Source organism: Megalobrama amblycephala, linkage group LG8, assembly GCF_018812025.1.
Source record: "Megalobrama amblycephala isolate DHTTF-2021 linkage group LG8, ASM1881202v1, whole genome shotgun sequence".
NCBI classification, from domain to species: Eukaryota; Metazoa; Chordata; class Actinopteri; order Cypriniformes; family Xenocyprididae; genus Megalobrama; species Megalobrama amblycephala.
This window is the reverse complement of record NC_063051.1, coordinates 27820611-27942506: the sequence shown is the minus strand read 5'-3', so window position 1 is coordinate 27942506 and position 121896 is coordinate 27820611. Positions and strand designations below refer to the sequence as shown.

The following is a 121896-nucleotide window of genomic DNA, read 5'->3' as shown; positions in this document are numbered from 1 at the left end:
GTTGGCTCCTGCGTCAGCATCAAAAGCATGCGTCGTGCTGCTCACATGATCAGCTTTGGCCAATTTGGCTGGACACGAACAAGAAAGCCTTCACTTACGGTGAGTAATTAATGACAGAATTTTCATTTTTGGGTGAACTAACCCTTTGGGGAAACACTTCCATTCTGCCGAGTCGTCTTCGTGAACATCACCCACTGTTGTATAGCGAATGCAAGGCAAGTTAACCAAAACTACGTCTGGAAAATAATTGGACACAAAATTGAATTGAAATATTTTATCTCACTCACTGAAATTAAAGCTTCCGTGAAGAAAAGTTTGTAGCAAGTGGCTTTGAGCCAAAGACGAACAAACAAGTTCAAACAAAACTATTAAGTGATAATAATGTATATTCATTGTACACTTGTTACAGATTTTTTTAAATCACATTTTGCCACATCTTTCTCTTTTTATTTTTATCAAAGTGGTTTAATCCAAATACAAGAATCTGATATGACACAATTGCAAACACAAATTTTAACATAACGACAAATAATACAAACATGTACTTTTGACTTTTAAACAGCAAACACTGATTCCTTAACCAGCAGTCATTTTTAACAGAACACAATCCCAGATGGTATTTGACAAACATTTAACTTAATTCTTGAACAAATAACCAACAAGTTAAAAATATTGACTTCCGTCGTTTCATTTAAATAAAGCTTTTGGGCTAAACTGCACTTCACAAAAATCTTTTTGGCTAGTACTGCAACTTTCTCTCTTTTTACCTCCGTGAAAAAAACAAAACAAACGAAAGCATAAAAAGGACTAAACATGTATCTATAAATTACACTGGTGTTTTCAGTCACTCAACATCCCTTTCATTCTCAGTTTCAAATTCACAAATCAAATTATAAAAAATAAAATGATTTTTTTTTTAAAGATCAAAAGAATCAGGGACAGCGTTACATTTAAAGGAAACAGTAATCGCAAAATTAACAGCTCAGTCTTTTTTGTATTGCACAAGAAATTGTGTCAAACATTAAGAGTCAACATATTCTATACAATACAGCATTTACAGAAAGATTGTTTTCCAGCAAATGTTTTTCTCCAAGCTGTCTTGAAAAGGTGATTATTGTTTTTGATTAAGGCAAATGGAGTGTCAGAATAATAATAATAATAAAAATAGATGCCATTTTTAAACTACTTTTTAGAGCCCTCTCAGTACATTGTTCTCAATGTTTATAAGGCCTTATTGTAGCTTTCAGAAGGTTCATGAGTATAAAGGCACCGTTAGTAAAACTAAGTTAGTCTAAGCTCATAGCATAGTGTTTAATTTGAGCAAAGGCAAGCAATCTCTTTGGCCTATAGCAGTGCTGGTACTACACTTACACATTAAGGCACATATTTATAATCATAATATACAGTGTACAACCTATCGCTAGGATACTGGAGAAATCAGAACGCTGGTGTATAAAGTCTAACTGGTGCTTCCTCTCGTGTGATTGCAGCCCGTCCTCTCTGGAGTCAGTGGCGTGTGCGCTCAGCGCATGTACGCGTCTCCTGCTCCGCTCAGCCTGGTGTCTTGAGCGAGGGAGGCAGAACGTTTGGCTGTTGTCTTCCGCAGAAGCTGAGGATGCTGGGGAAGCCGTGCCCCGTGTACATCACATTCCAGGCTGTTATAAAGCAGTCTCGAAGATAACCAAGCTGCCATCTCCAGTGGTGGCGAAACCATTGAGCTGGTGGTCCGGACTGCGGTTCATGTAAGACTGAAAACGAAAAGAGAGAGCGCTGTTAGTGTGATGTACACGCAGTGCTGGGTAGTAACCGATTACATGTAATCTGGATTACATAATCAGACTCCAAAAATTGTAGTCGTAGTCCCATTATGAGAATTTTAAAACGTTACATTTTTAGATTATATATTCATTGATTCTCCCCACATGATGTTTTTTATCTTTTCAATTTTCAAAAAACCTAATCACTTATATATGTTGGTAAAGTCTTCTCGATTTGTGGAATTGCACACACCAGCCACAAGTACAGAAAGGCAACAGCTCTTGACCACTAAATTTACAGAAATCATTTCACATTTAAGGAGTGTTTTCTCTATTGCATATCTAATGAAATCCTGATGAACGCATTGTAACTCTCTCCCCACCATTAACCTAATTTTCCAGCTTTCAGTGTTTTCACTGTTAATCATCTTCTGAAAGAGGAGAGAATCTCCAGATCAAAACACAGGCAAAAAAAAGAAGCAGAAACAAGCGATAAAAGCATTGCTTATGCACAATGTGTAGTCCCCCAAAATCCGAAAATCGTGCTTAAACCATTGTGTGATTTTTTTTTTTTTTATGCGCAGCTTGTCAGTGAAGCATGGCTCTGTGATCAGAAGTAAATGCTACTCCATCTGAAAGCACTGCGAGTTTAAATCGCTTATAATGTGCATTTGAAAAAGCAACATGCGTCAAACATCTTTCCAAACATAAGCATTTATGAACCTCTTGTCCAACAAAAGACAACATGCAATAGCATGTTTTTACTCCAAACTCACTTCATAATGTCAGTTGAGTGTTTGAAATAACATCCTTATGTGAGATGATGTGGCTTCTTACACAGAATAAAGCACACATATTATTTCATAGTATTCTATACAGTGATAAAGGCTATGTCGTTTGGCATTGCATTATAAATATACTTTATTATTATGAAAATACCCGAGAAGGCTTGAAGAACTCGGATAAACCATACTTTGTCGTAGTCGTGTGTTTATTAGTCATGTTTAAAGCTGCAGGCCGTAAGTTTTGCCTCTTTGTCGCCATCTCTGTTTGAAACCTGCAACTGCAGTTATTTGCGGATCTTTACATGGGTTGTGCAATGGCACGGCTCCTCAGCGCAGATGAATCTAATGTTTGCTGTCAGTCACTACATCGGTGTGGATACTGTACTTCAGAATCACAGATTCTACATCTTGGAAGTATGACCAAAATAAGAATTTTAATAAGAAAAATAAGAAAATGTCATCTGAACAAGCAAGTAACATGTCTGCTACTTTTGTTCTGACCAACTGAGAAAAAAAGCAATAAATCTTTTTTAACTAAGTTTTCTGGTTTTGACTATGGGTGAATCTCCAGTTGTCACTGATGATTGTCATTTGGACCTTTCTGGATTACAGTCTGCCAACAAAATGATAAGTTTAGTTATTGCAGCTTTTGGCTTTCATATGGAGCAGCATTTAGCCGTACTTCACTGACAAGCTGCGCATAAAAAAAAAAAAAAAACGCAGCCATTTGCCAAATCACGTGCAGTTTATTTTCGATTAATCGTACAGCCCTAATATGTTGTATGTTCAGATATTCATACAACAAATCACTCTGAGTCATTTTGTCAGCTTTTGACCTAATATATTTAAGTCAATTTAACAACACATTCGCATATTCACTGTTCTCTGATGCTGATTAACGGTCACATGACATGCAGGTAAATAATATATTTCATATTTGATTTGTTTTTATTTATTTACTTTAATTTGGAATTTTTATGATTTAATTAATTAGCAGCTTTTCATGAACTCACTAACCCCCTGCAGTTTTTTGGGAAACCATGACAATGTTATATTTAATGCCCTTAATATTGTGGAATATATTTTCTTTCTCTTTGTATTTTTACATTAATATGGTATCAATATTTTAAATCAATATGATCAATGAGTTAGGTCAAAAGTAATCTAAAAGTAATCTAAAAGTAATCAGAAGGTACTTTACCTAAAATGTGTAATCTAACAGATTACGTTAATAACCACGTAATTTAATTTGCAATCTGTAACGCATTACAATTTGTAAGTAATCTACCCAGCACTGTGTATTTATATATGTGACCCTTTAATGAGACCTGGAATGGGATGAAAGGCGTCACTCTTTTCCCAAACCTTCCCTGACAATGCTTTTCTAAACACAGGGGACAGAACACAGGAGGCTGAATGGAAGTAAAAATCCCCCCTTATTTAATATCATTATTATGCAGTAATCAAAACCTCTCATTGTATTTAAAAGCACCCATGGCTAACAATGAGCGTAAAGACAAAAAGAAGAAAAAGCACCTGGTGTTCGGACCCACACCCCCCGCAGATACACAGAGAAAAGTCCCAACAACACAAAGCATGGCCGACAAACAGTTGGCCACACTATCAGATATACTCTCAATTGAGCCGGTATTCAGAGCGCACAAAGGCGGAGTGGTCTAATATCAGGTAGATGTGTGCTTGAAAGCCCCGGCGGTCAGCTCCAGAGGGGCCGGTTCGGAGAATGAGCTCACCGGTTGAAGGAGGTGGAGAGGAACCTGATCCGAAGGGAGAACAACATGCCGCTGAGGAGGGGGAAACTAATACTGACTGACAGCACAAAGGCCTGGGCTCTTTGAAACACTGCGTATTGTGGGTTTCTGGCACAGGTACATGTGGCACATATTTGGCCATCGGACAGGACAACATGGATGGGAGACTTCACATCGGTATTAAACTGATGCAGGGGGTCACCATGTTCCTGTGGACGTCCGGTGATCTGCTTACCTCTTTTGCGGTCTGCAGGAGCGAGGCTGCCTCTGCCTTTCCTGTCTGCTGCACCATCTTGTACAAGATCCCGTTATGGTTCTGTAGGAGAACGTGGGGGGCGTCATACTCATGGATCCGACCTGCATCCAGAACCTGCAAGAAAAATAAACATCTATTTTTTTATGCCTCCCTTTTAGTATTGAGTACCTTTCCAAAACTGGTTCCATTGGGAAGAAAAATACTGCAACCAAATGATTTGTGAAATTAAGATCCGGTAACTTTAGTCCAATTCATTAATGAATGACTCTTATGATCTGGTACTTTTTAATGAATCAAACAAAAAGACTCAAAGATCAGTCAGTTAAACTCACGAGTTACTGCTTCGAATTAGTCTACTGACTCACTCACCAAAACCGCAAGTGATTACTTTCATCATTTCTGTTCATAAATATGCAGCATACATAAAAATATTCTTATGGTGCCTTTTATTTTGTTGTTGTTGACTTTTTTGAGCTTGATGGCTCCTGGTTATATAGGTCCCAATATTCACTTACGTAGCATGGAAAAAAGCAGGATGAAAACCATGAAGGTTTAGAAAGATATGAGGGTGAGAAATTATGTAAATATGATAGAATCTTCATTATTTTCACTATCCCTTTAATCCTCATAAAACATTCAAAATCTGCATATGATTTTCATAACTTTATATTTTTCAACTGGAACCATATTGTTATTAATCATATTGATCAATAACTTCACAGTAATGAGTGAAAGCACAAAAAAAAAATCAGTTTTAAATTAGTGTTTTTACTACATTGACCCCTTTTTAATTCTTGTAATTAACTATTGCGAATTTCTTTGAAATGTAAAATTTTACACGAATTACAGAAAAAAAACTGATGCAAGAAAAAATATATTTTTTCAAAATTCATCAGAATTCTTATTTGAATATATCATTATATGAAATTTATAAGAATAATCTCAGAATTACCAGTATTATTAACTCCATTGAAATTCATTAAATTCCTTCAAACTCATGACTGCTCAAAAACAATCCAAATTTATGAAACCTACATATTCATTTTCTAACAAAACAACATTGATATTACTCTGGAATATGGGTGTAATGGTATGCATATTCGTACCGAACGGTTCACGAGGCAAATTCCAAATTTAAGTGATCATTCCTATGCCCTATGTGAGCAGGACACGCGTGTGCCGTATGTAGCTGTTTGGAATGCACTTGGCAAAGGGAGCGGTGTAATTTCCTCATTATCTTCAGCTGGTATGTTTCCGTGACAATGCAGCACAGTGTCCGCCAGCAGATGTCGCTGTTTTAACGGCATAATTCTTTTTTCTTTTTAGCCTAACTGTTGCAAATAAAAACATACATTTTATATTTTAAAATTTTTTAAAATATGCTATATAATACTGTATATAAAAAGTAATATATATATAAAAAACTTTTAAAAATATTAATTGTATATTATTTATGTTGGCGCTGCGTTGTCACGGGAACATCCCAGCTGAAGATAAGGAGGAAATTACGCCGCTCTCTTTGCCAAGTGCATTCCAAATGGCTACATATGGCACGAGCGTACCCTGTACACATAGGGATGATCACTTCCATTTGGAACTTTCCCCGTGAACCGTTCGGTACGAATACGCGTACCTACTCTGGAATGGTTTTAAATGAAGTATATTCCCTTTACTTGGATAATCTTTCACTTTCAGATAAAAGGTGATTGATTTTTCAAGTATTTCCGAGCCAAATGTAACTTACAATGTTATGAATGTAAAATAACAAACAAACTAAAAAACAAAAGTATGCATAACAATTTGTAAAGCCTCAGTTGATGCTTGGGTATGTGGACCCTAATGCAAAAGGTGTTACCTTTTTTTTTTGTAAATGGTGATATATCTTTTTAAAAAATCTAAAGAAATAAAATAAATGGTGTATTTTAATAGTCTTGGCTCATTTGCAATGTTTAGTTTCTGTACTAAAAACTAAGCATTTTTGTATCTTTTCCAGGGGTGCATTTCCCAAAAGCATCGTTAGCCAACTATGTTCGCAAGTTCCACTGAATTCTATTGGTAACGTCGGAACTTGCGATGATGATTGGCTTTCGGAAACGCACCCCAGGTCATAATGGATCCGAATGCATTATAAAGAGCTCTTCATCTCTGCACTCACCAGGATGCGGTCACTGTCTATGATGGTGTTGAGTCTGTGTGCGATGGTGAGGACGGTGCATTCCTTGAACTTCTCCCGGATGGTTTTCTGGATCAGCTCGTCTGTCCTGTAGGACACATAACATACATTTAAAGCTCTCAGAGTGCCTATATTAATTTATAAAGGACCTTCAACAATCTCAGAGCCAGGTCAAAAGTAACTAGGTAAAGGACTCACCGAGGGTCCACATTTGCAGTGGCCTCATCGATGATGAGAATACGGTTCTTCCTCAGAATGGCTCTAGCTAGACAGACGAGTTGCCGTTGACCCACGCTGAAGTTTGATCCGGACTCAGCCAGTTCTGTCTCGAGCTTACTAGGCAACTCCTCCACAGCAGCCTTCAGCTGGACCTTTGAGCAGACAGCATATGCCAGAAGTCAGAGATCACTTATTAACTGTATTATATCTATAATAGTAATGCAAGTCTACTGGGGTAAAAGGTCCATTGGAAAATGGATCTATGTGCCTGTTACAAAAGATCAATCTAGGATGATTCAATCATGTGTACATTAATTAGAATGGGTTTATGTGAAGATTGTTCACTTAAATTAAAAGTTGTTATATTTTTTAAAACCTATTAAATGTTAAAAATTATAGATGAAACTGTTTTTTTGGCCTACATAAATACGTCATCCCTGCAGCTCTCTATTACAGCAAGTATTCACCTCTTCCAGAGCGTTCCACAAGTCCTGGTCTGAGTGCTGGCTGAAGGGGTCTAGGTTCTTCCTCATGGTTCCTGTGAACAGTACGGGATCCTGTGGGATGATTGACATCTTCTGGCGGAGGTCGTGCAGGCCGATCTCCGAGGTCAACACTCCATCCACGAAGATTTTACCTTCTGGCTCCATCAGACGGAACAGTGCCGAAATCAGGGAACTTTTCCCTGCACCAGTCCGTCCAACGATTCCAACCTGATCAATGCAGAGCAGAAAACATCAGCGCAAATGTCCTGACTGACTCGTATTATGATGATCTGGAGCTGGTGCTGGACTCACCTTCTCTTTAGGTCTGAACATGGCTGAGAGGTTTTTGAGGATGACAGGTCCATCAGAACTGTAAGAGAAGTTGACCTTGTCGAAGGTTATCAGGCCCCGATTTGGCCAGTCGGGAGGAGGGCGTTTTTGGGTTTCCCAAGGTGCTTCACTTTCTAGCTCTGTGTACTCTAATACTCTCTCCACTGACGTCATCTAGAAGGACACATCATTCAGAAAGCATATTAATTTATGTAAATATGCACACACACACCATAAGAGGTTTACGTCAGTGGATCTCACCCTTCTATTATTCAGCAAGGATGCAATACATTGATCAAGAGTGGCAGTAAAGACTTCTTAACATTGTTACAACATATTTCTATTTTAAATAAATATTTTTTTCCCACAATAAATGTTTCTTGAGCATAAAATCTGCATATTAGAATGATTTCTGAAAGATCATGTGACAAATATTTCAAGGTTCTTACCATGTTCTCCACCTCGGCACTCTGTCTAACGCCCCACTGGAACATTCCCATTAGGGTGACTGCATAAGACAAGGCCAATCCCACATCTCCCGCCTTCATACCTGTGAGAATCAGACACAATCAATACTCATTCACATACTGGTCTCAAAAAAGAGATTCAGCAAGTACAGTTGGGTATCATGTAAACATAATGAGTTTAAAACAAAGTTGATATTAATCCTAGAAAAAAGATGTTCTGGAAACATCCAGAAGTTTATTTTCAAAGAAAGTTGGTGATCTGAGGCAATATGAGCATCAAAGACCATTAATTCTTGAGACATGGGGCATCCCACATAACTATGAAAGCAACATTTTCACATCATGCTTCATATAGAATAAATGTATGAACGTATAAACATACATACACTACCATTCAAAAATTTGAGCTCTTATGCTCAACCAAGGCTGCATTTATTCAATCAAAAACACAAATTTACTCCTCTGATCAAAGCTGAATTTTCAGCATCATTACTCCAGTCTTCAGTGTCACACGATCCTTCAGAAATCATTCTAATATGATGATTTGCTGCTCAAAAAACATTGCTCATTATCATCAATGATAAAAATAGTTGAGCTGCTTAATATTTTTTTCAAGATACTTTTTTTTTAGGGTTCTTTGATGAATACAAAGTTCACAAGAACAGCATTTATTTTAAATATATAACTTTTGTAACATTTTAAATATCTTTACAATTTCATTAAATTGATTGAAAGTGACAGTAAAGACATTTATAATTGCTGAATAAAAATATTCATTTCTTTTTTTTTTAAAAAGACCCCAAACTTTTGAACAGTAGTGCATATACACAATATGTAAGTACATTTAAATTAGTGTTTCATTTAAAAAATATTTAAGGATTCACAGCTACTTTTTGTCAATACCATTAAATATCTATGAAATACATAATATCTATAATATTTCTCCCCCTAGTTGTGTAGCTTGTGTTGTCCCAGTACTCAAGATTCAGTGCACAGTCACCATGAACGCTGAGGATTGTGTTTGGTGAGTAGTGCTTTGTATGCTTTTTTTTATGCTTTGATCTGGATTTCTTACTGTCTTTAAGAAGAAGGCATCCAAAGGCTGTGATGGTCACAAACACAGAACACATCCCATCCAAACGTACTGCAAACCAGCGTGAAGTGGTCAAGAACAAGAACCAGGCCTCTATAGGAGTACACAACATTTTAAACACCACATTCATAAGGTAAGAGCTAAGCTGAGTCCTGTAAGTGGCCGACTCCTTAACTGACCTGAGTGAAGATCTTGATGGGCATCAAACGCTTGCTGAAACCTTTCCTCGGCTTTAAAGGCACGAATGGTCCAGAGGCCTTGCAGTGAGGATGACAGATGGGAGAATACAGGACTTCGAGCTGTAGGAACGCAAATACACACAGTCATCAACATCAGACTGACTTAACTTATAGGACACCTAAAAAGATGCTCTGATGAAACATTACTGAAGAAGATTTTATTCTCAGATTTGATTTGAGAAAATTGAAGACACTAACTAGTGGATTCAATGCGCTTGACATCTCGAGATGTCCGCAGGAAGTAGCGGCGTAGAAACAGGAAGCAAATCAATAGGGGCAGCACCGGAATTAGAATCCAAGGGATGACTGAAGATGCCACAGCAATGACTCCAATGATTTGAAGAAACACCTGTAGTGCACAAAAGCATGAAAAAGGGAGAGATGTACAGAATAAAAATTAAAATAAATAAACAGTAAAATAAGTGAACAAAGTGTGTTCCAAATGGGAAGCGAGCTTTAGAAGCACTGCGTCATGGCAGTTGACTGCTGTCATTATATGCACTTTGTGGTTTTGGCTGCTCCTTTTGACCACAAACATTTATCAAAGAACACGGAAGAAAAACAGTGAGACTGCCATGACAGCATGACTTGACACTTTCTGAGTGCGATCTCACTCAAATGACCCATAATCCCCACAACCATGTTAACAACTTAAGGTTAGTGTGAGAATGACCACAGACTATGGCGGAACACAAACTGACAGAGGCATTACTGTGCTCGTGATTTCGGGACTCGCCACGTAAAAGATCCACAATAACGTCAGAGTGAGATCTCCCTCTTTAAAACTTCTTTTAGAAACCGCTTTGGTCGCAATGTCAGCGTGGTCATATTCAGAATGGAAAACCAGAATACTGTGCATGCACCATACAGTGTATGCCTACCATTTTACAATAATTATGTATGAATTATGTAGTAAAAACCATTCTAAAAAGTAGCTTTAATTTAGCAAGTGGGATCCAGTCAGGATCTTGGAATTTATGGTTAATTTGCATATGCAATGTAATCCAATTTTGCACAAAATGCCTAAAATTTTGGCAGTCCAAAGAAATTGCGAGGAGATGTTAAAGGTGCCCTCGAATGAAAAATTGAATTTATCTTGGCATTGTTAAATAACAAGAGTTCAGTACATGGAAATGACATACAGTGAGTCTCAAACTCCATTGTTTCCTCCTTTTTATATAAATCTCATTTGTTTAAAAGACCTCCAAAGAACAGGCGAATCTCAACATAACACTGACTGTTACGTAACAGTCGGGGTGTACGCCCCCAATATTTGCATATGCCAGCCCACGTTTCCAACATTATAAAAGGCATTAGACAAGGGCAGCCAGTATTAACGTCTGGATCTGTACACAACCAAATCATCAGACTAGGTAAGCAAGCAAGAACAATAGCGAAAAATGGCAGATGGAGCAATAATAACTGATATGATCCATGATAACATGATATTTTTAGCGATATTTGTAAACTGTCTTTCTAAATGTTTCGTTAGCATGTTGCTAATGTACTGTTAAACGTGGTTAAAGTTACCATCGGTTATTACTGTATTCACGGAGACAAGAGAGCCGTCGCTATTTTCATTTTTAAACACAGTTTAACAGTCTGTATAATGCATAAACACAACTTCATTCTTTATAAATCTCTCCAACAGTGTAGCATTAGCCGTTAGCCACGGAGCACTATCAAACTCATTCAAAATCAGAAGTAAACAATATAACAGCATACAATACTCACATAATCCGACGCATGCATGACGAACACTTTGTAAAGATCCATTTTGAGGGTTAAATTAGCTGTGTAAACTTTGTTAAGGCACTGTTCAAGGCAAGCGCGAGCTCTGTGGGCATGGACCACGGGATTTAAAGGGGCCGCAGCATAAAATCGGCGCGTTTATAATGATGCCCCAAAATAGGCAGTTAAAAAAATTAATAAAAAAAAAAATCTATGGGGTATTTTGATCTGAAACTTCACAGACACATTCAGGGGACACCTTAGACTTATATTACATCTTTTAAAAACATAATCTAGGGCACCTTTAAAGGGATAGTGCACCCTCAAGTTGAACACAAAAGATGATATTTTGAAGAATGTTACAGTTAGAGCAAATTGGATTTGAAATATAATTGTGATTGTAAACTTACTATTATAACTTTATTTTTATTTAAAAAAAGTGTAATTTAAGCACAAATCAGTTCATTTTAACCTTTAATATTATCTGGTAATGTAGTACCAACTGACTCATGAATAGTTTACAGCATTAGTTGAGAGATTTTTTTTCCTTGAGAAAATTTTCAATGTACTGTACCTGATATATATCCAAAATAATCAATATTGAATCGAATCAGAACTGAATCGCAAGCTTGTGAATCGAAATTGTAATCGAATCAAATCGTGAAATTTGTGTCAATACCCAGCCCTAATGGATACATCTGACCAGAGTCAAACCCTTTAGTAGGAAATACTTCTTAGCAAACTTTTAGCCATAATGGTGTCAAATTGTATTGTTCCAGGGTGCAAGAATTCAAAGAGTAAACGTTTAGCGGGAGTCAGTTATTTTTAGTTTCCAGTAAAGGATCCAGCACATTGGAGGCAGTGGCTAAAGGCAGTAAAGAATCATAAATATGGAGATGACGCCGTCGCAGAAAAACCTCTGTTCGTATTTTCAAACTGGATGACAATGAACAATATTTTAGGCCAAACGCAGAGGAAAAAAACTGAAAGAAACTATTGGTTCAGTCTGTCAGTTCTGCTCAACCCCCAAAACAAAATGGTGCTGCATACAGTTAAGAAAGCTGTAACCATAGTAATTGTCAGCGATAAACCTACTCTTACAACAACTGTTCTGTTCTGTTAATAACCCTCTGTCGATCCGGCAGTCTATGAGTAGGGATACAAAAATGCAGAAGCACAATCTGTAGATTCCACGAAAGCCCCGGAGCTGTCAAAAGTCTGAATAACATGTTTTGCAACATCCAACATGTTGCTGACAAATAAATAGGAAGTTGAAGGTCCAGGTAACACAGAGAAAGAGTAAACATCGTTCACTTATACTACTGACATTGTAACAAAACAAAGCAGGTTGAAAATTGGCGAACTAACACAAAGTGATTTTACTCAAAATAAAATGAATGCGTTGGGCAAAGTTTCTTTCATCTTTACTTTCACTAAACAGAGAAACACAAGACGATTATTGGCACAAATGCAAGAAATGAGACACAATATTAATTTCCAACAAGTGTTCATCTAAAAGACACAGCTTGAAGTACATCAGTAAGTACAATCATTCCGACTCGAAGGCACCAATACATAGTACAAGCAGCATAGTGGTATGCTATTCTTTAGGAAGCATTCAACAATGCATGCTGACTATGCGGTCACACTAAAGGGAACCAATATTGAGAGAGGACTGTGGGAAAGGCTATAGTGACTGCAGCGTTTTCTCATCCTGAGAGAGAACGAGAAGGATTCTGCAGCCCCACACAATGAAAAGCTCCTTAAAAGAAAGACTATTGTACTTCCACTCAGTCTGTCAAGCTTTAGACAATAGCGCTCTGAGCACATAAAGTGACGCCTGTCACCCACGCATTGACCACATTGTCATTTGCCAGGGGAAAAGCCACAATATGTTGTTGGACTACAACACTTGGTTTACCAGAGCGAATAATAATGCGTATGGCCACAAGTGATGGGTGTTCTAATACAGCCACGTTAGCAATGTGCATATTATACACGGTGTTTAACAGACACTGAACTACAAAACTTACCTGGATAAAATCCACAAATGTCCACGGAAGTAAGGAATCAAGCTGGCCAATGTCTTTGGAGAATCGGTTGAGGATTCTTCCTGAAATGAAAAGGGAAAAGCCATTTAGCAAACATAACTGCTTCCAGAACATCTAATGAGCAATACTAAACCATTTAACTAGACAGGACAGCGTGATAAAAAGGAAATAAAGAGAGAAACAAAGCCCTTATTAATATTTGAATAAGATTTGTTTTTTTTTGACCCAGTAGTAGCAATGTAAGCTCCACTAATTAAAAAGTGGAAATGCTGACAGTGACATGCTGGGCAAAATTTTCTGTTGCATTATTTTATCAATAACAATCCCATAATGCCATTTACTTATCTAACTGGTTATGATGATACTAGCAATAAAGGCCTTTAACCCACGATTTTGAATGACTGGAAGGATAATAAATGACAGATTAAACACAAATAATGCAAACAAAGGAGAACTCAATCAACAATGGCACCATGCTGGATATCTATTTGTCATTTGTCAGAAATATTTATAGCTAATCATGCTGAGATTACAAGTTCCAAAGAATTGACAGACATAAACATTCTTTATTATTAGAGACCATAGATTATCAACAAAGAAAGCCTAGAACGTAGAGACACAGGATACAGTAGTTGTGGCAATTAATCCACACCACAAGCTTATTCCAACCATAAAAGTTTTTCTAAATGTGATTTCTATGAGTGCATCTAGCAGTAATTGCGCCTCATGTGTGCGCTGCTGATAACAGTATCATGGAAAAGGGCTCCAACTGACTCTTCAGCAGTCATAAAACTATCTATTAGACTTTTGAGACTTGTAAATGCTCTTTTGCTCGTGTTATCAACAGTAACACCCCGATAAGGAGACCATGATGACAGAAGCCAGGTCTGCTGTTTGCTCTTTAGAAGGTGAGAAGAAACTGCACTGTACTGGCCATATCAGGATACCACCATTATCTGGCACAATTATCATTCTAATACACTGATGCATTTGTACATTGATCATTTATACAAATGTTTCTTGAGCATCAAATCAGCATATTAGAATGATTTCTGAAGGATCATGTGACACTGAAGACTGGTGTAATGATGCTGAAATTATGCTGCAGGAATAAATCACTTTTTTTTTTCCTTTTCTTTTTTTTTTTAAATGTATTTTAAATTGTAATAATATTTCACATACTGTATTTAGTAAGTATAAAAATCATTACGCCTATGGAATGTCCTCATAATGATAGGTGTACCAACATATGTGTGCGTGTGTATTTTTTGATGGTATCTCCAAATAATTTTATTCATTATTGTATAGGTGAAATGTTATAGCAAATAAGGTGCAATAACAAAAAACATCAGGCTTATAAAAGGCTACAGCTTAAATTGTCCTAATAATGCTCTATGACTTCTCAATCTAGAGCATAATTTTCTACAGATAAGTACAAGAGGAACATGGCAGGAAAAAACAGCAAGTGAGAGCTGAAGGTTTGACTTCACACACACTTACACTTCACGCTCAACAACCTCACTGCATGAGCAAAGGCCTCAAATGCTGCCATTTACACAATACACCAGAGTAAACACTGAAATCTAGGGTAAACATCATTGAAAACACAGCATTACCCTTTCCTCCTCCACCGAGGAAGTCTGGAAATCACTTTAAAACAGATAAAGTGCACCTGAAAGACTAACTGCTTGTAGATGAATGTTATTCAGTAACAATAGTTACCGATAAGCACTAAATTAAAGACATTTTTGGACAGTGCACATAAGTTCAATAACAATCAATAACCACAATCCTTACAAAAGGAAAACATAGACACTAACAAATAAGTAGCAAAATGTACCATGGAATTAACATGTTTTATTTGGACATGTACCATGATATTTTTAAACTTTTAAGACACTTAAATACATTGCACTACCATAGTAACTACATTATTTTATGAAGAGGTACCAAACGCCAACTAGGTATTGGCCGAAGCTGAACAATGACAATGACAATTGATAAGCTTAATCAATTACTTAATAGCAATTAATCAATCATCCATTAATAATGAACATCTTTATCCAGTATCAAAGTATCAGGCACTACCATCACTCTACCATAGAATTTCTTATAAGAGCCCAATATTGAGATACTATATGGAGTCTGTGTATGAGGGATTTTGTTTGTTGAGTACAGAAAGAACAGTACAGAACAGATAAATTGCTAAGAACTAAGAAGATCCAGATTAGACTAAGAAATAGGAAAGGGAGACATTTCACAGGATGTGCTGCCCTCTGTTGGTCACTTTCAACACTGCCTCTCAACCTAGCTTAATAAACAGACAGGAATATAACAAGTCAGTCCTGTTTTTGAACTCACCAATAGGGTTGATGTCAAAGAATCGGACCGGGGTTCTCAGGATGCTGTTGAACATGCGGCTGTGCAATGTCTCTGTTGCTCTCACCAGAGCGTTAAACATCATCAGACCGCGCATGAAGCCAAAGATGATGGTGGCTCCTGTTAAACCTGATGAAGATAAGCAAAGATAAACAATTTGGAGACACATGCAACAGGTCTACATTTATACTTTAGCTGACTTCGATTACGAGCATACCTGCATAGATTCCCAGATAGAAATCCAGGTTGAGCGGTTGAGTCGTGTTAGTGCCGTTTGTTAAAGTGACGTTAGCGGAGTCCAGCTTCTCCTGCTCCGTGGCCCTGTCAATCACAAAATAATGACATTACAGTAGCTAGTAAATCACCAGAACATCACCACATCCATTCTGCACATCCAGCTATTAAGCACTACTTTAGGTTGTGTAACAAACTGACCCCAAAGCAACTTCGACATCTCTGAAAAATATGCTAATTGTATTTATTAGAAAAATTCATAAACATTCATATAATTCTTAAACAGTTTTACAGAGTTTTCAAAATGTCTGTACACATTTTTACCCAATTGGTGATGTCTGGGGGCATTTTGACCCCCACACATGTGTAAATTTTGCTGAAATTTACACATAACAGAAGGGTTAAGTCAAATGTGTAGCAAGGTATTTTCAGGTGTTAAATTAGTGGTTTTAGATTTTACATATATTTCATATTTGACATACAATAACTCAGAGAAGAAATAAGGTAGGAGGACAATTCTTTTTTGGTGATGTTCCTCTATATGTGAGCTGTATCTGGATCAAATTTTGTGATCCCATAAAGAAATCAAAAGTTACAGCATTTGGAACCAAGGTAGCCTTTTTGTTTGTCCATTGGCACCCCCTGATGGGCATTTTTAAAATTGTTCTTGTGAACGGCTTATTGGATTATGTTGATCTTGGACTCATTTTAATCGTGAGAATCCACTTTAAGTAACGATGTGCCATTTTCTACAATCTATGCATATGTCATGAAGTTATAAGTGGAAATGCCAAGTGATAGCTACATTTTAGTTTTAGTTAGCATCTGTGCGCCTGTGGAGTTTTATGTGTTGTAATTGCATGATCAATATCTCGTGATTGGCTTATTGGATTATGCTGATGTTGGACTCATTTTAATCGTGAGAATCTGCTGTAAATAATGTTGTTCCACAATCGGAGCATGTTTCTTGAAGTTAGGAGCCGAAACGTGACAAATGCTGCATCAGTTTATTATTTACATATGGGTGTTGTGGGACTTCACGTACAAACCCGATTACAAAAAAATTGGGACACTGTACAAATTGTGAATAAAAACAGAATGCAATGATGTGGAAGTTTCAAATTTCAATATTTTATTCAGAATACAACATAGATGACATATCAAATGTTTAAACTGAGAAAATGTGTCATTTTAAGGGAAAAATAAGTTGATTTTAAATTTCATGGCACCAACACATCTCAAAAAAGTTGGGACAAGGCCATGTTTACCACTGTGTGGCATCCCCTCTTCTTTTTATAACAGTCTGCAAACATCTGAGGACTGAGGAGAAGTTTAGGAATAGGAATGTTGTCCCATTCTTGTCTAATACAGGCTTACAGTTGCTCAACTGTCTTAGGTCTTCTTTGTCGCATCTTCCTCTTTATGATGTGGCAAATGTTTTCTATGGGTGAAAGATCTGGACTGCAGGCTGGCCATTTCAGTACCCGGATCCTTCTTCTACACAGCCATGATGTTGTAATTGATGCAGTATGTGGTCTGGCATTGTCATGTTGGAAAATGCAAGGTCTTCCCTGAAAGAGACGACATCTGGATGGGAGCACATGTTGTTCTAGAACTTGGATATACCTTTCAGCATTGATGGTGCCTTTCCAAATGTGTAAGCTGCCCATGCCACACGCACTCATGCAACCCCATACCATCAGAGATGCAGGCTTCTGAACTGAGCGCTGATAACAACTTGGGTTGTCCTTGTCCTCTTTAGTCCGCGTCCCAGTTTTCCAAAAAGAACTTCAAATTTTGATTCGTCTGACCACAGAACAGTTTTCCACTTTGCCACAGTCCATTTTAAATGAGCCTTGGCCCAGAGAAAACACTGCGCTTCTGGATTTTTAGATATGGCTTCTTTTTTGACCTATAGAGTTTTAGCCGGCCACGGCGAATGGCACGGTGGATTGCGTTCACCGACAATGTTTTCTGGAAGTGTTCCTGAGCCCATGTTGTGATTTCCATTACAGTAGCATTCCTCTATGTGATGCAGTGCCGTCTAAGGGCCCAAAGATCACGGGCATTCAGTATAGTTTTCCAGCCTTGACCCTTACGCACAGAGATTGTTCCAGATTCTCTGAATCTCTGGATGATATTATGCACTGTAGATGATGATAACTTCAAACTCTTTGCCATTTTTCATATCAGAAACTCCTTTCTGATATTGCTCCACTATTTTTCGCCGCAGCATTGGGGGAATTGGTGATCCTCTGCCCATCTTGACTTCTGAGAGACACTGCCACTCTGAGAGGCTCTTTTTATACCCAATCATGTTGCCAATTGACCTAACAAGTTGCAAATTGGTCCTCCAGCTGTTCCTTATATGTACATTTAACTTTTCCGGCCTCTTATTGCTTACGTGTCCCAACTTTTTTGGAATGTGTAGCTCTCTTGAAATCCAAAATGAGCCAATATTTGGCATGACATTTCAAAATGTCTCACTTTCAACATTTGATATGTTATCTATATTCTATTGTGAATAAAATATAAGTTTATGAGATTTGTAAATTATTGCATTCCTTTTTTTTTTTTTTTTTTTTTTTTTTTTATGTTTTTCAGCAAATAACTAAAATTGTCTAGATTCATTGTAGTTCAGACTCTAAGCTTTCAAATGACACCTATTTTGTGATGACCTATTAGGTGGTGCCAACGGGCGGTACACCACGTTTTAGAATGATGACTCAGCACTCATTAAGACATTATAAACGCTTTACTGTCACTTTGATTAATTTAATTTATATATTTTTTAAAATAAACAAAACTTTAAAAACTGTAGAATATATGCATAAGTATATATAATTTACTTTACTAATAATTTACTAAAAGCATTTACAGTACATTAATGCAGTAATGCACTTAAAAGGATAGTTCACCCAAAAATGAAAATTCTGTCATCATTTACTCCCCCTCAAGTTGTTCCAAACCTGTATGAATTTCTTTGGTCTGCTGTACAAGCAGATGTCACCCCTCATTGTCTGCCATAGTGTTTTTTTCCCCCTACTATGGTAGTCAATGGGGGGCGAGATCTGCTTGGTTACTAACCTTCTTCCAAATATCTTCCTTTGTGTACAGCAGAACAAAGAAATTATAGGTTTGGAACAACTTGAGGGGGAGTAAATGATGACAGAATTTTCATTTTTGGGTGAACTATCCCTTTAAAAATGGAAGCTTAGCAGTGAAGATATTAATACTATAGATCACTCACCAATATGAAAGCCACCAGTCCTGAAGGATATAAAAAGCCTATGGAGCAGAAAACAGCATTAGCATGAATCTCTGTGTGTAAGCGAGAGGTCTTTCATTGTATAACTCTGAACCCCAGTAGCACAGCTATGCCTTTTACCTGTGCCAGCAGGTTGAGGACCACAAGCAGAATCAACATGAAGACATTGGCTCCAGCTCTAAAATACTTCCAATACATGCGAAATCCGATGGTCCCCTCTGAGCGAGTCTCCTCGACCATGGTATGCACATGGTCCACCTACCCATTACAAACAATTTTAGTTAGAAAGTTAGTCTATGTTCATGATCAGACAGTAAATAAAATCCCACCAATCCACTAGATGAAGTTATTCTGACCCATCTGATCTGTAAATGTGAATGTACAGGGAAAGTTCACCCAAAAATAACAAGAGAGTGAGTGAATCATGACAATTTTATTCTATTCCTTGCAAAAACCATGTGGTGGTGAAGTCACACCTACCGGCAGCTGATCGGATTCATCTTTAACAGACAGAACAGATGATGAATGGGAACGAACGGAGTTCTGGGAGATGGTCCGTCTGCGGGGGGAGCGAGGAGCCTCTCCTTTTTCACTCCCAACCTCCTCTTCCTCATCCTTCTTCAGCAGAGAGGTGAAATCCACTCCTGATTGCTGAAGCTCAGAGAATGTGCCGCTTGCCACCATGTGCCCCTGAGAGAGATCAAATTAGTTCACTTATGGTTCATTTATTCACCAGTGGATTGCAAATTGAATGGTGTGCAGTGCTACGGCTCACCTCCTTCAAAACCAGGATCTGATCTGCGGCCTTCAGGTACTGCAGCTGATGAGTAACCAAGATCCTGGGCTTCTCCTTCAGAATACCACAAATACACCTGCAAGGACAGTCAGTGCTCTTAATACTCACCTCAAAGAAAACATTAACATAAGTGAAAACAACAACTTTTGGTTCAGTAGTTTGAGGTTGGTAAGATTTGTTAATGTTTTTGAAAAAAAGTCTGAAATGGCTGAATTTATGTAATAAAAACTTATAGTAAAAATAGTAATATTGTGAAATATTTAGGCTTGTCACTATTCCTCAATTAAATTGGAGTACTCAATTTAAAAAAAAAAAAATCCTTGATTGCAATTTACCAGTGTTAAATAAGTGGCAAAATACCGGAAGGGGCACATTCCACGGACAAGAATCCATGAACCGCATTATTAAAACCATTTTAAAAAAACGTACTATAGCATTTAGTACGTTTTTATTTATTTATTTATTTGTTTGGGTTGCTTATAATGTTCATCTGGGAATGCTATTTGTGCCATTTCATCAGATTTATAAGGTAAATCATTTATAAACATACAGCAACACAGGAGACTTCAATATGTTTCTAAATATGCTAACTGTTCATCGTGATATCAAAATAAAAGTTTAAACCCTCGCTCTGAGTTTGCAATTTTGATGTCCTCATATTCAAGAAATTAACAGTGGCTGTAGCATTTCTTTTGTAAAGAAGTGGCCAAATATTAAGGATCAAGTAAACATCTGAATTAAATTTTGTTTGGGCAAAATTAAACAAGGATTTGAGCTGCTGTAAAGTGTAACAGCACCAGGCCGTTGGCGCCATCTGCAGGCATTTGTTATAATACATAATGTACATATGTCAAGATGATTGTTTATATTGTGTATTATATGTATTTTAAGTCTTGTTCTATAAAACCATATGATTACTTTTTGATATTATATGCTTTTGATACTTTATTTGAATCAAATATTATTGTCTCATTGCTATTATATATGTATTATAAGTCATTTAAAAGGCTTAGGCCTTGCTTAAGTCTATTTTTATTACCACACAAAAATCTGATTACTCGATTAATTGTCAAAATCGACAGATTACTTGATTACCAAAGTAATTGTTAGAAAGTCCTAGAAATATTATTACAAGTGAAAATAACTGTTTTCTATTTTAATCCATTTTAAAATGTAATTTATTCTTTGGAGTAATGATGCTGAAAATTCAAGTTTGTCTTCAGTCTTCAGGTTCACATGATCCTTCAGAAATCATTCTAATATGCTGATTTGCTGCACAATAAACATTTCTTCTTCTTCTTCTTCAAGAAGAAGAAACAGCTTTTGCTGCAAACTATATGTGAAGCATTTTTTCAGGGTTCTTTGATGAATGGAAAGTTCAAAAGAACAGCATTTATTTGAAATTGAAACTCATTTGTAACAATGTATAAATATTTACTGTCACTTTTGATTAATATTTAATGCGTTCTTGCTGAATAATAATAAAAGTGTAAGTGAAAAGTGATGGTGCTTTTTGGCACTGACACTAATGCAGGCAATGTTGTGACACTATTAGTGGACTTTTTCAGACCTGTAGATCATTCGCTTTGGTTCGCTTTTACAAGGCAACATTTGAAAGTGTATCAAAATGAGTTTATGCAAGTCACATGTGAGTTCACCGGTTTATGTTCCTCTGCATCAAGATCAAGATGGACTGATAAGTTCACTCAGCGGGCTTATTGTGGCTTTATCTGTAGCTGTTGTGACAAGCTATATGAATGTACCCTTGATTCCCGCTCTGACTGACTTATAAATTATATATAATTTATAATTTATAACGCAGTTAGAGTGGGAAACAAGGCTTGTCGGGACAGCATTCTTGCAATGCAGAGAAGAGCAATTACACAACATTTTAAGATGACGAGGCACTCTTTGGTTTTCAACCACAAAAACTCAGAATTGGACACTGCTGCTTTTTATATAAGACACTTCCCGTTATGAATTATGATACCGCTTGGTTTGTTGGATTGTACTGCTTTCTCACCTCAACGATCCTCTCCAGAGTTCATTTTCAATTGGGCCGAGACCACCTCGTTTAGGCGATTTCGGAGCGACTGTTTTGGTGCGGATCCGAGCATGATTGTCATGTTTATTTATGCCTAAACAAACTGAACTAAGGGAGGAAACACACCAGGTTCCGAAACAAATGCTCCAAAAGAGCCAGGTGTGAAAACGCCCTTACATTATCTTTCTTTTGAAAGGGTTCTTTTTAGTGAAAACTCACATTCAGATGTGCCTGACAGTCACTCCTACTCCAAATGAGCCAATATCCCAGAGTACATGATCATATGGTATCAAAATGGGGCCAAAATGTATGTTCCTGATGTCTTTGGCTACGTTCACACTGCAGGCTGAAACGACCCAATTCCGATTTTTTTGCCCCTATGCGACCTGTATCTGATCTTTTCATGACAGTCTGAACGACACAGATCCGATCTTTTCAAATGTGACCCAGGCCACTTGGGTATGTGGTCCTGAATCCGATACGTATCCGATCTTTTGAAATGCGACCTCCGTCTGAACGGCCAGGCCACATGTATCCGACCCGTATGTCATTGATACGCTACAAACGTCATAATTGTGCGTTGAAGTAGGCGGGAACGAGAAGATAAACAACAACCATGGCGGACGATGCTGCTGAGACCAGTCAATGGAAGGGAAGCGAGGTCACAGATTTAATTAATATTTGGGGTGACAGCTCTATTCAGGCCAAACTCGAGGGCTCTTATCGGAACCGGGCGGTTTACGAAAACATTTCCAGCGAAATGGCCGAGCGTGGTTACAGACGAGAAGATTGTAATTGTGCTGGCTCCGTTGGGAAAATAACTTTAATATTGCAAATAGAGCTCCGCTGTTGACTACACTGTTGTTGACATCCATGTTTAACGTTAGCTACTTCCGCAAACAACGAGTGACGTCGTTGACCGTTGCGTACTCTTCTGCGCATGCGGGTCACTTCTGGGTCATTTCACGTTCACACAGGAGATCACAAAAGGTCGCATTTAATTGAAAATGTGAACGGCCTTGCAAAAAAATCGAATTTTTAAAAAAAATCGGAATTGAGCATTGAGCCCTGCAGTGTGAACGTAGCCTTTGTCTTCGAACTGATGAGCTGCTGATACGGGCATGTGTAAATCAAGCAGTTTACTCGAAAGACAGAGCGAAATTAACTTTTTTTTTTTTTAATGGTTTCTAATGGTTTATGTAAAAAGATGAGTGAGGTGAGACTAATTTATTCACTTTATATGCTTTAGATATGTAAAACCATCCACGTTTCACATCATTATTGTATACATACACGTGATGTTACTGCATGATTATGTATTTGAACTGGTAAAATGTTTTTTGAACTGATTTATTGAAACTAACTGTCAGAAAGAACCAGATCGCGGAAAAGAATCAGACTTCCCATCACTAGTGTCTTGATATGAACTACTTTCATGAATTTTCAGACATTTTATGGTTTCTTTTTTTACTTTTTGGAGTTTGACAGTCCCTAAACACTAAAAGCTCTTATTGTATGGAAAAGAACAGCATGAAGACAATCAAATGCAACAGGATCCGTGAAGAGTATGGACTTACTGTTCAAACAGGTGTCTTCCCACTTCAGCATCCACTGCACTCAATGGATCATCCAACAGGTAAATGTCAGCATCCTGATACACAGCCCTAAAACCCACAGACAGTAACTGGTCTGCATCAAAATATAATAAAACAGCTCTAAAATATACACTTCCTATTAGCAAATATATGCAAGTTTGCTTATATAGAAATGGCTTATGGTTGACTTTCCCCCCACTTTACTATGTATTATTCACCTTACGAAATGTCAATGTTTATATATATATATATATATATTTTCTTTTTTTCTTTCTTGTTTTGCTCAGACTAATGTATCCGTTAAGGTTAGGAAAGGGGTTGTGTTTATTTAACAGGTTGGGATACCTGGCCAGGTTGACTCGAGCTTTCTGCCCTCCACTGAGAGTTGCTCCTCTGTCTCCGATCACAGTCAAATCTCCATCAGGAAGCAGCTCCATGTCCTATATGACAAAGAAAGAACTACAATTTTAGTATACTACAGTTTGCTTATAATAACTTTAGCTTTATGCTGGTATAGATGTCAATTTAAACTTTTATAGCTTTGGGGAGAACCAAAAATACTAAAACTAGTGATGTCAATTTAATGTGTTATTTGATGGAATTAATGTTTTTCTTTAAAATAATCCCGGTACATAAATAGAAAATTACACTGAAAAGACAAAATACAACAATTTAATATGGAAGTAGATGGAAAAGATCAGAAAGGCAAGAGTGTGATGGATGAATAACTAATAAGCGATTCACCCTTTTGAGTGCACAGGCTCTGAGGACCCTCTCATATCGCTGGGGCTGCAGCTCCTTTCCAAACAGTATGTTGCTGCGAATGGTCCCTGGAAAAACCCAAGGCTGCTGCGAGGCATACGTCAGCTCACCTTTGACCTTTATAACACCCTTTTCTGCTGGAAGCTCTGCCAGAACAGTGCTGAGGAGAGAGGACTGCAGGATACAGGTGATGATTAGTAACTAAAAACACTTGTGGTTGACATGATCACTTCTATTTTAATTTGCAAACTTGGGAAGTTTGGGAAGTCAGAAAATGGAATTATTGTGACTGACCTTTCCAGCCCCCACAGGACCAATAACAGCCAGAAGTTGACCTGGCTTCACAGTAAAAGACACGTTTTGTAATGTTGGTGCGTCAAGAGTCTGCCAAATAAAAAGGAGAAAATATATTAATCTTAACATGAAAAAAGGGCAAACCATTTCACGAGAAATTAATAAAAGCTGCAAAAACATTTCATAATGTTACAACAAATTTCTATTTCAAATACATTTTGTTCTTTTGACATTTCTATTCAATTTTGAATTCTGAACAAAAATGTATCAAAAAGAAATATTGATTGAGCAGCAAATCAGCATATTAGAATGATTTCTGAAGGATCATGTGACACTGAAGACTGGAGTAAAGATGCTGAAAATTCAGCTTTGATCACAGGAATAAATTACATTTTAAAATATATTAAAACAGAAAACAGTCATTTCATATTGTACTGCTTTTTTTGTACTGCTATACTGCTTTTACTGTATTTTGATCAATTAAATGCAGCTTTGATGAGCATGCAGATTTGGTGTGCTTGTCACAAACTTAAAGAACAAAAATCTCACCTTCAAAAGGGCATAATTACCAATATATATATATAATTGTTCATATATATATATATATATATATAATTGTTCATATATATATATATATATATATATAATTGTTCATATATATATATATATATATATATATATATATATAAAATTTAAACAAATTACAAACAATACAACAAATACTATAGAGATACAAATTAAATAAACTTGTTTTTCAGATACAGTAGGTTTATATATCATTTTTTTTAATCTTTTGTTGTTTTATTAACATTAATGACAAATACTTAATTAGGCTATGGTCCCTTTAAGACCAAATCCATGGATACTAACACGTATCCTGTTTTCACCCAAATGTTTACGTCCACTTAAGCCATAACCGACTGTATTTATGTGACATATTCAGGCGCAAGGAGAACTGATCGCTGGCCTGTGTCATTCAGCGTGATTCCACCTATCCCACCTTCACTAATCGATAACGATTAACGATAACCAATGTGTGGGTTGTCATCATTAATTTTGAAGTATTTCCACACCCCTGAGGCTGACATTGTTTCTGCTGCTGCCGTCGGTGTCTCTGTGCATGGGAAATTCTGTCAGTTACATCACATGAGGTATCGGTCTTTGGTATCGGGGGGATTTTTACGAGTACGAGTACAAGTACACAAGCTTGGTATCGGGCACGATACCAATAATGGTATCGGTGCATCCCTAATTTTAAACAATATCTCATTGAACACAAAAACAATTTCCAAAATGTTGACAAGACTAAGTTTTATAAAACATCTGTTTAACTTGAAAGTAACATGAAAGTAAGGTTAATAATTAACTTGGAGAACAAAATTTTCAGTTTTACTCAAATTAGGGTGATGCAAAAATGAGAACACCCCACTGAAAGTCTCTGGAGCAAAGCTAAATTTTAGACTAAAAATGTCTAATTTAACAAGAATTCAACCACAGGTGAGTCTAATTATTCATTACACTGGTGTCCAGCAGACAGTTGGCTATAAAAGGGTGTTAAAACCCCTTCCCATTTCATGCTGTCAGCAATGGCACCACATGGAAGAGGAATGTCACGAGACCTGAGAAAGAAAATAATTTCTTTACACCAGAAAGGTGAAGTCTACAAGAAGATCAGCAAAACTTTACTTAGTCAGAATACTGTAGCAAAAGTGGTACAAAAATTTAAAGATGGAACTGCAACCATCTCACAGAGACGTCCAGGTCGTCCACGGAAGTTAACACCTCGACAGGAGCGTCTTCTGATGAGAAGGGTTGAAGAAAATCGGCTTGCAAGTTCACTGCAGTTATCTAAAGAAGTAGAAAGCCAAACTGGGGTGACTATTTCTCGTGACATAATATGGCGTACACTGCAGAAGAATGGTATGCATGGGTGCCGTCCACGAAAGAAGCCTCTCCTAAAGCCCAGGCACCAAAAAGCCCGCCTAGAGTTGCCTAGCCCATGCTGACAAAGATGAAGACTACTGGGACTCTATACTCTGGAGTGATGAGACCAAGATAAATGTTTTTGGAACTGATGGCTTCAAAACTGTATGGCGTCGCAAAGGTGAGGAATACAAAGAAAAATGCATGGTGCCTACAGTGAAACATGGTGGTGGCAGTGTCTTTATGTGGGGCTGCATGAGTGCTGCTGTTGTCGGCGAGCTGCATTTCATTGGTGGCATCATGAATTCACAGATGTACTGCTCAATACTGAAAGAGAAGATGCTACCATCACTCCGTGCCCTTGGTCGTCGAGCACTTTTCCAACATGACAATGATCCTAAACACAAATATAAGGCCACTGTTGGATTTCTGAAGAAGAACAGGGTGAAAGTGATTCAGTGGCTCCTGATCTGAACCCAATCGAACACCTATGGGGAATTCTGAAGAGACAAGTTGAGCATCATTCTCCATCCAGTCTCTAAAAGAGGTCATTCTTGAAGAATGGAAAAAGATAGATGTTGCAAAATGTCGCCAACTTGTTCATTCCATGCAAGACTTGGTGCTGTCATTAAAAATCATGGAGGCCATACAAAGTACTAGATGTACTAGTTTTTGTTGTGGGGTGTACTCATTTTTGCATCACCTTAATTTGAGAAAAACTGAAAAATGTGTAATCTAAGTTATATCATTAACCTTACTTTCATGTTATAAGTTAAACAGATGTTATATTAAACTTAGTCTTGTCAACATTTTGGAAATTGTTTTTGTGTTCATTGAGATATTGTTTAAAATGTTACTTTTCAACATTTACGCTGAGCACTGTATATACACTTTATTATACAACTTATATTGTACTTATTTCATTATTACCTAAGCAAACTTAACGAATAAGAAATGCACTTTTTCTTCCAAGAAAATGGAGTATAACACTGATGTCCCTTCCCTCTTAATGCCATCTTTGATGGTAGCCAAAGTCCCTTTCAAGGAAAGTCTGTTCACTCGGCGGCCATATTTGCAACAACTCCGGGCAGCTATTTTGGGCATCCAAGACCAAGTTGTATCTATTTGAATGGGGTAATCCTGAAATCTCAAAAACTGCTTGCCGAAATCATAATTAAATAACATATTTCGAATCAGCAACAAAATCTGACATGAACCGTCCCATAAATGTTGTTACTTATGCTCAAATAGCATAAAAAAAAAGCTTATTTTTCAGGCTAGATGAGTCAATGCGCATGTGCAGTCCTAAGTGAGTCTCAGGTTTCTATGGGAACCGGAGCCTCTAACAGCAGCTGCAGTGACGCCATAACTTTATAAATCAGCAAATGGCTCTTTTATTCACAAAGCAGGACGTATTTTACCATATTGCGTTTTGCAGTTTCTCTTTCATGACTAATAGGAGTGAACAGTCTTTCTATATCTATATCTTTGTTGTAGCCCATTGGCAATTCTGTGATTCAGAATCACAGAGAGAACTATTTGTTCAATTGATCATAATATTACAAGTATCACTACTAATTAAAACAAACAACATCTACACTAAATAATTCATTTTATTATTACATTTTATCTACTACAAAAACATTTGATAAAATAAATAAGGAAGCCAAAAAAAATAAAAGTCACTGTAATTGAGCTAACATGCTTTTCGGATAAAAGATAAAATTTCTAGAAAACTTCAGCTGCTCGATGGACACTATATAAGCTTGCAGTTCTGCATTTCCAAAAGTATAAATCTGGGGAAGGTGTGTGGACTTTATATATTTATATACACTGAACTCACCTTGTCCCAGTAACATATGAGATCCTGAATCTCCACAGACGCCTCTTTTTTCTCCTCCTGAGAAAGTGGGACATGGGTTTTCACAAGCTCATCGAGCAAGAGGAACTTCTACGTGAGACAGAAAGACCACAGACACTCATGATGCATAAACACAAGATCATCACACAAAAAACTGCTGTAATAACACTCTGACAGTGTAGTCGCAGTACTTTGGAGTTTCTGTGGTTAACGCAAATTAGGATTGTCCAACAAGCAGAAGAATTGAGTTCAGTGTGATCAAATCGCAAAATAAATGATCAGCTTTTTCTAAACAGACACTCCATGATTACAAAATCTGCAGGTTCATGTTGGACTTATGCAACAGTAGCTGCGTCAGTGGGAACTTTGGAATAGATCTAAAATTAACCCTGAAAATGACACCTGCAGCACTTCAGCACAACCAGAGAAGCCAGAGATTTATATCTTATTAGTTACGGCATAACATTTCACTCATTTGTTATTTGTATCGAGAGTTGTATATTTATGTTATATAAATTCTGCTCATTTATAATGTGTAAGTTTCTGAAAATATAAATTTCTCAATTTTAATCGATTCTCATTTTGATGAACCGTTATCGATTCTTAAATCCCAAGAATCGATCGTTGAGTCTATGCTGTGTTCAGTTGATGTGTGTACAAAACTTCACTAAACAATATTTGTAGCACACCTCCCATCCAATAAACTGCAATAAGCTTTGTTACTTTTGATATCAAACAAAATCTTAGCTTTCAAATTATGTAAATTATACGCAATTCTAACAATTATCATCATTTTGTTGCTTTTGACATATACAGTAGCTGTGAAGCGATCATCTCATCCTCTTTACTACTAGTTACAGCACCAAATAAACATGAATGAACATCAGTGGGCTGTTGCTATTTGTGAAGCTATATAAATTATTAGGCCTTTTTCTTTGATTCACATGCATTGATATTGTCAGATATTTTCTTTCAGCTGCCTTCTCAAACGTTCAAAACGGATGAACGTCCATGTTCCGTGTGATTGGCTGTTTGCTGCACATGTCACACTTTCAGGTGCACATGCTTCAGAGTTAATCTCAAACTCTGGATCAAACCTGAGTTGACAGAGAACACTTATACCGAGTGCTGTGAGACTGCTGAACCTGATCTAAACCAGGTTGGATTTATCTCTAAACCTACTCTGAAACTCAGAGTTTGTTCAGTTAGCTTCATGCAACAGGCCTCAGAAGGTATGTTGAAACTTTTGTTGAGACTTTTGTATAACTCACTGAAATATATCAAGCTTGTGAATCAAAATTGAATCAAATCATGTAGGGCTGGGCGATATATCGCATGAGATTGTCACGCGCATTTTGTCAGTAAAGCCGGTTCCCTGATTACCGCTAAATCGCCATCACCTGCTTTCAAATGGAGCGGCATTTAATAGACAGAGCCGTAGTTCACTGTCAAGCTACGCAATATCGCGTTCATTATCGAAGGCGATTCATCTGTGATAATGAACGCGATATTGCGTTTACAAAAGAGATATACAAAAGAGATGTTAAACTTATTGCATTGTGGGATACAATATTCCATGTAGTATGCTCTAGTTTTTCTTTCAAGATTGTAATAATTTCCATTGCTTTCCCAGACACAACTTTAGGTTTTCCATAAACTTCATTGTGATTAGTTTTTCTAATGATGGAGGTTGTACCTTGATCCTCCGGATGCTGATGGCAGTCTCAGATACTTTCTCGATTGCGGAAGGGAAGAACAGAGTAACGGTGAGGCGGACGGCACCGTACAGCGACACGGCCACGAACACACGACTGGCAGAGATGGTGTTGCCCACTAGCACGTACACGGTGAAGGTCACAAACAGGATGATTTTATTTGCCGTAAAGAATGCGGCCATATTCAGCCCACGGAGGTAAGAGCTACTCATGATTTTTGAGATCTCCTTCCTACAAGAAACAAAAAAAAAATAAGAGCATTATCTATTCATGCCTAAGAAATCACAAATCACAGTAATCTGTGTAATGTCTTTTTTCACAGTTAAAAAGACATTACATGCAGAACCACAGATAAGATTAAAAGAAGCACTGTTTGTAGCACTGCAAGTTTAAAGCTGATCAAGCTGATAAACATTGTTTTTGACATGCTGGCTGGCATTCACCCTAGTTCCCGAAACATACAACAAAAGAATGTAAACACAACCGGTTCTAGCCATGTGATGTTATGGCATTGACAGCATATGCTGCGCATTCTTTTCCATGGTCAGTTTTATAACCGTTTATATACAGCCACCTGAATAATATCAAATCCACTTTAATGGCAGAGGCATGTTCTATCACTCCCTTGAGTGACCTAAGATTTACAGATCTGTAAAATACAGTCATTTTAAGACCAAGTCAAAAGTAAAATCTTTGACAATGTGCTTGTCTTCAGTGAAGAATTCTGCTGACCTATGTCAGAGCCATAGCAGTATAATAAGACTAAATAAGTCTGCAGTATATAATTTACCTTCGTACATCATTAACCAGTGCTGCGAATGGCTTCTCCCAGGCATACATCTTAATTATACGTATACCAGATACCACCTCATTCATAGTACGTATCCTATTGTCAGTCAAGGCTGCGGTCTTACTCCTGTGAGAGAGAGAAACATACAGAGAGAGAGTGAGTGAGTGAAAGGGAGAACATTTTTGGGATATATTATAAAACATAAGAGTGATCCTGCAATTAGGAGCAAAAAAATGCAACTTCTTAAAACAAGGTTTCATCTTTGTTAAAACATATTACATGCCCTAGAATTGGATCTGACCATGTTCTTTAATCAACATAGAAATGGATTTTTGATATTGTGTCCGATGGTAATAAAGTGTGCTGGTAATAACTTTTTTACAAAAGAAAAAAAACAGTTGGATAAGTTGTGGACTTGCTAAAAGAAGTTGGCTAGCAGCCAATTAACTGAATTAAAATGTTCAAAGAAATAATTAAGCAATGACACCAAATTAAGGTCTCAGATCATGATGTGAAAATACATTTTTCGATTTTCATACTATCAGTCGTCTGTTCTGTCGTTGGCCTTTATTAAATTAATCTTTTTATGAAAAATAAAAGTTGTTTGAATGTTTGAAGTGATGGTAATGACAGGAGAATTGGGGGCATAGTTTACTTTAGGGAACTTTGAAAGGCAAAATACATTTTTCTGATTTAACACTTAATTATTATAGAGGGAGTTCACTATAAAGTCCAAGTAAAAAATTAAGAAATTCTGAAATATTTAAACTTAATATTTAAAGCATTTGAATTTAAAACTATTATGTATGTATTATTTTTCCTTTAAAGTAGCATGTTTTTTAGAGGAATGTTTTCTTTAAAATCGTCTTATGTGACAGAAAGGTTCCTCTAACTTGAATCATATGGATTTCAAACCCGAAGTCAGACCTTGGACAGAAAGAGTGCATAACCCCAGAAGGAAAGAGGATGTGGTTGCATGTGTGACTATGATCCATTGTGTTTGAGTACTGTGGTAACTTAAGACTGACCACAATAATGTCTTATAAATGACTTGATTGGAGATGATTAACATCTCATTATTGATAGAATAACTACTAGAAACAGAAAAATACACCATCTTCAGCAGCATACATTTGTTAATTATTTAATCAGAACTGATTTTTGAAAAACAAAAATGACTGAAATTATTACAGCCTATTAACAATTAAAAGGGCCAAGTTTTGTTTGCAGAGGTTAAGAGATAAATGTGTTTTACATGTTTTCTGAAGCCTACTTGACACTATTCACCATGACATGAGGAGCATCTTGTGACTGTGATTAAACCTTTCAACTTCACAGGATTCTGTTTTTCTGATCCAATTAAAAAAAAAAATCCCTGTCAAGAGTAATCCTGAGATTGTACCTGTACTTGGAAAACAGTTTCCCAAACATGGTCTGAAGTGGCATAAGAAAGACCAAAACTGCCATGCCTGCAAGGCATGATGGTCCGATCTCTTGCCACAGCAGACCAGTAACAGCTGCAGCTTGAAGAGGCCCCACCCACAGGAAGTGCAGAAAAATAGTCACCTGAGAAAACAGATGTAAACAAAACAGCATTAAACCATACTACTTCGTTATCAAAAAGAGACAGAGAAAAAAAATTAAAAGTACCATTCAGGGATTTTTAAAATATATATTATATATATATATTATATAAAAAGCACAAAGGCTGCATTTATTTGAATCAAAAATACAATAAAACATAAATATTGTGAATTTTTATTACAATTTAAAATAACTGCTTTGTATGTACATTTTAAATATTAATGTATTTTAAAATGTAATTTATTCCTGTGATGCAAAGCTACATTTTCAGCATCATTACTCACATGATCCTTTAGAAATCATTCTAATTTGCTGATTTGATGCTCAAGAAACTTTTCTTATTATTACAGTATCAATGTTGAAAACCGTTATGTTGCTTAATATATTAATAAGCAATATAAATATTATTTGTGGAAACAGTGATGCATTTTTTTAGGATAATTTTATGAATAAATGACTGGAAAGTAAAAATACAGCATATATTTGAAATAGAAATCTTTTGTAACATTTTACTGTCACTTTTGATCCATTTAATGCAACCTTGCTGAATAAAAGTAAAAAAAAAATTCTGGATGCCATAATAAAATGCATCAGTGTTCATTTATTTAAGCTTTTAAATAGTGGCACACAACCATATGGGGTTGGTTTTGCTCCTTTATTCCAAATAAATAGATTATGATCCACAAATAAATGTAAAAAGATTCACAAAAATTAAACATATTCACAAACAAATCGAATGAGATCCACAAATATATGTTAGGAGTTTCACAAAAATGAATTACATTCACAAATAAATAAAATGAGATTTGCAAATTAAAAAACATACACAAATATGTTTTTATGTCACAAACAACTCTGTCTGGCATTCATTTGTGAATTTCTTCCTGTATATTTGTGGATGGCTTTCTGTGCATTTGTGGATCGCTTCTTGTGTATTTGTGGATCACCGCAAACATTTGTGCAGACAGAACCACAAATGGGTGACTCCCACCGATCTTTACATTTTTGTGGATCGTCATAATCTATTTATTTGGAATAAAGGAACAATTCTATCCCCATACAACCATGACGTTTACACATAGTTCATGTGAGAAAAATTTAGTGTAGTACTTGGGATATGGTGTACTGCAGGGGTCATCAACTATATTTGTCCAAGGGCCAGAATTTTTCACTGCAGACTCTGTAAGGGCCAGATACTCGTAATATAAAATAAAATTCGAATTGTATCCTAATACTGTATGTTATTATTTGATATACTAATTCTAATTCCAAATTTATGTTATTTTTTACATATTACCTGTACTGCAGCAAGCCACCAGGGGGCGATAGCGATATTTTAGGCTTCATATTTGTGAGGCTTTCAAGCTGTCCATCACTGTCACGCAATTGTGCGCAAATCCCAGGCAAGGAAAATTTTGACATTTGTGAAAAAATGAGCACGTGAAACAATAAAAGATGTTCAATGAGAGAACGCGTTTATCGTCATTCTTGACTGAAGGCAGGCTATGGCACAAGCTACTTTTCAGAAGGCTTTTTGTTTCGTTAGATTAAAAATAAAAAACGGTTCTCATTCCCCCTTGAATAAGGCCGGCGACACACTGGCTGCGTGAGCGACTCAGCTGCGTGGCGTGTCCGTTTTTATTTCGGCTCCCATATTTAACAGGTTGGAGTTTGCACACTGAGACACGCGTCTCAGGCGCGCTCGAGCCACGCAGAAAACGCGTGCATGCTAGAAATAGAACCGACGCGTGTTCCAGCAACGGGAGTGTTCTCTGGCTAGAGCGCAGAACAGCGGAGTTTGTGCATGTCTGAGCTTGTGTTTTGTTGCTTTGACATTGTGGAAAATAGAATAATAGACAAAATGTATTAGCATTTTTACCCGTTATTATCAATCTAAATTAATCTCGTTTTAATTTAACTTAATTTCGTTTTTCTTTGTTTAAATTTCTGTGTCAATTTGTTAGTCAGAAAATTATTAGACTACCTTAAAAGTATTGCTTAATTGAACAGACCTGTGTGTGTGCGTTTTATATCACTAGTGCAGTGTCCGTTCTCGGAGCATAAGCCCTGCCCGCGTGAGGTGCGCCGCTTCCCGCTCGCGCTGCTCTAACTGTAGTTTACTAAAAGTTTATTAATTCTGAATGTGTCGCGTCTCGCGTGTCCATCTATATTGCACCAAATGCGACACTGCACTCCCCTGTGAAGTCGATTGGATGAACGGTTCTCGAAATAATAAAAATGCAAACGGATATACAGACACAGATTCCTGCCTTTATTAGAGAGAAAAATATGTTCAGCCCCTCTCTCCGAAGCTTCGAATAGTCGATGTTCATCAAAAAATGGTATTCGGACCAGCCCTAAACTTTTTCCTCTTACAAGGCTATTCCTGAATTCAGTATTATTCTGGGGGCCGGATGGAAATCTCTGGCGGGCCGGATTTGGCCCGCGGGCCGCCAGTTGACGTTGCATGGTGTACTGCATTTGTAGTATTATATTTCAAACAGCCCAAGAAATTATTTCACAATCCACAAAAGGAGCTTGAACTTCAAAGTTCTAATTTTGGGTAACGTGCCCTGAACAAAAACAGAACTTCCTGTAATTCTTAATAGAACCCCTCTGATGTCTGCTGGTAAATGCAGGAGAAACGCCTCAAAGGACAGATTTAAAACAATGACATTCCTATTTGGATTAGACATAACTGCTCAGATAGAATGTACATGGTTTAAAATGATGTCATGTGTGGTTTATGGAGCTGCATTAGATCTCTAAAGTAATGTTTCATGCCACAAAGCCAACACATAATGTTGAGAGTGACAATAACTCATCTGAGGGAAAGTCCACTTTATGAATGAGTACAGTTTAAAACTGTTTAACTAATCATTTTAATTTCCTAATAATCTGGAGTCCGGCCGTAAATGCACAAAAGGTTAAGACAAACTATTTGCGACCTCTCCTAGTCCTCTGAATGCTAGCCAACCTGTTACCCGGTAACACAAGCCCTTTACAGTAAATCACTCGTGCTGACTTTGGCTGTTTTAACTGGAAAATTAACTACACAAAACAATTCCCTGACCAAACAAGTGCTATGTCTAATTCTTAAAAAAAAAAAAAAAAAACAACACTGAAAAAGACCTGCTTCAAAAACAGGAAATGGACAACCTGTGACCATAACACTTAAGTGGAAGACAAAGAAGTTATGGAAATTTCCTACCTCGTCAAACTTGTTGACGTCATTCGACAAAAGGTTAACAATCTGCCCTGTGGTGGTTTGGCCCATAGCTGTGGCACTAAGGCACAGCGCCTACAAGAAATAACAATTGGAGAGGTTTATGGGACAAATTGTGATAAGCAATAACCCACAGCCAATCCAAAAAATTAAATAAAAATAAAATAACAATATTATTAATAATAATAATAATAATAATAATAATAATAATTAAATAAATAATTCCTATCGCTTACATCTATAGACACATTATAAAAAAAAAAAAGAGATGTGGTACACTCACAAAATAAAAGTACAGAGGATTTTTTTGGTCCATTCTTTGAAGAATGTTAGAATCCAGACATTGTATACAAATATTGTATTTATTAAAAATCCTGGTACTACCATTTGATACTAACACTGTAACTTGGCACCTCCTCAGCACTTTTTTTTTTTTTTTTTTAAGAAGGTTTTTATTTGATTTTATTATAAGAAAATCTTACCTTCCTGTAGATCATGTGGCACATTGCAATGCGGATTTTCATTCCAGCTCTTTGGACGTGGTAAAAGTAGAGGTGGTGAAGTAATGCCAGACCCAGAGTGGAGAGAGAGACGCCTGCTGCATATCCATAAGCTTTGTACAAAGCTGCCATGTTATCGGGGTCATAACTCTCAAAATACCGAATGAGTTGTCCTAAAAACACTGGTTGGATCACCTTAATCACCTCCTATAATGGGGAAGAGGAGACATCAGATAATAATATAAAAACAATTGTCCTGTTCTACTTGTATGTATAAGGTCCTATGAAATCCCCCCCCAAAAAATATTCTGATATATTTTATATTTTGATACATGAGTGTGTGTACAGTATTTGACTGTTCGCATTCAAGCCCAATAATGGGGCTTTCACACAGGACGCGGAATGCGCTGCGCTGCACTATGAAACCCATTTATTTCAATGGCTTGCGCTGCACTGGGACGGTTTGTTGCTGCGTCGACCAAAGCGCACGCGCAGTGGAGCGCACCATTGGTTCAAAGTTCACCAAGTTCAAAATAGTTCAACTTTTGCCGCTGTGTTCTTTGACGATTACCTGTGCGACCAATATAAACGAGGCATCCAAACAAGCGTGGAAAGCAAAATGGATGAACAGCTAGTACGGTGTGTGTCGGAAGTTCCGGAGCTATGCAATACAAGTTTGTGATCGGGAGAAAAGCTGTGTCATGACAGACATTGTCAAGAGCTCTTCTTCTTCTTCTTCTTCTTCTTCTTAGCAGGGCTAGTGCTATCGTTCGGTTCTCAGCACGGGACATACATATTTTGCTGCTGACCGAAAGGTGGAACAACAATCAAATGACTAGATGTATAGAACTGCCGCTAAAAGTTTTGAAAACTGCGCCTACTTTGCTCTGGCCAGCGTAGCGCAAACCGCTTTGTATCTGAAGGGCTGTGCTGAACCTAGCAGCAAGCGCAGCGCATTCCGTGTCCTGTGTGAAAGGGCCATAAGGCACCAAAAAGAACTCAATTCAGTACTCACTGGGTACTGCATTTTGCACTTCAACGGTTTAAAAAGCACTTGTTTTTAAACCACAATGCTTAAAAATGCATGCAAATGATACACTTTCTTGACAGCGCAGCACGGAAACGCCACATGAGCATAACCACGATAGAGACAATTTTCCAAAATCTCTACCGGTAAACAAATTTCTACAGGTATCGCCCACCCTTAATAGGGCCCTATATGTACCATGTACTTAATAGCTAGGTAGGTACTTACCCTGAACCCAACCATAAACTTAAATAAATAATATTTGTTAAGGTTATTATTATAGTCATTTATATTTATATTATAGTATTTACTTTATATTACTCAGTACTTTCTTTTGTAAATACACTATAAGTGAATGTACTGTAAAATAAAGTGCAACCAAAATTCTAGGAGTTACCTAGAGGTACAAAAGGCTAAATTATGACAATTTTTCTATTTTTTGGTGAACGATTCATCTTTACATGCACTTTCCAATTGGTTCCAAAACCCCTGGAACAGTGGATATTGACCACCCTTCTCTCAGGTCTCGTGGATGTGCTATAAACACTCTTAAAACTGACTCCTGTGTGATGCACTTCAGGTGACTCGCATCAAGACGGTGAATCATCAACAGAATTTCTAAGATGTGCTGTGTCATTTGACAGCCAGTGGAGTTGGTTTAAAAATTAAACTAAATGTAGTGCGAATATACACCAGACTTGCAGTTAATTAGAGGGGGGCTTTACTTTGTGTACCATTTTCAAAAAAAAAAAAAAAAAAAAACATCATGCAAAGTCTCAGATCAGATCGTACCTCTATAAGAGTGAAGACTCCCAGTACTGCATAAGATTTCCAGTAGCACCTGATTATGGCTTTGGTAAGTTTTGGTTTCTTGAGTTCTTTGGTTGCTTTCTCCACTTCTTGGTCCCAGTAGCTATGAGTGTCGGAAAAAGAAAACAATGAGTAAGGCAAAATTAAAAAGGCTGATAGAGGACATCATAAAACAATCTGTGAATTATAATTCTCCTTTATTACCTACATTGTGTAATCTCACATACAACATAATGGTATAATTACTTCAACGTACAAACTTGTTCACCCCAGTCCACAAAATGATTTCACTACGAAGACATTTGTGTCACTAAAAATCTTGATTCTTTATTACACAGGAAAAATGCGGACCAAACAAGGTCCATTTCTAGCCAAATCAGGGAAACTACTAGAGCGCGTTTTCAAAACAGCTGCTTAGACTCTTCAGTTGATGTTTTCCAGCAGCAATGTCCGGCAGTAAATTTTACATTTGCAAATAACAGTTTACTTCAAGGCAGAACATTTGTGTTTACGCCTAGGCCCCGCCACTCTCCATGCTGCTGATCGCAGTAAAAGCTTCACTAATTAGTGTCAAAGCCCAGAGCTCTGTGCTAAACGAACCAGCAATGATCCATTTTAAAGTGTACGATTAGAGGCTAGAGAAACACTGTGTGTGGAAGTGCTTTTTAATGAAAGACAGGATTGTGTTCATCGTCATTCATTTTCATGCTTTCACGGCTGGAGAATGAAATTATATGAGAACTTTGTGGGAGACTGCTGATTATCAGTGGTTTTCTCTGCTGTATAAAGGGTCAGCAAATTATTTATCTGCTTATCTGTTCTTATGTAATAAAACCTCAAGGTGAAGAAAAAAACCTCAATAACATGATAGACTAATCAATCAGATGAATCGCCTTCGATAATGAACGCGATATTGCGTAGCTTATCAGTGAACTACGGCTCTGTCTATTAAATGCCGCTCCATTTAAAAGCAGTTGATGGCGATTTAGCGGTAATCAGGGAACCGGCTTTACTGACGAAATGCGCGTGACAATCGCATGCGATATATCGCCCAGCCCTACTTAGTGAGCAGTGATCTTTGTTACAGTGTGTGTTATGTGCTGTGTCTGTGAACAATCAGTAAAATCAAGACTAAAATAACAAATAACCACCATGAAATCTTCAATTGCGCAGTAACAAATATCCATTAATACCAAAGTAACCCATTTTACGCAACCCGTTTTACTAATGTGACATTTTTAAATGAAACAGGATATTCAATGAGCAAAAAAGTGATAAGATAAAACTTGACACTGGATACGTAATAGGGAATTTCATTTACTGGATGGTGAAAAGGGGCCATTCGATACCAGAACGTAAGCAAACCAGTCATGGGTTTGACTCCCAGGGAATACATGAACTGATAAAAATGTTTATCTTGAATGCAGTTTAATGGGTTTGTTCAGCCAAAAATGGAAATTCTGTCATCAATTACTCACCCTCATGTCGTCCCAACCCGTAAGACTTTCGTTCATCTTCGGAACACAAATCAAGATCTTTTTAATGAAATCTGAGAGATTTCTGTCCCTTCATTAACAGTGTATGCAAGTATCACTTTGATGTTTCAAAAACTTTGTAAAACTAATCCATATGAATTGAGCGGTTTAGTCCAAATTTAAGTTTAAGTCACTTTCAGATAAAAGTGTCAGCCAAATGCACAAATGTAATGTTAAGAAGAAGAAGAAGAAAGAAGAAGAAGAAAGAAGAAGAAGAAAGAAGAAGAAGAAAGAAGAAGAAGAAGAAGAAGAAAGAAGAAGAAGAAAGAAGAAGAAGAAGAAGAAGAAGAAGAAGAAGAAGAAGAAGAAGAAGAAGAAGAAGAAGAAGAAGAAGAAGAAGAAGAAGAAGAAGAAGAAGGAAGAAGAAGAAGGAAGAAGAAGAAGGAGGAGGAAGAAGAAGAAGGAAGAAGAAGAAGGAAGAAGAAGAAGGAAGAAGAAGAAAGAAGAAGAAGAAAGAAGAAGAAGAAGAAGAAGAAGCAGCTTTATTGCCAGGTATGTTGTTTACACATGTTATGAGTTTTAAACGGATTACTCCCTAATGTTTATCTAAACATTATCCAAAAGGCTGCATTTCATAAAAGCAAAAAAGGAAAGATTTTTCAGAGGTGGACCAGTTTTATTTGAATAAAGGTTAGAAAGACTTGTTAATTGATCACAATAAGACAAGGACCATGTATTTAAAGGTGCTCTAAGTGATGTGCTCTAAGTGATTTTAGGCCAAAAAATGTGTCACATACAGCAAACATCTCCTCACTATCCGCTAGCTGCCTGTCCCCTGAACACACTGTAAAAAAAATGCGGTCTCTGTAGTTGCCACAAGCTCTAAAACACAACGCAATAAAAACAAACTGGTGCAGCCTGGACCACAAAACATAATAAACATGCTCCAGCCAATAACCGACAAGAATGATTTTAAATGCGCGTTCATGACTGTTTCAGGAAGCACGGAGGGGAGGGGGAGGAGGAGGAGGAGGGAGGGTCTAGCTAGCCTCTGTTTTGTTTGACAACACTTTGAACGTCAACAGGAAGTTACTGCACCCAGGATCACTTAGAGCACCTTTAAGTTAGAGTAATTTCTGATTTTATGTAGACTTCAAGTTTCAGGCAGTCAAATAAGATGCACAGTCAACTCAGAAACATTAAATAACAGAAACATTAAATAATTGTTAGATAAAAGTGATGCCTCTGCAGCGTTTTGCACTTTTTTTGCAGTAATACATAAAAAGAATATTACAATTATTTTACAAAATAATACAAGCCCGATTCCAAAAAAGTTGGGACACTGTACAAATTGTGAATAAAAACAGAATGCAATGATGTGGAAGTTTCAAATTTCAGTAATTTATTCAGAATACAACATAGATGACATATCAAATGTTTAAACTGGGAAAATTGATAATTTTAAGGGAAAAATAAGTTGATTTTAAATTTCATGGCATCAACACATCTCAAAAAAGTTGAGACAAGGCCATGTTTACCACTGTGTGGCATCCCCTCTTCTTTTTATAACAGTCTGCAAACGTCTGGGGACTGAGGAGACAAGTTGCTCAAGTTTAGGAATAGGAATGTTGTCCCATTCTTGTCTAATACAGGCTTCTAGTTGCTCAACTGTCTTAGGTCTTCTTTGTCGCATCTTCCTCTTTATGATGCGCCAAATGTTTTCTATGGGTGAAAGATCTGGACTGCAGGCTGGCCATTTCAGTACCCGGATCCTTCTTCTACGCAGCCATGATGTTGTAATTGATGCAGTATGTGGTCTGGCATTGTCATGTTGGAAAATGCAAGGTCTTCCCTGAAAGAGACGACGTCTGGATGGGAGCATATGTTGTTCTAGAACTTGGATATACCTTTCAGCATTGATGGTGCCTTTCCAGATGTGTAAGCTGCCCATGCCACACGCACTCATGCAACCCCATACCATCAGAGATGCAGTCTTCTGAACTGAGTGCTGATAACAACTTGGGTCCTCTTTAGTCCGGATGACATGGCGTCCCAGTTTTCCAAAAAGAACTTCAAATTTTGATTTTTTGGGTGAACTAACCCTTTAATGTAGTTAACAACTTTTTATTATCTGTTTGCAGTTGTAGCTACTTTTTCAAAAGAGTAGCTAAACTTCTGCTAAACTACTGTACATTATGAGTAGCCTGTAGCTTTAGTTTCAGAGTAGCTTCCTGAAAACTATAAAATAAAGTGGGCAGGAATACCAGAGAGACAGTTAACTTCACATCCTGCTCTCTGTACCCTCTGCCAAGAGTTCTGTCCTGTAATAGCAACAGTAGAACCTTCCAAATTATGTGCCCTTCTGTTGTGGCTCCACAGATTATCTGTGTTGCTTAAAGAGGAGCTATTATGCTTTTTCACTTTTTCAAATTTCTTTAGTGTGTAATGTTGCTTTTTGAGCATGAAAAAGGTCTGCTATTTTACAAAGCACAAAGTCACTCCAAAGGGAGTTATTCTCTTTATCAATCAGCACTGTTTCTGAACTCTCTGAAACACCTCGATTGTAGTCTTACGTTTTCTTCCAGGTTACATTATCCCTCATTTAAATAATTCCCACTAAGGCGTTTGCAAAATGAAGGCAGGGCGATACCTAGTTGGATTGCGTTAGATAATAGTACGTTAAAACTAGTGGTTATGGTAAGGGTCAGGACATTTCTGAAACAACACACTGGTCCAGCCGACCAATCAGAGAACATTGCGCTTTTCAGAAGGAGGGGCTTCATAGAGACAGGAAATAAACAGGGGTGCGTTTCACGAAGCCAACTATGGTCGCAAGTTCGGTCGTTACCAATTCAATTCAACAGAGCTTGCGACCATAGTTGGCTAACGATGCTTTTGGGAAACGTACTCCAGAGCGTTACTGATAGACTGGGAAGAGAGGTGCTGCAACAATGTAAAATATGTGAAAAATAAGGTGTTTTTTGAACATTCATGCATGAAAACCTGTTCTAGTAGACCCCAAAAACAAAATCAAGTCTTGTAACAGAGCATAATATAGCCTAGCCATAAATACTACACTTTGATGTGTAACTTGTCCCACACCATTTGTGTTACAAACATGAATGATCAACAAGTCATGTGGCATGAGAAAACAGGTTCTATTGCTTTTCTCTGGCATCTGACATTTTCACCTGGCCAAATAACCAAGACAACTTACAGCACACTTTACCTACAGTGACAGTACTTCTGGAGCAATCTGTCCCCTTGTGAATTTTGAAACTACAGTTTCCAGGGTTACCAGGACAGATCTTAATCCGCTGAGCCACACCACCAGGATCAACTGCCTCAGGTCCCATGTGTCCATCCACAACTCCTTCTAGGAATACTAAACCAGCCTAAACTCATCCTTTCATTTCAATATAATTAATTTGTGAATGACTTTTCACAAGGACTCGACATTGCATAATGCACTCAATGCACAAACAGTTGGAGCATCACCTTCCCAACACCTAATGGGAACCGCACCACCCCCTGTTCTCATATTTCACGATAAGTCTTCTGAGGGTTTGTATGGGAACAGCCTGTTGTTTAATCGGTTTATTCCCAGCGGCTCTCTCACCTCTGCAGTTCCTCCCCAAGTCTCTTGGACCCGTCCTCTGGAAGCACTTTAAACATGTCATCTTCTTCAAGTCTTCTCTTAGATCCGATACGGAAAAGAGGGTTCAGCCAGCTGATGTCAATTGAGAAGAGAAAAAAAGGATTTGGTAAACAGAATGCTTTAAAGGTGTGTGGCAAACGATGCTAAATTATTGATGATATGTCTCATGACAGTGAAAGCAGTAATTAAACAAAACCAACATACATGATGCAGGTACACAATCATTTTAAAATGACAGTAACAGATGCTCTCCTGTGTCAGCAAAGAGTGTTTCTGAGAGTGAAGTGTTTGAAAAAAGAAAAAAAAAAAAATACTCTAAACTGACTTTACAGCCAAACGGCTGGATTTGCATATGGGTCCATGGACATGACATTTTTCTTAAAATATTAAAATAACATTAAAATAACACAGAATAACATTATATATTAAAACGTGACTCTTACAGATAATTAAACCTGCCTTTAATTTCTAAATTAAAAGTCACTTCTAAATATTTTCTGATTAATGTTACAAATGCCTACTGTATTTTGTAACTGTTCTTAGATTACAAAAAGGGCAGAAAGTTATTATATATATATATATATATATATATATGTCCTTTATTATTTATTTCCTTTAAAAAAAATAGCAGTGAAGAAAATCTGCTTTGAAATATTATTTGAAAAACTTTTATCCAACAATTCAATGTCAGTGTGGTGTAAGCAACAAGCAGGTCAATTTCTGCCCTGTGAAATAAAAATGATTCCCATATCTAATATCTAATATTATCTAATATATTTATGACTCATACGTGTGTGTTTGGAAATTTAATCAAAGTGTAGCTGTGTACACTCACATTCTTAAAATGAAGAAAAGTTTACATATTGTAAAAGAAAAGTTTAAATTTTACCACTTAAAATTTTAGTCATTAATTATTTTATTTTTTTGTATAAAGTAATTATACACGTTTTTCAGAAATGCTTTGAACTAACATGAATACAAAGGTCATATTCCTAATAATTTTGTTATCATCACCGGCTCTCATTTATCATGATATGGCATTGCCGACACATTAAAGTTATAAATGTGAATAATGAAGAAGAAGAAGAAGAAGAAGAAGAAGAAGAAGAAAAAAAAATAAAATAAAAAATCTTTGGAAGGGAAAGAAGTGGTTGCTGAACAGTACGTTACCAGCTTTAATAAATAAGGTTGAACTAATAATGTCTTTAGTTTTAGACAATGTAACGTTACACATAAAGAAACAAACACCACAACGCTTAAATTCATTGGTGAAGGCTTTTAACTTCACGGGAGAAAACACACAAAAAAGCCTATAACTGATAATCTGCCACCCTCTTTCTCCAGTCTAGATTCGTAAACACTTACCAGAAAAATATCTGTGAGAAGAGATTAGCCGTTGCGGAAGGGTTGCTTTTCGCATCTTTGTTTATTGGCTCCATATCGACCGCCATCCTCCCTGAAGTTCAGCCGGACACTGGCTCTCCACGCATAACCTGCTATCAGAGCGAGACATTAACCTTATAAACTGTTGTGTAACTTTCTAACACGCACATGTCGGTAACTACAGGCTGAGGTAAACCCTTCATTTCCTACTGTGAGCGCTGAGTAAGCCCCGCCTCTGACTGAGCAGCTGAGTCACTCTGATTGGCTCTCCGAGGACTAATAGGCAAGGCGTTTTACATATTTCACTCTTACTGATCAAACCTACTTAAGACAAGATTACAAATCCTACTATGGTGAAGACCTATCTCATGAATAATAATTAGAGAATACATACGTTGCTTGGTAACCCTCACTGAGTGTCGTTTCAAGTGAACTAATTAATATTCATGTTCTCCCCGCTCAACAGCCCACTTATTTACTATATTCGACTTTGCAACCAATCAGACCAACTGGGCGAACGTCATGTAATTAATATTTATAACTCAAACATTTACCGTAGTAGTAGGTTTTCTAGATTTGGATAGAATTTGAGATCAAGATTAAACGAACTCAGGGTGAAACCGCAGAAAAATTGTTGTTAGGTGGAATTGGTGAAGGATACAACTTTATGTTTATTTGTCTTTTAAGCAAATTTGGGCGCCCATTCAGATACATGAGAGAGCAGAAGATTGTGTTATTGTGCTTCGTATGTACTGGATGAGGAGGCTTCTTCTCTACCATCTGTTCTTTATTAGCTCTGCATACACAACCCACTCATGCAGTGTGCTGGAAGCAATCATCTTTAATTAGAGTGTCTAAACAGAGGAAAACAAAAAGTTACACAAAACTAATCTTTTATTTATTTATTTATTTATTTATTAACATATGGAATGTTCCAAAATGAAAATCATTTACTCATCCTCATGTTATTCCAAACCCATATGACTTTTTTCTTTGTGTGAAACACAAATGGATACATTTTGAATAATGTACTGGTTGTTCTTTCATACATAATAAAAGTATAACTTACAATTTCATCTGATTTGTGTGCTATATTCAAATTCTAAGATAACGAACACAAAAATTATTCTGTAAAATAAAAAGATTCACTTGTGAAGCAGTTCATTAAAAAACGATTTGTCCACCAATGAAAAGTACATTGTAATCCAATCATATCATTTTCATTCCTTTTTGAGAAACACACTGTATGTACGTTCATTCTCTCTCTTCCTCTCTCTCTCTCTCTGTCTCTTTCTGTCTCTCTTTCTTGGATTTCCGATATAGATAAAGCACTGAAAGAACAGAAGATGAGAGACCCACAATGAGACAGAGCAGCTGGCCATTACACTGATAAAGGTAATGCTGACAGACACAGACCCACACACACACACATACACACACGTGAGAAGGGAGGCCCTTAGCCTATCTGTAGCCTCCAAGACAAAGTATATAATCTGCAAGGAGGAGCTAGAACTGAATCATTGACTTCTATGCCATATTCTGTAATGCAAAAAAAAACATGAGTCATTATTACTTTGCTAAACATCTTAAACTTGAACTCTACACCAAAGTCCAAGCTCCAGTAAGGGATTACATATTTCTGGTGGAAAAATGCATGACTCAGAAAAAACAATAAAAGATGGATCAACAGCATTCCGGTTATAATAGAGTCTGGTAAATTTCTTCATTCTGGGATTTTATTTATTTATTTATTTTGGTAACCAAATGTTCATTCCAATGTTTGAAAAAACAGCAAGCTTGTGGATTCTCTCGTTCTCACAGGCAAAATGTTTTATTGTGGGTGACATGAAAATTATAACCATAATTTGTATTATAAATAGTGCTGTCAAACAAATAAAAAAAGTTTATTAATAACACATTTTTCTGTAATTAATAAGGGTGTAACAATACATCGTGTCACAATATGTCGCAATACAAAAATGCAACAATAAGTATCGTGGATAGTGACAATATGTATTGTATATAGTTCACCCAAAATGAAAATTACTGTGTGAGTTTTAGTGTCAGTACTCCATTGAACTACTATATATAATGTTGAATATAATGAATAATAATGCAATGGGGGAATATTTGTGGGTCCTGATAACGCCAAATGTCTTGTGTTAACAGTAAAAAGTGGACTACATTATTTTAAATATATCTAGTCAATGACAAGAGTGCAAGCATATTCATATTTTTCTGTATTTTCAGCTTCAGAATCATGAATATTTTTATTTTGGTATCAACTTTGTCCTGTGCATTGGGTTACCAGGTCCAAGCCTATTAATTTCCACCCCCAATCTAATACCAAATTTAGCATTTTAATCAACAGTTCGTTTTTTGTTAAACTTTTTACCATATTTCTTGAAGTATGGCAATAATATCGTATCATGAGTTCAGTATCATGATATGTATTGAATTGTGACATTAGGGTATCATTACATTCCAAATAATTAACCACACCTAACATTAAAGTTTTTAATATATTTTTATATTTTATATACTCCAAATTTATGTAGAAGCAACATAAAGACACACTCAAAAAAAATGAACTTTCACTGTTGTTAGTTTCACTCAAACCACCCTTGTTCACATTACTTAAAAAACTCATGTAACTACATGAACGTAATTTAACTGCGTTGTTTCTACTAACATAGAGTATTGTCAGCTTTACTTAGTAAGTGTTTGTTCAGTCAACCTAACATTGCTGTGTGAAACGCACATATTATGTTGACATAACTAACTGTGCAGTGGATCCGTAGTTCCCAGCATGCTTTGCAAGGGACTGCATTAGGAGAGTAAAATTAGGGATTAAAGTGTTATTTTATGTGTTTTTCAGTAAAGGGAAAGATGTTGTTAGTTTATGTTAGTGTTTAATGTTCAGTTATGTTGGACATTTAGAGTAGTTTCTGTAATGTTTTTGAATTTTGTGGTTACCATCATGCAGAAGAGTGTCGCCTGTGTTTAGGCTGTGCGCACTCATACACGTGTGTTTATTCCTGCTCTCAATTCAATTGAGTTTGTTCAATTAGTTATTTTTGGAGTGCATTTTGATATGTTGTATCCTTTTTATTTAAATGATTTTTCCCCCCAAAAAATGTGTTCACCTTATGTAATCAACATAACATTAAGTAAACTGCACATATAAATATTATGTAACAGTGACATTCAAATGATCTGTATTTACTCAAAGAAATTTTGTCAGCTTTACTTGAATTTCTTTTGTTCATACAACTAAATAGTTTTTTGTACAAATTACTCAATATTGTTGCGTGGAACCACTTGACACTTATTTTTTAAGTAAATCCAACAATTCATTTTTTTGAGTGCAGTATATTTTAAATATTTGATCTGAGGTAGGAAATATCCAGAATCAAAGCAGTTATCAAACACTTCACAGTCTTCACTCCATAATTTAGATTAAAATACAGATTCATTTTATTAAAGCTACAAAACTTATTCAGTTAAGAGCAGTGAGTGATTTTCTTTTTATTTTGTTCTTTGATTAACATTAAAGTGTTAGTTCACCCAAAAATGAAGTTTCCATCATTACTCACCCTCATGTAAGTTTCCATCAAGTACTCACCCTCATGTAAGATCTTCATTCATCTTCGGAACACAAATTAAGAGATTTTTGATGAAATCTGTGAGCTTTCTGAACCACTCATAGGCAGCAACGTCTCTGCACCTTTCAAGGCCCAGAAAGGTAGTAAAGACATCGTTAAAATAGTCAATGTGACTGCAGTGGTTCAACCTTAAAGGTGCCCTAGAACCAGTTTTTACAAGATGTAATATAAGTCTAAGGTGTCCCCTGAATGTGTCTGTGAAGTTTCAGCCCAAAATACCCCATAGATTTTTTTTAATAAATTTTTTTAACTGCCTATTTTGGGGCATAATTAACTATGCACCGATTCAGCGTGCGGCCCCTTTAAATCATGCACTCCCTGCCCCCAGCTCTCAACTATAATACAGTGTATTTACAAAGTTCACACAGCTAATATAACCCTCAAATGGATCTTTACAAGATGTTCGTCATGCATACTGCATGCATGCGTCGGATCATGTGAGTATAGTATTTATTTGGATGTTTACATTTGATTCTGAATGAGTTTGATAGTGCTCCGTGGCTAACGGGCTAAAGCTAACATTACACACTCTTGGAGAGATTTATAAAGAATGAAGTTGTGTTTATGAATTATACAGACTGCAAGTGTTTAAAAATGAAAATAGCGACGGCTCTTGTCTCCATGAATACAGTAAGAAACGATGGTACCACATTTAACAGTACATTAGCAAAATGCTAACGAAACATTTAGAAAGACAATTCACAAATATCACTAAAAATATAATGTAATCATGGATCATGTCAGTTATTATCGCTCCATCGGCCATTTTTCGCTATTGTTCTTGCTTGCTTACCTAGTCTGTTGATTCAGCTGTGCACAGATCCAGACGTCCTGCCCTTGTGTAATGCCTTGAACATGGGCTGGCATATGCAAATATTAGGGGCGTACATATTAATGATCCCGACTGTTACGTAACAGTCTGTGATAGTTGAGATTCGCCTGTTCTTCTGAAGTCTTTTAAACAAATGAGATTTATATAAGAAGGAGGAAGCAATGGAGTTTGAAACTCAGTGTATGTCTTTTCCATGTACTGAACTCTTGTTATTCAACTATGCCAAGGTAGATTCAATTTTTGATTCTAGGGCACCTTTAATGTTATGAAGCGACGAGAATAATTTTTGTGTGCAAAAACAAAACAAAAATAACGACTTTATTCAACAATTTCTTTTCTTCTCTGTCAGTCTCCTATGATGCTGACATAGTTAACAGTGCAGCGCTTCCGGGTTCTACGTCAGGATGCCGACTCATTATTGGCTGATGCTGTTCACATGAACACCACGACACATGCTTGTGATGCTGATGCAGGAGCTATGACGTTGCTGCCGATGTGTGGTTCAGAAACCTCTCAGATTTCATCACAAATATCTTAATTTGTGTTCTGAAGATGAACAAAGGTCTTATGGGTTTGGAACGTCATGAGGGTGAGTAATTAATGACAGAAATTTCATTTCTGAGTGAACTAACCCTTTAGGCGGACTGTAGCAGGTTTATTGGGCTGCTGTCACTTTAAGACCTGCCCCATTGACTACATCCTATTTTCTCACAACTCTCTATGTTCATTTAAGACTTTATTTAACTCATTGAAGACTGTGCTTATGAGGATACTCGACAAAATGGGCATTTTGGCATAATTTTGTGTGTTTTTGTCCGTTGAAGCTCGAAAGAGAACTCGATGAGGCCAAATCGGCTTTCTGTGTGTGCGCACGAGTCGTGTGTGTCTGTCACACAGACAGGAGATTCACAGACAGCGTGCCAGTACCACACTGCGTTCTCTTTTTTGTCTTGTTATTATGCTAAATGGTTTAAAATCATATGATGAATCATATAATGTAACGATAGCTAAAGGATGACAGAAAAAAATGGATGCTGCATTAATTGCGTTAAATATTTTTAAACTAAACAAAAAATTAAATAATCGCATGCGTTAATGCATTAATTTTGACAGCACTGATTATAAAACAAATTCCTGCCTTTTCACCTAGCTACTTTATCGCTGTGCAGCACTGAAAGTGACCAACTATTAACCTTAGCTCTGTTTGAGCATCGCAAATTTTATTCTTCAAGGTTATGAAAAATATCATTTAAATTTGTGTGGTGTAAATACAGTAAGTGGTGCATTGCACAGCAGGTACAGTCATGTTCAGTCAACTTTTTTGGGAATGCTATCATGAAGTCATTCTGATTAACTGTTCTGGCATTTTTCATGTGTAAATCTTAGTTAACTTCAGGGTGCTCTGTTTGACATGCAAATATAAACTAGTTGTGTGTGATTGATTTGAGTCTTTCACATTTTTCTAAGAAGTCATAGTATTAGGTCATGATGATGTGAGGTTTGTGACCTTTAAGCTTCCTGAAGATGAATAACTGCATAACCTCGCTCAGCATGCTTCCATCTACCCCATCTGAATTATTCTGAAATCATAAAAGTACCACCTTCTCCTTTTTATATGGCAAGATTAATTTCACACATGTAATTTACAACAATATAATTGCACATTGGAGGTGATCCATGTGTTTAATCTGATTTAGAACAGGGATCTCCTCGAGGGAATCTATGTGGTTGCTATGACAGCAGAAATTTTGTTTGACGTTCTCGCTGACCTTGTATCACTCAGCAACAGCTCACCTGAAAAACAATTACAGGCTGTTTTGAGTCATCCATCCCCACAGGCGTAAGAGAGAATGTCTCTCTAACATGTTCAGTTGAAAAATAAGTTGTTTGTAATTTTGTATTTTATTTAGTTGCTTTTGTTGTCATAGACCACTGATCTACACTCACCGGCCACTTTATTAGGTACACCTGTTCAACTGCTAATTAACACAAATATCTAATGAGTAAATGACATGGCAGCAACTCAATGCATTTAGGCATGTAGATGACAAGATGGCCTGCTGAAGTTCAAACTGAGCATCAGAATGGGGAAGAAAGGTCATTTAATGAGTTTGAATGTGGCATGTTTGTTGGTGCCAGACGGGCTGAGTATTTCAGAAACTGCTGATCTACTGGGATTTTCACACACAACCATCTCTAGGGTTTACAGAAAAAGAGAAAATATCCAGTGAGCGGCTGCCTTGTTGATGCCAGAGGTCAGAGGAGAATGACCAGATTGGTTCAAGCTGATAGAAAGGCCACTCGTTACAACCAAGGTCTGCAGAAGAACATCTCTGAACACACAACACTTTGAACCTTGAAGCTGATGAACTACAGCAGCAGAAGACACACGGGTGCCATTCCTGTCAGCTAAGAACAGGAAACTGAGGCTACAATTCACACCGGCTCACCAATATTGGACAATAGAAGATTGGAATAACATTGCCTGGTCTGATGAGTCTCAATTTCTGCTGCGACATTCAGATGGTAGAGTCTGAATTTGGTGTAAATAACATGAAACCATGGATCCATCCAGCCTTGTATCAATGGTTCAGGCTGCTGCTGGTGTAATGGTATGTTGGATATTTTCTTGGCACACTTTGGGCCCCTTAGTACCAACTGAACATCGTTTAAACTCCACAGCCTACCTGAGAATTGTTGCTGTCCATCCCTTTATGATCACATTGTACCATCTGATGGCTACTTCCAGCAGCATAACATGTCATAAAGCTCATATCATCTCAAACTGGTTTCTTGAACATGATGGTGAGTTAACTATACTCAAATGGTCTCCACAGTCACCAGATCTGAATCCATTAGATCACCTTTGGGATGTGATGAAACGGGAGATTTGCATCATGAATGTGCAGCTGACAAATCTGCAGCAACTGCGTGATACTATTATGTCAATATGGACCAAAATCTCTGAGGAATGTTTCCAGCACCTTGTTGAATCTATGCCATGAAGAATTAAGGCAGTTCTGAAGGCAACATGGTACTAGCAAAGTATACCTAATAAATTGGTTGTAAGTGTATAGTATATTTTATTATGTTCTTCCCTTTTTCTTTTTTTTTATTATTATACAAATGTGGCCTTAAAATAATAAAACCGATCTAAGGTAAAACATAGACACTTCACGTTCACCTGTTTAAAACCTTTTGAAACAGTTATGATGGAAATAAGCCTCATTTACTGAAACCACATGACTTTTCACAGTTTCTTCAGAACTTGTAAATCTAGTTTGGTTATTTTTGTAGAATATTTATTTTGTAATGGTTTTTGTTACATTCCTGAGATAATGTTTTGTTGACCTAATTAGTTATTAAATGAAATGATAAATGTAACTGATACTACCTTCAAACATTACATAATTGTAATTTATGTGTTCTTGGCTGAGCCGAGCAGCTGTTGACTGAAGAAGCCTCACTGTTTTGGTCAGGTCAGGTTATGTTTTGTAACTCCCTCTGGGGGACTGAGGGAAACCATTAACAGGATCTGAGGCTGAAAACAGGCAGGAAGACCCATTTGACCTCTGCTAACTGGAGCCTCCTGGTTACACAAACATGCTCTCCAACTCACACATACAAACACATTTACCATTTAAATATTCTTGCCAAATAGCCCTTTTTTTTTTATCAAACAGCAGTAAAACACCAGTGACATTTTAGTAAAGTGAAGATCTGTTATTTTAAGCTCAAGGTGTAGTTTTCACACAGGAAGCATGACTGAAATTCTAGACAGTGTGGATATTTTACATGGACTCCCTCCTACGAGTTTTGAGGCACTCTTTTTATGTGCATTATAAAAACATAATTGCAGGACCAATGCAAAAACATGAATAGCAACAAAATATAAAACTGATGCTTATATAACAATAATTTTTGATTCTCAAATCAAAGAGGATTTACTCAAATTCTTACAGTACCTCTAGATGGCAACAAAACCGCAACCTCAAACTTGGTTGTTGTAGTTAAACCAAAACCATAAAAAACATTTTTGATAATAAACAAACTGAAATAAAATAAAATATAAGAAAAAAAAACCTTTTTCATTTAATTGAACTTGATGAACTAAAATTAAAACTGAAATAAAATGAATGAAAAACTAATAAAAATGACAAACTCTTATTACTAGAACTTTCAAATTAAAATTAAAATTAAAATATAAAAAAAAGGTGTTAACTAACAATACATTGAAAAGTTACCATAGTTTAAAAAACTGTAATAATGAGTTGATACATATATGATACAAACACAAACCAACACATTTTCACCTATGAAGGTTATCCCATTTCTTCAGGAATTTAGATCTTGGTGGTTTTTATAACCAGAGGCTACGCAATGTTGTGGCATCTTAGAAAACTCATTGATTTTTACTGTGAGTGACGAAGCATCTGAAATGTTAACCATTCCAAGATGGCGGAAGTGTTGACGTGTCTGGAGTGGTTGAATTTGGCATCTACTGTACGTATACATATCTATGGCTCCAAACTTGTAAGACTTTTTAATGAAATCTGAGAGATTTCTGTCCCCCAATTGACAGTCTATGAAACTACCACTTTGACGCCTCAAAAGAGTTAATAAATGGATCGTAAAATTAATTCATACGAATTAAAGGATTAGTTCACTTTGAAATGAAAATTAGCCCAAGCTTTATCCACCCTAGGTGTATATGACTTTCTTCTTTCTGATGAACATAATTGCAGAAATATTAATAAATATCCGGACGCATCTGACCTTTATAATAGCAGTGATAGTGATCAATGAGTATGAGCTGAAGATAGTGCTTCCATCCATCATAAATATGTGCTCCACACGGCTCCGGGGGGTTAATAAAGGCCTTCTGAAGCAAAGTGATGCATTTGTGTGTAAAAAATATCCATATTTAAAGAAGTTATGAAGTCAAATATCGAGCTTCCATCAGACTGCCTTCTGTATTGAAGTTACGAAGAATGTGTAAACTGGCGTCACGTCTGTTACACTTTTCCATAAGTTGAAGATGGAATTGGACATAAAGTAAGCTTTGTGATCTGCAAGAGTTTTACACTTTGTGCATACGTTGAATATGGAAGGTGGCTTGTGATATTGATATTTTACTTCATAACTTGTTAAATATGGATTTGTTTTTACACAGACGCATCGCTTCGATTCAGAAGGCCTTTATTAACCCCCCGGAGCCGTGTGGAGTATGTTTATGATGAATGGATGTGGATGGAGACACTTTCTTCAACTCATACTCAGTGATCCTGTTCACTGCCATTATAAAGGTCGGATGCGTCAGAATATTTATTAAAATTTCTGCAATTGTGTTCATCAGAAAGAAGAAAGGATGGCTTGAGGGTGAGTAAAGCTTGGTCTAATTCTCATTATAAAGTGAAGTAATCCTTTAAGCGGTTTAGTCCAAATTCTGAAGAGATTTGTTCACTTTATATGAGGAACACTAATTAATTTAGGCTTTTATTCATGGGGGTACCAATTATATATATATTTTTTTGTGTGCGTGTATGTGTGTGTGTGTGTGTGGGGGGGGGGTGTTATTGGTCTTTATTTGAAAGAATTAAATAATTATTGGATTAAAAGTGAATAAAGAAAAAGAAAGAAGAACAGGTAAGTAATTAATTTAAACTATTTGCAAATAATATTGTGGCGACCAGTGCGGGCGAGAGCCGTGAGGGAACGGCGCGAGGCCGGTGGCGCGAGTGATAATTAGCTTCACCTGGGAGGCGCACCGGCCTTAAGTCTCTCACGGAGGAGCTCCGGGAGCATAAAAGGAGGAGCGACGACAGTGAAGGACGAGAGAGGACCAGGCCTGGACTTTATTTTATGTTTTATTATGTTTGTGTGGCCGGCAGACGTCCGCGAGGGTCTGCCGGCATTACTTTCGTTTTGTTCTTTGTTTATTTTGGAATTAAAGTTTTGTTGAATGTTCGCCGGTTCCCGCCTCCTTCTTCCCGTACATACGAACTGTGTTACATTGGTGCCGAAACCCGGGAGGAAGGAGGGACATGCTGTCGGAGAGCCCTCGCTGCTGAGGGGGATCACGGTGCTGCGGAGTTCGGGCAGCGCGGGAGTGTGAAGACCGCGAGAGACTGCCCGAGGCTGTGGTACTGGAGCCTTGTGAAAGGTGGGACGGAGACCCGGATGCCGTGCTCCTGGGACGAGGTGGGGTGGCTGCCGTCCTGGAGGGAGTGGAGGAGTCGCCGCCGTCCGCCATGGGCCGGAACCTGCTGCCGTCCGCCATGAAGGGGAGGAGCAGGAGACCGGACTCGCTGCTGGCTGCCCTCAACTGGAGGAGCCATCGCCGGCCACCAGGAGGCGGTGGAGGATCGGGCCGTCCACTGAGCGTCCAGTGCCACCGCATGGCACCGCGAGGAAGAGCCTCTCGGCAGGCTGAGGACCGAGCGGCAGTGTGTCTGGGAACCGGACCCAGATTTTTTTTTTTGCTTTTTCCTCTCTCCCCTCTCTCGTTCTGTCGCTCCCCTTGCTTCCGTCTCCTTTCTCTCGTCTCGTCTGTCCCTACCCCCAGGTGCTGCGGCCGCCGAGACAGGCCCCCGGGGGGGGAGTAAGCGCAGTCGCGGGAGTACACCCCGGCCTGCGAAGGGCGATGGGGGTATGTGGCGACCAGGGCGGGCGAGAGCCGTGAGGGAATGGCGCGAGGCCGGTGGCGCGAGTGATAATTAGCCTCACCTGGGAGGCGCACCGGGAGCATAAAAGGAGGAGCGACGACAGTGAAGGACAAGAGCGGACCAGGACTTTATTTTATGTTTTATTATGTTTGTGTGGCTGGCAGACGTCCGCAAGGGTCTGCCGGCATTACTTTCGTTTTGTTCTTTGTTTATTTTGGAATTAAAGTTTTGTTGAATGTTCGTTATCAAAATTATTCCAGTTATTCCGCATAGATCCGCGGACACAACTAATTTTTCTGTATTATGCGGACCAGACAAGTAATTTGGCAAATATCACTTTTTAAAAAAAGACCAAGCTTCTTGTCCCCCTCAATGTCTATGGTGGTTATGGCCCTGATTCACATATAAAAATTCATCACTGCACACATCTGTTATGGTAAACAGAAGCTCATGTTTGACATGCGAGAACCAACGAGGTTCATTCTCATGTTACGCAGCACGTTTGAGCTTCCGCAAGAACCAATGAGGTTTATTCTTGTGTGTCAAAGCATGTACGGTTGAGCTTGTTTATGTTCACTGATCAATATGTGAATAAAAGCCTAAATCTGTTCATCATATAAAGCGATCATGTCTCTTCAGAAAATTTGGACTAAACTGCTTTATGAACTTGTCAGATTTCATTAAATATACCTACATTTGTGTCCCAAAGATGAACGAAAGTCTTATGGGTATGGAACGACATGAGGGTGAGTAAATGATGACAGAATTTTCATTTTTGGGTGAACTATCCCTTTAATATAAAATAACACTGGTCCAAATGAATCCTATATGCAAAATGCTTTAAAGATCTATCTCGAACATCAGACCCTTATCTGAACACTTTTCCCCAATATCCGCTGGAAGCATTGGCTTTTCAGGCCCTTCCAATAACACTCATCTTTAATGTACTCACCTCTTGACCTCCAGCATCTTTGCAGACTCGCTTAAAATGATTCTTGCAGAGTGATGTTTGGGTGGGTGTGTGCATGCGAGCATGTGTGGTGTTGTGGGTAGTAAATGTGAAAACAAAAGGCTATTGGTCAGCTGTTGAAAAGGTTAGTAGCCAGAGCCCTCCCTGCTGAATATAAAGCAGCTTTGGGGGGAAGACCCATCAACAAACCGTTCAGTCCAGACTCAGAACCCCTTACGAATGTACTGATTCCTGCTTCTTTGCATTTAACTTTAATAGAACGTTGGGAAATGGGGAATATGGCAACAGAGATCATTGCCTTCCTTCTCACTATATCTGGATGGATTCTGATCTCCTCCACGCTCCCAACTGACTACTGGAAAGTGTCATCGGTGGATGGGACAGTCATCACCACAGCAACCTTTTGGTCCAATCTCTGGAAGACATGTGTTACGGATTCAACCGGAGTCTCCAACTGCAAGGACTTTCCTTCTATGCTCGCACTGGATGGTACTTTATTACTTGCTTTTAAACATTTATTGACTTTTTACTTCTTGTCTGAATGAATGGTCTGAATGTTTGTGAGAATCGCCGATCATTTCCTTCCTCGAGAGTGCAGATGTCTAATTGTTCGGAAAAAGAGTAGCATGGTGTTGGATTGCCCTAATGCTGTTTTGGCAGAAGCTTCCACAACACAATCAAACCGAAGCCAATCCGATCACTTGACCATTTAAACAGGGAGTTTATTGTGTTATAGTTGTGCTTAATGCATTTAACATGATTCTGACACCGGTTTAAGAATTCAATAATTTTAGCTCTGTGGAGGTAAAAAGAGATACAAAATGATCAGACTTGTCTCAAACTCTATTTCTGACTCACTACTTCAGTTACAACCTGCAGGAATGCACAGTATTATCCCAAGGCAAGTAGAAAAATAGTGTTTATAATAACCACACATTAGAATAATTATGCCTGGATGGCACAGCTACAAACAGGAGGGAACACACAGAGAGCTTGTTCCCTCAGGCTGCCGTGCAAAAGCAGGTGGTTAAATGGTTATGTATTTGAATGTTTTTAATGCATAATTGGCATGTTTGAGGCACTGCGTATTTGTGACGTGACCTCTTTGACAGCTAACTAGAGAGTTTAACGAAAGATGCTACATGTGTTGAGAGATTGCCATGCCTTTCCTATAAAAGGACATTGCACATTAGCACATTGCTATGTGGTTGCTAAGGTGTATGGCCCATTTTCAATGTACAGAACATCAATGGGAGTGAAATGGGAGTAATAGTGACATAACCAGTGTTGGGGGTAATGCATTACAAGTAACTGGAGTTACATAATCAGATTACTTTTAAGATTACTTTACTAGTTACTTAGTAGATAAGTAACTAGTAAAGTAATGGATTACTTTGAAATTTACAACAAAATATCTGAGTTATTTTTTTAAATAAGTAATGCAAATTACTTTGTTTTCCCATTTATTGACTGACACCTCTCCTGTCCCCATGTTGAGAGAAATCAGGAGTAAGTGTAGAGGTGTGAACATGATGCTTATTGTAGTTTTAGACTAAATGTTAAAATCCTAAATCTCACTTGCACAAAAACAACAACAGTAAAAATGCAATCTCAGGATACTACACAAACCTGCAATAATTAAATATTAAATTTAAACAAATTAAATTAAAGTTTTTATTGCTGAGTGTTGAACTTTCTTCTCTTGCATCCTATTCTTAAAGGTCCCGTTCTTCGTGATCCCATGTTTCAAACTTTAGTTAGTGTGTAATGTTGTTGTTAGAGTATAAATAAAATCTGTAAAATTTTAAAGCTCAAAGTTCAATGCCAAGCGAGATATTTTATTTAACAGAAGTCGCCTACATCGAACGGCCAGTTTGGACTACATCCCTCTACTTCCTTCTTTAATGACGTCACTGAAAACAGTTTTTTGACTAACCTCCGCCCACAGGAATACACAAGAGTTGCGTTTGTAGAGTGTGTTTGTCACCATGTCGTCGAAACGCTGTTATTTTCATCCCGCAGTCCAATCACCGGGTCTGATTCCGGCTCAAATTGATAGGGTAAAATTAAAGACATGTTTACAATAACACTGAGCGCGTGCATCTCCACGTTATGGTAAGAGGCGTGACCTTTCCGGGCAAGGAGCGCTAAGCTGCTGTCGAATCACAACACAGGAACCGCTGGCACAATCAGAACTCGTTACGTATTTCTGAAGGAGGGACTTCATAGAACAAGGAAGTCATCAGCCCATTTTTATGACAGTGGAAACAGCGGTATACAGATAAGTAAATTATGTGAAAAATACTGTGTTTTTTTACACGCGAAACATGAACACGTTATACTGCACACTATAAACACAATCAAAGCTTCAAAAAACCACGAAAAACGGGACCTTTAAATGGCAACACAGCTGAAAGGTTTGAGCTGCGCCCTCTATTGTACAGGCGTGAATTTGCATTTCCTTCAGCCTGAGGCTTATTCATTTCACTTTTGGTGTGAAAGAGCCTTTACTGTACATTTGCCAAAAATAGAACCTTTTTGTTGTTATTAAAAAAAACAAACAAGCAAGCCCAGCCCAGGTGAGAAAAAGTAACGCAAAAGTAATGTAACATTACTTTTCATAAAACGTAACCAGGTAACGCAATTAGTTACTTTTTAATGGAGTAACGCAATATTGTAATGCATTACTTTTAAATGTGACTTTCCCCAACACTGATTAGAACATATAGATGAGGTGTTGTAAGATGAAGTTGCAAGAATGACACCATGTTTTGCCATGTATGCCATTATATTTATTATAAAGTTTATGAATTTATGATTGTCTTGGAGTTCACTGTATAATTATAGTGATTTTATCATTTTTAGCTTTTATTGCAGATTTTCTCTGTAAAGAAGGAATTCCACCCCCGTTTACGTCACTCAGGCCTATACTCGAAAAAAAAAAAACTTGAAGTTCGTGAGGATTTGGAAGAGTATTTTTGGCACAGAAATACTCTGTCATGTCCAACTCATGTTTTCGAAACTTTTGGCCATGTTTAGCATGAGAATCCAACTCTTTAACAGTGTAAATAAGTCAGAATGCATGAAATAGCATTATACCCCCCTTTAAAATAATTAATAATGATTATTATTAAAGGAATAGTTCACCCAAAAATGAAAATTATCCCATAATTTACTCATCCTCAAGCCATCCTAGGTGTATATGACTTTCTTCTTTCAGCTGAACACAATCAGAGTTATATTTATTAAATAATATCCTGGCTCTTCGCAGCTTTATAAAGCTCCAAAAAGTACATCCATTCATCATAAAAGTAATCCATACAACTCTAGTAGGTTAATAAATGCCTTCTGAAGTGAAGCGATGGGTTTTTGTAAGAAAAGTATCCATATTTAAAACTGAATGCTCAGAAATGCAGTACAGACACATACAAGACTTTTGTCTGGCTATCATCAGATCAAGCTCAATTTAAAATTGAACATTGGTCTGGGGAGTCTGTATGTATTTTCTACTGCACAAGAGGTGTGATCAACGAGCATTATTCATGCAATTGGATAGTCCTTCAACCAATCAGATCAACGATCCGGGTGACATACTTTGCAGAGCGACGCGAAAACTCCAGACAGGTTTAGTTTGTATTGGTTTGTAGCATTGATCAGCGGTTTGCAGAAGCAGCAATGGCATCGAGCGATTTTTGCAGGTTGTGCAAAAAAAAAAACATGAAAGTGAGTGGTATTTACACCCACTCGAGCGATTTGTTTGCTAAACTAAAGAAGTCATTCAGCATCGTCAAAAGGTTAAAAGGAAATGGATTGATGGTCATGCTTGCCGTCGCTTCTCTATCGTCATCGTGTTATACCCGCCAATAGCGAGCAAGGTGGATAAGCCAGTCTGTGATTGGTTCCCGCAAAAGTGTAACAGAAGGAGTAGAAATGAATGTACAGGTTTCCAGACTGAGTTGCCGGGCGAAATCAAATCGCCGGCAGATCAGGCTGGGTTTACCCAGTCTAACAAGACTTAGCAATGACTTACTGAGGGGCTGTTTATACGACACCATTTTCAACTAAAAAAGGAAAACTTTATGCGTTTTGGCTGTTAATTTACACGAAAATGGAAAATGGCCATTTTCAAAAAGTTTCAAAAACTTTTGAAAACGGGTTTCAAAGTACAAGTTTTTGAAAACGGTCTCCATGTAAACAACAAAAATGCGAATCTGTAGAAACGATGTCACGCATACGTATTACATGTTCAGTCTATAGTGTTTCATCTCCATCTAATGGCCTCACAGCAGAATACAGCATTTTTAGTCATTCTCAGATTCGTATGAATGGGGATCGTTTTGACAATGGTGTCGTCTGTACGCGGATAACTCAAAGGAAAAACTTCTTTGTTTTAAGCATATCGTTGTCATGTGAATGTACTCTGAATAGACCAGGCTTTTATAGGGTGAGCCAACAAGGTAATTGAGACACAGCTGAAAGCAATGAGTGCTGATGAGTCCAGGCAATGGATTATGGGGAATGAAGTCTGTAAGAGAATGACAATAGTCTGTTGATGGAGTGCCCCCTGGTGGCTCTCAAGGGCACTCCAGCTGGTGATCGTGACAGTACGCAAGTACAAGTTCCAGAGGTGACCTGACATATGACATAGCTCCTTCTCTTAAATCGAAATCCTTAGAATCTCACCAGAAGAAGTAGGTCATCTGGGTACTTTTTGCCAACTCTTGTATGAGTACCCTGAATTCAGACATACTTCTTTTGTCACATACTGTTTTTCACCCACTATAGACCACTTTGGAGCAGACGTCACAATTACATCACTTGCAGCTGCGCGCGCATAGTGGTTGCAGAAAAATAGCGGTAGCAATTGAAGGAAAATGTGCAAAATCCACAGAATAAGAGAAAAATGTTTTGTTGTGCCTCTGGATGTTGGAATCGGAATGCAAAAAATATAGTCTTCATTTTTAAAGAAAACCATCGTTGAAAACGTCCTTTGAAGATAAACAGAGACGTTTCACAGACTTGACTGATGACACCTGCAAGGACTTTTAAAGCAGGAATTTGATGTAAACAGTAAGTCTACATAATTCACATATGCAGTTCAGAGGACATACATACATAGCAGTTACACGGCATGAAATAATTATAATTAAAATAATTTAAACCTATAATATTTTACATAGATAACTTTTAAACATAATAATTTTTATTTCACAATTCTACTTTTTTTTCTTGCATTTGCGTGTTTATTACTCCCAGTTCGGACTTTATAACTTGCAATTGTGAGTTTATTTCACAATTCTGAGGGGGAAAAAGTCAGAATTGCGGGATAAATTGCAATTCAGAAAAGACAGAATAACGAGTATATCTCACAATTCTGTTTTTCTTTGTAAGAAATGTGAGATGTAAACTCAGATTTGCGAGAAATAAAAGTCAGAATTGTGAGATATAAACTCGAAATTAACTTTTTTTATTCTTTTATTTCGTGGCTTCCATAGACTTCTACTGCTCAACTGTCATTTTCTGCAACCAGCTAGGCTCCGCCCACAAAAAACGTCATCGCTGTTTGCAAACACCAAATTGGTCTATATAGTAGGGAAGTATAAGATTTTGGATGCAGCCTTAGACTTCTAATTTGTGACTGGCGTTTTGTTTTGCTCTATCCTCTGCGTTAGGGTTTTCGTCAATTGTCACCTAAGCTTACGCTACGCCTACATCATACCACGCTGGGTCAGAGGTCACCCTGACTGACTCGGGCACTATTCAATGCAATTACAAAGTTGGGAAGAGCCAGGATATTATTTAATATAACTCTGATTGTGTTCGGCTGAAAGAAGATGGCATGAGGGTGAGTAAATTATAGGATAATTTACTCATCTTTGGGTGAATTACTCCTATAATAATCTAATAATTATTTTTAATTATTAATAATTAAATTAATTGTATTTATTTTATTTTTAAGTACAATGGAAATTCAAAGCGCTTTGCATGAAAAAAAAAGATTTAAAGATAATCATGAAATAATTAGAACAGGTGAAATAAAATGAACAAAAACAAAAACTAATTTGTATTAAAACCAAATAAGCATAAGTAAATAATTGTTATTATCATATTTAAATTATACAGTCAAACCAAAAATTATTCAGACAATTTTTTACATATTTTTTACTAGTGGACGCAGGACACTACAGTTCATTTATGTAAGTGAGGATAGCAAAATGAAGTAAACTGTGACATTATAGCCAAAAAATTTTCATACAGACTACCAGTAAAATTGATAAAAATTTGGAACCAAAAATTATTCAGACACTTTGACCTGACTATCTGACATAAGATTTTTTCTGACACAGTTTAACTCTGAGATCTTGTCATATTTTATTACCATTTTTTTTAAACTATAGTGAATAAACTGTATTAATGAATTAAATGTTCAAGGTGTCTGAATAAATTTTGGTTTGACTGTACATTAACAATAACTGTAACCTATAATTTTTTGTGTGTTGGCACCAGTGAAAATGTTATAGAGCAAGCAGAAATCTGATCTACTGGTCCAACCAGGCAAACAGAAAAAAACCTTCCTGTTCATCCTAGTGATCGTATAATAAATCTTTCCCTGGAATATATATCGCTTCTGCTTTCCTGTTTCTGCAGCTTATATCCAGGTGTGTCGTGGACTGATGATCTCAGCTGTGTGCCTGGGATTTTTTGGAGCTATCCTGGCGCTAGTGGGCATGAAGTGTACTAAAATAGGGGGATCAGAGACCACCAAAGCTAGGATCACCTGTCTATGTGGACTACACTTTATTCTCAGTGGTAAATGTCACTTATAGGTTATGGTTTCTTCTTTTCTAAAGCATTTGCAATTCCCACTTTTCAGAATGAGAGTATCCTGTAACTATACACCTCTCCTCTCTGCAGGAATCTGCTCTATGACCGCCTGTTCTCTCTACGCACATCGGATAACATCAGAGTTTTTTGACCCCTTATTTGTGAAACAGAAGTAAGCAATAGAATCCCATCGTAACATTTTTCTTGTATGCATCCCATCGCCTGTTACCAGCGCCAGTATTTTGCCTGTTTGGATTTAGGTTTGAACTTGGGGCGGCCCTGTTCATTGGCTGGGCAGGATCTGTTCTGAGCATTCTTGGAGGATTTATCTTTTGCTTTTCCATGACAGAGGGATTCAGCATCAGGTCTGATTCTTAGTTTGTCCACTTACATACTGTGTTACTTGTTTTAAAGGGGTCCTAGAATTGTTTATTTAAATTTATATATATATATACTTTTTTTTTTTTTTTTTTTTTAACCCTCCTATTGCATGCAGGTCCGTTTTGACCTGGAAGAGATTTATATATATAAAAATCCATAGTTTTTAGTACTAAGATGAAATTTTGTAAGTGTGTTAAGATGGTCAAAATACACACCATTTATTTTTTCTGATTTAAAAAAAAAAAAAAATTAACAAACAATGTTAGAGTAATAACCATTTAAACTAAATGGTTATACCTGATCCTGGTCCGTTTTGACCTGAAAGCGAACTATTAGTTAGATTTGTCTCAAATTTCCTCTGTAAAATACTTTTAGGCTCTTTCCGACACTCTCGCACACATCTTTTCCTTCCTGCTGCATTTTGATTATAAACATGCTCGCTCATGCACACACAATTTTGAAATTAAAATCATATAACAAACAAATTAATGTCTTAATGTGTTTGTAGAGCAAAAGTTCATAGATCAAACTGTCTAAATTTGAAAACGGAAAGAGGATTTGGAAAAGAAAAAGTCCACATTTCAATCTGCTACCACCAACTGATGAACTATTGCAGCATAAAAAGGAGATTCAAGCTGTTTATCATCTTTTTTTCAATGAAAGTAAAAGTTTATTCAAGTAAAATGAATATATTTTGTTTGAAAACCTTTCAGAGTAAAATTGATGTTGTTTTGTTAGAAAAAAGAATAAGTAGGTTTCATAAATTTAGAATGTTTTGAGCTGTCATGAGTTATAATTATCAAATTAATTAAATTAATTGAAGTCAATGGAGTTCATACTGGTAATTCTCATATTATATGCTCTTATAAATATCATCTAATGATATATTCAAATAAAATTTCTCATAAATATACTGATCAAATGTATCTGTTCTTGCATCACACTGTTTTTTCCTGTAGGTCTTGAAAAATTTTAAATTTCAAAGAATTTCTCTTTTTTTTAAATAAATAAGGGGTAAATGAAGTAATAGTAAAAAAAAAAAAAAAAAAACTGTAAAACTTTTGTACATTAACGAGAAGATACTGATTAGATACAATATGGCTTTAGTTAAAATATGTTATGATTATAATATGTTTAAGTTCTAACTCCAAACAGACCCTGGAATGCAAAAGGTGTACGTTTTTTTTATGCATTAGGAGGGTTAAAAAGGTCATTTAATATGGAATTTTCATTAACAAATGCTCCTTGAAATGTGGCCCATCCATTCACTGTAATTTTTAGTAGGATATTTTAAAAATATTCTTAACCACCAGAAGAACTAACAAGAGTTTAAATTGTCAAATTGTTTCTTAAAGGCACAATGCAGAAAATAAATAAATACATTTATTTAAAGGAACAATATGTAAGATTTTTATTTTAAAATATCCCAAAACCACTTGCACAGTGTTATATATTTCGTTCAGTTGTGTACTTTCATTAACCTAAATGTTTCCAAGAATTTGTAAATTCTGAGAAATTCACAATTTTAAATAGTGCCCGTCCCTTGTCACCTGACAATGATGTAATATCTGCGTTATCAGTGTGGCGTTTTCGAGATGGCGAGAGCTTTGCGACAAATTGACAGAGATGCCGCTCATGCACTTTATTAAACAGATAAGCAAATGTAGCTACATAAGACAAATCAATGTTATATAGCTCAACACGATGAAATGTTAAAATATAATCAGTATGATATTCTAATGTTAATCTATCTTACAGCCAACAAACTAATACATAGAATAACATTACAACTTTCAACACACTCAAATGGAACGTCAGACCAAATGAAACAGCGCTGCGTTACCTCACAATTTTAATTCGTCAAATAAACTGACCTGTGTGAGTAGTATTTCAGCATTTGCGAGTATTTCGGTAGAATGAAATGTCCTCATTCCTTTATATCCCCCGGGACTCGCGTGTGGCACCCATATCTGTCTCTAATTAGCAATCGCGCCCGCGATTCTCGGCCACGCCCTGCTTCATACCACAGTCAAAATGCAATCAACAGTTTCCGAAGAAACCGAAGATGGTTGTGCACTGTCCATTTGCACAACTGTCCGCTCGTGATTATGCACATCAAAATACACCAAATAAGCCAACACTCCCTCAAAGAAAGCCAATACTAATATTTTGGGTGGTGTAAAAACATGAATGCATTCACTCATCCATAAACATTATTTCCCCATAAACATTATTAGATCCATCGGCATGACGACAAGTTCCATGATTCACTCACTGCGTCATCCATAGTTCACTCATGGAGCTCATTCACTGCGTCATCAATCCACGCCTTTGTTTTGAAGGGACCCCTAGGGGCCACAAAATACAGATTGTGACTTTAAAATAAATTATATTATTATTTTAAAATAAATTTTATGTAATTATATTGAAATTTTTTAGTAATTATATTTCTATGTAGCTTTATATATATATATATATATATATATATATATATATATATATTAGTTTTGATCTAATGGCTTGAAATCATTCTCCAGGGAATACTCCTACAATGGTGCCACATCTTTCATATCAACACGAACCAAGATCACAAAGATGGGCAAGAACCCGGAGACTCCTCAGAAAGATCCACCAGACCAGAGCTTCACTGGCAGGAAGTTTGGGAGGAATGCGTATGTTTGATTTCAGCATCCTCAGTACAGCTGGAAATGATAACAAGTGAAGGCCGACAAGTATACACTGTGTAAAGTCAACTATCAAACAAACCCTTGAATGGAGAACCTGAAATCATAAGGCTGCTTTCATCCTTTGAGGCAAGAAGACTGCACAGAGGCAAATGTCATCTATTATAAATATATATCCTATATATGGGTAAATCCAGATATTTTTCTTTTTCAGGGGCTATTTTGATGAGATACTAAACAATAAATTGAGACCTTTTTCAGTTTCAATCCATTTATTACCCATAAGAAACCTCAAGAAAGTTTGACATTGTGATACAATTGCCAGATTTCTTCACTTGGGACTTTGAACTAAGTCAGGTGAACTGATGACAGAGAAGACGGGGAGAACAGCTGCGCTCCACCGACCACAGGAACATGCTGTCTCAGTTCGGAAATTGCGCTGGTCCTGAAGTCTCTCTTCACCTCCTGATCAGTGGAAACTCTAGACTCTGACCCCAGTTTTTAGAGCTTTCAAGTGACTGGAGCTTCCGTGGGCTGCTGCAGGTTGGCAGAGTCTTCTTGCTCTGTCAGATTCTTCCTTAAACAAGTGTTCAGTGTCTCTGTGCTTTTTGTAAGAAGGTTTTAAAGTATTTCATGACATAATAAAGGACATAATCGTGTAATTGTCTTGGACTGTGCTTGACATAAATACTGAAATTACTGTTTTAAAATTTGAAATAAATACACTACTGTTCAAAAGTTTGGGGTCTGTAGGATTTTTTTTTTTTAAATTGATCAAAAGTGACAGTAAAGACATGAACAAGATATTTCTTTCAAATAAATGCTGTTCTTTTTACCGTTGATAAATGTTTCTTGAGCAGCAATTCGGCATATCGCAATGATTTCTGAAGGATCATGTGACACTGAAGACTGGAGTAATGATGCTGAAAATACAGCTTTGATCACAGGAATAAATTACATTTTAAAATATATTGAAATAGAAAACAGATCTTTTAAATTATAATATATCAATAGTAATGTTTTTACTGTATTTTTTTTTTTTTTTTAAGCAAATAAATGCAGTTTTTGTGAGCATAAGATACTTTTTTCAAAAACATTTCAAAAATCTTACCAATACCATTTGAATAATATAACTGATTTTGGATGAATCTCCCAAATGTTACCTCAAAATCGAAAGGAATAGTAATAATAATAAAGATTTGTTCAAATATCATGCAAACACCGCTAATAAACAACTTGTACAGACCAATGACCTTCATTAGGAGTGATTGAGTGCAATATTGGCCACCAGAGGGCATCATGGTCTTGTTTTACCTAACAAGAAAGGACATCTCTGACTGGCCCTTCCATTGAAGATAATGTATAATGTAAGGGATAATGTAATGTAAGATAATGTAAGGTGAAGCGCCGTTTCTAAAGAGTCATTCAGATAATGACTGAGGCTCTTCCAGCAAACAAAGGTATAATTCAACATCCCAGTCTTTGCTTCATTAGTTAAAACCATGAAGAAAGCACTGATCTTTATATTCTCAGAAGGTCCCTTACATTTTCCAGGAGATAGAACAAGCAAGTCCCCTCTAAACCTGATCAAAGCTCAGAATGCAACATCAAACGCCAGAATCTGGGACAGTATATTACCCCACACACACACACACACGAAAACACTGTTAATTAAGTCTATTGAAGACATGCGCACACACACACTTTTATGAAATTAATAATGTTATGAACCCTGAGGCTATTTTTTTGGAAATATAAAGGCCCTTTTGAAAACGCCCCTGAATGGCACCTATAAACAGATCATCTAACCTACACACCCCTTTGTGAAAAAGAAGTGCACTTAATTGTATTGAACATGCACTTGTAGTGTAGTATATATATTTTTTTTAAAAACTGTATTTGCATATAATACCTATTAACGAAATAAAAGGCAACTTAAAGGGTTAGTTCACCCAAAAATGAAAATTAAGTAATTTATTACTCACCCTCATGTCGTTCCACACTAGTAAGACCTTCGTTCATCTTCGGAGCACAAATGAAGATATTTTTGATGAAATCCGATGGCACAGTGAGGCTTCCATTGCCAGCAAGACCATTTCCTTTTTCAATGCCAAGAAAGCTAAAGACATATTTAAAACAGTTCATGTGAGTACAGTGGTTCAACCTTAATATTATAAAGCAACGAGAATACTTTTGTGCGCCAAAAAACAAAATTATGACTTTTCAACAATATAGTTAATTTGTCATACCATACAATCCACTATTAAAATTTTGTTTAATTATTCCAGCTGCTGTATAAGGCAAAAAATGACCAGTCACTGCAGCAACCTCACATGCCATATAGCCTACTAGCTAATTTTTTTTTCTAATACCTTTGAAATTAATGTTATCCTTAATGATCATCATATATAATACCTAATGAAAATGTTATTAAAAGTGCCATAGAATGGAAAATTGAATTTACCTTGGCATAGTTGAATAACAAGAGTTTAGTACATGGAAATGACATACAGTGAGTTTTAAACACCGTTGTTTCCTCCTTCTTGTGTAAATCTCATTTGTTTAAAAGACCTCCAAAAAACAGGCGAATCTGAACATAACACCGACTGTTACGTAACAGTTGGGATCATTAATATGTACGCCCCCAATATTTGCATATGCCAGCCATTCAAGGCATAGACAAGCCAGTATTAACGTCTGGAGCAGCACAGCCGAATCATCAGACTAGGTAAGCAAGCAAGAACAATAGCGAAAAATGGCAGATGGAGCGGTAATAACTGACATGATCCATGATTACATGATATTTTTAGTGATATTTGTAAATTGTCTTTCTAAATGTTTCATTAGCATGTTGCTAATGTACTGTTAAATGTGGTTAAAGTTATCATCGTTTCTTGCTGTATTCACGGAGACAAGAGCCGTCGCTATTTTCATTTTTAAACACTTGCAGTCTGTATAATTCATAAACACAACTTCATTCTTTATAAATCTCTCCAACAGTGTGTATTGTTAGCTTTAGCCACGGAGCACTATCAAACTCATTCAGAACCAAATGTAAACATCCAAATAAATACTATACTCACATGATCTGATATGCTGCATGAGGAACACTTTGTAAAGATCCATTTTGAGGGTTATATTAGCTGTGTGAACTTTGTTTATGCAATGATAGGGTCGAGAGCTCGGGAGGGGGTGGAGAGCGCAAGCAATTAAAGGGGCCGCGGCCTGAATCGGCGCATTTCTAATTATGCCTCAAAATAGGCAGTTAAAAAAATTAATTAAAAAAAATCTATGTGGTATTTTGAGCTGAAACTTCACAGACACATTCAGGGGACACCTTAGACTTATATTACATCTTGTGAAAGAACGTTCTAGGGCACCTTTAATGTTTCATGATGCTATGAAATTCCTTAGAGCATTATTTGTGAAACATTTGTATCTTTTGTATATTTTTGTATTTTGTATATGATTGTATATTCCGTCTCTATGTAAACAGATGTGACACGATGCAAAGACAAACAGCAACATCCCGCAGAAACCTACCAGTACCACCCAAAGTAGAAAACATTATTACAAGCTTACCGTTGTGAAACGTGCTGAGGTGAAGAGAGTTTTGAACACTGGCTGGTTATGTACTTGCTCAAAAATTGATTTTGGATATTTTTTAACCAAAAAAAGTTACGGACAGCAGTTTTAAGTGTGCTTAAAAAAGTACACTTTGTTTTTTACACAGTTAAAGGGATAGTTCACCCAAAAATTAAAATTCTATCATTTACTCAATGTTTAACAGAAGAAAAAACTCATACAGGTTTGGAACAACTTTAAGGGTGAGTAAATAATGAAAGAAGTTTCATTTCTGGGTGAACTATCCCTTTAAATACACTTAATTAAGTGCACTTAATGTCAAATTAAAAGTTTTACTTTAAGTAGGCTACATTTTAAATCATTATGTTTTAACTTTTAATAATCTTTTGAGGCGCTTTTTAAGATGTACTTATGTTGATGTGTTGACTAAAGCACAAGTACTTGATTATAATTTTAACTTTTTAAAAATTGCAAATTACAAATATATATATATAAATACAAGTGTCAACAGAAATTACATTAACATGTAATTTAGTTTACCATAATTGCTTGTTAGTATTCAAATAGAAGTAAATATAGTAAATAAAAGTAATTATCAAATTACATATAAAAATGTACAGTCCTACCTAAGTGGGTCAAAACACGCTAAAGTTCAGCTAATTGCATTTAATATGAATATAAACTATAATACAATTAACATGCAATTAAGTGTCCACAAATATTACATTCAGTTCACACTTAAGTATCTTCTTTTGAAAGTATATTATTTTAAAGTATACTCTTTTTTTTAAAAAGTACTTTTTTTCACAAGGTCCCTGTGCTGTGTTTGTTAAAAATAAATTAAGATAATGATGAATAAGAAGTTTAAACTGTCTGGCTTGCATGTAGTGTGTTCTCATATTTATGAAATATGAGCTGAAAACCGAGGTAAGCATTCTCTCTGTCCCCCATAAACTTAAAAACATGACCCTGGGAACATGGAGAGTCAAACATTCACATCAGCACAAAAAAGAAGTGAGTTTACTGACCTACTAGAGCAGTCTGAGAGATCCTTAGGAGAAAACTGTTTAATGGATCACGAACCGACACGATACTGCAAATGACAGGCAAAGAGATGCTGGAAGTGACAAAGGTTTGAGAACAAAGAAAGGCTACAAAGTGTGAGGTTCGGAAGTGGAGTACTGTAAACTGAGTGTGAACCAGAGCAAAGATGAAGATTCGTGCTATGCAGATCTGGGGCTTCCTGTTAGCAGCACTGGGCTGGATCTTTGTCTCCTGCACCATGGCCATGGAAGGCTGGAAGATCACCTCTATCGGAGGGCAAGGTGGGAGCTCCATTATGTCAGTGGGCTGGTACTGGTCCAGTCTGTGGAGGGCCTGCTTCACGGACTCCGCTTCCACATCCAACTGCTACGACTTCCCTGTGCTGTGGTCCGTGGAAGGTATGGATGTTATTAAAGTCTTTGAATCTACATGCACAATGCTTTTAATTGTTAGAATGAGAAAAGAGACCAAATGCATTCATCTATTAAACAGTTTACACCCCAAAACTCTCAGATAGATAGATACAGTAGTGGCCAAAAGTGATGTCCGGCCTAGAGTATTGTGATTTTGTAAGAATATTGTGTAGTTGTGCATGGAGTCAATTGTTTTATTTGTGATAATGCAATGAAACATGCCAAATCGTGCAGACATCATTTTTGGTCAGGCTGTCATACAAGGAAATTATGAACACATGCTAAAACAAGAGAGAACCAATGGAATATTAATAATTGATTATGTTGTAAGCAATGTATGCTTTTTCCTGTGAGTTTTTTTGTTTTTCTATGTTTTTTTTTTGCACATAAAATAAACCTGTAGCTTTAGTTTGCCTAATATTTTTTGTCAGGTAAAAACCTTAACCAAGTTTAGTGTTTTTTTAATCCTTCATATTTAAAATATTTAAAAAAAATATATAACATTTTCCTCATATTTTGATGGTTTAATCACAGTTGTAGGATCATTGAAAACAAATATCCCCCAGATAGATAGATAGATAGATAGATAGAATTATAATAAGTTCTTTGGATCTTGAATGTTCAGGTTACCTTCAGATTGTGAGGGCTCTGCTGATGTCTGGGATGGCTGTCGGAATGCTGGGCTTTATCCTGAGTCTTGTAGGGATGGAATGCACTTACATCGGAGGAAAAGACAGAGAGAAGAACCGATCCGTGTTCACTGGAGGCATCTGTCATGTCATAAGTGGTAAATGTCTTCATAAAATACAGCAGAACCATCATAAATTAGATTTACACATGTGTTTTACTGAGTCTCTTCTCTAAGGTATGCTGGCTGCCTCTGGTTATGCATTTTACGCTCAGCATGTTTCTGCACAGAATTTCAGCCCCAGATTTGATGGATTACAGTAAGTAAATGAAGCACCTGATCCTGTTCTATCTATCCTTGTGTTCTTTAGGATGTTTTTTTGAAATCACAAATCAAAATCAATCAGCGAAAAAAGAAAGTGAAAGCGACGTGATGTGTGGGCAAGTATGGTGTCCCATACAATGTAAACCCGAATAAGTGGGCAAAACTCAGAAAAAATTTGATGCAATCAGTTGCCTCAAAATTTTTAAGTTAAAAAAATTCAGATTAGGTAAGTAGAACTGGCAGACTTTTATTTTGTATTAATACATTTTTATTGTGCTTAACTTGAAATGTTTGAGTACACTAATGCATACATTTAACTTAAAATTACCATGTAACCTTAATATGAACATTTTTATCAGTATAAACATAGCTAGCTATAACAAGCTAATTCAGAAAATGCTATCTTGCTAATTTGCTAGCATGTTTACTATAACATGGACTTACTAAATGAGAACAGCAATACAAAACATTTAACATACTTGCTCTTAAACCAAGCAGCATTCACCACTTGTCACCATGATGGTAACTCCCCAAAAAACCCAGAAACTCTTCTAAATTAGCATAACAAAACATTAATCACTACTAAATCTCCCACTTAACATTAATCTTGCACAAAAATAAAAAATAATCTTGCAAAAAAACATTACATGACAATTAATTTTAGCATTTACTCTCCCTTTTGAGTGCCATAGGCAAAGCATGCTGGGAAATAGAAATCCCAGCCCAGTTTCAGTTAAATTAAAAGACATATGTTCATAATATATCAATTCTGTGAACTTGAAAGAAAAAGAAAGTGCTAAACACACATACAAGTTTGTTTCAAATCTGACTGAACTAATTTGTTTAATTTAAGTTTGTCCTACTCAAACCAATTAATTATTTTGAGCGTTAGGGTTTACAGTGTACTCAGAATTTGTGCTCTGCATTTCACCCATCCAAGTGCACACAGAATAGATAGAATTATAATTAACTGTGTTATAATTAATTATACTTAATTTATTTAAATGTGGTAATATTTCAGATTTGACTTGGGAACTCCATTGTTCCTTGGATGGTCAGGATGTGCTTTTCAGATCGCTGGAGGGATTTTTTTCCTAGTTTCAGTCTGCAAGATCCGGTCTCAAACATACAGCAGGTAAGTGTTCAACAGAAGAATGCAAATGAAAAACAAAACAAAATCAAACAAACAAACAAAAAAAATTTTTTTTTAGCAATGCCAGTGTAAAGTGCAAACTATCTATATTTAGCTACTTTTAGAGACCATAGAAAACTATAAATTGTGACACCAAATAGGCTTTCATGAGTGTCAATTTATAGTTTTCTATGTTAGTTAAAAGTAGCTAAGTATAGTTTGCACTTTTACACTGGCGCTGAAAAAAAGTTTTTTTCATGTAACAAAAGAGGACAATTTTGAAGAATCTTCGTGCAGCTCTTTCCCCATCAACAAGCCCAAGATCCACGAACACAAAACAACACCATAAAAGTATAGTAAAAGTAGTCCATACGACTTGTGTGTTATATTCCAAGTATTTCGAAGCTATACAATACATTAATGTGATGAACGGTCTGATATTTGTTTTCATATCGCATTCGTCTTAAAATTAAAAAATGTGCCTCACTCCATCAATTTCGCCACTGGTCCTCACGTCTGAAAAAAATGCAACACTCACTTACGCAACATTTTCCAGCTTTCTGTTAATAATGACCTGTCTTCTTTTGTTTTTACAAAAAGCTATAATATTACTTTAAAAGTGTCTCTCATTCATTAATAATCGCACAGGGGAACTTCTCACGAAAGATTTCTGCCTAACACTTTCGTATGCACATGAATTTGTTACTAACCTTGTTCTAATGTTAATGATATTTGGAGTATTCTAAAATAAGCGATCGCATTCCCGAGGACAGTCATCTGCATAAAACACGCCCTAAACCAACTCCATATAAGTGATTTCCACACAGCCTTTCCTTTGTAGCCTTTCACTCTCAGCAAACATGTCGCTCTATACAGACAGCAAGTTTTTTCATACATTTAGAATACCTATTATTATGAAAGCTGAGTCATGATTTATTCATGAAAACACAGATTTCACGTAATGTGTAAGTCATATGGACTTCTTTTAATTGTTGGTTAATGATGGTTTGGTATGGCTTATTGTCATTGTATGAAAAAGTACGGAAGAGGATTAGGGCCAAGCAATAATAAAAAAATAAAACCATCTCGAGATTAAAGTTGTTAAATTTCGAGAAAAAACTCGTTAAATTTTGAGAAAAAAGTTGAAATAAAATGTTGAGAATAAATTTGTTACATTTTGAGAAAAAACTCATTCAATTTCGAGAAAAAGGTTGAGATAAAATGTTGAGAATAAACTCAATAAATTACGAGAAAAAACTTGTTAAAGGGATAGTTCACCCAAAAATGAAAATTTGATGTTTATCTGCTTACCCCCAGTGCATCCAAGATGTAGTTGACTTTGTTTCTTCAGTAGAACACAAATGATGATTTTTAACTCCAACTGTTGCAGTCTGTCAGTCAAATAATGGGAGTGAATGGTAACACAATCTATAAGAGTCGAAAAAACGTGCATAGACAAATCCAAATTAAACCCTGCGGCTCGTGACGACACATTGATGTCCTAAGACACGAAACGATCGGTTTGTGTGAGAAACCGAACAGTATTTATATCATTTTTTACCTCTAATACACCACTATGTCCAACTGCGGAAGTGATGTCTAGCACTCATTGAAGTCTATGCGCGAGACATCACTGCCGCTGTCAGAGCGCGATCAGACCTCACTAAGCGAGTGCTGAACGCAGTTGGACATTGTGGTGTATTAGAGGTAAAAAAATGATATAAATACTGTTCGATTTCTCACACAAACCAATCGTTTCGTGTCTTAGGACATCAACGTGTCGTCACGAGCCACAGGGTTTAATTTGGATTTGTCTATGCACGTTTTTTAGACTTATTGATTGTGTTACCATTCACTCCCATTATTTGACTGACAGACTGCAACGGTTGAAGTCAAAAATCATCATTTGTGTTCTACTGAAGAAACAAAGTCACCTACATCTTGGATGCGCTGGGGGTAAGCAGATAATCAAATTTTCATTTTTGGGTGAACTATTCCTTTAAATTACGAGAAAAAAGTCGAGATAAAATGTTGAGAATAAAGTCATTAAATTACGAGAAAAAAAGTCGTTAAATTACGAGAACAAACTCGTTAAATTATGAGAAAAATTTCATTAAATTGAGAAAAAAGTCGAGATAAAATGTTGAGAATAAGAGTTTATTCTCAACATTTTATCTCGACTTTTTTCTCGAAATTTAACAAGTTTTTTTCTCGTAATTTAACAAGTTTATTCTCAACATTTTATTTAGACTTTTTTCTCAAAATTTAATGAGTTTTTTCTCGAAATTTAACAACTTTAATCTCAAGATGGTTTTATTTTTTTATTATTGCTTGGCCCTAATCCTCTTCCATAGAAAAGAGCTATGGGAAGATGACATTAAAATTTTGGGGTGAACTATTCATTTAATACATACTTCATAAAATGTTTTTCCTCAGTGCGTCAGCTCTCAGCGTTCCTGTTGTGGAGAGCAATGCCTTGCGTTCCTCTCAAGCAAATATTTCCATCATATCTGAACTTTCCACAAAATCCAACATATCAGCAATATCTGAGCTCTCCTCAAAATCTGAAACATCAGCTACGTCAAATGCTCCATCAAAGAATACACGTACTTCCAGAACTGGACGTCCCTCAAGATCAAAACACTCTGATAAATCAAGAGGCTCTGTCAGATCAGAAGTGTCACGATCAGTAAACTCCTCACGGTCCGCAATGATCAGCAGATCACATTTAAACAGCAAGAAATTGTCCTCTCCAACTGGAGCCACTACACATCTTTTCATCAAGAACTCTTACCTCTGAAACATTGAACTTGGATTATTGGATCTGAAAAACACTGGTTCAGGAAAAAACACATTGGAAATGACTTCTAACGAGTTAAAACATCTCAGGTTGTTTCTCTGAGAAGGGGAATGTGACACTGCGTCTTGGTGTTGACGCAATGGGAAATGACTTCAGCGTGACTGGTGTCTGAAGCATGTGTTCATGCTAATATTCATTGGTAGACGGAGCACCCCTGTATATAAAAGGGCACATAATTTACACGTCGTCAATTTTTTGTGCCTGAAGGAGACACGCAGGCAAGCCTGAGGCATGGCAACGAAACATAGCATCTCCATACTCTTTTCAGGGAACGGGGATGCATACAGAATCAGAGACGTTCCCTTTCAAAGTGGAACTTCGATGCTAAATCTTGGTGTTGATGCAGTGGGGAACCAATACCAACAATCTACGGAACTAGGCCGGAGTCAAGAGAGCGTCAACCCAAAAGATGCATCCTATGTGACTTAAATAGTGGCACCAATCCCTTAAGCCAGGGCACACAAACGCTAGGGCGCCTTACTCCCTGTTTCTGCGGGTCAGGCCTCAGCCTAGATCCCCAAACAGAGCTGTTGGGGAATACATAACATAGCCTCTCTGGTATGACTCTTAGAGAGCAATCTACCAAGGGGAGCATGTGAGGTCCTGAAAACCTCAGTAATTAGTACTATCAGACTGAAATACTGAGAAAGGCCCCAGACGAGGAGTGAACTGCTACTCGTTTTTCTAAGATGCAGTCCATCTCTACTCTGTCCCAGCTAACACCTTTAGCATTGCCACCCATCCCAGGGGAAGTACAAATTCCATACTGCAGAAAATCATCAGGGAGGGAGCCAAATGAGAGAAAGGGACATATAACCATTTACCCAATAACTATAATTAACCAGGCTCTATACTCCAGGGACGTCACAGGGGAACTCAGGCTCTATTTACACCCCAATTATTATTGTGGAGTGCGGCAAAGAAGAGAATGGGATGCATATGCAACCTACTTCAAATCTCCTTTACCAAGCTTATACACTGAGTAAAGGAAATTATGAGTAAAGGCACTTCCAAGACCTGCATTATCTAGCTAATTCAAATTCCACACCTATTAGGTAAGGCCTAGAAAGTAACCCATCCTAAGGGAAGCGCATATCCCTGCTTCAAACCCAACCATAGTTGGGGAGGGAGGTAAATGAAATGGAAGGGTGCTTGCAGACTGCCTCCCATAATTCCATTTACCCTGCCTCAACCTTAAGGAGGTATCTGTCTTGAAGGAGCATTTAGCCCTACTTAAAACTCCAATTAACAATGGGAGAAGGTGGAAATAAAAGCATGATACACCTTCCTTACTGTCCAACATAACGCATACCTCTCAAGCAACCACAGGAGAGTGTAGGGGAGAATAAGGAAGAGAGAATAGGATCTTATTGTGTATCTACATCCTCAGTCTTATAAATTAGCTCTACCCTGGTGAAAGGTACTTTCAACCTATTGTGCCTTAGCACCCTTGGGTTGGGGATGATCTGTTTTTTTTTCAGCGGCCCGGTTGTTTTTCTGACCACTTTTTGTCGATCACCTTTCCTGAGGTTGTGCCTCCTCCTGGCATTGCACCTCCTTTGCCCCCTACTCCTTGGAGGTGGGGCACAAGTGACCATGCTTGCCTTCTGACCCTGTCTCCAGTTATCCTTCGATGGGTCAGGAGGATTGGAGGTTGAGGGAGGTGAATTGGATTGGCGTGGGATATATATCCTGAATGCTGCTGACTGTGACTTCACCTCTCTGAAATTCCACACAACCATCTCAACAGAGGTGCCAAAGCATCCATAGGGTGAAATCAAAGCATCAAGATTGAAGGTTTTCTCACTCTCTTTGATTTCCGAGAGGTTCAACCACAGATGCCTCTTCATAACCACCATAGCCACCATCGTACGACCAATAGCTGCGGCCATCTGTTTTGTGGCACGGAGGGCCGGGTCTGTGGTGCGGCGCAATTCGGCGACCACTTAAGGGGACAATTCCTGCCCCTGTTCCAAATCTCTCAGCAGGGCAGCCTGATAGGCCTGCAAAACCAGCCTGGGATGGAAAGATGTGAGCTGAATATGGCTTCTTCCAGGATCTCTCCACCTCAGTGTGAATATCCAGAAGAAATAGTGGGCTCATGGGGGAAGGACAATCAGAAAACATTCGTTGAGACCTTTTCTCAATTTCCTTCTGGCTCGACCTGCGAGCCCCATGATCAGATCCGCAGTGCTGCCTCAGCAGCCACTGGAGCTGACCTGCAGTATGCAGACGCCTGCCCCTCATCCCTTGAGCAGAGGGCCAAGCAAGAGCGGAGCTTTTTCACTGTGAACTTGTCACAGTGAATGCATCCAACCCCCTCATGGGTTAATGTGAGTGCTGCGCTCCCAAGCAGACAACGCAAAGATCATGGGTGTCCTCAGGTGTCATAAATCGAGGACACAGAGGCAGGCACTTTCTAAAGCCCTTTCTGTGACATAATTTCATGTTCCCAACATGCGCTACAAACAAACGGCTCCTGAAAACAAAAGAAGAAAAGAAAAAAAAAAGGTGATGACGTGTAACTCAGGCGCCTTTTATGCACAGATGCTCTGCGTGTGATGTCACGGATTGCCCTCTGCCAATGAATATTGGCATGTATGCACACATGCTTCAGACACCGGTCTTGCTGATGGCATTACCAATAGTGTCAACACCAAAACACAGCGTCAAAGTTCCTCTTTGAAAGGGAACTGCGATGTTCAGTGTAGTTCTTTAGATAATTTTTCCTTTATTAGCTCATAACAGTTGCGCCCCCTACAAATGAACAGTGTTAATACAAATCTAAAGGAACTCTCCAGATCATGGATGTAAATGCATGCATTTTTGTAACATGAAATTAAAATTGTTAAATGACACGCTGCATGGAATCTTTTTGTGCAAAAATGTAAAATGCAAATGATTATTTTTTTGATGGTTCATTCACTCATTGAGAAAAGTAGATCATATATTTATAGAGAGCATATTGCACATGAATTAAAATGAACTGTGAAATGTGGAACAACAGTTTGTGCTTTGTCAAAACTATTTTTCTTCACAATGCAAGAAGACAATAAAATATTTTAAAGATGTCTTGTCTTAGAAGTTATTTTTTTTTTTTTTATCCACTTCTCCTCTTCTCCAGTGCAATGCAAGTATAGGGAGCTCTAGGGGTCTTATCATTATCATTATTAATTAAAAATAAAAACATTAAAAACATTTTTGTTAACAAACAGATTAAATAAAATATAAATATTAGAAGATAAATTTAAACTGAATGAAAATTAGAAAGGTTGCTTTGGCAACAAACTTAAACAAGTTTAAGTTGAAACACTAAAATGACTAACTGGAAATAAAAAACTACAACTCAACTAAAACTAAAATGAAAACTGAAAATATAAAAATAAACAATAATTAAAAATTGTAATAAAAACTGTAATTGTAGATAAATAATGCTAAAACGACAGAATATAGCAGTTTCACTTGCTTTGTTTCTTTTTCTTCAAGTATTTCTAACGTTGCTGAATGTTGTTTATACATAAACAGTATCACTTTCACTGTACGTGCAGCTCTACAGCAAACATAAAATATCACTTACACCTTACATGTTATATGAGCCTGTACAGAGGATAAATATCTGATTTAAGAAGAATATGCTCGACCATATGATATAATTGTATTGAATACCTAGCCGGTGTTCTTTCAAAGACAACACACAAAGGTCCTGCACTAGTATGTTTTTACTGTGGACATGAACGAAAACTTAAATCTTTCAAATTTATAAATGATAAAACTTAAGATTTCTGCCTGGAAATACAATAAAACTGGTGAAAACTCTTCATCTTTTCCACATATTATTCATTTTACTCCATAATTTATTGAATGCACATTCAGCTGGTTCCTTTATCAAACAAATGATGTCCTTTCAGGGACTTGTGACCCTGGTTGTCAGAATCAGAGATTTGACAGATCTCATGGAATGAGAAATTGCTTATGAGGTAAAACCATGTAGTTTTACCAGTTTTAAGCTGTGATATGCCAAAAAAGCACTGGGGAGGCACTGGGTTCAAATACCAAGACAGGAGGAAGCTGTCCTCGAAGGACACACACCACCATGTAATTTTATTCCATGTTGACTTGAAACTTCTCAGCAGTTCAGGAACTCCCTTTCCATCGGTCTTTTAACTCTTTTTCCATTCATCCGTCGTATGAAGCCGGCAGCATGAGGCAGCGAACGGTGGTGATGTATGTGGAGATTGGCTGTTTTTTGTCCTGTTTATGTGGCTGGATTTTGATCTGTTCCACCCTGGTCACCGAGTACTGGTGTTTCTCGGAGGTCAGCTCTGTAGTTCTGACCACCGGTAATTACTATTCCAATCTCTGGATGGACTGTGTCTCAGACACCACAGGAGTATCTGACTGTAAATACTACCCTTCCATGATGGACCTGTCTGGTGAGGAAACACTGGTAATACTTTACAATAAGGTCTCACTTGTTAACATTAATTAATGCATTAACTAACATGAACTAACAATGAGCAATATATTTTTACTGCATTTATTAACCTTTGTTAATGGTGTGTAATAAAAATGTTCATTATGTTAACAAAAACAACTTTTGACCTTGAGATTAACATTAATTAATAAATGTTGTAGGAATATTGTTCATTGTTAGTTTATGTTAACTAATGTTAACAAATTAAACTTTATTGTAATGTTACCAAATAACTTTTGAAAAATAAAAAAAATTATTGTCGGGTAAAATGTAATATATATATATATATATATATATATATATATATATATATATATATATATATATATATATATATATATATATATATAAAACCTTAGTTTTATTTTAATTTTATTTATTTTTTTCAGCAAGAATATTAAGCAGCAAACTGTTTTCATCACTAATAATAAATGTTTTTTGAGCAGTAAATCAGCATATTAGAATGATTTCTTAATCATGTGACTGGAGTAATGCTGGAAATTCAGCTTTACCATCACAGGAATAAATTACATTTTAAAAACATACATTTTAAAATATATTAAAATAGAAAAGTTATTTTAAATTGTAACATTGTAACATTGTAATATGTTTACAATATTACTGTATTTTTGATCAAAGAAATGCAGCCTTGGTGATGTATAATATTATGAAGTTTCTCAATCAGGAGAAGATGCTGTTCATGTTTGGTGAAATTAATATAATCTCTTTCTGTGGTTGTTAGTTTTCCTCCATGTGTGCAGGGCTCTGGCTGTGGTCTCTGTGATCTTTGGTTTCTGGGGGGCTGTGCTTGCCCTCATCGGGATGAAATGTACCAAAATCGGAGGCTCTGAGCTCGCCAACGCCAGAGTTACATTCGCAGCAGCACTGACGTTCATGGCATGCGGTATGAATATTTCTTCATAATCATTTTCGCATGAAGCATAAAATGAGTGTCATTATTGATGTATTAGTCTGTCTGTTTTGCAGGATTCTGTGGTATGATAGTCTACTCCTGGTGGGGAGATAAAGTGCGTTCAGACTTTGTGGATCCGTATTACTTAGAAACAAAGTACGTAATTATGACATTTGTGTTGGTCATATTACCTAATGTATATTTTTAAAAGTGATTAGTATTTTTGTTTTAGAAAGTAGATATGAAAGTAATATATGTCATGACTCATGATCTTATGGTCATTATATAGGCTACCAAAGGGCTTACAGGGATAATTTAATGAGGAATCAAATATCTTTTGGTCTTTTGAGACAATTGTTCGGTAGTTCGGTTGGTGGAATGGATTCATGTTCAGTCAGTGAAAACAAGCTCCAAGAGACACCAACTGACACTAACAGGGGTCCGACAAAACCCGAAAAAGTGTCTGTTTCTGTCTGTCGGTGCAGTGTGAACTGGCCTTAAGATTCTAAGACAGTAATCTACAGTGACAAAACAACTAGTGAAATAAGCAACAGTGACTGTTGGCATTTCAATTAAGAGACAGTTTTTTAAAACTGAAAAAAAGCAGGGCTGTCAGTGCAATAAGTTATTTTAACAAATAGTTATTTTAAAAATGTTTGGCACTCCGACAAACTTAGGGGGCCATTTACACAACAAAAACGGAAAACTTTTTATGCGTTTTGGCTAGGGCTGCACGATATTGGGGAAAAAAAAAAAAAAAAAAAAAAAAAAAAATCACCATATGACTTGAATAGTTCTATTTTGAAAGAATTAATCATTCTAGGATGATTTTGTAGGTGAGTGAATACGCATAGAGAATAATTAACAAATTACAAGCATAGATAAATATAATAGAAAAAAGATACAAATGAAATAAATAGTGCTTTATATTTTCCAGGCAAGTCAAACAATATTCACTTACAAAAATTAAATTAAAGGTAAAACATGGCAAAAAATTAAATTAAAAATTAAACATAATTAATCTGTGTTAAAACTACAAAAGTGATTTTTCTCTTTTGTTGTTTGATTAACATTCATGACACAGAAAGCAACAGGGGCTGCTGTCACTTTAAAGGTGCCGTAGAATGTCTTTTTACAAGATGTAATATAAGTCTATGGTGTCCCCTGAATGTGTCTGTGAAGTTTCAGCTCAAAATACCCCATAGATTTTTTTTTTATTAAGTTTTTTAACTGCCTATTTTGGGGCATCATTAAATATGAGGCGATTTAGGCTGCGGCCCCTTTAAATGCTCACGCTCCCCGCCCACGGAGCTCGCGCTTGCCTTTAACAGCATAAACAAAGTTCACACAGCTAATATAACCCTCAAAATGGATCTTTACAAAGTGTTCGTCATGCAGCATGTCTAATCGCGTAAGTATGGTATATTGTTGTCACGGTACCAAAATTCCAGTAGTCGGTACCGATACCATGAAAAATGTACGGTTCTCGGTACCAATTTCGGTACCACAGCAAAATCTGTTGGAACTATTTTACTATTTTATATATCCTATTTTAAAAACATTAAATATATAAAAATGCTCAAACATCTATTTTGTACTGTTGAAAAAAAACAGCATATGCTGGCAGGTTTTGTTTTTTCAACAGGGGTAACAGACGTTTGTGTTTATTTTAGCTATTCAGTCAGTGAAACAACACACTACAGCCTGTAAAACAATTAAATAAATATCGGTAAATAATGGTAACCTAAATAATAAGAAAGTTAAATATTATTTAAAAATATGTTATTTTTTGTTATTTCCACACAAAGATGTGTCATAGCCAAAGTCCCGTTATTCTATACTCTTTGATATAGCCGCTTTGCGCTTTGAGAGGGATGTGGGACACGAGCAGGAAAGAGACCATTTGTCTTTAATAATATCTTCATGTTATCTCCTGATGTTACAAGCAACTGACACTTGTTGTAAAAGGTCTGAAGAGCTTTTTTTAGAATAGTTTTATTTTTTTTTAGAAGAGTTTTATCCTCCGCAGGGGCAAGACATTCAGGCTATGTTTGATTTAGCTCTGCCAGAGAAAACGAAAGTAAAAATCACTGGTGTGTGAAATGCGCTATAGACAAATAATCTTGACGCGCCTTATAAAGTCCAATAACAAGCACAAACTGTGTTAAACAGAAATTGACGTGCAAGCAAAAAGGTTTCTGTCCTACGGTGCTTTTTCTACTTTACCACAGTAAAGAATGCGAATAATAGGCCTAAATGCGAACGAAAGGACGAAACGTTATAATCCCCTGCGTGAGTGAAGATTTGGGAAAAGAAACAAATTCCATGTTTAGTGGAATAACTAATGGAATATTGTTAAATTCTCTGCTAATCAGGTGACCAGATCGCGATTTCGCAAAACAGAATACGAAGCTTAAATGTATGGACTCACTCACGCACCTCTCTCATTCGGCATGAACCAAAATGTTTCCATGGCTGCGATGTCACATTTAATTGCTAACCTATTATTTCTTTTGTAAACAAGGCTTTGTGCTTCACTCGTGTCATATTCAAGTAAATACTGGCACAGCCCTATCAGTGGGTACAGAATATACCCGGATTTTCGGTACTACCGGTACTACAGAAATGCGGGTATCGCCACATTTTCAAAATTTCAGTACCGACTTGATACCGAAGTACCGGTACTTTTGACAACACTAGTATGGTATTTATTTGGATGTTTACATTTGATTCTGAATGAGTTTGATGGTGCTCCGTGGCTAAAGCTAACATTACACACTGTTGTCTCCGTGAATACAGTAAGAAACGATGGTAACTTTAACCACATTTAACAGTACATTAGCAACATGCTAATGAAACATTTAGAAAGACAATTTACAAATATCACTAAAAATATCATGTTATCATGGATCATGTCAGTTATTAATGCTCCATCTGCCATTTTTTGCTATTGTCCTTGCTTGCTTATCTAGTCTGATGATTCAGCTGTGCACAGATCCAGATGTTAATACTGGCTGCCCTTGTCTAATGCTTGAACATGAGCTGGCATATGCAAATATTGGGGGCGTACATATTAATGATCCCGACTGTTACGTAACAGTCGGTGTTATGTTGAGATTCGCCTGTTCTTCTGAGGTCTTTTAAACAAATGAGATTTATATAAGAAGCTGGAAAAAACAGTGTTTGAGACTCACTGTATGTCATTTCCATGTACTGAACTCTTGTTATTCAACTATGCCAAGATAAATTCAATTTTTAATTCTAGGGCACCTTTAAGACAGATTGCGCGGCGTGGACCCAAAATGCTGTTACACATCCGGTTTTCTTTCTCAATTGTTTAGTTCAGCCATAATCAACTGTTTACAAGGATAGTCGATCTTTTATGTGCATTTTGACCATTTTTGTTTTTTTTGCATGTATGTGTCCGTTCAGGCACAAATAGACGCGGAAGAGAACGCCATTAAGTGTTCACGTGCATCTGCGCAGCTCTGTGTGTGTGTGTGCGCATAAAACAGCCGCACGTTCAGAATTCAGATCTCAAATGGTTTAAAATCTCTTGAATGTTTAAACTGACAGGACCTAAAACATGTTCAAATGATAAACTTTCATTGTATGATGGTCGAACTTTGCAATTTAATCAGAGAATCACCTGTGAATCACCGTAGTGTCTGGTCCGTATGGATTAACGATCCCTATACTAGACACCACTCCTGTGGTGTGACTATCGCGGATGCACAAATCGCGATTTTGAAGCTAAAACTATATATCGTGCAGACCAAGTTTTGGTCGTTTATTTACAGGTCAACGGCGTTTTGGGGGCCTGAAAAGTCAAACTTTTGAAAACGGGATTCAAAACGCAAGTTTTTGAAAACTATACCATTATTGTCTGTGAAAACGGTGACATCACGCGCATTACGTGTTCAGGCGCGTAGTGTTTCTTTACATGGCAACATCGCCAACTACTGGCATGAATAATACAGCGTTTTTAGTCGCTTTCGCGGATCTGTGTGAACTGGGATAGTTTTGAAAAAACGTTTCCGTTTTTAGTACATTGTTGTTGTGTAAACGTACCCTCAATTGCAAAATAGATTGCTGTGGACTGTAAGCCAGAGATAGGTGTTCAATGAAACAAATGCAATTCGACATTAATTCCATTTCATTTCATACTACAAAATTACATCAACTGATTCTTAAAGCATCTGTGGGACTCAATAAAAAATTAAATGTTAAAAAATAAATTAGTATGATTATGATATAGTCCATTAAAATAAGCGACTTTTATTTCTCAGGTTTGAGCTCGGTGCCGCTCTCTTTGTTGGTTGGGGAGGTTCGTGTCTGGTTATATGTGGAAGTGCAGTCATGTGCTATTTCTCTGGGAAAGAATCATTCCCCAAAAGGTCTGGCCTGTCACACAGTATACATATACGGTATGTGGAAACAAGCAAAGTAATGAAAAAAATACTTTTAAATATGTGGTTAAACTGAGACCTTTTTTTCCCTTCCACTCAGGTTGAATAAACGACCCAAAAGACCCCCAACCTACATGACAGCACGTACCAGACAGACGTACATGCTGCCGGGCTCGTCCAGACCCACAACAGTCATCATCCCTCCTTCACACCAATCATACAGTGAGAGCAGAGAGAATAGAGGGAGGAGAGGAACACAGGAAAGTCAGTTTTTAAGAACTGTCAGACCCATAAGGCCCCCCATAGACTCAATAGTGTAACCCAATGTTTAAAGCAATAATCTAGAAATATTTGCAATGTTTGTTGACACTTTTACAATAAAAGAGCTTCTCTAATCCAAGACATTTTAATATAACAGGAGTGCAAAGCAAAGAAGAATCTTTGAAGTGTTATAAAAAGTGAATTTAATAAATCATTTAGCATATAAACAATCAAAAAGTATGTGGCAATTATTTTAAAGTGCAACATCCCTTGGATGTTCCTTAGTATTAGGTGTACTTGTACCTTTATATTTCATATAAAGTACCTTTAACACTGTCAATATTAAACTCAAGGAATGAAAGGCTGTTTTTGCACTGCTGTCCCTGAATAAAAACTAAGCCTGAGCTACAACAGATACTGGATATTACAATTATAAGGTTTATTAGCTTGTGAATGTTTTGGTATTGCTCTGCTGCGTTTTATTATATCTCATCTGAATCATCCCAGTCACTGACGGTCACTAAGCTGCTCTTGAGAGTGCTGCCGGTTCCTGCGTCTGTGAGGCCTGCAAAACACAAAGAAGGAAATCAGAATCACAGCAACAGGTGTTGAGCTGAAGAGTCTCTGCTTATGAGAAAGAGGTCATGAATCATGGGTTCAAATGTCTTTTAACACCAGAAAAATATACTAAGGGTGTGTTCACACTTGGCAGGTTTGGCTTGATTAAAACTAACTCTGGTGTGATTGCTCTGTTAGTGCGGTTCTTTTTAATAAGTGTGAACGCTGCCATCCAAACCTCCGTGTGCAAAACAAGCAGACAGAGCCCTCTGAAAGATGGGTCTCGGTCCACTTCCAAACGAAATCTAATGTGGTTCGACTGAAATATGAATGCAACAAGGACCGAAGACATCTAAACGAATCCAAAACAGGATGTGATGTCACAAGATGCGACCCTAAAGAGGACAGAATGTTCAAGCATACCTACGTTGCCCATTACAGTTCGGTACAGGTGTTGAAACCACGTCTCCTTGCAGCAGATCTTCGTTTGTGTGTGTAATGCAGGAATTGCTCGCACTTTTTTGACTCCTTTGCACGTTTTATAAGCTCTTCACGAGTTCTCAGCTGGTAAAAATACCAGCATATGTACACATGTATAACAAGTGCATTTAGCCCAACACACAGCATTGTTTTGGATGTTTGGTAAGTTCTGTCGCAAGTTCTTCTCGTTTTTTGTTTTGTATCTTTAGGTTCAGTTTTAAAAATGACAGTGTGAACACAACGCGAACCAGAACGTATAATTTTCTTTTTTGGTCCGAACCAAGAGAACCAACAGAACCGAACTGCAAGTGTGAACACACCTTAAGATATAACAAGTACTATTAATGTAGTAATTAATTTAAACTATAAAAGAAAATATCTAAACAATATTTATGGCTTTTCAGATTAAATGAGAACGCACAATACATGAAAAAAGTGAAATTTAAAAAAAATGCAATTTACTTGCATAGAAAAAATGTAAATAAACAGAATTTTTGCTTGATACCAGAGTGTTGATGTGCAGAACACATACTGGTTAACTTTACTGACTGCAGAAATTATTGTGGGGTTTATTTTTTATTTATTTCTTTACTTTTTAGTGCATAACAGAAAATATGATGCCAATTTTAAAAATGTCCATTGAATTTGGTATGTGGAAAGTATATAAATTGAACAGTGACAATCAAAATTCTTCAAAAGTGAAAATTCTACTTTCATATTTTAGCCAATTTAGCTTTTGTTTATGGTAAAATTAAGTTGTAAAAAGACAAAATTATTGGTAAGGCTGTTAGATGTGGGTCATGGACTCAGTCTAAGGGATCTAGACTGTCCTGGAGCGTGGCTCGGACTAGTACTGAGGTCCCCAGTATCAGAACATTGAGCATAGAAGCTTCAGGACCTTTCCTAACGCCTTTATACTAGTTCCTGGGAGCAATGCTATATGTCACTGCTGGTCTGCTGATGCGTTTATTGGCTCAGGGCTGAGGCCTTCAAGTTTTTAGAGCATAGGCCTAAGGTCGTGAAAAGGTACAGGAGAGCAGGCATTGGTCAGCATGGCGTAGTTGGTATCGACTTCCCCATAGCGTCAAAGCTGACGCAGCGCTGAGTCGTCAGCTTGTGTAATGTGTAATTGCATTACTCATAACAAGTGTATTGGAGTAAAGAATACATACTGTAGTCAAGTATGGAGTAAAAGTTGCCAATATCTCTGATACTCAGTAAAACTACAAAATAGCCAATAAGATACTCAAGTACAGTAACTAATTACATTTACTCAAATACTTTACACCACTGGTTTTCAGGTGCCCTTTTTAAATGTGTGTGTGTGGTTCAGGTAAACTCTACGTCTATGTCTAATGTCTTTCTTGTCCTTGTGGAGACATTTTTTGGTCCCCATAAGGAAAACAGCTTATAAATCATACAAAGTTTTTTTGTGCAGAAAGTTTTGTGTGATGGGTAGGGTTAGAGGGTAGAATATACAGTTTGTACAGTATAAAAATCATCTATGTAATGTCCCCATAAAGGAAAATTCACACTGCTCCGACAGACCAACGCTGACAGTCACCAGATTTCAGCACGTTTCGGCATGTTTCAGCATGATTAATTTGCAAACACAAGCTCATTGATTCATGTAAAATCAATGTACATGATAAAGTCATGTACTTTTTTCAGTGTATGGTCTTTATAATAAATAATCTTAATATTAAATCAAAATTCAAGGTTTGAACCAAACTATAAATATAATTTAAAGAAAAACTAATAAATTTGGATGTAACAAATTAAGTTTTTTTTAAGATGGTCCAAAGTATATATTTTTTCAGTGTAGCTTTTTTGCAAGCAATCTGAGTTTCAATGATGTAAATCATTTACAACCATGATTTCTTATTAGCAAACTATTGAAAATATTTTTAGTTAACAAAGAATTCTATGTACCTGGCTTCTGCCCTTTGCCCGTCGATGAGCCCCACACACTGGTGCTGGTGTCCAGACTCTTGTCCAGACTCTTCCTGATGACGGGCACGGGACATTGGCTGGGTTTAGGTAAAGCGGGCACATCCTCCAGAGAGGAGATATCCCAGTCATCATCGTCATCATCTTCATCTGTGTACTGAAAGCAACAGAGCAGAAAAATGACCCTCTGGTACAGAGATAAAACTAACAAAAATAGTGAGAAAATAGCTATCTTCAGGGAATTATAGTCTTCTCATCCAAACTGCTGTATTAGAAGTCATGTCAGCACTACAGTCATGCCAGTATAGTGTTCCTAATGGCATTTTGAGGTTGACACAATATCTGTCCTGTATACTATCTGAATAGCAATCCTTACAAAGATCATAAATGCAAGTGTTAAATGTTAAGCAGCTAAAATAATCCTCTCATTTCATCTACTGACCTATTATTATATGGTCTTTTTTATCTAAAAGGATTGTATACTAGGGTTTGTCTATTATAAAAAAATTAAAAACAGTAAGTTCCAGTTCTAGAATCTGATTAGATGAGCCACATTTGAAGCTACAAACAAATACATACACCTGCGATCACAAACCAGTTCAATTCTATATTAGTTCAGTTCTATATGCTACCATTCAGCAGTTTGGGGTTGGTAAGATTTTGTAATGTTTTTGAAAAAAGTCATGGGTCTGTGGCCATTACATTAGCATGCTTTTTTCTCAAATATTGCTTCTTACCATCTCTGTTTTCTGTTTAAGTTGCTGTTATATAATCTACAAAGACATTATTTGTACTTGTTTGTAGCTATACGGCCACTCAGGATGTTTTAACCTGTTCTCCGTTGTTGTAGATTTCAGTGCCATGTTAATGTAACATAATATTAACAACTGAATCTGTTTAAAGGGGCAGATCTTACCTTTAGGTCTTTCTTTGCATCTTGCTTTGTATTTTTGACAGCTGTTGGCTTCTCCAGGAATGTACTAACGCCCCCTGCTGGTTTCTTTGGGCCCCGTGTCACCAGCTGTTTTTCAAGGCTTTTGCCAATAGCTTTGACATTACCTACAGAAAGCACACACACACACACACACACACAAATATAAATATACTACAAATTTGTAAAATTTTTGTTTCCGATGCAATACAACAACTGACATTAGAAGCTAGTCTTACTGTGAGAAATCTTCTCCACATTTCCATTCTGGTCAGTGTGTTTGTGCAGCTGTGAGAGGTTGATCTCCTTCATCTCGCTGCCATCAGTCCACTCGCTGTCGCTCTCGCTCAGAGCGGTCACGTCCGTCCTGTCCGCGCTGATTACGGGAGCAGCGGAGCGCACAGCAGGAGTGTGAGGGGTCGAACGCTGTTGTGTTTTAGCAGTCTGGGCTTTGACTGTGGTGCTGTTGACCAGGACAGATTTCTTCTGTGTTTGAGGAGCTTCTTCCTCAGATGTCTCCTCTTCCTCGGACGACTCTTCATCAGAGCTGAATGGAGGGGTTCTGCAAGCGAGACATAATATTTCCATTCATGCATCTAAGTATCAAAATACTTATAAAGAGCAATGACATAAAAATCAGTGATCGTTTAAGCCAAAGTGATATCATGAACAGCAAACAAAATAAATTCAAGTCAACAGGAAACGGCATAAATAGGGTTTATTTTAATTTTTTATATTTATTGTGATTGATAAAACCCTAACAGTGTCAGGAACACCATAGTAAATTTCGCCGTACCTGTGATGCTGTAGTGGTGTGGAGGTCTTGGGCAGGGGGCTGGTTCTGCTGCGTGGGACTGGTTGTGGGGTGTGCAGCTGTTTGGGAGCAGGACCTGACACCACACGAGTTACTGTAGATGGAAAACTGCTGGATCTGGGTCTGGACTGAACCACTGCAAGAGAACAAGAAAAAAGCTGCATCCTAACTGAAAATAAACTAAATGTATGCAACAGAAACAAGTGAGAAACAAAAATCAACTCTGCACACACAAAAACTAGTTGAAAAACTACAATTTTTGAACAACATAGAACTAAATGTTAGATATTTGCTTTAATATATTAAACAGTACATGTCACATTCGGTTGGGAATCAAGGTTATTTTAGTACCATTTGTATACTATATTGTGTAAATACTATACACTGACAAAATGTTAACCTAAAAATGACATCTAAATTAACTGCCTTAAATCAAAAATATTATTTAATATATCTTAATCAACCAGAATCCATTATTTTATACCAACAAAATGTATTTTTATAGGTTAAAGTAAAAACAGCTCTTTAAGGTGAAAATTACAAGTTTTTGTTATTTTAGTACTTCAAGTTACACAAAAATGAGTAATAAAAAAATAAAAGTTTGTTTTATTATATTTTATTTGATTTAAGGTAACATTTATTTTATTTCACGTAAAGAAAATGTTTTTAAATGGTTTTGGTTTTTGGGAATAGACATAAAACAAATATATCTAAAGGTGCAGTAAACTATTTAGTTATATAACCAATCAGCAGTAGTGGGCGTGTCCACTCATGATGGGGGAGGAGAGAGAGAGAGCAAATGGGAGATTTGAAGAAAGACTGTAGAAAGAGATGGCTGAGAGACATTACAAAAGAGAAAAGCTCAGAGAGAATATCACTGAAAAAAGAAAGGTTGTCATCAGGCAAGAGCTTTAAAGTGATAGTTCACCCATAAATGAAAATTTTCCCATGATTTACTCATTCTCAAACCATCCTATGTGTATATGACTATCTTCTTTCAGACTAACACAATCACAGATATATTTAAAAATAGGGATGCAGTCAACACAATGAAACTCTCTCCAAGATGAATCAATGTTTCTATTATTATACTTCATCAAGATACTGGTAATACAATACGCATCAATATATCTTCACTTTGTGCTTTGAACTTTTCACTGCGGAGCGCTGCCGCTGCGTGCTGTGACTCCATGGTGCTTCAAGCGCATCATTCTGCACACAGGATGCGCATAAGCGCTTTGAGCCGCTCTGTATGGGAGCCGTTCATATTATAATACTTTTGGGCAATGAAAGATTGTTAACAGCATTTTTTTTTTTTTGTCCTATCTATCATAGGTTGCTGAATCATTTTTATTTTTATATTTTAATGATAAGACATTTAATAGCTTCTGATTTCGTCCACATTTTCATATTTATTCACAAACTTATAGGATGAACAAATAGGCCTAAGCTATGCAATTTTTTTATATTATGAAAAGAAAGTATTATGAAAAAAAGTTAAACAAAGTCTGCGTCACATTTCAGTTTTCATCTTGAACACTTTTTGAGGATCGTGAGTGAACGCGATCATCTCTTCCTCTTTACTACTTTACAGAAGGAAATAAACATGAATGAAAATCAAAAAATATGTTGAAAGATACAGTAGCTTACCGAAATCTGTATCACATCAGTTCAATCAGTGTTGCAAACAATGTCACCTATATACCTCAGAAAAGCCATTTGTTGACCATAAACTATAGTCAGCAGCAAGAAAAATAAAACGAACTATTTAAAACAAAATGAAATTAAAAATTCCATCAATGACGGAAAATTCTCAGTTAACGCGACCTTTGAGATTATTTATTATATACACGCCACACTACCGCCGGTGACACTCCATGACCGCGGTTGTCATGCCAACCGTCACAGCCCTAAGTGAGGCATACAGTTTATTAGGTAATTTAGCACTTTTCTTATTACTTGAATATCGGATCGGATCGGTATCGGCCAATACTGAATTCCAGGTATCGGAATCGGAAGCAAAAAAAAAGCGGACCGATGCATCCCTATTTAAAAATATCGTTAGTCATCCAAGGTTTATAATGGTTGCGAATGAAGGGCCGCGTTTTGAAGTAAAAATAAAGCATCCATCTATAAAAAAAAAAAAAAAAAAGTAATCCATATGACTCCAGTGGGTTAATAAAGGCCTCCTGAAGCGAAGCGATGCGTTTTTGTACAAACCCGATTCCAAAAAAGCTGGGACACTGTACAAATTCTGAATAAAAAAGGAATGCAATAATTTATAAATCTCATAAAATTATATTTTATTCACAATAGAATATAGATAACATATCAAATGTTGAAAGTGAGACATTTTGAAATGTCATGCCAAATATTGGCTCATTTTGGATTTCATGAGAGCTACACATTCCAAAAAAGTTGGGACAGGTAAGCAATAAGAGGCCGGAAAAGTTAAATGTACATATAAGGAACAGCTGGAGGACCAATTTGCAACCTATTAGGTCAATTGGCAACATGATTGGGTATAAAAAGAGCCTCTCAGAGTGGCAGTGTCTCTCAGAAGTTAAGATGGGCAGAGGATCACCAATTCCCCCAATGCTGTGGCGAAAAATAGTGGAGCAATATCAGAAAGGAGTTTCTCAGAGAAAAATTGCAAAGAGTTTGAAGTTATCATCATCTACAGTGCATAATATCATCCAAAGATTCAGAGAATCTGGAACAATCTCTGTGCGTAAGGGTCAAGGCCGGAAAACCATACTGGATGCCCGTGATCTTCGGGCCCTTAGACGGCACTGCATCACATACAGGAATGCTACTGTAATGGAAATCACAACATGGGCTCAGGAATACTTCCAGAAAACATTGTCGGTGAACACAATCCACCGTGCCATTCGCCGTTGCCGGCTAAAACTCTATAGGTCAAAAGAGAAGCTATATCTAATCATGATCCAGAAGTGCAGGCATTTTCTCTGGGCCAAGGCTCATTTAAAATGGACTGTGGCAAAGTGGAAAACTGTTCTGTGGTCAGACGAATCAAAATTTGAAGTTCTTTTTGGAAAACTGGGATGCCATGTCATCCGGACTAAAGAGGACAAGGACAACCCAAGTTGTTATCAGCGCTCAGTTCAGAAGCCTGCATCTCTGATTGTATGGGGTTGCATGAGTGCGTGTGGCACGGGCAGCTTACACATCTGGAAAGGCACCATCAATGCTGAAAGGTATATCCAAGTTCTAGAACAACATATGCTCCCATCCAGACGTCGTCTCTTTCAGGGAAGACCTTGCATTTTCCAACATGACAATGCCAGACCACATACTGCATCAATTACAACATCATGGCTGCGTAGAAGGAGGATCCGGGTACTGAAATGGCCAGCCTGCAGTCCAGATCTTTCACCCATAGAAAACATTTGGCGCATCATAAAGAGGAAGATGCGACAAAGAAGACCTAAGACAGTTGAGCAACTAGAAGCCTGTATTAGACAAGAATGGGACAACATTCCTATTCCTAAACTTGAGCAACTTGTCTCCTCAGTCCCCAGACATTTGCAAACTGTTATAAAAAGAAGAGGGGATGCCACACAGTGGTAAACATGGCCTTGTCCTAACTTTTGAGATGTGTTTATGCCATGAAATTTAAAATCAACTTATTTTCCCCTTAAAATGATACATTTTCTCAGTTTAAACATTTGATATGTCATCTATGTTGTATTCTGAATAAAATATTGAAATTTGAAACTTCCACATCATTGCATTCTGTTTTTATTCACAATTTGTACAGCGTCCCAACATTTTTGGAATCAGGTTTGTAAGAAAAATATCCATATTTAAAACTTTATAAATTCAAATAACTAGCTTCCGTCAGACAAACGTACGCAGAGTGCACAAGGAGAGTGGAAGAATATCCAAAATGATGTATGGAAATGCTCAAGGCCAGATTTTTTTTAGCGATTACAAAACTTATGCGACAATGCATTTTTTTTTTAGGGATGACGTCATTACGCAAACTATTTTATCGGTAAATTTTTTCGCTTTATTTTTCTTAGCTATGACAGAGACATCCACTCTTGCACTGCATGTTTGCATTTTGGGGGCGGAGCAATGAAGGGAGGGGTGTGTTTGTTTGGGTTGATTTCAAATATCAACAGTGTTTCTCAGAAATCGCTTACTGCACCTTTAATGCCTTTGCCTTTAATGCCAAATCCTGACCTTGTTCATGTTGTTTGGGCTTGGCTGGCTGCTCCGTGTTTCTCTCCTTCACTCTCTGCTCTAGTTTATGGTTGATCTCTTTCTGTGCCCTCCGATATGCTGGATCCTCTTCCTGTCTCTTCTGACGATCAGTGATAATCTGGGCCATGGTGCTCTTATACACCCCTTTAGAGAGACCACTGACTCCCTGAACAACACCACAGACATTGAGGTTATACAGTGCTATGGGCTCTTAATTGCACTCCAACTGTGTCATAAGTAAGCATTTTTTTCATGCAGTTTGACACTACCTTGATGCCTAAGCTCTGCAGTCTATCATCAAGGTTCTGCTGAGCTGCCAGGCGCATGTCTCTCCTCAAACCCGGATTCTTCAACAGCTCCTGCACTTCCTGCTGCCACGACCGGCTCTCTGTGTGACTCTCAGAGATGCTAGAGGAATCTGAAAACATAAGATGAATGCTCTTGGTAACATGATGGTTGGCAGATGTTCTGGAATAAATTTGTCATTCTACAATTGCCGTGGCAGAGTCTGCCACTCATTGTAAAAAACACTTTTAACTTGGAATAACATAATTATCTTATAATTATTTATTATTATCTCTTATAGCATGAAAACATGCACAGAACTGCTCTATAATGCAGTTGCATAGAAACTAAGTTAAAATTATGTATAGACACATTACTGTTCAAAAGTTTGGGTTTGGTAAGAATTTTTTATGTTTTTGATAGAAGTCTCTTTTGCTCACGAGGCTGCATTTATTTGATCAAAACTACAGTAAAAAAAAAAGGAATATTTTGAAATATTATTACAATTTAAAATATCTGATGTCTATTTTAATATATTTTAAAATGTAATTTATTCATATGATGGTAAAGCTGAATTTTCACCATCAGTACTCCTTAGTGTCACACGATCATTCAGAAATCATTCTAAAATGCTGATTTGCTGCTAAAGAAACATTTCTTAGTATTATCAATTTTGAAAACAGTTTTTTTGTTGTTGAATATAAAGTTCAAAAGAATGGCATTGATTTGAAATCTTTTGAAATGTCTTTACTGTCACTTTTGATCAATTTAATGTGTCCTTGCTGAATAAAAGTATTAATTTCTTAAAAAAAAAAATCATAATAACCTCAAACTTTTTAATGGTATTATATATAAATGTATCATTTTATTATTATTTTTTTTTAAAAATTGTCACCTGACCATTTCAGATGTTAATATCAGCTGCAAATAGGCTTTTTCTTTATTTATAAAACTATAATTATTTCCTAAAATATTGTTTCAAATGACTTAATTTGACCTTGTAAAAATAGGAAATAATGCAAAATTTTCAATGAAAATATAAACTGCACAAATGAAAACAAAACACAAAAAAAAAACTGGAAATGCCACTGCACTTGTACAATGTCTCTTTTATATTTTTAAAACCCATAAACAACAGAGAACACCAAACATTCAAAACATATGTTCATTTCCTGTAGATCCACTTGACATTCCCTTTCTCTTACTCTGAGCTGTCCAGTGATTACATGCATGCTGTAACTTCTGTGTTTACTAAGGAGATAGATCTTCCAGCTCATAGCTTTAGTTTGCTGGTGACACAAGCTCAGACTGAACACGCAGACCTAAGCAATCCATGCAGACAGGATGCAAGCATGCCACAGACGACTATACTCAATCACCACCGCTTTACCTTTATCCTCCTCAGACAGCTCCACAATTGGATCCAGTTTATGGACTGAGTTGGACTGCTCTAATAGGACCGTGCAAAGAGGTCAGAGAAGAGTGCAGGGGTTACGGAAGGACTGAGGCATATTTAAATCTAACCCTTAGCCTAAACATCTCATTTTGCACTGATATTACCCATACTGACCCCATTAAATCACATTTTAAGGTTGTTAATGCATGTACATTCGCTTTGAAGCCATCTGTATGCTAGTGCCCACCAAAAAGACACATGCTGGGGATGCTGCATCCAATTAGCATACTGTCCATCCTAAATCCTATTCAAAATTAGAATTAGTGTGTCTCAAATCATAGTCTGTTGAAATGAGTATTCCAAAGATACCCTGATGGTCTGCTTTTCCTTGTTAGAATCCGACGTGCAGATCCATGCACACTCTAATGGCTAAAATTGCCCCAACCCACTATGTGATGGATTAGATTAGAACTACAAACACGAATAAAGTGTTAAAAAACTACAAACAGGGCAGATATGAGAGAGTAGAGAGGTTTAGATGAAGTTGTTTGAGTGATTAATAATCAGTATCTATCTAACCTGACGAAAATATATTCAATGTTATCCACATAATATTTTATCTGCAAAAGTATTGTGAATTTTATAAAGAAATGTTTGGTCATTAACTTTTAAATACATCATTATGCAAACAAATAAGGAAAGTTCTTCACATGAAAGACCACCGACTGGCAGATCAACCTTACATTTTGCGTTGGCATGTCTCTACAGTAGCCCTAAATGGACAAACTGCTCTACTGCTCATTGCTTGACTGGCTACTCTCTTCTGTCTCAGACGATGACTTCTTTGTCCTGTGTCGGCCACCGTACCTTCTCTACGTGCTTCAAAAGGGAGGGGTGAGTGGTGGACTGAGCAATTCGCAATCTCACCGCTAGCTGGCACTAAAATTTACACACTGCACCTTTAAAGGGGCTATATGTAAAATTCATAAACCCTTGTTATTGGCGACACCGGTGGCCATTAAGAAAACTGCAGAGAGAGCAGCAGTTAGGAAAGCATCTGATCATAGTGATGTGGATATGTTTGCACAAGCTCTGCAATTCAACGGCATCATGTCGACAGATGAGGCAATTAAAAATACACTGTTATGGTAATTTGATTACAAAGTACATATTTGAGACTATAAACTATATAGATCAGACTTTGTGCGAATATAGTTTAAATTAATCTCTTTTTTTTTGCATGACACATTGACATTAGCGTAAAGAATAGCTCTTTCGGCATTATGCTGGACATAAACATTTGTGTTTATGAATGAAAAGAGTGCGTAAACATCACATCCTTTTGATTTTCACAGCAAAAACATCCCGAAGGCTTTCATAGACAACCTAGGAAGTCGGTGAAGGTTTCATTTTTTAGTTTTTAAAATACAGCATGATGCGATGTCACCATGACTGGGGCTACCCAGGATGACTAAACAAAGAAAATAAACAATAATAAAGGTGCATGTAAATCCTTTGCTCCAAAAGCCTAACATTACAATGTGCAACACCACTGATAGTTGCACTTGAGATTATGCTTATCTGGACATTGTCTAGCAATATGTTATGCAGGGACTTACCACTGATCACCACTTTAGCTTTAGTCTCTGGAGCTGGTGCAGCAACCACTGAATCAAAAATGTATATAGATTAAAATTAGGAAGTTAATTCAGCTCTGATATATTAAAAGATCTAAAAATATAATATTTACATACCTTCGCGCTGTACTGTTAGTGTTGGCGGCTTTGACGAGATCTGTTTCATCTGTCATGTAAACAAAACCACATGTTATTTGCTATAACAAAAAACCAGCAACACGTTATCTGAGCCCTGTCACATTCAAATTAAATGTTTCACTGAAAAGACAATCTGCATAATGACAAGCTGACCACCTAATCAGCATGATGACAATTGCTCAGATGTCCAGATATGTTCCCACATGTACACTCCTTAAGCTCGAACCTAAAGATTACACTGTGGGCCTCTGCGCTAATACAGGATATCCTGAACAATTGAGCCTCTTCCTGTGCCAAGCTACAGTACTGACCTGCTTGTTTTGGGAGGCAATAATCTGCTGCTGCTCCTGCAGCCTGTGGTTCAGTTCCTGCACCTGTCTCCATGATTCCTCCCTGCCTTCTGACACAGAAGAACGCAGCTTGTACAGCTCCTCCTGAAGCTGATGGACCAGAGTGAGACATAACAGATAAGCGGACATATGAGCTATTCCCATATTTAAAAAGCTACATGATGCCTGTGATACATACCAGACTTTTTTCACTGTCATGGTCCTCCTTTATTTTTTGCATTTTCCCTGTCCACTTCACCTCCTGAGTAAGGAAAAATAAATGTCAACTAAAACTACATCAATATCCATCCCAAATCATCTGAATATTGCATCTCTTACTTGTTTGTGGAGCTTCTGTTGAAGTTTAACAACTTCCTGCCAGTGTTCATTGCTGGCTGATGTACTGGGCTGAGTCAGTACCGGCTGCATACTTTCCTGCATATTTTTCTGCTGCAATTTTAGCAGTTCCTAAGGAGAGAAACTTAAAAATATTAATGTAATTTCAGCAGAATAACATCACATAATATCAATACTTTTTCACCTTATTTGATCATTAATTTATTTTATCCTTTATAACTGTATTATATTATATTAACGTGAAACAACATAAGGTTGAGGAAATGATGACCAATAAGCTTTGTCTGAAATAAAAACACACATTTTCTAGGTTTCTGTTCTTTTGATGCATTAAATCCATGTCCCGTTGACAAGCTTGCTTGATTTCATCTATTTTGCTGTTCATCCGCATTTTCTCATCCTCCTTCCATATTTCCAGTTGTCGCTTGAACTCCTCCTGCCTTTGAATGAGCTCTTTCTCCTGGAGAAAATAGAGAATGAAATACTTATTATGAATAACAAAATATTCTATTAAAAACATGGTATCTCTTTTATCTTCTCTAACCTGTTTAGCAGTGTAGTCTTTCTGCTGTGTCTCCATTTGGGATGTGACCAGGGTCAACTGCTCTTGTAGTTTGTTGATCTCATCTTGTAACTTCATGGTCTGAATTTTTTTGTGATTATCTGTCATCAGTTCTGGAAAACATCAGATGCCTGAATCACCCTTGTGAAAAAGAAGTGTGCTTAGTTGCATTAAATGTGAACTTGTAATGTACTTCAAATTAGAGGTCTGCATGACCACGAGACCTGACGCGACAGAGTGTGGCGCGGGACAAGTTTTGAATTGCTGAGTGTGGGTGCAGGAGGAAAGATACTGATATGTGTGTGGGAAGCGGGAGAAAAATGATTTGTGGTGAATCAATAATATGATAAAATTAGGGCAGTCAAATCGATTAATCGCAATAAATTGCATCTAACATAAAAGTGTATATATATATATATATATATGTGTGTGTGTATATATATATATATATATATATATATATATATATATATATATAGTAAACAAACTTTTGTTAGATGCAGTGATTAATCACGATTAATCGATTTCACAGCACAAATAATTATTTAATAATAACAGCACAAACAACTCTGTCACTGAAGATCTTAGGCGTTGCGTGTGTGTAAACTGGACAAAATAGCCTATAGACCCTGGAGCAATACAGATTCTAACCGGACCGGGACTGAAAAATCCATGTTGACCTCTTCCTAGAGGCTTTTGTTTGCAGAAATGGGCAAAACTTTCAGGTGGGAAAAAATATAACATATTTTTAGCTGATTAAATTTCATATAAATTTAAAGTATAAAACATTTTCACTGAATTGCTATTAACATGCAGTATAGTGTCTGAAAACATTACATTCATTTTGAACAAATGCATTCTTTTACAGTTTATTAATTCTGTAATAAGTACTCTTTTTAAAAGTATGCTAAACAACAACGATTGTCACTCACTGATGTCAAACTCCGTAGGATGTCTGCGCTGCATGTGACTTTGCAGGAAAGAGGCATTCATGAAGGCTTTCTCACAATGTTGGCACTGAAAAAACAAAACAAAATCAGGCTTTATTCATTTACGTGACATCAAATCTGTGAAGACAAATACTGATTACTTTTTTCATAAATGGCTTGCTTGTTCTTTTGTGTTCCATCAAAAAAATAAAGCCATATGGGTTTGGAACAATGTGAAGGTGAGTAAATGATGGCAGAATTTTTATTTTTGGATGATCTAATTTCTTAAATGACAATCACGCTAAGCGGGCAAGAAGCAAATGTGCCCGGGAGAATCATTGCTGAAGGTCAGAGTGAACACGAGCCCTGCTCAGGTGAAGAGCAGGTGCCGGAGCAGCTCAACACAGCTGTCACTCACACTCCACTCACGAATGATACGAAGAGACAATGTGGGCATGTTGCCATGGAAACACCGGGTGGTGCAGGGTTGATGTTACATCTTATCCCCGCTCTACCTCTCGCTCCAATTCACGGATATGCTGAAAATCCACAACACTGCACATCACACACCACATTTAGCAGCCAAAACACCCGTCTGGTACTCTCATTCAAATTTAACCACACTGCCACTGATACCCATCAAAAACACATGCGCTGGATTTGCATTTTTTTCTGCAACAAGACTGTCTCCGTAGAAAACACCCACTGTGTGACATAATTGCATTGCTGCACTAACACAACTTCCCAAATCAACTGTGAAATGTAATTACGTTTTTAGAATCCAGGCACACAGGGATTCATTGGGGTAAATCTGCAGCCTCAGCAGGTTTTGTATTACAGAAACAGAAGAACCTCACAAAAACAGTTCAGTACCATTTCACCCCAAAGTCAAAGGAAAAAACAATATATTCTGCAAAGAGAAAAGACAATTTATTTTTTGGTATTATTTTATGACCCACCATCCGGAAAAAAAAAGTAATTGTCATAAATGTAAGTATATTTTATGGTAGTATTCATTGTAATTTGTATTTATTCTGATTTTGAAAAATTGAAAAATATACATATTTTTTTTAAATAGACATCAAAAATTTTCCAATGATTCCGAATAGACAACTAAACAAAATAACATGTCATTTACTAGAGATCCTGACTAAAAGTTAATTGCTGCAGTCAATTTAAAAAAAAAAAAATAAAAGTCTGCTTGAATGAATGATTCAATGCCTCACTCATAAAGACTTCACTTGTTTCATTACTGGATGAATCAACGATCACATTTAAATCTGCGTTTGCGCTGCCGCTAACCCAGAGAGAGCAGTTGTCATGTACAGGTATGAATTGACTTCACAAACAGTCTTTTCAACCACACAGTATCATTATTTGTGTTACAAACAATCAAAATTATCACGGAAGAACTGGGATAAAAATTTACAGTTCAGATATAAAAACTCGTGTCTACGGTAGCAATCAAATGAAGCAAATCGCCTTTTGAAAGTAACTTGATGTATCAAATACATTGTTTCAAAACCAATTACATTGTTACACCAGTAGGTGGCAACAAGTGACTGTTAAAAAAAATGTATGTCATTTAGGCCACATCCAAACGAAGCCAGAGTTTTTCCTACCTAATCTTTTTTTTTCTCATTCTAAAAAAATTTCCGCAAACAAGGCGTTGTCTCAAGAAATATCTGCGTACACACGAAACCACTGAAACCGACTCAAAACGATGTAGTATACATGCCAGGCCAGTATGTGGTGCTGTAATTCTGCCAAAGAGATACACTAAAAACAGAGAAGAAGACTTGGAACATGCAGATTGACTGTGCATTCCAAACGGGATATATCGCCCTCCGAAGGGCACTTCGGAGTGAAAACAATCATGGCCGCCATATTGAAGGGTCGTTCCAAACAGAAGTGCTCAAAACTGGCCACTTCAAAGGGTCCTTCGAAATGAAGGATTTCAAAGGGTACAACTGATGGACACTTCGAGCCCCCATGATCCTTTGCACAGGGAAGTTGTTTGATGTCACTGAATGGATGCAGGAGGCTCAGAGTTCGATTTTACCTATAAATGTATGTATAGTATTTTTCTATACTACTGTAATAATTATACGAGTTAGATTTGGTACAAATGATATTGTACTTCAACAAAAATACTTAACAGCTACCTTTATTAGTCCATTCAAATGTTTCAAATACATAGACACAATATACATTATATTTAACGTAAGTAAATAAATAAATAAACGTTAAACAAAATGCGTGTTTTTAGGGGGGTTAACCAGAGTACAAAATGTGCGACAAAGGTGCTTCCTTGATTGTCTCGTTAAGATGACGCAGAAGTGCATTCCAAAAGAGGAGGTTTTTTTTTACCCCCTACACCCTTCATCCCTTCAAAGCTCACACTCCGGAGGGTAAACCCTTTGAAGGGATTAGGGCATAGGAATGAGCCCTTCCGAATGGAACGCAGTGTGTGGGGTCAAGATGTGGGGTGATGACATCGTCGTTTCACAAAATATACGGATTAGCTGTACGCATGAAAACGAAAGGGTGTTGTTTTCAGATTCATCCACTCTAGGACCCGGTTTCAAAAAATAGCAGTTTCAGGCTCCGAAAATGCTGGCTCCGTCTGGACAAAACGCCGATACAATACTACATTTTTACATATACAGCTAAACGCGTCTCCGTGTGGACAGGCTCTGAATCTTTCATTCAAGAGAATCATTCAAAAATGTAAGGTTTAATAGACATAGCCGAGTCGTTATTATTTAGGAATAAAATCATGCGGGTCATCAACATTGCAATCTTTTAATGATTAGTTGTGCAGCTCAACTGGAGAGGATGATTATTATACAGTTATATTACAGTAATGCGACAACTTATTTATATATTATAGTAGTGGAAATTTGGGGTAAAATGTACTTAACTTTAATGATAATTGTCATTGACAGTTCCAATATAAACAAATTTAAGAAATTTATTTATAAATAATTTAATTTTTGTTAAATATTTATTTTTTTCATTTCGACATTAATTTTATTACATTTCCCCCCTTAAATCTCATAGCATAATGAAATAATGAAAAAAGCATCTTGTTCTCATTACTGTAATACAAAATAATTAGACAATATAGTAATCAAATGAGAATTTTTTTTTAAAAAAATGACATAATATCACAATGCAAAACAATATTAACTAAAAATAGGTCACAACTTCTAATTTTTGGATTTTGGAGTAAAATATGACAGATTCAGCTACATTTTCATAAACACTGCACTGCTCTCAGATGACATCACTTCATGATCCTGAAATAAACAGTGAACCATCAGCAGCACTTTCATTTCGATTCTGCTGTAAGGCGCCTGCGCTTCTCCTAGCAACCACATGAAACACCAGGTGTTGCCTTGGCAACAGCTGGCCACAATCAGGAAAGGACAGTTGCATGATTACAAATGAGCAAACACCTGATATAGCCATGAGACAAAGATTGAAGCATACATCAGGGAAATATCTAAAAGTACTGCAGCATGCAGGTTTATTTCAATGAAGAGATGAGTGGAAGGGGATGATGGGGGATGGGCGCTTTGATTTGTTTCCTCCACTTAAGGCTCTTTTATAAGTGGAGTACAAGTCATCGCCACCGGCCGACACCATCTGCTCTATTCGCCAAATCCTGAATGCTGTGTCCAAAAAACACAGCGTCTGGTGATTAGCTAATCCTGTTCCGGCCTGCTTGTCCTGATTATGGTCTTAAAAGTGTTGACAACACTTCATTTAGAAACTAATTCACACACATCTACTGGATATGAAAACTAAACTTTTCAAGCTAATTAATGGGATCTATGGCTAAAACTAAAGATGGGTCACAACAGTTAACTATTCGACTGGTGGAAAATTACTTTTTCCTAGACTTATTGCTCATATCCTTATTTTTCAGTTTTGCCATTTTTAGCAGCAATGCTCTATTAAGCATGCTGATTGATTGACTAATTGTTGCTATAATTATTAGGCCCTTTTTACACTAGTGCGTTTTCATTTTAACACATAAATTTTGTCGTTTACACTACTCCAGCATTTTCGACCTTCGAAATCAGAGACTTTTGAAAATGCTGCAGAGTCCGTTTTAGTTTGAAAACACCGGGGTTGCATCAAAGTCCTTTTAAGACAAGTCATATCACTCGGCGGCCTTCTTTGAAACGCCTCTCAGGCATGCAAGTGCAGCTCCTATCTCTTTGAATGGGGAAACATCTAATTCTCCAAAGCTGTTTGCCAAGCTTTCGATTAAATTTCATATTTGAAATCACCAATGAAATCTGACAACTGTCTCATAAATTTTGTTTCTAAATGCTCGAATCATGACAAAAAAGGGTATTTTTCAGGTTTGATCAAGCTAATGCGCATGTGCAGTCCTAAGTGCACGTCCAGTGCTTCCCACACATAGACTTTACTTGGGCAGGCCGCCCAAGTATATTTGGAGACACATTTTTGCTTTTATTATTTTTATCCTCTTATACTTTTATATCTGCGCAAGATAATGAAACCATCCGCGATCGATTAACTAGTTGTTTGTACCTGCTCGTTATGTGTGCGTCAGAACTGTTTACTCCCGCTAACATTCCCACAGGCGCTGCATTTTGCAAAGTCACAAGGGGGCGCTCGTTCTACAAGCTCATGCAACAGCGCTTCAGACTGCTTCAAAGTGAGTCTCAATCAATGAAAAGCGCAGATTTATGCCAAGCGATTGCTAATGAACTCAAGTTGATGAATCATTGCAAAGTCTACTTCATGGCATTTATATAAAATGTTTTAGATGATTGTAGGAATCTGAAGGATCAGCCTGCAATAGTACAGACATTTCAAAATAAGAGTACCTGTGTATTTCAGACTTGTTTATAATTAAAAGTCACACGCTAAGTTTTTTCTTTTGGGCATTATTGGTATTTTGGTTACACAAATTGTATTTAATTTGATTTCCATTTAATTCATAGTAAATTATTGTAGTCTCCCCCACAGGAGGAAAAGACTAAGCACATTATTTGACACATATATTATTAATTTTATAAATTTTACTAGTAAAATCTGTGTCCCATTCACTGAGAGAGACACTATATGACAGCAAGGAGAACATAGGAAAAGGTGAACCATTTAAATGCTGTAATTTTGCATAATTTACAATGCATAATAATGCATAATATTAGTATATAATTAAATGTAATATGATATGTAATTAAAATTAATTTCAATAAATAAAAACACTGTTAAAACTCACACATTATTTGTTTGTCACATGTAGTAGACCATTTTTGTGCCGTGGGTAATAGGAGGATTTTTCGCCCGGCTACCACCGCAAGTATATTTCAAACCTGTGGGAAGCACTGACGTCTCTTGTGTTTCATTTCAGAGGTACGCGTCTGACTGTTTCTATAGGAACCGGAGCTTCTAACGGCCGCTGCAGTGACGCGATGACTTTACCAATTGGCAATTGGCTCTTATTTAGAAGGCGGGACATATTTCGCTATATTGCGTGTTGCACTTTCTCCCATTCAAAACAATATGAGTCTTGTGTTATTCTAGTCTTTGGTTGCATTTCAGTATAAACAGACCAAAACGGAGACTTTTGAAAACGATGGCACGGCTGCCCACTTTCACTCTGTGTATCCTTGATGACCTTGTAAACAATAACATGGAGACTGAACTGCAATCTTTGTTAGCTTTGTTGTAATTTTTAGCAGCCGTTATGGAAAGATGGTGCACTCGTATTATTATGAATGGGAGAAAGTGATTCAAGCTTTTAGAAACAAAATTTATGAGACAGTTGTTGTCAGATTTCACTGGTGATTTCAAATATGAAATTTAATCGAAAGCTTGGCAAACAGCTTTGGAGAATTTGATGTTTCCCCATTCAAAGAGATAGGAGCTGCACTTGCATGCCCAAGAGGCGTTTCAAAGGTAGCCGCCGAGTGATATGACTTGTCTTAAAGGGGCTTTGATTAAACTCTGCATTTTTTTAATACTGCGGCTACCTACATGTGCAAGAGACAACTGTTTACAATTGTACGCACATGCCCAGTGTGCATGAACGGTCATGTGACGTGTTTTTGGTCGTGTAGTGTAGACGGAGATCGTTTCTAAAACACTGGAAACACCAAGGATCGTTTTCAAACACCAGTTTTTAAACGAAAACACACTAGTGTAAACGAGGCCTTAGACAACTGTTAATGTAGTACAATTTTAGTATTATACATAAACTATTTTAGTATTTATTAATATTTTAAAGTTGCCATTATTTCTAGTTTTCAATTTTAGTCTTTTTTTTTTTTTTTTTTACATTTTTAATATTTTTATTTAGCTTTAATTTTAGTGCTGTTACATCTATTAATTGCGATTAATCACATCCAACATAAAAAATTATATATATATATATGTATATATATATATATATATATATATATATATATATATATATATATATTATGTTAGATGGGATTCATCAATTTGACAGCACTATTAAATTTATTTTCATTTCCGTCTTTTTTATTTTAGTACTTTTAGTGTCTAATTTCTATTTCAGTTTTTCAAGAAATATTTATATTTTATATTGCTTAAGCTTCATTTCAATTAATAAATGATTTTATCATTTTAGTTTACAATAACAACACTGATAGGAGAATTGTATGCGAATTGAGATTCAGCTCCTTCACGCCATCAAACAGTGAGAAAAGCACACGTTAAATTCCCTGGGGTCAATGAATTGTGAGACCGGGGTGGAACAGAGCCTGGCCTTGGGGGGAGGCGACAGCGACAATTAAAATGCTAATACACACATTCACACTCCACCATGGGGCTGTACAGACCTTGTGGTAATTGGCACCGATCCCTGCGCTGAACATAGCTTGCTGAGACGCTATGATCTTCTTCCTCTGCTTCAGTTCCTCCTTTAATGTCTTGGCATCCTGGCTTTTTTTCTGCAGCTGGACGAGGAGCTGCTCCCTTTCCCGCGCCTCCATCAACAGCCTCTCCTCGGCCGCCTGCAGACTGGCACTGAGGCAATCCTGGGAGTGCAGCAGGTACTCCACGGTGAGCTGGGCCAACCGGAAGAGCTTGATCAGGGCCGGGTCCACGGGGCTCTGACAGCGGTGGCAGCGCTCGCCCTCCACGTTGCAGAACGTCACCGCCGTGATGTGCTCCTGTAAAGCGTTGAAATCCAATTCGCAGGCCACTCGGTCCACATCCACGGCATTGATCCGACGCCAATCCACACTCTCACGTCGGGCTCTGAACTTGAAGGAAGGGGGAATGCTGGTGCTGGTGGCGGCCCCGGATGAAGTAAGCGGTCCGGACATGGTGGATGCGGCCGGTCTGCTCTGGCTGCCGGATGAGGGCTGACTCTGTGGAGAGCTCAGGAGAGATGGGATCCCTGCTGAGGAATGATTTCCCGGGGGATCTGACGGGTATGGGTAGTAAACGTTGTCATAAAATGGCTGCAGGGGAAACAAAGAGCTAGGTTAAATTTACAAGAAAGGAGAAAAAAATCCAGCTATTCATAAACAAGCCTGTGTCTCAAGGTCACACATAAAAAAAAATATATATACTAATCGATTCCACCACTGCAAGCTAAGCCTTACCAGCTAACAGCAACAACACAGGTCCACATGACTATATGAGCGTTCATTAAATGCTAGAAAAAATGATTAAATCGTCGATATATATAATAAATTCCACCTTATTTTGCTGCTTCGTGGTGTCTGTTGTCTCCTTACCATCTTGCGGTTTTTGTGAAGTCTTGATGAATGATCAGAGCGGCGCGCGGCACAGCAGTATCAGGGCGTCCTGTGCGTTTCTATGGAAACAAGAACGCGCGTCCCACTTTGTACAGCAACACTGCACGAGAACACAGAGGAGGAAAGAGCACGTGCATGTTAAAGGTCTTGGAGGGTTTTCCTGTTTATGTGTCAATCAAAACAGATAGTTATTATTATATATATTAGTTCATAAATTCGATTCATTTGAGCTTGGGACAGCGAAATGATATACTACACGAACAAGATTACAGTTTATGCCAAATATTCATTAGCCCAAAACAGTCACATACAAGGTGCTTATTTCTGTGTGTGTGTGAGAGAGATTACGTTTGAATACTATTTTAAAATACTTAAATATTTATATTAATATTAATTATATATGAATTTTAGTTACCTTAAAGTAAATTAAACCTGTTTATGCATTGTGAATTATTTAATGACATTGTTTATTTACATATAAGCATAAAATAAAAGTCACTAAAAGAAATACCATTCGCAATACACTACCATGTTAATATTTAAATAATTTATCAATATTTTTCGCAATATTTTTTTTTATTCACTGCTTTAAGGTAAATTTGGGGTTTAAATGTCATGAAAATAACTTCACAATGCAAAAAAATATGTCCTAAATATGTTTGCCTTTATGGAAAATATATTTATTTATTTACTCTTTTCGTTTGATAAAGTGAAATGTGACCTGGATATGCTCTTGATTTACCCAGAAACATCGAGCAATTTTCTGTTACACAGACTGAACGTTTCTCTCAGCATTTCATCAGCCTTCTTCTCAGATTACTGCCCCTTCAAAACATCTCAAGTTGGGACAAGCTCAGTTAAGAACAAAAGGGGGACCGTGCATAAGAACGGCACAGAGAGAATGTTTGAACCAGAAGAAAAAGTTTGAAGTTTTAATCCAATAAAACGAAAAGACGCATAAAAATAACATGAAGTTCGTCTTCAGCCATTTTCCACAGCAAACCAAAGAGTTTTGGCGACTCACCCATCGGCCGCTGAGTAACGGGAAGGACAGATGCAATGGCTCTTACCTCTCGACTAAGAAGTTTTTGCAAAGAATCCATGCAGAAGTACGTCAAAACCTGCCCATCCGAAAATCCGCGCAGTGAATCAAACAAACGCCACACAGTTGTGGTAAACTTGAACACAGGCAGAAGCAAGTCCAACAAAACGATTCCCCCAAAAGTGTGAGATCCACAGCGCCGTGACGTCACAGCACATTCCTGGCGCGAGCCTCATCTCATCTCTGGGGCTCGAGGAGGGGGAAGGGCGGGCGAGGATTTGGAGGAGTCCCACAGGGAACATCCAACAAAACTACTGTGGTATTGGGCTTTTCTTTTATACTGTATTATAGCAAATATTCAGAAATATGCTCAGACACTTAATTAATCCACACCTGATTATTTACATGATAACAAGAAAATTAAAAAAGGAAAAGATATGAAATGAAAATAAAACAAATTTAAATTCATGACAGAATGGAATTTTACAGAATAGAAATAATGATCTAAAGTTTGCTTTTGAATATTTAAATCTTTTAAAACTTTGATAATATCATACTTGTTTTCTGTAGCACCAGTGAATGTTTAAGTGAGACAAAGAAACTCAAACCTTTTATTTTCTGTTTAATATTTCATCCATTATATTAAGATATATAGACTACCTGAAAATGTTCCATCACCTTTCCCTTATGTATTTTGACTACATCATGTTCCTAAAAATATAATATAAAATATCAATCATGCTTATATACTTAGTCAAAACAGTTTAACCTTAAATCTTTGTTTACATTGTCAGGATACCATTTATTAAAACGTTTCCAATTCAACCAACATCATCATGAAGGTGAGTGGCGCCATCCAGTGGTATTTATTGGACAGTGCTTTTTTCCCCGTGCCTGTTTGAAGAACATTTCCAGAGAGCTAAAGGATTAGTTCAATTTCAAATGAAAATTAGCCCAAGCTTTACTCATCCTCAAGCCATCCTAGGTGTATATGATTTTCTTCTTTCTGATGAACACAATCGGAGAAATATTAATAAATATCCTGACGCAGCCGAGCTTTATAATGGCAGTGAGCGAGGATCAACAAGTATGAGCTGAAGAGAGTGCTTCCATCCACATCCATCCATCATACACATATTCCACACAGCTCTGGGGGTTAATAAAGGCCTTGTGTAAAAAAAAAAAATCCATATTTAACAAGTTATGAAGCAAAATATCTAGCTTCCGCCAGACCATCTTCCGTATTCAAATTACGGAAAAAAACGGAACTGGCATTGCATCGGTTAAGCTTTTCCCGTAGCTTGAATTGGGAAGGCGTAGGACGTAGCACAAGCATTTTGAACTGTTAGAGTTTTACACTTTCTTCGTAAGTTGAATACGGAAGGCGGTCTGGTGGAAGCTAGATATTTTACTTCATAACTTGTTAAATATGGATTTTTTTTTACACAAATGCATCGCTTCGCTTCAGAAGGCTTTTATTAACCCCCCCGAGCCATGTGGAGTATGTTTATGATAGATGGATGTGGATGGAGACACTTTCTTCTGCTCATACTCACTGATCCCGTTCACTGCTATGCTGAATGGCTTGAGGGTGAGTAAAGCTTGGGATAATTTTCATTTGAAAGTGAACTAATCCTTTAAAAATGATAAATTCTGTTATTTGTCAAGCTTCCTTAGATGTTCCTTTACAATCTCCTGGTGCTCCCCATTAGTCTGGTGAAGGCTAATTGCGGTAATAACAGTGGAATGCAGTGATATTGCTATTTACACTAGGGTACAAAGAAAAGAATACTGAATAGCCTAATGCAAATAATGCATGCTGCTGTTTTAACTGGGGTGAAAATAGCATCTACATTTTCAATATAGTTCCAAAAGCTTTTAGTCTTAATAGACCTGAATCATGAAATAATGAGACTATTGCTTGATATTATATGCTTGGAAACATGCATTTTCAAATAGATTATGTTTAGACACCATTCAGTAATAATGTACTGCAAAGCAATGTTCATTTTCTCAGTTGACACATTGATGTTTTGATGTTCTTTGTAAAATTATGAAGCAGTAGGTACTTAAGGATGATGATGACTCATTATACCATACCCAGCCAATGATTGCCTCATTTATTTTTTTGTTAAGGTGGTGGTGGTGGTGGTGGTGGTGGTGGGGGGGGGGGGGGGTATCACACACAGTTTCTGCCAATCTCATGTTAATCTTAAGTACCTATAGAGTTGTATAGCATCCTTCATACCGCCGAAAAGTCTTTAGTTTACTTTTATCATATTTATAAAAGATACATATGCTGTACCGAGTCTTTCCGAAAACAGCCGAGCGCCTGGAGGCGTGTGGTCTGAGCGGAGATAGAGTGACGAGCTGTCACGCACAGCTTTTGTGTAGAGATCGGCTGCAAGCTATCAATGGTCAGCTAATGGTCAATACACCATCACGTTATCCCTGGATAAGTTTTGAATCACTATAATGAATATAGCATATAGTGAAAGATGAATAATGTATTTATAAATTCACTATGTTTGTGTTGTTTACATTATGTGCACGACTTAGGCGCCTGAAGCAGTTTTACTCACCACCTGCGGTTCCGACTCATGACCGGGATCATTACCGCTGTGACCGCTCCATCTTTCAGTTTCAAACGATCTGTAAATCCAGTGTGGAACTGGGCCTTGTTTATGAAACTATAAACGCTGATCCTGAGGGCTCGAACAGCCATGGAAAAACACAAGATATTCTCCATTCATTTTAACCAATAAAAACGCGATTGCAACTATCAGTTTCTATGGTTATTTTAATTACAAATATCGAGAGCGCATCAATGTAACGCGTGAGCACAAAACTCTCAGCTCCACTTAAGGCTGGGTTCTTTGGAAAGCAAGGTTATCTTTCCCTCACAACCAAAAACACACTTCTTTGGTGCCATTGTTGCTTTCTTGAAGTCCTGTGACCTGTGCAGTGCTGCCGACGACTTCCGTAAAATGATGGGCATGCTCTTGCTCTCTCTCTCTCTCTCTCTCTCTGGTCGACGTGTGCGCGCGCGCCCTTCCGGGAGAAGTGCCCGTACAAGGAATTCCGCCCCCGGCGTTGACGTCACTCAGGCCCATACTCTAAAAAAACCCCCCGAAATTTGTGAGGATTTGGAAGAGTATTTTTGGCACGGAAATACTACGTCATACGTCCAACTCGAGTTTTGAAACTTTGGCCATGTTTAGCATGATAATCCAACTTTTTAACAGTGTAAATAAGTTAGAATGCATGAAATAGCATTATACCCCCCCCCCCTTTAATAGATAATAATAGTTAATAAATATCTCTCAAAAATTAAAATATAAAAGGACAAGATTTGTCTAATGTGTAAAATATTTATTTATTAAATTAACTTTTTGTTTTTGCCATATCTTCCACAAATCATAGATTTGAGGAAAAACTATTTTCATTAGAGACACTTTACAGAAACATTCTGTACATTAGTATTATAGTTGCTGCAATAACATGAAATAACAATGATTAATACAGCATTTATTAATCTATATTTCTACATATGCTAATACATTTTACATTTAAAGTTATATAATTAACATCAGTTAATGTATTAGGAAAGAACATGTTAATATATTAACCTTGTAAAAAATGTGATATGGCTGCTAAATTGAACCTCATTTTATTACCGTTGTGTTACTGTTTCTTTAAACATTGTGTCACACAGCCGAGTCTATAGGAGGCCAGGTGGGTCTGACAGTCGTTGATGACTGACTTGTCTGTGTTCCTGTCCTCCCTCTACTCTCTCGACTTCCTCTACTCTCACTGTATGATTGGTGTGAAGGAGGGATGATGAAGGTTGTGGGTCTGGACGAGCCTGGCAGCATGTACGTCCGTCTGGTACGTGCTGTCATGTAGGTTGGGGGTCTTCTGGGTTGTTTATTCAGCCTGAGTGGAAGAAAAAAAGGTAGGCTGTTGATTTAACTACATATTCAAAGTATTTTTTTTCTCCATTATTTTGCTTGTTTCCATGACCAGTAGATGTGTACAGTGTGATGGGCCAGACCTTTTGGGGAATGACTCTTTCCCAGAGAAATAGCACATGACTGCACTTCCACATATAACCAGACACGAACCTCCCCAACCAACGAAGAGAGCGGCACCGAGCTCAAACCTGAGAAATAAAAAAAGTTGCTTATTTTAAAGGACCATATTTAATTTTTAACATTTAATTTTTTTTTATTGAGTCCCACAGATGATTAAGAATCAATCATTGAAGAACTTAAAAGTTATTTTTAATGAAATGCAGAATGAAATTAAATTAATTACATTTCTGTTTCATTGAACATTAGTCTACTGTTCACAGCAATCTATTTTGCAAAGTTTTCAATTCAATTTTTTCAAAATCATTTTTTTTCAGGGGTATGCTTAAGGTCTGTTCACAAATTAGATGGTTTTGCATTCTATCTGCAATATTTTTGTTCTTTTTGGTCTATCAAGACATGCAGTCTGATGTTTTTGGCTGTTGCATCATGTCTCGCTGTCTTTTCAGCATCTTGCGCAGTGAGTGCCACACTGTTGAAATGCTGTCAAGTTAAAAGTTGTTCAAGTTAAGGGGCATAAATAATTGTTAATTTCTTTTAATCACATACATTTTAAAATAACTGTTTGCACTAAAATAACATGTTAAATCGAAGCTTTTTACAGTAAAAAAAAAAAAAACAGTTTTACAGCCACTTAATTGGATTAGCAACAGTCATTGTTGCTCATTTCACTGTATGAACACCACTTAGAATCTTAGATTTAAAATGTTTTCTTTTGCATTGCTGTTTTAAATGATCTATCTATCTATCTATCTATCTATCTATCTATCTATCTATCTATCTATCTATCTATCTATCTATCTATCTATCTATCTATCTATCTATCTATCAGCTTCATTTCAGTAAATGGTATTTTTGGACTGGGGAGAAAGTTTTGAGTTCTGAAAGTTACAGTATTTTTTCATGGTCCAAGGAACAGTTCTGTCTCAAAAGACCAAAGAAATGGTATGTCCTATAAGCCCTTTGGTATGTCATGACATATATTTTACGTCAATCACTGCTACATCTACTTATTAAACACTTTCAAACTTATACATACAGTAATATGACCAACATAAAAGTCATAATTACGTACTTTGTTTCTAAGTAATACGGATCCACAAACTCTGAACGCACTTTATCTCCCCACCAGGAGTAGACTATCATACCACAGAATCCTGCAAAACAGACACAGCAATACATCAGTTAATGTTCATCAATTTATGCTTTGAAAATATAAGTGAAAGAAGTTTTATACCGGATGCCATGTACGTCAGTGCTGCTGCGAATGTAACTCTGGCGTTGACGAGCTCAGAGCCTCCGATTTTGGTACATTTCATCCCGATGAGGGCAAGCACAGCCCCCCAGAAACCAAAGATCACAGAGACCACAGCCAGAGCCCTGCACACATGGAGGAAAACTAACAACCACAGAAAGAGATGCTATTAATATTTCTGCAATACACATGAAATCATGAAATAATGTCTCTGTTTTCCTCACCAGACAGGTCCATCATGGAAGGGTAGTATTTACAGTCAGATACTCCTGTGGTGTCTGAGACACAGTCCATCCAGAGGTTGGAATAGTAATCACCGGCGCTCAGAACGACAGAAGCACTTTCTGAGACGATCCAGTACTCAGTGGCCAGAGTGGAACAGATCAAAATCCAGCCACAGAGACAGGACACAAAGCAACCGATCTCCACGTACATCACCACTGTTCGCTGCCTCATGCTGCCGGCCTAATGAGCAGAGAAAGAAAATGTGAGAGAGATGCGTGTACTGCTGAGAAGTCAATGGCGAAATAAGATTATAGGGTAGTGTTTCTCCACTCTTCTCCTGCCTTTGGAACCTTCCGCATTTTACAACTGGTAAAACTACATAGTTTTACCTCATCAGCAGTTTTTCATCCCCAGAGGGTATTCCCAGGCTATCATAGATTCCTAGTATCTAGGAAAATGGTTTCAAAGAACTTCCAGTGCACTATAACGTCATGTCTAATTATCTAGAACAAATTAAAGTGAGCTTTATATAAACCAAGCCAATATTAAATGACTACAAAGCTTATTTCATCATCGAAATAATAAGAAATTAAATGTATTATTGTTGAAAATAAAATGAAAAAATGTATGAATTCTTTACATATATATTAAATGCTTTTTTTTTTTTTTTTATCTGTGCTGCCTATAAAAACTGACCATATGAACATATATAAGTAGAATGGAAGTTACTCAAACACTGGGTTCAGACGTGATGCCGGTGTGATTTTAGTATTATTTGTGTTATTAATATTTTTAAATACCTTTCATTTTTATATTTTCAGCTTTATTTTAATTTTTTTCTAGTATTTTATGTGCTTAATGTAATGTGCTTTTGTCGATTTCGATTTTTTTGTTCTTTTAGTTCTTACTTACTTAAAATTGACTTATTTCAGTTAGTTGCCAAGCCAACATCTCTGATTTTCATTCATATTTAATTTCATTTTAGCATTATTTTAAATAACGAAATCTATTCTAATAGTTTAGTTAAAAATAACAACACTAATTGATGCCTTTCCATCTCTGTTCAATGCTTTACAAAACAAAAAATGTCTTGTGAAATATTTCTCTAAATATTTTTCTGTTTATATATTTCTATTACCCTCTTGACCCAGTTTCTGTTTACGTATTCTGTTCCTGATTGTATCTGTGTGTGTTTCCATGATCTTGTATGTACAGGTTGACTTGTTTTTGAAATATAATCTCTGACAGGACATCAGCTGCTGGATATGAAGTGTCCTGGGAATACTGGGAGTTAAGATATTTATCTAACACATGCAATGTGTGCAGAGTTTATGTATAAACAATATTCGCTATTTCAGTGCTACCAGCGTAAAAGGAGAAAAACAAGATAAATAAATAAACAGTCAAATAAAAAATAAAAGATGAGTCAACTTAACACTTGTCTAGATCTTCTTCAGATAAAAATCGCCTGAGGAGCGTAAACACTCCAACTCTGTGGCGCCTTCAGCAGTGCTCTGTTTTTTGGAATGAAGGGGTCGAGGTTTGGCTAGTAGCTTCCCCTACTTGTAGATGTTGTAACTACAGCATCTGAAAAAAAGCATCTTGCAAGCCATGTGCTGTGCTGATGAAATAAAGTTTTAAATATAAATTAAAGCTGCAAGTAGCGATGAAAAAGCCCTCGCACCCATACCATTGCCACCTGCTGGCTTTAGGAAATATGCATTTAAGTATATAAATATAGGAGGACTATGTCAGTCATTTGTATTTGCCACACTTCCTGCTACCAGCTGGTGGCGCTATGACTATAACTAAATTTTGACAAGTAGATGTTTTCAGGCCAGGGCACTTATAAAACATGTGATGTTTGAGGCAGATTGGACAACAACTTCCTGTTTCATGATGATAATAGCATGCTTTAGCACTCAGCTAAGTGTTGGTAGCATGTTTTAGCATGTTTAGCACTTAATTGCATATTTTAGTATGTTGCTAGTAGTGCATCACAATGTTAAACACGTCACTTCCTGTTGCCAGTGGGTGGCACTGTTACTATAACTGAATATTGTCATGTAGATTGTTCAGGCCAGGGCAGGACTCTTCTCAAACGTGAAGTTTGGAGCAGATCGGACATTGTATGTCGAGTTGCAACAACTTCCTGTTTCGTGGCGTTAATCGCATACATGAGCACTTAGCCAAGTGTTGCATGATTTAGCATGTTTGGTACTTTATGGCATATTTAAATGTGTTTCTAGGAGTGAATTATAGTGTAAAGCATGCCATTTCCTGTTACCAGCTGGTGGCACTATGACTAATTGAATTTTGGCATATAGATGTCTTTAGGCCAGGACACTTATTACAAATGTAAAGTTTGGAGTAGATCGGTACAGAGCAATTTACTAAATCGTGCGCACGATTTATAACTCAAGGGAACGGAATAGTAAATCATGCGCACGATTTAGCCTACTATTTTTTTCCTGCATGTCATGTCCTGAGCTCCGTAGTTCGGACACTGTTCTTTGAGTTACAACAGCTTCATTTGTGCTCCGAATCTTCCTGAAGCAGTGTTTTGAAATTGGCCATCACTAAATAAGTCATTATTTTGTTCTTTTTTGGTGCTCCAAAAATATTCTTGTCGCTTTATAACATTAATATTGAACCACTGTACTCACATGAACTGATTTAAATATGTTTTTAGTACATTAATGGATGTCATTGCACCCTATGGAGGCCTCACGGAGCCATCGGATTTCAACTAAAATATTTTAATTTGTGTTTCGAAGATTAACGAAATAATTTTAGTATTGAAATCTTACAGTAGGTCATGACTGTCAATTATTTGTGAACATTGTATTCTGTTCTTTGTTGCCACATATTTAGTTTGTCAGTAAATTAAATTGATTTTTTAATATACTGAAGTTTAATATTTTTAATAAGTTTTGGTAATAAAAAGTTTTCATATAGGCTACATATAGCCTTATAATCTAACTGCTGGCTACATAATAGCTTAAGGTTCATTGATTGGTACTTTTTACTTTTAATACTTAAGTAGGCTACATTAAAGGCTGATTAAGGCTGATTTATACTTCTGCGTCGAGTGTACGCCGTAGCTATGGCGTAGGCTGTGCGTAGCACGCGTAGCATACGACGTAGCCTGACGTGCACCTCTTCAAAAATGTAACAACGCGTCAATTCTACGCGGACCGCAAGCGCTGTGATTGGTCTGCTAGAACCCCTCCCTCGGGTCAAAAAAACGGCGCGGAGCAACAGGAAAAAAGCGAGCACTTTCAGCTTCCATATGAATGAAAAACACTCTGTTTCAGAATACATATACAGTCATACTGCAACAAAAGTCTTTACCTATTTGCCGCTTCTCTGACAACGTACATGACGAGCTACTTCTTTTTCGGCTTTTGTTTTGATACTCAACGTGACCGCGGACACCGCCTACTAGTGGTCTGCATGCACGTCGACGCGGACAACGACGCAGAAGTATAAATGAAAACAGACGCATAGCCTACGGCGCAGAGGCTTCGGCGTAGGTCCAACGCAGAAGTATAAATCAGCCTTTAGATTCAGTGAATCTTGAGATTTCATTCAGAAAACAAAAGAGCATTAAAACAAGCAGGGACTTATAGATTTGTTGACCTCCTCCTGAAGATCCAGGTAAGGTCAGGGTTACCATAATGTCAGCGCATGGAGGTGAACTTTTTCTTAGTTTGTTCTGAATATCCTATTGTGGAAACCCTGGTTTTTAAATTTCGCCCTGGCAGAATTTCAGGAGCACTGCTGCTGGACCCGCTCCAGCCAGCTAAAGTGTTCCCATTAAAACCAAACAGACATCAGTGGCCAACCATCATTTCTCAAACGGCTCTTCCCGTTTTCCCTTCCTGGAATACTCAATTATCCAGCCCTTATTTAATAAAATACAGCTTTAAAATGATCAATCTCAACATGAAGCTGCCCATATTCCTCCCCAGCACTCCAACTGCTTTTACACTGACATTTACGCACCATTTACTCACAGCACATGCTGCTGCCTGGCCACATTTAGGGCTTCATTTAGGGCCATTTCCTCCTTGAAGGCTTGATAAACCTTAATTTTGAAGCATATTTGTAGAAAAGAAACATTGTCCATTATGTTCAGTGTGGTGGGGTCAGTGAAGAAAACATAATTAGCAAGAGATAAAGTCTGATCTGTTTTCATGCATTCATGAATCGTTTCAGAGCTCGAGACACACTTCATTCTCATTCCCTCCTGAAGCAGCTCCTGAGACCCATAACTGAAATCTAAGGTGCTTCAACTCTAGTTAAAATGACAAGAAGACATGCAGAAACATAAACATACACAGTTACATACAGTATATATATATATATATATATATATATATATATATATATATATATATATATATATATATATATATATTTATTTATTTATTTATTTATTTATTTTTTTGCAAAAGCAGTTTGCAGTGAAGGAGCTTCATTTGGAGGAAAGAAATGCTTCAGTAACCATATGACAGTTCACCTGTGCTCTGACAGCTACACACACACAATATATACTGTAACATGTGTCTTATTTAAGAGTGACTTTGGTCTTGTCAAGCAAGAAAAGAAGAAATATGAACAGAATAAACACTGTCTAACCTCTGTTTTAACAGAAGCCTTTTCATTTGCCTCAGTAAATTGTTCTTAAACAATTACGGTATAAATGATGAGCTTTCATCCTTCATATATCTCAGAGTGAGTTATGATGCGGATGGAGTTTTTAATATCCAAGTGACAACAGCAATCGATATTTCATTAAGATGAACGTAAGAAACGGTCTAGAAATGTCTCACGACACATCAACGGTATGAAATAAAACAAGACGTGCAGACGGACACTGATTGACCTGCTCTGCCTCACAGCACTGATGAGAGAAATATTATCCAGATCAGTCAAGATCATATCGGTGCTGACACTCACTTACAAATCCTCACACACGCCACACGAATGATGACTTAGAGATTTCTGTGACTTTGAGACTGTTTTTGAACAGCTTTTCTCCGTCTGTGTGTGGTGAGCGACCTGAGGTCGCTGAGAAGAGAAGATGCAGCGGCGTGGAGCGTCTGCTGCTGTCAGAAATGAGAAATGTTCTTGTCCATCCCAACTGACTCCTCAGTCCTGATAAACTAAGAATGAGTCTTACCCTCAAGAAGAGACACGGCCCAATAACACTTTATAAGACATCAGTCTCGTCTGTAAACTGAGGGGAGATGAACAGCTTTATTACATTGATCTTCACTTAAGGTAAAACCAATGTTTTGACTTGTGTTTCCAACTGAAGAATATTGTCTTATTTTTATCTTTTATCTTTTTTTTTTATCAGTTTGACATGAAGAGCAAAAACTGCATGTGGATTCTTGAGACACTAAAACCATCAACATGATGTCTAAAACAGGTAATTAATACCACAACAAACATAAGTGCTTTTGTGGTTCTGAGTGGTGTCTTTAGACGGAGTTTGATTTGCATAATAAATGAAGTCAGTTATTCCCTCGTTTCATCCAAGACAATTATCTGTTCATCTGCCGTTATCTGATCAGGTGGATTTTCCTCATGTGAATCAAGATAAGAGGAACTCGGTTTCAAATCCCTCCAGTACCAACTTGAGTGAGAGCCATGATCTCTCTGGATGCTCTGGGATGATCAGTTCATTAAACAAGAAATTACTATTGAATAACTTACAGTGCTCAGTTTGAAAAGTAACATTTTAAACAATATCTCAATGAACACAAAAACAATTTCCAAAATGTTGACAAGACTAAGTTTAATATAACATCAGTTTAACTTATAACATGAAAGTAAGGTTAATAATATAACTTAGATTACACATTTTTCAGTTTTTCTCAAATTAAGGTGATGCAAAAATGAGTACACCCCACAACAAAAACTACTACATCTAGTACTTTGTATGGCCTCCAAGATTTTTAATGACAGCACCTTAATGACAGTTTTCTAGGTATGGAATGAACAAGTTGGCGACATTTTGCAACATCTATCTTTTTCCATTCTTCAAGAATGACCTCTTTTAGAGACTGGATGCTGGATGGAGAGTGATGCTCAACTTGTCTCTTCAGAATTCCCCATAGGTGTTCGATACTTGGCCACTGAATCACTTTCACC

General features: G+C 37.0%; 6 protein-coding genes and 1 long non-coding RNA gene across 9 annotated transcripts; 4 read left to right on the top strand and 3 right to left on the bottom strand.

Annotated features, from left to right (window-relative positions):
• Positions 1-259: 259 nt before the first annotated feature.
• On the bottom strand, positions 260-44918 carry abcc4 (ATP-binding cassette, sub-family C (CFTR/MRP), member 4). Its single transcript, XM_048200333.1, has 30 exons — positions 44662-44918; positions 43258-43368; positions 38146-38266; positions 36309-36533; positions 35812-35901; positions 32419-32582; positions 31017-31142; positions 30208-30457; positions 28494-28601; positions 24728-24817; positions 24416-24607; positions 24017-24111; positions 23654-23740; positions 20012-20108; positions 19717-19926; positions 19357-19494; positions 19219-19256; positions 15952-16055; positions 15717-15863; positions 13338-13417; positions 9772-9922; positions 9514-9633; positions 9317-9427; positions 8224-8324; positions 7757-7948; positions 7427-7672; positions 6939-7111; positions 6723-6828; positions 4547-4681; positions 260-1748 (listed from the first exon to the last, which is right to left on the bottom strand). Exons 1-30 carry the CDS (start codon positions 44745-44747, stop codon positions 1659-1661), a joined length of 3984 nt encoding a protein of 1327 aa, XP_048056290.1. The 5' UTR covers positions 44748-44918; the 3' UTR covers positions 260-1658.
• Positions 44919-45756: 838 nt separating this feature from the next.
• On the top strand, positions 45757-67363 carry cldn10a (claudin 10a). Of its 2 annotated transcripts, XR_007186195.1 has the most exons (7): positions 45757-46074; positions 57070-57300; positions 63460-63621; positions 63727-63808; positions 63897-64001; positions 66555-66888; positions 67027-67363. XR_007186195.1 is itself a non-coding variant. In XM_048200332.1 (6 exons), exons 2-6 carry the CDS (start codon positions 57081-57083, stop codon positions 66697-66699), a joined length of 714 nt encoding a protein of 237 aa, XP_048056289.1. In that variant the 5' UTR covers positions 45757-46074; positions 57070-57080; the 3' UTR covers positions 66700-67363. The 2 variants fall into 2 exon arrangements, 1 of the variants encoding a protein (XP_048056289.1); XM_048200332.1 differs by having other exon boundaries at positions 66555-67363.
• Positions 67364-71115: 3752 nt separating this feature from the next.
• cldn10e (claudin 10e) lies at positions 71116-79825 on the top strand. Its single transcript, XM_048200331.1, has 5 exons — positions 71116-71728; positions 72369-72530; positions 72609-72690; positions 73717-73830; positions 76264-79825. The coding sequence occupies exons 1-5, from the start codon at positions 71497-71499 to the stop codon at positions 76625-76627; spliced, it is 954 nt and encodes a 317-aa protein (XP_048056288.1). The 5' UTR covers positions 71116-71496; the 3' UTR covers positions 76628-79825.
• A 291-nt stretch (positions 79826-80116) lies between these two features.
• LOC125274167 (claudin-10-like) lies at positions 80117-86929 on the top strand. Its single transcript, XM_048200328.1, has 5 exons — positions 80117-81120; positions 81904-82065; positions 82149-82230; positions 86364-86501; positions 86584-86929. Exons 1-5 carry the CDS (start codon positions 80889-80891, stop codon positions 86801-86803), a joined length of 834 nt encoding a protein of 277 aa, XP_048056285.1. The 5' UTR covers positions 80117-80888; the 3' UTR covers positions 86804-86929.
• A 1-nt stretch (position 86930) lies between these two features.
• On the bottom strand, positions 86931-110335 carry dzip1 (DAZ interacting zinc finger protein 1). Of its 2 annotated transcripts, none has more exons than XM_048200324.1 (18): positions 110189-110335; positions 109060-109218; positions 108192-108818; positions 101344-101428; positions 100394-100524; positions 100151-100309; positions 99832-99960; positions 99692-99754; positions 99475-99603; positions 99143-99191; positions 99008-99055; positions 95977-96125; positions 95687-95873; positions 91460-91613; positions 90903-91225; positions 90649-90791; positions 89715-89889; positions 86931-87309 (listed from the first exon to the last, which is right to left on the bottom strand). In XM_048200324.1, the coding sequence occupies exons 3-18, from the start codon at positions 108678-108680 to the stop codon at positions 87227-87229; spliced, it is 2496 nt and encodes an 831-aa protein (XP_048056281.1). In that variant the 5' UTR covers positions 108681-108818; positions 109060-109218; positions 110189-110335; the 3' UTR covers positions 86931-87226. The 2 variants fall into 2 exon arrangements, with proteins under 2 accessions (XP_048056281.1, XP_048056280.1); XM_048200323.1 differs by having other exon boundaries at positions 109098-109218.
• Positions 110336-110371: 36 nt separating this feature from the next.
• On the top strand, positions 110372-117427 carry LOC125274169. Its single transcript, XR_007186194.1, has 3 exons — positions 110372-110479; positions 113876-114115; positions 115734-117427. It is a non-coding gene; the product is annotated as an uncharacterized LOC125274169 (long non-coding RNA).
• cldn10d (claudin 10d) lies at positions 113483-115962 on the bottom strand. The gene is made up of 5 exons (XM_048200330.1): positions 115731-115962; positions 115489-115650; positions 115327-115408; positions 114215-114322; positions 113483-114096 (listed from the first exon to the last, which is right to left on the bottom strand). The coding sequence occupies exons 1-5, from the start codon at positions 115960-115962 to the stop codon at positions 113868-113870; spliced, it is 813 nt and encodes a 270-aa protein (XP_048056287.1). The 3' UTR covers positions 113483-113867.
• Positions 117428-121896: the final 4469 nt, after the last annotated feature.

Bases quoted from the DNA above. Each gene is read 5' to 3' on its own strand.
- cldn10a (XM_048200332.1), top strand. From the start codon at position 57,081: ATGGGGAATATGGCAACAGAGATCATTGCCTTCCTTCTCACTATATCT. The intron at 57,301-63,459 runs GTACTTTATTAC...CTGTTTCTGCAG, and splicing joins TTCTATGCTCGCACTGGATG to CTTATATCCAGGTGTGTCGT. The intron at 63,622-63,726 runs GTAAATGTCACT...TCCTCTCTGCAG, and splicing joins ACTACACTTTATTCTCAGTG to GAATCTGCTCTATGACCGCC.
- dzip1 (XM_048200323.1), bottom strand. The intron at 101,429-108,191 runs GTCTGTACAGCC...TTGTTTTTTCAG, and splicing joins TCGGTGCCAATTACCACAAG to TGCCAACATTGTGAGAAAGC. The intron at 99,961-100,150 runs GTGTGTTTTTAT...TTCTCTCCTTAG, and splicing joins AGAACAGAAACCTAGAAAAT to GAACTGCTAAAATTGCAGCA.
- LOC125274167 (XM_048200328.1), top strand. From the start codon at position 80,889: ATGAGGCAGCGAACGGTGGTGATGTATGTGGAGATTGGCTGTTTTTTG. The intron at 82,066-82,148 runs GTATGAATATTT...TCTGTTTTGCAG, and splicing joins ACTGACGTTCATGGCATGCG to GATTCTGTGGTATGATAGTC. The intron at 82,231-86,363 runs GTACGTAATTAT...TTTATTTCTCAG, and splicing joins CCGTATTACTTAGAAACAAA to GTTTGAGCTCGGTGCCGCTC.
- abcc4 (XM_048200333.1), bottom strand. From the start codon at position 44,747: ATGGCGGTCGATATGGAGCCAATAAACAAAGATGCGAAAAGCAACCCT. The intron at 24,818-28,493 runs GTGAGTTCAGTG...TTTATTTGGCAG, and splicing joins TCATATGTTACTGGGACAAG to ACTCTTGACGCACCAACATT. The intron at 19,927-20,011 runs GTGAGCCGTAGC...GATCTCTCTCAG, and splicing joins AGATCCTGGTTTTGAAGGAG to GGGCACATGGTGGCAAGCGG.
- cldn10e (XM_048200331.1), top strand. From the start codon at position 71,497: ATGAAGATTCGTGCTATGCAGATCTGGGGCTTCCTGTTAGCAGCACTG. The intron at 71,729-72,368 runs GTATGGATGTTA...TTGAATGTTCAG, and splicing joins TGTGCTGTGGTCCGTGGAAG to GTTACCTTCAGATTGTGAGG. The intron at 73,831-76,263 runs GTAAGTGTTCAA...GTTTTTCCTCAG, and splicing joins CGGTCTCAAACATACAGCAG to TGCGTCAGCTCTCAGCGTTC.
- cldn10d (XM_048200330.1), bottom strand. From the start codon at position 115,962: ATGAGGCAGCGAACAGTGGTGATGTACGTGGAGATCGGTTGCTTTGTG. The intron at 115,651-115,730 runs GTGAGGAAAACA...TGTGGTTGTTAG, and splicing joins TTCCATGATGGACCTGTCTG to TTTTCCTCCATGTGTGCAGG. The intron at 115,409-115,488 runs GTATAAAACTTC...TCTGTTTTGCAG, and splicing joins ACTGACGTACATGGCATCCG to GATTCTGTGGTATGATAGTC.